This window comes from Triticum urartu, chromosome 1A (genome assembly GCF_056163025.1).
Source record: "Triticum urartu cultivar PI428250 chromosome 1A, HENAU_Tu73, whole genome shotgun sequence".
NCBI lineage: Eukaryota > Viridiplantae > Streptophyta > Magnoliopsida > Poales > Poaceae > Triticum > Triticum urartu.
The window spans coordinates 408,893,655-409,037,833 of NC_141873.1; positions in this window are offsets into that span (position 1 = coordinate 408,893,655).

Genomic DNA, 144,179 nt, shown 5'->3' on the forward strand with positions numbered 1-144,179 from the left:
CATGTCGTGTAACATCCCAAAATTCTAAATTTTGGAATGTTATAATAAATAGATAGATTTGATTAATTGTTTGATTGATTGTGTGAAATTGAGTGAAATTCGAAACCTTTTTGAAAGTTAAATGAGAGGGAATAAAAGGACTTTACCAAACTTTCATTTTGCATTCGTGATATCTGTGAATTCAAATTTTTTTCACCATGAAACCCTGGAGAGAAGATGACATGACTTCTTCCATTTATTTAAATGACAAGGGGTGTTGAAAATATTTGCATTTCATTTGGAAAATATTTCCAATTCTGAAACTTTATGCAACTCAATGATTTTTACGAGAGGAGATAAAATGACTTCTTCAAATTATATGAAATATGAGTTGGGAGTTCTAAAAGAATTAAATTCAAAGCCCCTTTTGAATTTATTTCCAATTTGGAGTTATTTGAGTTTTATTCAAGTTATTTTTCTCCAAAAACAAAATACACGCAAAAATAGGGTAAAATGATCCCATACAATAGAAAATTGGAGAAAAATTAATTTGAAATCATTTTGGTATTTTTAAAATGATTTTATTGGATTTTAATAGACCAGTAGACTCTTTGATTTATCTTATTTTGTGAGGATTTTATTTGGTATTATAAAAATGTTCACGTTGTAGACAATCTTTTTCTGAAAATTTTAATATATTATATGCCTATATAATATTTTTATTTATTTTGCTTTTATTATTTTTATTTCTCTAGAAATGTTTTTTTTAAATCCCTTCGCCGACTGGGCCGGCCCAGCTAGCCAGCCAGGCCCAGCCCAGCCGCCTTCGTCCCCGACTCCAGCGCCCGCACGACAGCGCCGCCGCGTCACCATGGGACAGCCGTGCCACCTCCGGCCTCCTCCTGCCCCCTTCCCCACGCCACCCCTCGCCTCCTCCCCTGGCCTTTAAAAGGCGGGCCCCCGACGCCGCGCCCTCGATCCCGCTCCTCCCCGCATTGCCGCACTGCGCCGCCACGCCGCCATTGCCGCCCCGCAGCCCCGCCACCACCGCACCTCCGCCCGCTGCCATGCCGCTGACGCTGCCGCCGCCGCTGCAAGCTCCGCCGCCTCGCAGTGCCGCCGCCGCTGCCACATCACTTCGCCGGAGCCGCCGTCTCGCCGCGCCGCCCGCCGGAGTTAACCGCCGCCGCCGCCGGACTTTTTCCTCGAACCGGTATCAACCGAGTTAACCTACCCCGGTTTTTCTTCAGTTTTTTTATATATATAGATCGGTTTTTCTTTTAGAACGGTTTTATATATTTAGTTTAGTTTATTTTGCTAGCGTTCACCAGTTAGGCCTCTTTAGTGAACGGTTTTCTTCGAATATGCCTCTGTAGCGAACGTTCATTAGATAGGTTTTTCCTTTTCTCTTTAATTTCGGCCAGGGACCCGTATGTAATTAGTTTCTTCACAGTTTAGTCCCTGATCTTCAATCTATCACAACTCTTTACTCATTAGTCCAAATGCAACGAAACCAACGCCCACTTCTTCGTTATGATCTCCTCTATCCAGTAAAACAACCTAAACATGTTTTTGAAATTTTTAAAATTTGAATTAGATCAGATTTTAATTCAAACTTTGTTTGATCATAACTTGAGTTTCGTAGCTCCGTTTGAGTTGATTCTTTTTGCAAATCGAAGCACTTGACCTAAACATTCTAATAAGGCCAAATTCACATAATTTTGGTACTGTTAGAAATTGTTTTATGATGCAAGAGTTATTTGCTTGGTTTTGACGTTTTTCGAATTGTTTTCTTTGTTCCCTCCGATCTTTGAGTGACTACTTATGTGTGGTTACTATTGCTTGATTACGATAGATTGACCGGAGTGTGACGAGTAGAGCTATCAAGATTTTTGAGTGCGAATCATCTTCATCAACATTGCAGGCAAGTTCACACTTTGATCATACCTCTTTCATACCTAGTTTTTATTGCATTAGATCAAACCTCAAACATTGCATGATTAGGATCTAATTAAATTGTGGGTATTGGGAAGTAGTTGATGAGGTAGGAACCTATTGCCCTGCATTCAAATCTTGGGAGTTACTATTACGTTATGCTTATAGTGCCATGCTATGCTCATAGACGTGGATTGGGTTTTGAGAGTATTCATGACAGATGTGAGATTGTTAATTAATGGTTTACTTAAGGTGGCAACTTAAACACACATCTGGGTGGATTGAGGCACCGGGTTATTCCAGGATTGCCTGTCTAGGCACCTGGGTAGACCAAGATTGCCTGTTTTTTTATGGACCGCCACCCAGGCTCAAAGGGATCATGAGATTATTCATACTAGAAACTTCCGTGTGCAGCCACAAGCTACTATGGGCTCTAGCATAGTTAATTAAGTCGTGCGAACACTTACAGGGTAGAGTAGAAGATGTAGGGGAAAGTAGGTGTAACGGTCTATCCATCGTAAGGTGCTAGCGCTTCTGAAAGACTATGTCTCAGTCATCCGTCTTCACAAACACCATGTAGTGCGAGAAACCAAATGGAGATGATCGAGTCTTGTGGGGAAAAGTGTGCAAACCTCTGTAGAGTGTATAAACTAATCATGATTAGCCATGTCCCCGGTTATGGACGTCTTGAGTATCTAGTACTTGGATTATCATGTGAATCTCATCATGTTACTTTAAATTAAGTTTGTTGGGTTTAATGATGATGCTTAATTGGGATTGAGAATGCTATCAACCATTCTCAATGTTTAACAACCACCATGATAGTTAAATAAAATTTATTCCTTTGCAGTAGGGAAAAATTGGCTTTTCGCAAAAAACTTATAACCATAGAGCTTTTCCACCAGCCAAATATGCATGTAGTGATAGCCATTGTTCATCATTCTCTATGGTGTGAATTTGCTAGTACATTCAATGTACTGACCCTTTGTGGCTGCAACGCCTCATGTTGCAGGATTATCTTACGACGAGTAAGTGATACGTTAGGGTTACAATTTCTACACTCAACTTTGCCGTTGGTGTTGATGGGAATCCACAACCTTGTTACTTCCGCTATTTTGGATTGAGGTAATAGTATTTACGTTACTTATACATGTGATTTACCTCTGTTATAAATGCTCGAGTACTGTGTGTGTCAGCATACCGATCCAGGGATGACACTTAAGCACAGAGACTTGATCCATTCGGGTCGGGTCGCTACAAGATGGTATCAGAGCACATGTTGACTGTAGGACGTGACCCTAGATACTGGCAAGCCCATAGGAAAGAGTTTTCTCTAAAACTCTTCTTTTCAAAAAGATCTCTTACCTTTCTTATCTTCTGAGCTTATTCAAATATCCGCTTTTAGTGAGACCATACCCCCTTTTCCTTTTGACCACATGAAAATTCGGCTGATGAGACCACTCCAAGAAGTACAAGATATCGGACAACCGAGATCATTCGGAATGAAGAGGATTTTACCACACATTATGATAATGGAAACTACAACTGTTGAAGACTCTAATGACTAGGAGAATTGGAGGCTCCGAAGAATTTCCAGATTTGTGTGACCTAGGAAGGCTACCCTTATGGAACTTGGCAGACCATGGAAATTGTCAATACCCGAGATCAAGGTGTATCGGAGAAAGACCGGAACATGGAGAGTTAAAAACTCAAAGTTCTGTCAAGGAACACCCTAAGGTAGGAGATATCAACTATGGAGAGATAGCTCATGGAAATGGCAAGAGCAGAAACACGGCTATCCATGAGGTTATCGCCCGCTTATGCTATTGTCACCGTGCTGAGTTAAAGCATGCATATGCATGGAAGGATTGGATGGTACAAGGTTGATAAAACACCTATTAGCAAGACGAAGTTTTAAATTTAGCTGGTGTATCGCCAGGATCTGGAGTAGTACATCAAGAAGTTTAAGGTGGAGCTCCATGAAGCCGTATTAGACAAGGAAGCATTTCGTGAAGAATTCAGGAACCAAAAGCTGAAATTAGCCAAGCTGGAGGAGCTACAACCTCGAGATACCGAAGATTCATTAAGAACTGAAGGACAGCAGGATCATGGTTCAGGTCGAGTTTGATGAAACCCAGAAGTTTGGAATGCAACTCCAGAATATTAAAGGACGCCACGAGAGACTTTGCGTCAACAGAGTTGATCTGGCAAAAGAACTTGAGAAAGACAAGCATGATCGAAAGAAGTCATTGGAGGCATGAACAAGGCTTGAAGAGTTTGGAGACGTTGAAGATTTATTGACCTTTAGAAGACCAAACCCCTGTTATATACCTACGTCAGATGCGACGTTTGTGAGCTGTCATTTGTTTGATGTTTTCCCGACAGCCACAAATAAAATCTGTCTTTTCAAAACTTTTGTTTGTATTGTGTGTATCCCTCTCCCTCTTTCTTATCTTACCCCAAACCCACATGGACCCAATAGAGGATGAATGGAGATGAGCTTGTATTTTCTGGACTGATGAGTCAGTTGGAGACAGACCGATGGATTCAGAACATGGAGGATCACATGGAGAATAACCCTATAGTTGGAAATGATATGACCCAGCATGCTCTTCAGTGCTTTGAAAGAGGTGCTGCTACTTAGTGGAGGATATACCAAACCATGAATGGATGGCAAGGAGTAACCACTTGGAGAGAATTTAAGTTGACTATGCCAAAGCCTCGGCTTGTGTCCCAGAAGTTGAAGCCTTATGGAAAGGATATGAAGAAACCTTGTAGGACACACCCATAAAGAACACAAGGATGAATGCCCTAATTGTGAAGGAAGTCACCCAGTTGAAGAATGCAGATTACTTGTTTCTTGTGTGAAGGGATTACCCACTATCCTGCTCAGTGTCACATTTACCCCATGGTACAACAAACCATCCAACAGAAGAAAGAAGTAATGAAAGGATCCCTTATGGAAATTTTAGAAGAACCCGTGATGAAGGAAGAGATGGAGGACACGCCCAAAGAAGAACCAATTAAATCCTGCACCAAGTCATGCTATTCATGTGGAGAAGAAGGACACATCTCCCAGAATTGTATGAATGAGGATCTAGTAGAATTCCCGACAGAGGAAGTAGAATATGACCCACAGGAAATAGAAGCCCTGATTGGAATGGAAAAATCCAGGAAGAGAAACCGATTGGATTCCAGGAAGGACCTGAGTCACATCACCTGTTATAGCTGCAAGGAGTCAGGGCACTACCTCAACAGTTGCCTAAAAAGGAAACCTCGATACTTGTCAGAAGTAATATGTTTTAGTTGTAATGGAGCAGGGCACTTTGCCAGAGAATGCCCCAAGGAGAAGGAAACTTGTGCTAGATAGTTGAGTTTGCAACAAAAGAAATTGAGTAGTAAAAGTGAGAACATTTTCTTTTATATTGAGGGTTGAGTTGAGACATGTAATGGAAAAATGAGAGATTGTAATCACTTGAGAATGAATAAAGTTAGCATCGTTGGTACTGATATGGATTTTATGAGTTGTTACTCTCTGAAGAAGGATTTTGGCCATTCTGAGGATACGAGAAATATGGCCTATGGAAGATTTGTGCATTTCAAGGGTGGTAGTACCCTGTAAGAACACTTGACCCCTGGAAAAAATAAGGATACTCCACTGAGTGGATTTTCAGACAAAATGAATACGAGTTTTGTCTCGAAATGTGTGATGCCCCAAGAGTATGTGGGATGAAGTTGGATACCATCAGTTGTTAGGACCAAATATGATCAAGGAGTCAGAAGAGAATGTTAAGTTGATTCGAGATAGACTGAAGGTAGCTCAGTCCAGGAAGAAGAGTTATGTAGACTTAAAAATGCAAGGAGGTAGTCTATGAAATTGGAGACAGAGCATGTCTTCATGTGCCCCCTCTGCGAGGAGTTAAACGAATTGGAGTTAAGGGAAAGTTAGCCCCGATATTTGTAGGACCATACCGACTCTTGGAGCGTATGGGAGAAGTGGCCAACAAGTTGGAGTCACCCGAAGGACTGTCAGGAGTTCATGATGTGTTTCACGTTTCCCAGTTGAAAAGTGCCATGCAGAGATGGCCAATATTCCCCTATAAGGACGCTTGACCCTGGAAAGGATAATGATGTTGCACGAAGTGAATATGGACTTCATAAGTATAGGTTTTTATCTGGTATGAGGGATATCCCACGAGGATGAAGAGATAAATTTCTATTGGATATAAAGGAGGTATGATGTCGGAAATATGGATCAATGGAAACTCCATGATGATTCTGAGTAATCATGTCCTAGTTTGGTGCCAATAGAAGGAAGGAAGACAGTATAATTGAGTGGATTTAAGAATACTAGGAAGTTGGAAGTTGGAATAATGATCAGTTGCTCGATGATAAGTTCAAGGACTACAAGTGATGAGATGGGCCATAACCCACAGGCCCTAGGACCTGCCAAGAAGCAAGCACATTCTTGCTGAAGGAAAAACCCTGGAGGAAGATATGATGTTTATCGGCAGACAATTTTATAGGATTAACGCAAAACCTGAGAGTTGTGAAGGAACGATAGATGTTGGTTTGGCTTGCAAAATCCATGGAATTATCCGAACTTAGTTCGTCGACAAGAGAAATTCTGCAATGCTTGTGGGGATGACTGAGTGTTAGTATGCGAGATTCGCTAAACTGTGTACATGGTAATGATTTGGGTGTGGGATGGATTGATCACCATACCGACTTACTCTTATTATTCGCCTTGCTATATGGGATGGTAAATCTGAGTGACTTGCCTATAGTAGAGAGACGACAATATTAAACCTTGTTTGAACCTTAGAATGGTATAGGTATTTTTCCCTTGTACAAGGCAGCTTTGCCAACCGTAGGTTATACGGTGAGGATCAACCAGACCCATTTCCTGCAGAAGGAACCATAAATTGTTGACCACCATGAGATATCGATAGTTGTTTAGTTTTGGCGCTAGACCCGTCAGCTAAGAAGACCCAATCTCGGAATAACCTTACCAAGAGGAAAGGACAGAAGAATTGAGGAAAAGGTTATGCCACTACCGGAAGAGCTCAGAGAAGGAATTTTCTCGAGGATCTGAGAAGACCGACACTGTCAAGAGTAAGGATGGAGTATATGAGTTTTGATGGAATAGTAACCATGCTTCTAAGGGTGGTAGCACCCCAGACCCCTGTGATGATCTATGGATTTTGAGAAGACCCGCAAACCCTAACCTTTTCTTTCTAGCCTCTCCGAATCTCGAGGATGAGATTCCTTTTAAGTGTGGTAGGTTTGTAACATCCCAAAATTCGAAATTTTGGAATGTTATAATAAATAGATAGATTTGATTAATTGTTTGATTGATTGTGTGAAATTGAGTGAAATTCAAAACCTTTTTGAAAGTTAAATGAGAGGGAATAAAAGTACATTCCCAAACTTTCATTTTGCATTCGTGACCTCCGTGAATTCAAATTCTTTTCGCCACGATACCCTGGAGAGAAGATGACATGACTTCTTCCATTTATTTAAATGACAAGGGGTGTTGAAAATATTTGAATTTCATTTGGAAAATATTTCCAATTCTGAAACTTTATGCAACTCAATGATTTTCACGAGAGGAGATAAAATGACTTCTTCATATTATATGAAATGTGAGTTGGGAGTTTTAAAAGAATTAAATTCAAAGCCCCTTTTGAATTTATTTCCAATTTGGAGTTATTTGAGTTTTATTCAAGTTATTTTTCTCCAAAAACAAAATACACGGAAAATAGGGTAAAATGATTCCCTACAATAGAAAATTGGAGAAAAATTAATTTGAAATCATTTTGGTATTTTTAAAATGATTTTCTTGAATTTTAAGAGACCAGTAGCACTCTTTGATTTATCTGATTTTGTGAGGATTTTATTTGGCATTATAAAAATGTTCACGTTGTAGACAATCTTTTTCTGAAAATTTTGATATATTATATGCCTATATAATATTTCTATTTATTTTGCTTTTGTTATTTTTATTTCTCTGCAAATGTTTTTTTTAAATCCCTTCGCCGACTGGGCCGGCCCAGCTAGCCAGCCAGGCCCAGCCCAGCCGCCTTCATCCCCGACTCCAGCGCCCGCACGACAGCGTCGCCGCGCTGCCATGGGACGATCGTGCCACCACCGGCCTCCTCCTGCCCCCTTCCCCACGCCACCCCTCGCCTTCTCCCTTGGCCTTTAAAAGGCGGGCCCCCGACGCCGCACCCTCGACCCCGCTCCTCCCCGCATCGCCGCACTGCGCCGCCACGCCGCCACTGCTGCACTGCAGCCCCTCCGCCTCTCGCCTCGCGCCGCCACCGCACCTCCGCTCGCTGACGCCGCCGCCGCCACTGCAAGCTCCGCCGCCTCGCAGTGCCGCCGCCGCTGCCACATCACTTCGCCGGAGCCGCCGTCTCGCCGCGCCGCCCGCCGGAGTTAACCGCCGCCACCGCCGGACTTTTTCCTCGAACCGGTATAAACCGAGTTAACCTACCCCCGTTTTTCTTCGGTTTTTTTATATATAGATCGGTTTTCTTTTAGAATGGTTTTATATATTTAGTTAGTTTATTTTGCGAGCGTTCACCAGTTAGGCCTCTTTAGTGAACGGTTTTCTTCGAATATGCCTCTGTAGCGAACGTTCATTAGATAGGTTTTTCCTTTTCTGTTTAATTTCGGCCAGGGACCCGTATGTAATTAGTTTCTTCATAGTTTAGTCCCTGATCTTCAATCTATCACAACTTTTTACTCGTTAGTCCAAATCCAACGAAACCAACGGCCACTTCTTTGTTATGATCTCCTCTATCCAGTAAAACAACTTAAACATGTTTTTGAAAGTTTTAAAATTTGAATTAGATCAGACTTGAATTCAAACTTCGTTTGATCATAACTTGAGTTTCGTAGCTCCGTTTGAGTTGATTCTTTTTGCAAATCGAAGCTCTTGACCTAAACATTCTAATAAGGCCAAATTCACATAATTTTGGTACTGTTAGAAATTGTTTTATGATGCAAGAGTTATTTGCTTGGTTTTGATGTTTTCCGAATTGTTTTCTTTGTTCCCTCCGATCTTTGAGTGATTGCTTATGTGTGGTACTATTGCTTGATTACGATAGATTGACCGGAGTGTGACGAGTAGAGCTATCAAGATTTTTGAGTGCGAATCATCTTCATCAACATTGCAGGCAAGTTCACACTTTGATCATACCTCTTTCATACCCAGTTTTTATTGCATTAGATCAAACCTCAAACATTGCATGATTAGGATCTAATTAAATTGTGGGTATTGGGAAGTAGTTGATGAGGTAGGAACCTATTGCCCTACATTCAAACCTCGGGAGTTACTATTACGCTATGCTTATAGTGCCATGCTATGCTCGTAGACGTGGATTGGGTTTTGAGAGTATTCATGACAGATGTGAGATTGTTAATTAATGGTTTACTTAAGGTGGCAACTTAAACACACATCTAGGTGGATTGAGGCACCGGGTTATTCCAGGATTGCCTGTCTAGGCACCTGGGTAGACCAAGATTGCCTGTTTTTTTATGGACCGCCACCCAGGCTCAAAGGGATCATGAGATTATTCATACTAGAAACTTCCGTGTGCAGCCACAAGCTACTATGGGCTCTAGCATAGTTAATTAAGTCGTGCGAACACTTACAGGGTAGAGTAGAAGATGTAGGGGAAAGTAGGTGTAACGGTCTATCCATCGTAAGGTGCTAGCGCTTCTGAAAGACTATGTCTCAGTCATCCGTCTTCACAAACACCATGTAGTGCGAGAAACCAAATGGAGATGATCGAGTCTTGTGGGGAAAAGTGTGCAAACCTCTGCAGAGTGTATAAACTAATCATGATTAGCCGTGTCCCCGGTTATGGACGTCTTGAGTATCTAGTACTTGGATTATCATGTGAATCTCATCATGTTACTTTAAATTAAGTTTGTTGGGTTTAATGATGATGCTTAATTGGGATTGAGAATGCTATCAACCATTCTCAATGTTCAACAACCACCATGATAGTTAAATAAAATTTATTCCTTTGCAGTAGAGAAAAATTGGCTTTTCGCAAAAACCTTATAACCATAGAGCTTTTCCACCAGCCAAATATGCATGTAGTGATAGCCATTGTTCATCATTCTCTATGGTGTGAATTTGCCAGTACATTCAATGTATTGACCCTTTGTGGCTGCAACGTCTCATGTTGCAGGATTATCTTACGACGAGTAAGTGATACATTAGGGTTACAATTTCTACACTCAACTTTGCCGTTGGTGTTGATGGGAATCCACAACCTTGTTACTTCCGCTATTTTGGATTGAGGTAATAGTATTTACGTTACTTATACATGTGATTTACCTCTGTTATAAATCCTCGAGTACTATGTGTGTCAGCATACCGATCTAGGGATGACACTTAAGCACAGAGACTTGATCCATTCGGGTCGGGTCGCTACATGTCGACTCTTGGTTCACCTTGTTGTGAGGTAGAAGCTTCCACTTGGACGGATGAGGTACTCTCCTTCACTTCCATTGGACGGATCTTGCCAATAGATAAGTCTTGGATTGCTTCTGAAGGATCTTTATCCCCTACATCAATTGGCAATTGCTCTACTTGCGAGCCGTTAGATTCATCAAACTTCACATCTATCGTCTCTTCAACCTTTCGGGTGAAATTGTTGTAGACACAGTAAGTGTGAGAGTTTGAGCCATAACCAAGTAGGAAACCTTCATGAGATTTAGGAGAAAATTTAGAAGGACGATGCTTGTCAAGAATGTAACACTTTGAGCCAAATACTCGAAAGTATCCAACTTTGGGTTTGTTACTGGTGAGGAGCTCGTATTCCATCTTGCCGGGTACTGGTGAAAGCGATTTGTTGCATGACAAGCTGTCTCAACGGCTTCCGCCCAAAAGTGCTTTGGAGTCTTGTACTCATCAAGCATCGTCCTCACCATCTCAATAAGAGTTCGGTTCTTCCTCTCAACAACTCCATTTTGTTGAGGCGTGTACGTAGCCGAGAACTCATGTGAAATCCCTTCTTCGTCAGGAAAGCTATCCACATTTGCGTTCTTGAACTCCGTTCCGTTGTCGCTGCGAACCTTCTTGATATTCTCTTCAAATTAATTTTGGGCCTTCCTAGCGAAGTTCTTGAGGATTTTTTGGACCTGCGATTTATCATCAAGAAAGAACACCCACGTAAATCTTGAAAAATCATCAACTACAACTAGACCGAATGAGTTACCACCGAGACTCTTGTAGGCATTGGGACCAAAAAGATCCATATGAAGTAGCTCGAGCGGTCTTCTCATGGTCATAATGTTCTTCACGGGGTGGATTTCTCCAACTTGTTTTCCTGCTTGACAAGCACTACAAAGTCTATCCTTGTCAAATATAACAGCTTTTACTCCAAGGATATGATCACCTTTAATAAGCTTATCAAGATTTCGCATGCCCACATGACCTAACCTTCTATGCCATAACCAACCTTTCGAGGATTTAGCAATTAGGCAAGTTCTAGGTTGAGCCTTTTTAGTGAAATAAACAATGTAAAGATCACCTCTACATGTACCGATAAAGACCATTTTATGATTATCTCTACGAAACACTTGGCAGTCTACTTCAGTAAATAGGACATTGAAACCAAAGTCAGCAAGTCTAGATACGGAAAGTAAATTGTAGCCAAGAGATTCAATGAGCATAACATTTTGTATGGAGCTATCATGTGAGAAGGCCACCTTACCAAGGCCAACCACCTTACCCTTTGAGTTATCACCAAAAGTGACATACTTTTGAGGGCCGTCGTTTTTAGCAAGCTCACAAAACGTATCTTTGTCTGCGGTCATATGATCAGTACACACACTATCAAGAACCCATTCCTTTCCTCTGGCCATGTAGCCGCGAAGATTAGCCATAAGACCAAAGTGTCTCATTGCATCATCAAGATCATAGTCACTATCATCATCCTCAATGTAGTATCCATGTTCAACATCATCATGTCGTGGATCAATTCCTAGAGAGAGTGATTCATTAGAAGTATGACCGTAACAATGTTCATCTCTATGAATTCTAATGACTTCAGAAATGATATTGCTAATGATTCCAACATCTCCTTTGGCACTCGTAAGATTTGTAAGCTCAAATAGGCAATCACCAAATTTGGGATCATTGGAACTCATCTTAATCAAGGCAATAGACTTATGAAAAATCTCATCTAAGTTTTTCAAGGAATAGTTTGGAAAACGTTCCTCAAGGAATCTCCATATGGTGTAGGCACAATAAAGAGTAGGCAAGCTAGCAAGCAAGTTTCTAGGCAAACCTCTAGTGATTAAATTCACAATTCTAAGGTAACGGATCATGTCAATGGAATAATCAAGAGTAGGATGCAAAGGATCAACATATGGTGCACAAGGGCTACTAATGTACTTATTCAAATGATATTCATTGAAAATCTCCAGCATCTCATTTTTCCACTCATGAAAGTACTCTACATCAAGTATAGGCACTCTATGTCTAAGAATACCCAACATAGACTCATCCATCTTCCGCCAAAGGTGTTTAAATCAAAGTAATGGAGACCATGCTTTGATACCAATTGAAAGGATCGATAAGAGGTGTCTAGAGGGGGTGAATGGACTCTTAGAAAGAAAAGTTGCAGTTTTTATTTTCTTTAAGTTGAAGTGGAGTTTTAGCACAAGTTCAAACATCCACAATACATATCAAGCAAGCATGACAAGAGTATAAGTGCAGCGGAAAGTAAATCATGCAAGTTGCAAGAATGTAAAGGGATGTGATTGGAGTGTGCAAACGCAATTGAACACATAGAGATTTTTAGCGTGGTTCCGATAGGTGGTGCTATCACACATCCATGTTGATGGAGACTTCAACCCACGAAGGGTAACGGTTGCGCGAGTCCACGAAGGGCTCCACCCATGAAGGGTCCACGAAGAAGCAACCTTGTCTATCCCACCATGGCCATCACCCACGAAGGACTTGCCTCACCAGGGTAGATCTTCACGAAGTAGGCAATCTCCTTGCCTGTACAAACTCCTTGGTTCAACTCCACAATCTTGACGGATGCTCCCAAGTGACACCGAACCAATCTAGGAGACACCACTCTCCAAAAGGTAATAGATGGTGTGTTGATCATGAACTCCTTGCTCTTGTTCTTCAAATGATAGTCTCCCCAACACTCAGCTCTCTCTCATAGGATATGATTTGGTAGAAAGATGATTTGAGTGGAAAGCAACTTGGGAAAGGCTAGAGATCAAGATTTATGTGGTTGGAATGGAATATATTGACCTCAACACAAGTGTAGGTGGTTTTCTCGCAGAAAATGTGTGTTGGAACTGTAGGCATATTATGATGGCTCTCTCCATGAATGAAGAGTGTGTGGATGGGTATATATAGCCTCCACACAAAATCTAACCGTTACACACAAATCACCAAACTCGGTGGGACCGAATCATAAAACGCGATCGGACCAATTTGGTTCATAATGTGACCGTTAGGCATTTCAGTGGGACCGACATGATCAACTCGGTGGGACCGATGTGCTAGGGTTAGGGTAAAGCCTAATCTCGGTTGGACTGATTACACAAACTCGATGGGATCGATTTTGGTAATAAGCTAAACAGAGAGTTGGCCAAGAAAACTCGGTGAGACCGATTGCATATTTTGGTGCGGCCGAAATTTATGCAATAGGCAACAGAGAGTTTGCAAGCCCATCTCGGTGAGACCGAGATCCCATCGGTGAGACCGAATTGATTAGGGTTTCTGGCAGTGGCTATGTCAAGAGAACTCGGTGGCGCCGGATAGGAAATTTCGGTAGGGCCGAGTTTGACTTTTGGTTTGGGACATTTGTGGATTTGAGAAAGTAGTTGAGGGCTGTGGAGCATATCACTAAGAACTTTGAGCAAGCAAGCCATTAAGCAACACGTCATCCCCTCTTAATAGTATTGGCTTTCCTATGTACTCAATGTAATCTTGGATCACTGAAATATAAAATGTAGAGTCTTGAGCTTTGAGCTTGAGCCAATCCTTTGTCCTTATCATCTCGAAAGGGTTCCACATCCTCTAGTCCATGCCACTCCATTGTTGAACTTATCTGAAACATACTAGATGAAAGCATTAGTCCAACAAGAGATATGTTGACATTAATTACCAAAATCACCCAGGGAGCACTTGTGCTTTCATAATGTAATGCGAGGGATGAGAGTTTATGATGGGTACTTGGTATGTCCCGGCTTGGTGTAGATCTCCCCGGCAACGTCGCCAGAAATCCTTCCTGCTATCTCTTGAGCTTGTGTTGGTTTTTTCCTTGAAGAGGAAAGGGCGACGCAGCAAAGTAGAGTAAGTATTTCCCTCAGCTTTTGAGAACCAAAGTATGAATCCAGTAGGAGACAACGCGACAAGCCACTGAATACATGCACAAACAAACACCAAGTTGCACCCAACGCGATAAAGGGGTTGTTAATCCCTTCATGGTTATTCGCAAAGTGAGATCTGATATAGATGGATAAACGGTAAAGTAATATTTTTGGTATTTTTGGTTATGGAATGGAAAGTAAAAGGTTGCAAAGAAAGTAAATTGGAAACTAAAATTATAGATCGAAAACTTATATGACGGAAAATAGACCCAGGGGCCATAGGTTTCACTAGAGCCTTCTCTCAAGATAGAAATTATTACAGTGGGTGAACAATTTACTGTCGAGCAATTGATAGAAAAGCACAAAGTTATGAAGATATCTAAGGCAATGATCATGAATTTGGGCATCACGTCCATGTCAAGTAGGCCGAAACAATTCCGCATCTATTACTATTACTCCACACATCAACCGCTATCTAGCATGCATCTAGAGTATTAAGTTCATAAAGAATGAAGTAACGCCTTAAGCAAGATGACATGATGTAGAGGAATTAACTCAAACAATATGATGAAAACCGCATCTTGTTATCCTCGATGGAAACAATACAATACGTGTCGGTTCCCCTTTTGTCACTAGGATCGAGCACCGCAAGATTGAACCCAAAGCTAAGCACTTCTCCCATTGCAAGAAAAAACAATCTAGTTGGCCAAACCAAATCGATAGATCAAAGAGACTTGCAAAGATATAAAATCACGCATATAAGAATTCAGAGGAGATTCAAATAATATTCATAGATAAGCTAATCATAAATCCAGAGTTCATCGAATCTCGGCAAACACGCCACGGAAGAGTATTACATCGAATAGATCTACATGAACATTGAGGAGAACATGGTATTGACAATCAAAGAGAGAGAGAGAGAGAGAGAGAATAAGCCATCTAGCTACTTGCTATGGACCCTTAGGTCTGTGGTAAACTACTCACACTTCATCAGAGAGGCAATGGTGTTGATGTAGAAGCCCTCTGTGATCGAATCCCCCTCCGGCAGGATGCCGAAAAAGGTCCCTAGATGGGATCTCATAGGTACATAAGGTTGCGGTGGTGGAAAAGTGGTTTCGTGGCTCCCCTGGAAGTTTTCTAGGCATATGAGAATATATAGGAGGAAGATCTACGTCAGGGAGTCACCGAGGGGCCCACAAGGTTGGGGGGCATGCCCTACCCCCCTGGGCGCATCCTCCACCCTTGTGGCCACCTCGTGGATCTTCTGACTTGCACTCCAAGTCTCATGGGTGTCTTCTGGTCCAAGAAAAATCATCGCGAAAGTTTTATTCCATTTGGACTCCATTTGGTATTCCTTTTCTGTGAAACTCCAAAACAAGGAAAAAACATAAACTGGCACTGGGCTCTAGGTTAATAGGCCCAAAAATCATATAAAATAGCATATTAATGCTTATAAAACATCCAAAACAGATAATATAATAGCATGAAACAATCAGAAATTATAGATACGCTGGAGACGTATCATGGGTCATCCCAGAAGTAATGTCTTAAATCATAGAAAAACTTTTCCTTTCGTTGGTATGTGAAACTAGGTGGTATAAATTTAGCAACAATAAAATTAGCACAGTCTGCATACCATGGGGGTACTACGAGGAGTATTTATAGCAGCTAATTGTTCATCAGGAAAGCCACCATCAATAGGTAGTGGGTCATCAAAAATATTTTCTAACATAGACAAGTTATCTGCTACGGGGTTCTTGGCTCATTTTCTATCAGTAATATGTAAATCAAATTCTTGTATCAAGCGAACCCACCAAATTCGCGTCTTTCTTTTCCATAGGGTATTTAATAGCAGCATGATTAGTGTGAACAATTACTTTAGAATCAATAATGTAAGATCTAAATTTATCACAAGCAAACACAACCACTAGAAATTCCTTTTCAGTAGTAGAATTATTTCTTTGAGCACTGTCTATAGTTTTACTAGCATAATGGATACCATTTAATTTCTTATAACTCTTTGTCCTAGAACAACACCCATAACATAATCACTAGCATGACACATAATTTCAGAGGGTAGGTTCTGTCATGGTTTTGTCACGACAGATGTCCTAGTGAATGGACTTAGTCGTGGAGCCATCGCGACGGGTTAGCTTAAATGGGTTAAAGCAGACAAGGGATGCAAGGAATTATACTGGTTCGGCCCCTTATGATGAAGGTAAAAGCCTACTCTAGTTGTGATGGAATTGCTAGGGTTTCGATGACCAGGGAGCGAACCTGCTTTGCCTGGCTCTCGAGTTATTGTTTGTTGTTCCTAAACCGCCGCCAGGTCGTCCCTTTATATACACAGCTTGACGCCCGACAGTTTACAGAATCCCGAGGCCGGCTCATAAACGTGCCCTTCTCGGTTTCTACCTTTCCTTGCCTTACAACATAAGTTACATATCATATGGCGGTTTATGTCTATGGTCTCTAATCTGCCTTTGGGCCCTGGGCCTTCATGTTAGATCTCCTCTATAAAGCGCCATACTTCTTGTCTTCATGGGCTTCAAATATGACTAACTCATTGTGGGCATAACCCGGCCCCTCATGGCCGGTTTATACTTAGTAGTAATATCCCCAACATTAGGCCCCAGATTGATTTGAACTTGTTCATGTCAATCTTCAACACTTAGAAAAATTCCTCCTTCAACACCTTCGCATAAGTCTTGTAAACCGCCATGACGTCATCTTCTAGGTTCGTAATAAACTGCCATGACGTTAGCTGCTATTAAAAATTGGATATATCTCACCTTCATTAATGAGCCTCCGACAATCTAGGCGACAACTCTGTCACATATCCAACCTTTGGGCTCCTCGATTTTCGCGCCTGTCACTTATCCCTTCTTATAAATAAGACCGGGGTCCTTTTTCATTTTCCCCCCTCTTGCCTCCTTGCTTCTTCTTCCTTGCGCCGACCCGACCCTCATGCGCAGCCACCGTCGTCAAGATCCGCCCTCGTCTTCATGTCCGGCCGCTGCATCAACCTGAACATTCCAGAGAAACGTGGCGCGCCTCCTCTGCTTCGACAGCTTCGGTGGGTTCCTCTTCTTTTCCTCTGTAGATCCGCTAGGGTTCTCGCGAGTTCATAGAAACTTCATGGTGTTCTACCCTTGTTCTTCATTAGATCCTATATGACAGACTTCAAACTTGATATACTTCTATTCGGTAGCAATGATAGTCTTTATTTTGCCTATCAAACCATGCCTTTTGTGTATAAAAATCGATCTAGAACTTCGCGAACTGCTCAAGCACCAACTTTTAGGTCTAAATCTTTTCCTTTTCCTGACATATGGTAGATCCAAAATTCCAATATGAAATTGTGAAACTTGTTTTCCCTCAGTTAGGCATCCTTTTTGCTTCAGATCTATACTTTCATTGTCTGCATAGGCGGTTTATCCTTCAGAAAATAATCTGCCATATACCATTAGTCCCCTTGTAAACCGCCAACCGCTTTACCATTTATAATAGCATCAACCTTCGGTTTATCAATCTTGCATGCTTGAATACCTTTTCCTTAACCTGATTTGCTTTATGCTCGTCTGTCATAAACCTTAAACCGGCATTTGATCTTTTTCCAGCTTTTCATTTGAAATGGCCAAACAATTTTATGCTTGTAACTGGGTCCCTTCCCAGGTTACTAAAGAGCAATTAGATGGATGCGTCAGAACTGGTGCTTTACCAAAACAAAGCGAAATCCGCTGGCAAATTCCCGGTCCAGAAAATCCTCCCACCCCCAAGGATGGCGAGGTGGTGGTACTTGTTGACCGTATGAGTTGTGGTTTTAAACCCCTCGGATCCAAGTTTTTTCGTGATGTGCTTGCCAGCTTCCAGATCCACCCTCAAGATATTGGACCTAACTCTGTGTCCAATATTTGCTACTTTCAAGTGTTTTGTGAGGTCTATCTGCAAGAAGAGCGGACCATTGAATTGTTCAGGGATTTTTTCTACTTGAACCGTCATACTGAATTTGTAGACGGCCCCAACACTGTTGGCAGTGTTTCCATTCAGAAAAGGAAGGACGTCAGCTTTCCTCACGCCAAACTTCATAGTCATCCTAAAGACTGGAACCAAACTTGGTTCTACTGTAAGGATACTTCCCCTAATGATGAGAACCCTCTGCCGGTTATCGTGCCCACCGGCTTACCAACACGCATCCATTTCCGCAACGGCTGACTGCCAAGGAACGAGCCACATATTCGCCACAACTCCCCAAGCTGAGAGCTTTTATGGCTAATGGTTTGACAAGAGTTGATTTTTCTCGTTGCTGGATATCTTGGAGTATTTTACCGTTAAGCCGTTGCCCCGGTTTAATGTGTGAGTACACAGGGGACTCAAAAGATCCTCAATGACATATTGATATTCAGCTAACAGAGGCTGAAGTTACTTAGTCTGTTAAGAAAATACTGAATGAATCAGAGGCTGTCTGCAGCAGGACAGGGTTAAGTCCCTTCTATACTTTGAATAAACCGCCAGTTGTAAGAATTGCCTCACTCCTGCTTGTACTTGATATTCTTAACTGTGTAATCTTTTATATCCTCTGTCAATCTTTTAACAGGGTGACGACTCGTTTTGGAAGAAGAAACCTCAAGATAAACCGGCCAAAACACCTCGCCCCAAGACCAAGGTTACTAAAAGACCTGCCAAGAAGAAAAGCACTGAACCCTCTGAACCAAATGTTGATGATGACCTGGATAATCCGGACTCAAAGGTAGAACTTGACTCTCTTGGTTCATTTTTCATGCACCTCATTGACAATGATTATTATCAGGATGACGCTGAAGGTAGCCAAGTCGATGGCGCAGAGGTAATTATCCTTTCCTCTGGTTCAGACCCTCTGCCAACTCAAAAAATCCGTCAAGCAATCCGAAAAGTAAGATTTTCTCACCCCCTAGCTCACTTGGACCCACACTTGCTTTTGAATAAGCAGTAACACGAAGCTCGCCGCACAACCGGCACAGCGGCCAAGTAGTCACTTCAGCCGGTTTACCGAACACTCCAGTTCGGAAACGTCAATCTGAGGTCTCACACACTTCCTATCCTTCTTATCCCAAGGCAGGTTTTTTCCGACAACCTCTTAATCTGTCCGATTCAAATTATCAGGGAACGCCTCATTCATCATCTGGCGAATCAACGGCCACACAACTCCCTCCTCTTAAGACTGTTCCAAGGTAAACACTTTAACCTTTAATCTTTGACGCTTTACACTTGCGTTTTATACTAACCTTTATATTTTTCCCTTTCAGAGCCAAGGCCAGACCCAACAAGAAAGCTCGGGTAAATAAACCGTCTGATGACAATGTGGTTACTGAACCGGAGAGAACTCTAGAACCGGAAGGAAGAAATGCTGATGCCATGCTTGATGATCCGCCACCTCAAGATCATGACTTTGTTGTTGAACAAGTAGAAATTGATGAAACAAGCCATGCTGATAAACTGACAAGCCCGGTCCGAACTGATGATAAATCGTCAAGTCCAGCTAAGGCTGCTGATAAATCGTCAACTCCAGCAAAGGCTGTTGGTGACAAGGAAGATGATATTATAATTACTAGCGTTTGCCACACCATCCCTGGCAATCCTGTTGCGTTATCAAAGCATAGTGCCAAGGAGGAACTTTTTGCTATGGGCAAAGGCAAGTGGAGCACAGACTTGTCAAGCTACGCCCACCTCAATCCCCAAGAACTTCATTCTAGTTTTTTAAACCGTCTGTACACAAACCGCGACTATGAAGCCAGTTTAGTGAATTTGATGAAGGAGCGATATGAGGTAACTACATAACTGTTTCTCTCTTATGTCCAATTTCAAGTACCAACTCCAGTAGCCCCCAAGGGCCGATTTATGATGTCAATCTAAACCGGGACTTTGCAATATCTCAACTCTGCATGCTTATCCTCTAAGGGCCGGTTGATCCTTTTAAGATGAATCTGTACTTTAACATTGTAATCCTATAACTTTCACCTGTGTAGTCCCCAAGGGCCGTTTTACCTTTCCAAGATGAACCGAAACTTTGACCAATGCTACTTTGAACAAATGTACATTAGCCCCCAAGTGCCAAGAATAATACTTGTATTGTACTTGGGACTTGTAAAAAATTTCTGATAATCCAGCAAAGAGGCATTAGCCCCCAAGTGCCAAGTGTATAACTTGTTATGTGCTTGGTACTTCAAATATGTACTGCCAACTCATGATATGTCTGTCTCGTGTAGGCTGAGCTGAGCAAAAATGAAGCCCAAACCACTGATCTTCAAGAAAATATCAAATCCCAGCCAGCAGAAACCTCGAAAGCCAAAGAGGAACTGACAAGTGCCTTAGCAGCCATGGAGCAGCTCAAGGAAACTTTTAAGAAGGAACGGGCGGATTGGGGCATAGAGAAAACTGCACTACAAAAGAGAGCTGAAGACGCAGAAGCAACCCTTAAACCGGTGGCCGAAGAGCTGACCGGTTTAAAGCGGCAGGTAAATGCCATGACCGCGGCTGTTTTAGGTAAGTACCCTCACCTGAAGTTTCCAACATACATTATCTCATCAGTTACCAGTTTACTGATGCTCACAATGACACAGGAACTCGTATTACCCACCTGGGCTCTGACATGCGGATGAAGCTGAAGGCCGCGTATACGCCTATAGAGTAGTTATATTCCGGAGCCCAACGGGCCATTTGCACTGCTGCTCATAACAAACCGCCTCCAACTTTGATAAAGGAAACCCTTGAAAAACTATCAATGCTACCTGCCCGGTTGGATGAATTAAAAAGATCAACTGGAAGGTCAGGATCGCTGACTACCCTCATCCGGGCTAAGGCACGGATACCAGAACTTGAGTCGTCGGATATAGGAAGCGGCTACCCTGGCGTAAAGGAGGACGGTTCCGAGTTTAACAATGATGATCTTAGAAGGTTGACAAGGGAAATGCGCCCCTTAGCAAGCAAATTGGCTGAAGAAATAGATCTCTCTCACTATCGGCCGGTTTATGATTCTGATCATAAAAGACTTCCTGCGCCAACACATGATGTAGAAGATCTTATTCCGCCAATTCGTAAGCACACCTATGCCCCTGATGTTGACCCCTCCAATCTTATAAGCGCTGAAGCTGTGTTCCAAGCCTTAACTGGAATTGATTGGGCAACTATTGACTTCCAGCCATTGGGTAGAGAAGAGGAGGATGCACCAGCGCAAGATGATCCACAACCTTCAAGTCATCCTGGTGATGAATCATGATCCGGAGGCCGGTTTAGCCTTCTGCGTACTGCCACACTTGCTAAAAACAATTATTCTTTTTGGGCATTAAAGCACCTTGCGATAGGCTAGTTTAAAAATACTTGGTCTCCTATGCCATCGCGCATATTTATGTTGCCTAATACTGTTAATCCATCATGCTTTAGGACATATTATGTTCATAATCCGTAATGATGTTATTCAAACTGTTCCTGCATACAAGAAGTTGAAAGTGTCCTAGTGGTTTACCGCAGGACGGGTCATGATGCCCAAATATATAGCCGGTTTATAACCAAGGCTGTACTTTGAAAATAATCAAAGATGAAAGAGATGATACTTGTGATGTTGAATCACACTGTTGGTTGATAACCTCAATCTTGAGTATTGATAACTCCTTCCATGTTTGTCAGTTTATGATAAAACCGTACCGGGTTATAATAAACACCGGTGTATCCATATATAATGCTGGTGACTTGTAGTCAAAACCAGACTGGGTCAATAGACACCGGATTATAACTGATCATTTACTTGCAACTTATCGTTGAAAGCCAACCCGGGTCAAGAAACGCCGGATTATAACTGATCATGTACTTACAACTTATCATTGAAAACCAAGCCGGATCAATAAACGTCGGTTTATCATAAGATATTATAAACCTCATCAAAGCAGAAAGAAACTTTGGCAAATAAAAAATATAAGAAGAACATGCGAGGCTTTTCATGGGCTATCAGGCCCAAATCGAGGCTTTTCATGGGCTGCCAGGCCACTGAGTTAAACCATTTTACAAAGCCTTTTAAGATGGACCTCACATTAACCAACCGTCGTTTTAACTTTGACAAGTTCAGGGTCTATGAGGTTGACTTGTCAAATGTTCGGCGGGTCATACCAGGATTACCTGGACGGAGTGGCTTACTTAAAGAGGCAGGATAACCCGGGGTTTTAGGTGAATACACCTGGCTTCCAAGCCTGGCTTGATAGCCTATTACAAGGGTGTAGACTTCTTTGTTCTTTGAGAAGCAAAGAGCCCCCGAGCAATATTTTGAGCTGTGCTCAGTGGGTTCCTATGTTTGAGTTGTGATTTTGCAACACTCTCTTTGGCCCCACGTAATTTCCTTTTGGCTTTAAGCCAATCAAGAGATGTAGCTATGGTTCAAATATAACCAAGCACCCAAGTGATTTCCCTGGTGGCCTTATGACGATCAAGAGGTGTGGCTATGGTTCGAATATGACCAAGCCCCCAAGTGACCTTATATATATATCGCTTATAAGCCGGATCAATGGGAAATAGAACTCCGCTTTATAAACAGAAGCCCCCACGTAACCACACATGATGTAATAAAAGCAACAGAGACCCCGCTTTAGCTGAGGCTCTGGTTTATTTTATTGATCATAATATATACATTGTCATAATTATGTACATAAGAAGAGTATGTGGCTCAAGTATAGTAAGGCCGAAGATGAGCTATATTCCACGACCGTTGGGTCTCCTCCTCGATTTACGTGAGTCTTTGTGCTCTCGAACATTGATAAGGTAGTATGATCCGTTGTGTAGATTTTTGCTGACCACAAAAGGTCCTTCCCAACGTGGGGACAACTTGTGCATATCAGTCTGATCCTGGATGAGCCAGAGCACCAGATCGCCTTCTTGAAAAGTTCTGGTTTTAACCCGGCGGCTGTGATAATGACGTAGATCTTGCTGGTAAATCGCCGAACGTGCCGCTGCGAGATCACGCTCCTCATCTAACAGGTCCAGCGAATCCTGATGTGCTTTCTCATTATCAGCTTCAATATAAGCCATCACACGGGCCGAGTCATGACAGATGTCACTAGGGAGAACCGCCTCTGCTCCGTAAACCATGAAGAAAGGTGTGTAACCCATAGATCTGTTCGGTGTGGTATTGATACTCCATAGCACAGAAGGCAATTCCTCCACCCAACAACCCGGTGCCCGCTTTAAAGGAACCATAAGCCGGGGCTTGATGCCTCTATAATCTCTTGATTGGCTCTCTTTGCTTGACCATTAGATTGGGGGTGAGCCACTGATGATACGTCAAGCCGGATGTTCTCACGTTGACAAAATTCTTCCATAGCACCCTTGGACAGATTAGTACCATTATCGATTATGATGCAGTGTGGAAAACCGAAAGGGAAGATCACCTTTTTGATGAATTGAACCACCATAGCTGCGTCACACTTACTGACTGGCTCTGCCTCCACCCACTTGGTGAACTTATCAACCGCCACCAGAAGGTGGGTCTTCTTGTCCTTTGTAACACCCTCGATGTGGCTATATCTCCCACGTGTCGAAGCACGACTTAGAGGCAAAACCGCATTGAAAGCAATGTCGCAAGTGAGGTAATCTTCACACAACCCATGTAATACATAAGGGAAAGAGATACATAGTTAGCTTACAATCGCCACTTCACACAATTACATGAATAAAGCATTACAACATCCAAATACAATCAAGGTCCGACTACGGAACCAAAATAAAAGAAGAATCCCAAATGCGACAAGGTCCCCGATCGACCCCAACTGGGCTCCACTACTGATCAACTAGAACGAAACACCACAAAGGACAAGATCTTCATCGAGCTCCTCCTGAGCTTGGTTGCGTCAACTGCACGGTCTCATCGGCACCTGCAAGCTGGTTTAGGAAGTATCTGTGAGCCACGGGGACTCAGCAATCTCGCACCCTCGCGATCAAGACTATTTAAGCTTATGGGTAAGGTAAAAGGTATGAGGTGGAGCTGCAGCAAGCGACTAGCATATATGGTGGCTAACATACGCAAATGAGAGCGAGAAGAGAAGGCAAAGCACGGTCGAGAAACTATGATCAAGAAGTGATCCTAGAACAACCTACGTCAAGCATAACTCCAACACCGTGTTCACTTCCCGGACTCCGCCGGAAAGAGACCATCACGCTTACACACGCGGTTGATGCATTTTAATTGAGTTAAGGTTCAAGTTATCGACAACCGGACATTAACAAATTCCCATCTGCCCATAACTGCGGGCATGGCTTTCGAAAGTTCAAATCCCTACAGGGGTGTCCCAACTTAGCCCATTACAAGCTCTCACGGTCAACGAAGGAATAGACCTCCTCCCGAGACATTCCGATCAGACTCGGTATCCCGGTTCTCCAAGACATCCTCGACAATGGTAGAACAAGTCCAGTAAAGCCATCCGATGTGCCGACATCCTGATGGGAGCTGCACATATCTCATTCTTAGGGAAACACCGGATAGGTCAAGCTACGAGTAAAACCAGCCCTCAAGTTTCCCCGAGGTGGCCCCGCAGGCTGCCCATTTCGGACCAACACTTAGACAAGCACTGGCCCGGGGGGTTAAAATAAAGATGACCCTTGGGCTGGCCTAACCCAAGGGAAAAAAGGCTAGGTGGCGAATGGTAAAACCAAGGTTGGGCCTTGCTAGAGGAGTTTTATTCAAAGCGAACTGTCAAGGGGTTCCCATTATAACCCAACCGCGTAAGGAACGCAAAATCCGGGAACATAACACCGATATGACGGAAACTAGGGCGGCAAGAGTGGAACAAAACACCAGGCATAAGGCCGAGCCTTCCACCCTTTACCAAGTATATAGATGCATTAATAAAATAAGATATATTGTGATATCCCGACAAGTGAACATGTTCCAACAAGGAACAACATCTCCATGTTCCAATAAGGAACAAACTTCAATCTTCACCTGCAACTAACAACGCTATAAGAGGGGCGGAGCAAAGCGGTAACATAGCCAATCAACGGTTTGCTAGGACAAGGTGGGTTAGAGGCTTGGTTCAACAATATGGGAGGCATGATAAACAAGTGGTAGGTATCGCAGCATAGGCATAGCAAAAGAGCGTGCATCTAGCAAGCAAAGATAGAAGTGATTTCGAGGGTATGATCATCTTGCCTGAAATCCCGCAAGGAAGAAAAACGAGTCCATGAAGAAGACAAACGGACGTAGACGAACGGGTCCTCACAACACGATGTTACTGGAACCAACCCGAAGAAGCAAACACCGGAAAGAAGCACACAACATAGTAAACAACCAAGCATAACATGGCATGATGCGCAAACAAGTATGATGCATGTCCAGATTAAAGAGGCATGGCAAAAGAGCACAAACAATCCTACAAATTAAGTGGAGCTCAATATGCAACGAGTTGCATATTGGCGGACCACCACATCAATTATTTAGTTCTCTCTCGGTTAGGTACCCAACAATATTAAATGTTATTAAACATGGCAAGAGGTGAAGCATAAAAGAAACTATCTAACTAAGCAATTTAAATGGGGCCGGATATAACAAACAACAAATCCGGTAAATCCCCATATGCATTAGCAATTTAATGCAACAACAATTTAAACATTTTAATTGTTGTTACTATGATGCGGATGACATGAGCAAGTTTATGCAATTTTTATTAAAAGTTGACAAGAGCATTATGAAGCATTTTGTCATCGTGGCGGAAACGAAAAGGGGTGCCACGGCAACGGTAACGAAAACGGTGCCACGGCAACATAACAGTTATCAGGTAGTCCACGGGGATACGGGTGCAAAAGGAAAAGTGATGGGAGCGTGCAAGAGATGGTGGGGTGATCCCGGATTCCGGGTGTCCCACGGGTTAGTGGCATGGAAAACGAGTGACAATGCGGACACGATGCAGACAAAGGGTGCATCTCATCCAACATGCATCATGCGTTCACGGGCATCGACTCGGGGTTATACCTTTGAAGCGTGCGTTTTCGAAGTGTATCGATTCGGCGTAGAGGAAGTAGTGGAATTAGACGTTCTCGAACGTCGAGGGAAGTAGTGGTTCACGCGACGGTAGTAGAAGTAGTCGTCCTATCGTTCATCGGCGATCATTGGAGCGGTAGTGGAAGTAGAGGTACATGACGACAGTAGAGATACTCGCGACGGTAGTGGTACAAGGTCGTCGGGGTACTTGCCGGTCCGGTCTTGGTGTATTATGTACATGGCTAACGTAGTGGTACTCGGTGTCTTGTCGAACCCAAGCGACGGTAGTCGTACACGGCGCGATGTGGAAGTAGTTGTACTCGCGGTCTTCGGCGATGGTAGTCGTACACGTATCGACGAGGTACTTAACGTTTCGGTCTGTAGCCGTTCGAGCGTCCATGTGGTCTTGCCGGTGGGGTACTTGGCACTTGCGGTCCAACTCCGAGGTCATAGCCGTGTAGTCGAACTTGACGGAAAACGGATCTCGCTGGGGACTTGGCGCATCCATCTAGAACTTGTGGTACTTGGCGAAAACGACGGGAGGCGGGCAGTGAACAACGACACGAAGTTCAGGTGTCGCGGTGGTCTTGGCGTCCAGCGACAGCAGCAGGCATCGCAGACACCGGGCACGGTCGCCTGCAGATGGACGGAGACGCAGCAGCAAAAGAAAAACAGCAACAGCTCCTGAAACTTGACAGCGCGTGGAAGGAGGAGGTCGAGGACGCAGGCGGGGCAGCGGTGCTGGCGACGGTCGAGGACGACGCCTCCGGTCAGTGAAGCACGGGTGCAGGGGAGGCGGAGTTCCTGCTCAGGGAGGCGCAGGTGAGGGTCGCCGTGGTGCTCTGCTGCAGGGTGCCATGGCGGGGAGGCGACGAAGAGGATGGAGCTCTGGGCGCAGGAGGATGGCCAGGGTGCACGGAGCGGCAACGGTCGCCGGAGCTTGAGGGCGCGGGGCCGCGACGTTCGCGATGGCGGCGGCAGGCCTGGTCAAGGGAGAGATGGGGGTCGAGGATGAGGGGGACTTGGGGCGCCGGCGGCGGCCTCGGGAAGGAGGAGGGACTTGGCGTGGTGGAGAGTAGGGAAAAGAGACGAGGGAGAGGACGAGGTGATCGGGAAGAGAAGACGAGGCGGGAGGCGGCGCTGGATGAGGACGAGAGGGAGAGAAGATGGGCTCTCTGCCTGCGCTAGGGTTAGCTGGGGAGTGGGCCTTGGGAGGCCGGCCCAATGGAGAGGAAAACGTCCAGGGGCCTGCTGGGCTGCTCTCTCTCCTACTCTCTTCCTCATTTCCTTTTATATGCCAAAATAGCAAATAGCAAAGGCATAAATAAGAGAAAGAAAAGGTTGGAGAAGGAATTTGGGCACTGGGATAATTTTCACGGACTCAGAAAAATGTGCACGGTCCGGGAAAATAGAAAAAGGTCAAGTTTGAAAGATTAAATTCAAATTCCTTTGAATTTAATTCAAAAGGTTTGAATTAGGATAGTTTTTTTTTTCAAAGTGCCCAAAAATGTTGAGAAATTAGGTGGAGCTCCGGAAAATGATGAAAGGACATGTGGCAAAGTTAGAGGCCAAGAGTTGAAATAATAAAAGGCATTGGGATTTTTGCAAGTGTGTTAAGGTAATTCCACATAATTGGAATAATTACTATAGCTCTCTAAATATCGAGAGGGTAAGTTGTAAAGAGAATCACCATGTGAATTCCCTCGATTTAAATGGATCAAGATCCATACCATTTGTTTAGTTGAGTTAAGAAAAATAAATGGCATGATGGCATGATGACAATGCACATGATGCAATGATGAATGCAAAGAACCAAACAAATCACACGACGAAACCTGGAAACCCTGGAAGGCATCTGAAGCTCCGGTCTTGGGGTGTCACAACAATCCACCACTACGAGAGGATCTCGTCCCGAGATCTTGAATGGCACCGGAGGGAAAAATGGAAGAGAAAGAGAAGGGGTAAAACTAAGTTGCTTCTTTGACAAATGAGTGAGACCAAAGAACCTTGAAAAGGTTAACCCATTTCAAGAAAAAAAATACCACGGAGATGAACGAAGTTGAAAACACTCCGTTAGAAAAGAGAAACAAGGAAGAACAAATTTGGGCAGCACTCCGGTTGAAAAGAGATGAAAGACTTGATAAGAAAGAACTTGAGCAGAGGACACAACACTCCAGTTAAATGGATAAACCAAGAAAAGAACACGATCCTGACAAAACGAAAAGATGGGTTGAAGATAGCAACATCACAAAGCCTCCGGAACAAAAGAATAGAAGTTGGATAATTGAGGTAGGAGATTGGAGAAGAAAATGCGAACTTCTGCCACAAAAGAGGTTGAGAAGGCATCCTTAGGAGAAAGGTCGAACGGAGTTGTTGGAAAAACCAACAACGAAAAGAACAAAGTTGCAGTGGGCTTATGGAGAACATCTCAAAACTATGAGGTGAAATTCTGCCACTAACGGAAAAAAGAATTGGATTGATATGAACGAGGAGACGAGAAACTTATTTCACCGGGAGGATAAATGAAGAACTTGGGACATTTATAAGCACCATAATTAGCAACAATCCTTAGGGAAGGCTTTAGGTGGAATATAACCCCAGATAACTCCAATGACGAGATTGATGGATTTAAAATACCTTATTGTTAATACCATGTGAATCATGAAACATGAACTCAAATTATCAAGAATGGCATAATACCACCTCCAATGACCCGGTAGAAAGAATCGCACTCCGGATTACAATATGAAGAAACCTTGAGCTTCTTAGAAAAGAATGTTGATGAACACTTCGAGAAGGAAATAAATCCTTGATGACCCATCATGTAGAAACTTCATGAAGAACTCCGGTAACAAAGGGTAACGACAAGAAAAAGACGTTTAAAAAACACAAGGTGAAACCTTGTAATGATTTAAGATGGAACTTCGTGATGATGAGAGCTTGGAACTCCGGGAAAGAAAGATGAGCACTTGAAACCAAGAATGAGTATGATGAGCCACTCCGAAAAAACAGGAATTGAATAAACTCGATGAAACAAGAATAAGAATTACATTATGCGTATCCTTCACCAATTAAAATTGATGACAAGCAATGGAATTGGCATACTACTTATTCTCGTAGAAAGGATTAAGATAGATATAGCGCCAACTTGAGAATGCCTTCCACGAAACACCGGTGGAATCGAAACAACGAATGAATTTGATATGATAACGAAAGAAGAGGAATCTTGCACGAACCACCGTAAGAATTAAAAAAACGATTGGAGAAAAGATAAAGAAAAACACCGTGAAGAATTGGAAAACAAATGAGGACACTTGGGGAAATTTAGATACAAGTGAACGAAGGGATCACGAGCTGATTAAAGATCACTTGCACGAAGCACCGGTAAAATTTGGAGAATGATAGCTGAAAGCTGAGAATGAATAAACCTGAATTGATGGACTCCGGATGAACAAACTGAAAAGGCTCCTGAATTTCTCCGGATGGATAAGAGAATTCTCACAATCGAACAATTATGAGAGAATGGCAACTAGCTAGAATCACGAATCTCTGAGAGAACGGATAAGATATGGATGTAAACTCTTCTTCGGTCTTCAAATGATGAGAATGACAACGAGAAACACCACCAAGAATTATTGAGGCACACCGGAATAATCAAAAGCGAAGAGATTGAGCCAATGATGAAAAGAATGTGAAAGATCTTGGAGAAAAGCATGTGACTGATGATAAATCATTCTTACGTCAAACTTCAAGATGAATTTGAGGGTAGCTCCGGGAAAATAAGAAGAGTCAGGTAAGATCCTGGGAAATGACATGTGGGTTAGGGCCCACTGAAAAGAAACACCGTAAAACGATTTAGAAGATAGATTGCGCTAGTTGAATTAAATGGCTAGAATAAGATAAGAACCTCGAAATAACTTGAACGGATTAGGAATGAAAACACGAATCTTCGAGAAAACTTGAGCACTCCGGAATAATTGAACAGCGAGAGGTGAATGATTAAGGATTGCCCCGGCATGAGAAAACATTGAAATACGGAAAAGAATATGATCAACACCGAAAGCTTGAATTGAAACCACTAGAGAAGAATTAGAATGGGTAAAGATGTACTTGAGGTTCCGTTAGGATCTTCATGAAAATCACTGGGTAAGAACACTGATGGAAAAGAATGGAGAGACTTCACAAGAATAAAAGGATACTTGATAAAGAAATCTTAGTCCTTGAGGAAAAAGGGTGGGTGGGTGGGAAAAACAAAGGCAACTTGGAGATGGATGAAACAAACACCGTTGAGAAGAACTGGGATTGAATCTTGCGGATGTTGCAATGATCGGATCCACTTGAAGAGAAGCACACCGGTTAAAAGGGATTGGCATGACAACTCGATGATCGAGAAGGATTAGTATTCACATCGGAATATGAGAACACCACTTGGAAAAGGTATGGAATCAACATTTGACTTCGAAGCAACTCGAATACCACAAATCCAAAACAAAACAAAGGATTGGCTTGCAAAATAAGCCGGAACAAACATATGATAGAGATTTCGTCCGAAGTTTTCGTGGTGGGGCCTACACGGGCTCGATCGTACAACACCATCATGTACAAGGCAGTGCACATGACATACGAAGCGTCCCCGAGTCGGCATAGCCAAGGACTCTTTAAGACACAACGAGACCACTGTAAAACCGACCGTGAATAGGCGGACCACTAAACGTCGAACCCCAATTTCATATCATACCTCTGTCGGAAAGATATCCTAAGAGCTACTTGAATTCCCACTTATGAAACTCCCGAAAAATTTTCGGTTATGCAATCAGGTGTTGGGGATACAGGGGAAGCATAATATCTCACCCAAAACTAGTAAATCCTACATCCAGCTGTATCCATCCTTCAACACATAACCAAGAAACCTTCGGAAATCGTCTACCTCAACCTTCGAAAAGCATCCGCTATACGAGTTATGGCGATACTCCCGAACTCCCGCCCCAGTACTGGGTGGCGTCGAGGTTATCTCACCAACGAACTGCATAAAAGAGATTTTCGATGTCGGCGTACTAAACTCAGGTATTCCAGAACTGCAACGATAAAATTATGACGACAACACCTCAGAGCTCAACTCCCCGGGACACTTCCACAAAACCCCTGACAGGTGGCACCAAGACAATGTTCTCGTCATAAAACCATTGGAACGATTCCAAGATACCCGCGTGATCCTAAAAAAAATTAGTGAAATTTGAGAAGAGAAGAGTCAAAACTCTATGTCAGGATACCTTACCAGAGCGATGAGGAGACTGGGAAGTAAAAACAATTCCTAAACTCTCCGATATATAATTCCTAATTGACTCAAAACATTTTTCTAGACACAACTCGGCCGCTAAAAACGATCAAGCAATGGGGCTCCTAAGGTCGGGAAGGCTCTGATTACCAACTTGTAACACCCTCGATGCGGCTATATCTCCCACGTGTCGAAGCACGACTTAGAGGCATAACCACATTGAAAGTAATGTCGCAAGTGAGGTAATCTTCACACAACCCATGTAATACATAAGGGAAAGAGATACATAGTTGGCTTACAATCGCCACTTCACACAATTACATGAATAAAGCATTACAACATCCAAATACAATCAAGGTCCGACTACGGAACCAAAATAAAAGAAGAATCCCAAATGTGACAAGGTCCCCGATCGACCCCAACTGGGCTCCACTACTGATCAACTAGAACGAAACACCACAAAGGACAAGATCTTCATCGAGCTCCTCCTGAGCTTGGTTGCGTCAACTGCACGGTCTCATCGGCACCTGCAAGCTGGTTTAGGAAGTATCTGTGAGCCACGGGGACTCAGCAATCTCGCACCCTCGCGATCAAGACTATTTAAGCTTATGGGTAAGGTAAAAGGTATGAGGTAGAGCTGCAGCAAGCGACTAGCATATATGGTGGCTAACATACGCAAATGAGAGCGAGAAGAGAAGGCAAAGCACGGTCGAGAAACTATGATCAAGAAGTGATCCTAGAACAACCTACGTCAAGCATAACTCCAACACCGTGTTCACTTCCCGGACTCCGCCGGAAAGAGACCATCACGGTTACACACGCGGTTGATGCATTTTAATTGAGTTAAGGTTCAAGTTATCTACAACCGGACATTAACAAATTCCCATCTACCCATAACCGCGGCACGGCTTTCGAAAGTTCAAATCCCTGCAGGGGTGTCCCAACTTAGGCCATGACAAGCTCTCACGGTCAATGAAGGAATAGACCTCCTCCCGAGACATTCCGATCAGACTCGGTATCCTGGTTCTACAAGACATCCTCGACAATGGTAAAACAAGTCCAGCAAAGCCACCCGATGTGCCGACATCCTGATGGGAGCTGCACATATCTCGTTCTCAGGGCAACACCAGATAGGTCAAGCTACGAGTAAACCAGCCCTCAAGTTTCCCCGAGGTGGCCCCGCAGGCTGCCCATTTCGGACCAACACTTAGACAAGCACTGGCCCGGGGGGGTTAAAATAAAGATGACCCTTGGGCTGGCCTAACCCAAGGGAAAAAAAGGCTAGGTGGCGAATGGTAAAACCAAGGTTGGGCCTTGCTAGAGGAGTTTTATTCAAAGCGAACTGTCAAGGGGTTCCCATTATAACCCAACCGCGTAAGGAACGCAAAATCCGGGAACATAACACCGATATGACGGAAACTAGGGCGGCAAGAGTGGAACAAAACACCAGGCATAAGGCTGAGCCTTCCACCCTTTACCAAGTATATAGATGCATTAATAAAATAATATATATTGTGATATCCCAACAAGTAAACATGTTCCAACAAGGAACAACATCTCCATGTTCCAATAAGGAACAAACTTCAATCTTCAACTACAACAAACAACACTATAAGAGGGGCTGAGCAAAGCGGTAACATAGCCAATCAACGGTTTGCTAGGACAAGGTGGGTTAGAGGCTTGGTTCAACAATATGGGAGGCATGATAAACAAGTGGTAGGTGTCGCAGCATAGGCATAGCAAAAGAGCGACCATCTAGCAAGCAAAGATAGAAGTGATTTCGAGGGTATGATCATCTTGCCTGAAATCCCGCAAGGAAGAAGAACGAGTCCATGAAGAAGACAAACGGATGTAGACGAACGGGTCCTCACAACACGACGTTACCGAAACCAACCCGAAGAAGCAAACACCGGAAAGAAGCACACAACATAGTAAACAACCAAGCATAACATGTCATGATGCGCAAACAAGTATGATGCATGTCCGGATTAAAGAGGCATGGCAAAAGAGCACAAACAATCCTACAAATTAAGTGGAGCTCAATATGCAACGAGTTGCATATTGACGGAACACCACATCAATTATTTAGTTCTCTCTCGGTTAGGTACCCAACAATATTAAATGTTATTAAACATGGCAAGAGGTGAAGCATAAAAGAAACTATCTAACTAAGCAATTTAAATGGGGCCGGATATAACAAACAACAAATCCGGTAAATCCCCATATGCATTAGCAATTTAATGCAACAACAATTTAAACATTTTAATTGTTGTTACTATGATGCGGATGACATGAACAAGTTTATGCAATTTTTATTAAAAGTTGACAAGAGAATTATGAAGCATTTTGTCATCGTGGCGGAAACGAAAAGGGGTGCCACGGAAACGGTAACGAAAATGGTCCCACGACAACATAACAGTTATCAGGTAGTCCACGGGGATACCGGTGCAAAAGGAAAAGTGACGGGAGCGTGCAAGAGATGGTGGGGTGATCCCGGATTCCGGGTGTCCCACGGGTTAGTGGCATGGAAAACGAGTGACAATGCGGACACGGTGCAGACAAAGGGTGCATGTCATCCAACATGTATTCATGCGTTCATGGGCGTCGACTCGGGGTTATACCTTTGAAGCGTGCGTTTTCGAAGTGTATCGAGTCAGCGTAGAGGAAGTAGTGGAAGTAGATGTTCTCGAACGACGAGGGAAGTAGTGGTTCACGCGACGGTAGTAGAAGTAGTCGTCCTATCGTTCATCAGCGATCATCGGAGCGGTAGTGGAAGTAGAGGTACATGAGACGGTAGAGATACTCGCGACGGTAGTGTTACAAGGTCGTCGAGGTACTTGCCGGTCCGGTCTTGGTGTATTATGTACATTGCTAACGTAGTGGTACTCGGTGTCGTAGTCGTACACGGCGCGATGTGGAAGTAGTTGTACTCGCGGTCTTCGGCGATGGTAGTCGTACATGTATCGACGAGGTACTTAACGTTTCGGTCTGTAGCCGTTCGAGCGTCCGTGTGGTCTTGCCGGTGGGGTACTTGGCGCTTGCAGTCCAACTCCAAGGTCATAGCCGTGTAGTCGAACTTGACGGAAAACGGGTCTTGCTGGGGACTTGGCGCATCCATCCAGAACTTGTGGTACTTGGCGAAAACGACGGGAGGCGGGCAGTGAACAACGACACGAAGTTCAGGTGTCGCGGTGGTCTTGGCGTCCAGCGACAGCAGCAGGCATCGCAGACACCGGGCACGGTCGCCTGCAGACGGACGGAGACGCAGCAGCAAAAGAAAAACAGCAGCAGCTCTTGAAACTTGACAGCGTGTGGAAGGAGGAGGTCGAGGACGCAGGTGGGGCAGAGGTGCTGGCAACGGTCGAGGATGACACCTCCGGTCAGCGAAGCACGGGTGTAGGGGAGGCGGAGTTCCTGTTCGGGGAGGCGCAGGTGAGGGTCACCGTGGTGCTCTGCTGCAGGGTGCCATGGCGGGGAGGCGACAAAGAGGATGGAGCTCTGGGCGCAGGAGGATGGCCAGGGTGCACGGAGCGACAACGGTCGCTGTAGCTTGAGGGCGCGGGGCTGCGACGTTCGCGATGGTGGCGGCAGGCCTGGTGAAGGGAGAGATGGGGGTCGAGGATGAGGGGAACTTGGGGCGCCGGCGGCGGCCTCGGGAAGGAGGAGGGACTTGGCGCGGCGGAGAGCAGGGAAAAGAGACGAGGGAGAGGACGAGGGGATGGGAGAGAAGACGAGGTGGGAGGCGGCGCTGGATGAGGACGAGAGGGAGAGAAGATGGGCTCTCTCCCTGCGCTAGGGTTAGCTGGGGAGTGGGCCTTGGGAGGCCGGCCCAATGGAGAGGAAAACGTCCACGGGCCTGCTGGGCTGCTCTCTCTCCTACTCTCTTCCTCATTTCCTTTTATTTGCCAAAATAGCAAATAGCAAAGGCATAAATAAGAGAAAGAAAAGGTTGGAGAAGGAATTTGGGCACTGGGATAATTTTCACGGACTCAGAAAAATGTGCACGGTCCGGGAAAATAGAAAAAGGTCAAGTTTGAAAGATTAAATTCAAATTCCTTTGAATTTAATTCAAAAGGTTTGAATTAGGATAGGTTTTTTTTCAAGTGGCCAAAAATGTTGAGAAATTAGGTGGAGCTCCGGAAAATGATGAAAGGACATGTGGCAAAGTTAGAGGCCAAGAGTTGAAATAATAAAAGGCATTGGGATTTTTGCAAGTGTGTTAAGGTAATTCCACATAATTGGAATAATTACTATAGCTCTCTAAATATCGAGAGGGTAAGTTGTAAAGAGAATCACCATGTGAATTCCCTCGATTTAAATGGATCAAGATCCATACCATTTGTTTAGTTGAGTTAAGAAAAATAAATGGCATGATGGCATGATGACAATGCACATGATGCAATGATGAATGCAAAGAACCAAACAAATCACACGACGAAACCTGGAAACCCTGGAAGGCATCTGAAGCTCCGGTCTTGGGGCGTCACATCCTTGGACCTCTTAAAGGGCCCAACCATGTCCAGCCCCCAAGTTGCAAATGGCCAAGTGATTGGAATCATCCTTAATTCTTGAGCTGGAACATGAGCACGGCGTGCAAACTTCTGACAACCATCACACCTCTTTACCAAATCCTCAGCATCAGCATGAGCCGTAAACCAATTGAAGTCGTGACAAAAAGCCTTAGCTACCAAAGATTTTGAACCGGCGTGGTGACCACAATCTCCTTCGTGGATCTCACGTAAAATCTCACGGCCTTCTTGAGGAGACACACAACGCTGAAACGCCCCTGTTACACTGCAATGATGCAACTCTCCATTGATAATGGTCATTGACATGGATCGCCGGATTATCTGTCTGGCCAAAGTTTCGTCCTCCGGTAACTCGCCCCGGTTTATATACGCCAAGTATGGGACCGTCCAATCCAGGATAACATGAAGAGCTGCCACTAATTGAGCCTCTGGATCAGGAATAGCCAAATCCTCCTCCGTAGGTAACTTGACCGACGGGTTATGCAAAACATCCAGAAAGACATTGGGTGGAACCGGTTTACGTTGGGAACCCAAACGACTTAAAGCATCCGCCGCTTCATTCTTTTGCCGGTCCACATGGTCGACTTGATAACCCTTGAAATGGCCTGCAACAATATCTACTTCTCGACGATATGCTGCCATGAGTGGATCCTTGGAATCCCAAGTGCCAGACACTTGTTAAGCTACCAGGTCCGAGTCACCAAAGCACTTAACCCGTCTTAAATTCATCTCCTTAGCCATCCAAAGACCATGGAGAAAGGCCTCATACTCAGCTGCATTGTTAGTGCAAGGGAACATTAAACAGATAACGTAACAAAACTTATCACCTCGTGGGGATGTTAATATGACTCCAGCCCCCGAGCCCTCCAATTGTCTGGACCCATCAAAATGAATAGTCCAATAAATGTTATCTAGCTTTTCCTCCGGTGCCTGCAACTCTGTCCAGTCATTGATGAAATCCACAAGTGCTTGGGATTTGATTGCTGTGTGAGGCATATATTTTAACCCGTGAGGTCCAAGCTCAATAGCCCACTTGGCAACCCGGCCAGTTGCTTCCCTGTTTTGGATGATATCCCCCAAGGGGGCATAACTGACCACAGTGATAGGATGACCCTGAAAATAGTGCTTGAGCTTCCAGCTTGCCATAAAAACTCCATACACCAGTTTCTGCCAATATGGGTACCTCTGCTTGGACTCAATAAGCACCTCACTGATATAATAAATCGTTCGTTGAACCGGATACTCCTTTCTGGCCTCCTTGCGCTCCAGAACAATAGCCACACTAACAGCCCGGGCATTAGAAACCACATATAACAACAAGGGCTCTTTGTCAACAGGAGCAGCAAGGATAGGCGGCTCAGCTAGCTGCCGCTTTAAACTCTCAAAGGCCTCATTGGCAGCATCACTCTAGACAAAATGGTCTGTCTTCTTCATCATCTGATACAGAGGGATTGCCTTTTCTCCCAAACGGCTGATAAACCGGCTCAATGCTGCAATATGACCCGCCAGACGCTGATCATCGTTAATACATGCCGGTTTAGCCAGGGACGTAATAGCCTTGATCTTCCATGGATTAGCTTTAATGCCCCTGTTAGACACCAGAAAATGGAAGAGCTTGCCTGCCGGTACACCAAAGACACATTTGGTCGGATTAAGCATCATCTTATAAACCCGGAGGTTTTCAAAAGTCTCCTTCAAGTCATCTATCAATGTTTCCTCCTCTTTGGACTTTACCACAATATCATCCACATAAGCATGAACATTGCGCCCAATCTGATTATGAAGACAATTCTGCACATAGCGCTGATAAGTCGCCTAGGCACTCTTGAGCCCAAAAGTCATAGATACATAGCAGAAGGGTCCAAAGGGAGTTATAAAAGCTGTCTTCTCCTGGTCCTTAACTGCCATTTTAATCTGATGATAACCAGAATAAGCGTCCAGAAAAAACAAACGGTCACAACCCGCCGTAGTATCAATGATTTGAATAATACGAGGGAGAGCAAAGGGATCGGCTGGACAAGCCTTGTTCAGATCTGTGTAGTCCACACACATACGCCAAGTGTCATTCTTCTTAAGTACCAACACCGGATTAGCTAGCCACTCAGGGTGAAAGACCTCCACAATAAACCCTGCTGCCAAAAGCCGGGCTACCTCCTCACCGATAGCACTACAAAAAAATACACTTATGTGATGATACATGTTTGTCACAGTAGGTCGTGTTTTCTGTCATGCATGTACATCGATGACGATTTTATGAAAGAATCAAGATAGTCATACCTGTGCTGTCGTAGAAGTGTTCCATGACATTACCAAAATTATCATCACGGAAGTGTCCACTTCCATGACGATAAATCGCGCATCATAGAAGTGCTTTCGTTAAGGGTGACCGACACGTGGCATCCACCATAACGGAACGCCGTTAAGCTATCGGGTCGGGTTTTGGATCCGATAACCCGTTAACAGCCCCGACAATGGGAAATTTCCACGTGTAAAATTATTATTGGCCGGACAAAACACGTGTCAGCTCGTCAGTGGGTCAGATAGGCGCCTATGATATGTTGACACATTCCACGGCCCACCACTGGCCCATTTAGCTTACAAAGCTGGCCCGTTTGACTTGGTCAAAAGTTAACGGGTCGGCCCATGAAAAGCCTGTTAACGATCTCTTCGCAAATAGACCATTTTACGACCCGTTAACTCACGGCCCGTTAGGCCCTAAAGGAAATCGGCCCAACAATGTCATGTGGGCCGTCGAATATAACACCAGCCCATTTCACTTTTGGCCCATGTATGGCCCACGATGTCTTTCGGCCCATATGAGGCCTTCGTATCTTTCGGCCCTTTATAGGCCCACGGTGACTCTAGCCCATAATGAACAGTAATTTTCTTTATACCCGTTAACGGCCCGTGATTTACATGGGCCGTTTCTAGCCCGTGTTAGCTTTCGGCCTATTGACAGACCATACGTTCTTGGGCCCCTTTTCGGCCCTCGATTACTTTCGGCCCGTTACTGGCCTGTTCCCATAATGGGCCAATTCGGCCCATGACAAGAGTCGGCCCGGTACTGGCCTGTTCCCCTAATGGGCCAAATTCGGCCCATGGCAAGAGTCGGCCCGTTACTGGCCTGTTACCCTAATGGGCCAAATTCGGCCCATGGCAAGAGTCGGCCCATTTCTGGCTTGTTAACCCGTTGCGCCGTTTTCAGCCCATCCTATATTCCGGCCCATTAATGACCCGTTATGGCTGTGACAGAATTAAGCCTTTGCTGTCCTACGGCCTGTTAATGGTTTGTTACCGTGCTGGGCCGATACCAATTACGCCCGATTATGGCCCATGTAGACCCATTTATCCGGCGGCCCGAGGCCCACCGATTACAGGCCCATTTATAGATGGCCCGTAGGAGACCCATGGATCCTACGGCCCGTATATGGCCCATGGTAGTTGCGGCCACTAGCAAACCAAGGAAAAAGAAGACTAGGAAATAAATAAGGCCGAAACTAATGCTAGGCTATTAAGGCGATTGCATAGAATACATCCACTCGGCATCAAAGATCGCCACCAGTGCAAATATAGGGAACACCCTACACTATACAAAAATGGCTTGGTGTTTTCTTCAGCCGGTGGCTGCACATTAAGAATAAATTTTGTATCGCACCAAAACAAATTACAACTATATAACAAAAGGAAGGTTGGCATAAAACTTAACAGTCTAGCAGATAAATGCACCACCAGAAGTTCAGAAGCTCACTTCATTTGACCCGACTGTTACATTTTCATGATGTATTGTCCGATGGAGCACCATAACCCTCGCCTTCATTTCCCCTAGGCTCCTGAACAACATAGCAAATGTCTGATAGTCTGGTTTCAAAACCATGCATATCTTGACGACATTGAGCAATGTTTCTCCTTGTTTCACAAAGGGTCTCTGTTAGGGAATGGACTTGTGTTTGGAGCGCAGATACAACATTGCTTTGAGCTTGCATATCTTGATCATGAGGCAGTTTGGACGATATTGCCTTAACAACCAACCCAGTATTACGCAGGAACGTGCTTTTGGCACTGTTAGTGGACAGGTACTGACCCACTGCAGCAAGAGCTGACATTGCGGTTATAGTTGCCTCGCCACCTTCAGAAGGTGGCGGTTCCACCATTTTTTCCATAGCTCGCTGAAAAGTTGAGGTTTTACATTAGTAGTACCAGAACAGAAGATATTAAGGAGGCAGCAAAACCAAACAAAATAGCTTTGGTCTATATACAAAACTTATTCTGGTGAACCCATGTAAAATATTAGTTATATTTTATTGCAAAGTACATAACAAAACCAGGTTCCAAACATATGACCATGTACCATCGCTAATGTATTGTCTATTTCTTCACATTGTATTAAGGGCTAAGGATAAAGAGACGAAGTTTATAATACGGTAAGCATAGTATGACATCATTCATATCACAAAACAACTCATAACATACAAATAGGCAATTGTAACATTGTGTGGGCAAGTCCAGCACGGAACTAGATTACGGGTCAAGATCAAAGGAACATCACCCCTCTCTTTTAAACCTTGTAAGGTGAAATGATACGCTAAGACAATTGTGTATAAAATTGAAAAGAGTAATAGACATTGGCTGCAAACCATGCAGTTCATGGCACAAGTCAGAGTAAGTAGTAGTTAAAAGGCATGAGGATTAAGGACTTACAATAGTGGCTTTGACTGCTGTAGTCATTCCCTTCTTCTTGCTGGTGTGACAGTCCTTGAAGATTTCCACAACATTTGGTTCAGGTACTTTTTGGTCCTTGCGGGCTTTCCTCTGCATTTCGAACAAGTCAATATAGATATGATAATATGGTACAGCTAAAAGAGTGAAACAACAGCTAATTACAAGAGCCTCGCAGTGTGCAATATAGCTACGAGATCCTGTCGTCTGTTGGAATTTCACTTTCGTACGGTTGGCCTTGTTCTTTGAACAGTTCACCTACAAGAAGATAGATTTGTGTGGCACATGCATAAATAGGACTTCAACATGTGATCTGATCACATATATATAATGTACCTGATACTTCGGATCAGACCAGTGTTTAACAAGGCCCCTCCAGTCTTCATCCGATATATTTTCCACTGGAGATGTTTGGGAAAGTTCACTGTTAGCCTTGCCTTCAAAGTGAGTTTTCCTCAAGTTATACCGATAGTGTCGCAGAGCAGACTTGAAAACATGGGTGCAAGCTTGTCTGGTTGCATCATCTTGGCTATCCAACTTGAACCTCAACTGTTGAAAATTATGGAGTCTCATTATCAGCAACCTAGAAAGTATGGGACAGAGCAAGACCATATTACTAGTTTCCATACATAACCATACTTACAGATAAATGGTCGAGGAAGGTGTTGAACTGGGTTTCGTCTTTTTCATTCCTGTACTGAATCCATATTGGGAGGATACGTACATGACACCTAACGGCAACCGCTGCCTCTGATACTAACTTGGCTGACTCTGTAGCATCATGTGGCCTTTTTAAACCTGCCTCAAAATGGATCTCCATTCTTCCTCCTCTAGATTTAGTTAACCTATCGAGCATTATCCCTGATGTTTGTTTCCTCTTGCGCCTAGGTGCTAGTCCAACAACGAACATAGGAAGTGGTAGTGTACATCAAACTGTGAGACTACATATAAAGAAGCATGCAACTGTAACTTGACTCCAGCAACTACCTTCTTGCTATTGAAGCTCACAAGGTTCATCTGATATTGCCAACTCGTCTTGTGTCAAGAGTGCTTGGGAAGTAGTGCCAGGTGGAAAGGGAGCTTGGGAACGTGCTGCTAGCTCAGTTGACGCACGAGTAAGTCGTGCAGCTGGTAGTACTGTGGTAGGTGTTGTAAGAACTAGGGTTGTCTCTGCTCGTTTGGTGGCAGCTATTTGTTTCTGTTTGGCTTTTTTGCAACTCGTGTAGCATGGGATGCCGTGTTTGTAGAATTTTCCGCTGGACTTTGACCTTCTATTGCACCATCAGTACCAGCAAAATCTGCAGGATTCATCTGCTTCTCATTCCCTGCCATTCTATGTTTCTTCCTCTTTCTCTGTGCCATGTTAAGTCAAGCCGACAAGAAAAACGAATAACAATTTAGTTCTTCAGAACAAATTGATGCGTGATGTAGACGAACTGAACTTTGATGTTAGCAAGGTTGTCAGAATCGCGATTTTGAATCGGATCGGAGCTCTGATGGTAGAATCATAAATAGTAGAATCTTCACTACCAGGATCGTGGAAACGTAGATTTTATGAACTAAAATCGTAGAATCAGATGGGTAAGTTTGGATCGTAAAGTCGTAGAATCGTATAACAGAATCGTGATTCTAACAACATTGGATGTTAGACAACCACATGACAGGAGGATGTAATATGTATGAAAAACAGGACGGAAGAGATAACTAGAACTATGATGTGTAAACTAAGAAGAAGACATTTCACCAAATTAGAAGCAATGCAATGGAAGGTAGACACCATATGAAAGATGCTACATTGCTCGACCAAGTTAACAGTGTCTCATCATAAATGGCGTTTAAACAAATGTGAAGCAGTACAAGAAATAAATCATATGCAAGATGCAAACAACATCACACTACCATGTTAGAGGTCTCTCGTCATTAGTGCCATTGCATATTCACAGCATTGCATATTCACAGCTTATGATGTGTAAACTAAGGAGAAGGCATTTCAACAAATTAGAAGCAATGAAAACTAGACACCATATGAAAGATGCAACGAATATCACTCTACCAAGTAAAAAACTATCTCGTCATAAGTGCCATTTCAACAAATTAGTACTACAAGCTAGAAAATAATGTGAGATGTAACCTATATCACACTCCGAAGTCAAACGTTTCTTATGATAAGTGATTGTTGCAGGTTACACAACAGTAGTAATTTGATGTAAGAACATGGTGTGATAGACAGATATTGTATGTTCTAGAAACAGGAACACGTGTCTTATTCAAGTATAATGTGTAAAGTAAGCAGATGGAATTCAACAAAATTAGAAGCAATACAAGCTAGACATCACACATAACATGCAACCACATATAATAGTGCCAAGTTAGAGGGAGCACCGGTGATGCTGCACTAGGGGAGACGTGCTCATCATAAACACAACTTTGTTGAGTGTCTATGCATGTGTTGTCTTGGAAATCATCTTGGGGTGTGGAGGAGTAGAAACTGTAGAGGACCTTCGTTCGGAAGGAGCACCTTTATCCGCTGCCTTGCTAACTTCCTTCCGCTTTATTGATTTTGAATTGTCAAGTAAAACCGACAAGAAAAAGCAATAAAATTCTCTCTTCAGAACTCATTCATGCATGATACTGATAATCACTACTTTGATGTAAGGCAAACACATGATACCAGGATGGAATATGTACGAAAAACAGGACGACATGGCATGTTCACAACTGTTGGTGTAAACTAAGCAGAAACCATTCCAGCAAATAAGAAGCAATGCAAGCTAGACACCACATGAAAGATGCAACCAATATGACTCTGCCAAGTTAAAAGCATCCCATCATATATGGAATTTCAAAAAATTAGAAGCAGCGCATGCTATAAATCATATGAAAGATGCAACTAATATCGCACTCCATATACTAAAGGTGTCTCGTCATGTTGATTGATGCGGGATACAAAAAAACAATAGTTTTATGTAAGGACATGCTTCATAGACAGATGTACTATGTACTAAATACAGGAAGGCATGTCACATTAACAGGTATAATGTATAAGCTAAGAAGACTAGCACATCCAGTTTAACCAGATTGGAAGAATTACAATCTAGATACCATATGCAACATGCAACCACATATCACGCTGCAAAGTTAGAGCAAGCACCTGCGGTGCTAGTGTAGGGGAAATGCTGTAATCAACTACAGAGCTACGTTCACTATCTTCATCTAGCATTTCTGTTTCTTGAGAATCATGTCGGGAGGCTGACGCTGTATTCTTTAAATGAGGAGTAGTCCCCTTGCCTGCCTGCCTCGTCATAAGTGATTGATGAGGGATACACAAGAACATTAGTTTGATGTAAGAACATGGTTAATACACAGATGTACTAGTATGTACCAAAAACAGAAAGGCATGTCATATTGAAAGGTATAATGTGTAAGCTAAGCAGATGCAATTTAACCAAATTGGAAGCAATACAAGCTAGACATCCGACTGGAGTGGTGAGCATGATCATCTAGGACCTGAGAGCCTGGTGGGAGGCGGGCTGCTTCGCCACCATCGCAGCTTTTTAGTTGGCTTCCAGGTGATGCCTATCTTTGCTGGGCTTGTCACTGGCTCGGCCAGTGCCCTAACTAGCTATTTGTCTTCTGGTGCTCACGGGATGGTCGTTCATGTAAAAAATATCTTTCCTTATCTTACCGACTTCGCCCTTTCGAATACAAGCTAGACACCATATGGAACATGCAACCACATATGACACCGCAAAGTTAAAGCAAGCACCTGGGATGGTGGTTCATTGCGAGCGAGGTCATCAACTCCAGAGTGACGTTTACTGTCTCCATTTGCTGACACTGCACCCTTTATAGCGCTGTAACGTGTCTTGCCTACCCGCATACGAAGCTGGAGCGACTTCTCTCTTTTCTTTTTGGCTTCTCTCATGGCAGCAGAGTCTGAAATACCCTTGCATAAAAACACAATAGTGAGAGTAAGGGTGAAGTGTGTGCAGAACTAGTGCACTATAAAAGTAGCAGATAGCAGGTGGCTGAAAAATAAATGATAGGAGACATATGATAGCTCTACAACATTGCATGGCAAAAAAAATTAGATTCTACTCCGTATGATTTTGTAATATATGAGCAAAGGAAATGCAGGTACTCCTCCAGCACACTACCACATGTGGTCATATCTAAGATAACAATCGACTAAAAATAAATAGGCTAGTCGATTTTTTTAACGAACCGTCCGATCTATAAGGAACGGGCAGATGGCCTTCGTCTACCTCCCTCTAGTCACTGTTGACGATCTTTCTCGAACCACCAGCGACCACCGGCCCAGACCCCTGCCTTCGCCGCCCCGCCCTCCCATCGACCTCACACCACTGCCGTGCTTGGCAGCGCCCCCAGGTCATCCCTTTAATCCCGGCCGACCTCCAGATCAGGTGCCAGTAGCGGGAGGTAGACGAAGGCGCTGCTTCCCTGGCGTAATAGGCGTACTAGCACCTGTTACCTCGGGGAATGCTTCCATTAATTGGGAATCAACTAGCCAGAAATTGAAATTCAGGGGGGGCGACGGACCTCTAGCTAAGGTGAAATAGTATATGAGGAGAAACCTTGTGCATCGCGGGTTACTAGGAACATCTAGTATCAAGAAGAAGTGGCCAACTAGTGTCTTCTGTGGGATGAATACCGTGCAAGCAGAGACGTAAGATTTGCATGAATAAGGGAAGAGGAGTACCTTTTTCGGTTGTCGGTGCGGTCACCTCCACATGTCGTGCCAATCTTCTTCTTTTTACCGAGGAAACCGATGTTCTAGAGGGTGCAGGCTTGGACGAACCCTTGGCCAAATTGTTGACTGTGTTGCCATGGCCGTATGTCGGTGGAGGGGAAGCAGATCCGAGGCGGCGAAGGACGGCGTAGCAGGAACAGCTTCGGTGCGGTGGAGGGTGGCGAAGATGAAGCGGCAGCGGTGAGGCACAGGACGGCGTGGTTGAACTGGCTCGGGTACGGATGGCTCGGCCTCGGCTTCAACTACTAGCCGTGGAGAGCGTTGCGGTTGAGGTTGCGGTGGATGACGACGTTGGGGTATCGGCTCCAGCGTGATGGAGGAGGGCGGCGGTTGATGGGTGGGATGGGGTGGTGGACGGAGGACGTCGAGGTTTCGCGGCTGGTGGAGAGGTAGTTTTGGCGCCCATGGAGTACGAATGGGGAATCGGACGGGTGGGGGACCATGTTTCGGTCTGGGACGTTCTTGTTTTTGGATTTTTTTGAATAGAAGATGGGACGCGCTTGTTTGAAATTTGGGGAAAGTACAAACTTTGCCCCCCCTCTTAAATTTCGGACCTACTGCGGGTCGGGGGTAGGATGGTAATCCCAGGTGTCCCAAATAGTGGGCGGGACCGATTTCGGCCGCGCGCATGTGTGCTTAGGCGACCATTGTGTATGAATGTTTTTCGGATGCGGTTGCATGGCGTCTAGATGAAGCTACAAACCTACCCCGGTTTAGACTATTGGACGTCGGGCCGGTAGGTTTCACGGGTCGGAGTTATTAGAAAAATAATTTCCTTATACTACCAAACATTGGTCTCACGCGGTTTCAGGCGAGTAGAGGCTCTTTTGGCGCTTCGTTCGAAATTTTGAAACACAAGCATTCACGTTTAGAGTACTCTTGAACTATGAGAATTGACCTAAATAGACAACATTATATTTGACCTTGTATGTTTGAAAACCTCATTAAATTATCCGCTTCTTTTTGAAATTTTGACACTTGAAAATCCTATAACTACGATTATTTTGGAATGGAGGAGCTAAATTTGAATCTATTTTGTACATGACTACATATGCTATTATGTACAAAATCAGAGCAAAGATTGGTGCCCCCATAATTTAGGTATGGTTTACAAAGGCCATGATATCAAAGTCAAATAATTGAATGGACTTCATGTTGAATTTGATTTTTTTTAAACCACCTTAAGTTGAATTCAAATGTATGCTAGTTCATAGGTAGCTATTTATAATGTCCATTGTGTAACTTTCGTATGTATAATCTGCTTTACACACACAACATGAACTATACTCACGTTTATATTCGATTGCTAAAGCGATGCATTGTCTGGAGTTCAAAATACTAACTATGTGGATCAATTGTGTCGAATAATAACATAGACATGCTCAAATTCGATAGAATCTAGATGTTTGATGGATCAATGACCGCTCCTTATGCGAATTGCAAATATCATGATCCCATCCTAATATTTGGATACAATTTATATCTTTAATCAATGTGTAGAGCAGTCTTTTATGTGTAGTTTCACTCTCCATTGGTGGTCTCTCACACATGCTCACACACTCTCTCCCGAGGTGTCTTTCTCGCACACATGCTCTAGATATAACCCTCCCTCCCTCTCGTAACCATTTACAACTGTTTTCACTAACCTTTATCACAAGCACTCTTCCTCTCGCAAACATACACACGCACAATCCTCATCGACCCTTTCTATATACATGGACCTGCCTACGTGTCTCATGTACGCACATTATCTTTACGCCTGTCTCTCACGCATTGTCTCACACCTCTCTTCCTAATCGACGAGTATGATTCTAGCAGAGCATTCTGTAGGATGCCCCTTAAAGTTAGGTTGGATGAATAGTAATATCAGAGATAAAGGGGTTACCTTAGTCTGAGAACCTAGGGTTACAAATCCTAGCCGGCTTTGTCAGTGGACACAGAGTCCTTCACAATTCTGCTATCTTTGTCTTGTACGACTAGTCATCCATGGGTCTTCCTAAATGCGTCACGGGCCGACCAATGTGGCACAGGACGGAACTGAACGAAGGGCCTCACCTCGACCCACTGGACCTCACGCGGTGACACACCCTCTGCCCCCACGTCTCATTATCTTCTCACACCCACGCATACCAACACAAACACCACACACACAGAAAATTTCTCCTGGTGCCTCTATTCCCTCCCCCTTGCATAAACACACTCAAGGGGATGGAATCTCATGTCGTGACGTCATATTCGTCTCTCTCTCTCTAGACCACTCTCATTTCTCGTGCTATCTCTCCCACGCCCCCATCGGCCCCTCTATCCATGCCTCTCTCGAATACGTAATACACACACATACCTCTCTAGGCCCCGCCAAATGCATCAACTACACATTTACACATGTTACATCACGTACCCCATTGATCTAAAAAGCCCTCTCTTCACGTTTACTTCGCATACAACATTCCTTTTGAATAATGTGTGGCCAAAAAATTATTTTAGAGTTTCTACATATATACAACATTACAAAGTTATATGGAGGAGTACGAACGCTAATTTGCATTGCATGGTGCCCACAATGATATTTATTCCGCATTGTGAATTTTTATATTTTTATACTATATACAAAGTTAGTGATAATAAAGAGAAACGAAGAGCATCTCTCTCTCCATCGCATACCCCCCTGTACGCCCTTTCATGTATGCACACAAAACTATCTCTAGGTCCTCTAAAAGTAAGCCCCCAGAAAATGCACGCATGTTTCATCTTTCTCTCGCGATATATGCAATGACAATCATTGTATTTGAAGCGAAAGCACGATACGTACATTTGGACTTCAGAATCCACTCATTACGGTCACCATTTATGTTTAGTGTTTAATATACAGTCACGGGCTCACCGTACAACTCTGTATTTTCTCATGACATGACTAGTTGACCAGTTAAACGCTCCATGTGGCACCTCTAGTGTTGCATCACATTACCTCACTACCATCGTGCCCACCTGTCGACTTGTATCTACTCTACATCTACACTCTTATAAAAAACAGAGTTGGTGATGATGGTGTGCCTGCCATCCTGCAATATAGGCCGTCCGATTTATATCTGACGGATAGGAAAGAAACTATGGCAATTTTGCAAAAAGGTACCCACACACCTCTCCACATTTGCAAATAAGGCCTTCCCTCGTTCATCCCTTTCTCTCAAAATATAAACGTCATACAAATGCATCTCGATGTTACGTCCAACGCACGGGCATCTTGCTATTAAGAATGAAAACAAATGACAAAAATATATTTGGACGGTGGTTCGAAGTCATGACCGCGGGCACAGTGGACAAGGTGGCCTTGTATTGGTATGCTGAGCCGTCTGTTTTAACACACAGGAGCTGGTGTGGTGATTATACACACACGCACGCATGCACACGAACTTCATCCACGCAACACTCACACAAACACATGCATCCACGCACGCACGCAACACTCACACGTACACACGCAGCCACGCACGCACGCAACACTCACATGCACGCACACAACACTCACACGCACACACACATGCATGCATGCACACACCAGTACACCACACGACCAACACACACTCTCACACTCAAGTGCTCAACCTACACGTGCATGCGCACACATCAGGCCCTGACAGACACATACACAACCAGGTGATTCCCGCGCACGGGTTGGAGCCTTGTCGCGCCTGCGTAAATTTGTGTTTATCTGACCTTTTGCCTATGCGAACTGACAGGTGGGACCCACAAGGAATGTGGTTAATTTAACTAGTCAACATGGCGCCACACAGACTATTTGGCCGGTCAACAGAGTGCAATCCGATGCTGAACTATGAGCAAGTGACCGTATAATCACCGCAAAACGTATATAGTGACCGTAATCAGGTTATTCTGAAGTTCGGTGACCGTATTATGCTTTTCTCTCTGTAGGCCCTCCAAAACTACATCTCTACACGTTCTCGCATGTTACATATAACAACTATGCGATATAGCACTACTACTACACTCTAACACAATAAATCATATGTGTTTTTAGTTTTACTAGATATCATATTGTTACTTATAATTATTCAGTTTGCATACATTAAAATTTCCTTTGAAATGTATGGCCAGTATCATCTACCGCGCGGGAAAAATCCCGCCCTTTCCTGTTTAATCGGGTTTGTATCGATGGATCGTGCGAAACAGCAAAACTATAGTACTATACAGTACAAGTGACAGTTCACTGGGCCGTCGTGTCGTCTACTCCTCCGTTGTAAGAGTGGAGCGCTCGCTTTCATAAATCTTCTAGTCCCTTTCGCCGACATGTGGGACATCAAGCTACCGGTTCCACATGCCATACCGAAATACATTGTAGAGCAGTCGGGGTGAAGCACCCCAGTCATGGCGCCAGCATAGTAATGAGCAATGAGGCGTCAAATCACAAAGCTGCACATTTCCCGCAGTTAAGTTGGAGGGATGAAGAAACCATCATTTCACTCGTTGCTGAATCCGCTTCTCCCACATCTTCTTCAACTTAACCTCGTGTTGCTTCTACCGTTGTTCTGCCTCATGTGGGACGTGGATCGGCTTGGTAAAGCACTGACACGTGGGACCACATGTTAGCAAACCGCCAAGACAACATCCTCCAAAAATAAGAAGCCTAATCCTAGACTTACAAAGGGCTACGTAGCTACTACGTATACTTTCCATCTAATCTATTTATGCCCCCCTGATTTTCAGGTGGGGTGGGCCTAATCCTCTCCTTTAATCCAATCAAATAGTCCCACATCACATCAGTTCGTAACTTTACGTAAACCATTACGTGGATGTAGCATTGCTCAAATAAGAAACCTCCCCCGCCATTCGCACGACAAAATCATCTCCTTTTTACTAATCTTGATTCTATAATTTTTTAGATCAATATAATTGAGATTTGTATAGATAGCACACAGGAGCAAAACCAAGTGGTGTGGTTAAGGGCATCCACAATGTGTAGCCAAATTTGAAAATAGCTTTTGGCATCATGGGAACCATTGTGGACGGTGTTGCCAAAGCCAAAAAGATGGAACCGAAGCTCCTTGATTGATTGATTGAACGAATAGAAAAATGCAACATCTCTCCTCTTTCTCCCATGCTTGGACGCATGTAGTACAATATAGAGCACAGAGTCTACTCCCCTGTCCCTTCTATCACAAATCACAAAGCAGTGAGGCGTCAAATCACAAAAGCACGGACGAAGCAACCATCATTTCACTCTTCGCTGACTCCGCTTCTCCATTGTCTTCTTCGAGAAACCATTTCACCGCACTAGTACTCCTAGTAGTACTAGTAAAGGACTTCCTAGATGCAAATAAGGCGGTTGTCTCGGCTTGCAGCGGCACTTGCGAACGACTTACCGTGGTCTCCCTCAATGGTGTTCTCCGTCGAACGCACTTCGCCAATCCACCCAAAAAAAGATATCATCGACGTCACCGCAATGGGGAAGGAAGTCAAATATAGTTACTACCTCCATTTTTTGTACACAAGGCCAGTATATCAAAATTACAATTTGAAAAGGGCCACTAACACTAATCGAGGCAAAATTGATGGGGTTTGCATGGCGCTGCATTAATCAAGTGATGAGGAGTGAGATGGTTAGCTCTTTGGTCTTTGGAGAAAAAAATACGCATTAATTGACACGTGAAACAAGGATTTGTATTGATTAAATCCCGCGAAGGAAAACCCCGCCTTTCTTTTTTAACACTAGTACTCCTAGTACGTACGTACTTATCCTGTTTGGGTCTAGGCCTTGCATTGCCAAACTTCACCACACATTTTTGCCAAGCTTGCCTAAAGTTTTCAAAATGAGAAGGAGGTACACTTGCGCACGGCTATCGCGGTCGCACCGCACCCTCACACAGTCGCTCCTGCACGCCGCGGTCGCACCGCACCCTCACACAGTCGGTCCTGCACGCCGCAAACCCAACCAAGGGAACGCACCCTCACTGACATGTGCTGTCACATGTGAACAAACCAAACTCAGCTATCCTATTGCTCACACATAATTTTCATTCATAGAGTATGTTTATCCAACCGCATGTTGGGGAGTATCCGTATGGCCCGTGCGGTGGTCTATTGGGTAAGAAGAAGAGGTGAGGAAGAAGGAAAGAAGGGTTAGGAGACGTAGGATATTCATCCAACCGCCTGAAATGGTAGACTGACCCAAGTCAGGCGACTTGCATAACAAATATATGTTTTTACACAGCAAAAGATCCATAAAAACAACAACATAAAGAAAAACTATCACTGCTCGCGGAAAGAGACGGCCTCGTCGTCTTTGGCTGCCGGCGCGAACCAGCCGTCGCTGCCGACGTGTGTCTCTGCACCGTGGTTGTCCTCGGCCTCCAGATACTCGTTCAAGAGAAACATGCGGGCGCTCTGCACGGACGAGAGCACAGCCCGGTTCAAGTCGAGGACGTCCGGTTCCGCCAGCAGGATGTCCTCGATGGCAGCGGCATCCGCGCGCTCCTCGTCGAGTCGAGCCTCCGCCGCCCGGTTCAAGTCCAGGACATCCGGTTCCGCCTGCAGGAGGGCGTCGATGAGAGCGGCATCCACGCGCTCTGCGTTGAGTCGAGCCTCTATCGCCCGGTTCAAGTCCAGGACGTCCGGTTGCGCCTGCAGGAGGGCCTCGATGGCAGCGGCATCCGCGCGCTCCGCCTCAAGTTGAGCCTCTGTCACCCGGTTCACATCCACGACATCCGGTTCCGCCTGCAGGAGAGCCTCGATGGCAGCGGCATGCGCGCGCTCCATGTCGAGTTGAGCCTCTGCCTCCCGGTCCTCCTTTAGTATCGCCATGTTGAACCGCTGGTCCGCCTGCACCATGGGGGACTCGGACGCCTGCTGGTCCATCGTCTCATACCCATCTGGGGCCTTCTGCGCCGCGACCTCCGCCATGAACATTGGATCGGCTTCCTCCTCCTCATAGCTTGGCTCCAAAGAACTCGGAGATTGTCCCGCCGCAAAGCGAGCTTGGGAACGGAGGTCTGTGGTGCCGACCGCCGCCGTGATTTCTGCGCGGTGCTCCGGCGTCAGCATCTTGTAGTAAGTGATCTTGCGGCACACCATGGCTTTCCGGCGAACTACGGGACGCTTGATGCGTGCTAGGCGATTTAAAGGTGGGTGAATAGGCTGGAGATTAGGTGTGGTTTTAGGGCAGTGGCTGGCGTAGTGTAACGCCCTCGATGCGGCTATATCTCCTACGTGTCGAAGCACGACTTAGAGGCATAACCGCATTGAAAGCAATGTCGCAAGTAAGGCAATCTTCACAACATCCCATGTAATATAGATAATAAAAGGGGAAGGTACATAGTTGGCTTACACTCGCTACGTCAAACAAAGTACATAAATAGCATTACATCATCCAATCACTCATGGCCCGACTACGGTGCCAAAATAAAATACAACCCAACATGCGACACGGTCCCGATCGCCCCAACTGGGCACCACTACTGATCATCAGGGAAAGACACGTAGTAATGGCGTGAGTCCTCGTCGAACTCCCACTTGAGCTCAATCGCGTCATCTGGAACGGAGTCGTCTGGCCCTGCATCTGGTTTGGAAGTAATCTTTGAGCCACAGGGACTCAGCAATCTCGCACCCTCGCGATCAAGACTATTTAAGCTTATAGGTAATGGAAGGTAATATGTGGAGCTGCAGCAAGCGACTAGCATATATGGTGGCTAACCTATTCGCAAAAGAGAGCGAGAAGAGGAGGCAAGCGCGAATGGATAATTAGAGAACCACCTGCGGCAAGCATTACTCCAACACCGTGTTCACTTCCCGGAATTCGCCGAGAAGAGACCATCACGGTAACACACATGGTTGATTCATTTAAATTAAGTTAAGGTTCAAGTTATCTACAACCGGACATTAACAAATTCCCATCAGCCCATAACCACGAGCACGGCTTTCGGAAGTTCAAATCCCTGCAGGGGAGTCCCAACTTAGCCCATGACAAGCTCTCACGGTCAACGAAGGATATACCTTCTCCCGAGACATTCCGATCAGGCTCGGTATCCCAGTTCTACAAGACACTTCGACAAGTTAAAACAAATCCAGCAACACCGCCCGAATGTGCCGACAAATCCTGATAGGATCTGCACATATCTCATTCTCAGGGCACACTCAGATGAGACAGACGTCGGGTAGGCCAGCCTAGAGTTGCCCCTGGTAGCCCCGGACATCGCTCGGCTGGACCAACACTCAGAGGAGCACTGGCCGGGGGGGGGGGGGTTAAAATAATATGACCCTCGGGCTCCGGAAACCCAAGGGAAAAAGAGGCTAGGTGGCAAATGGTAAAACCAAGGTTGGGCACTGCTGGAAAAGCTTTATTCAAGGCAAACTGTCAAGGGGTTCCCATTATCACCCAACCGCGTAAGGAACGCAAAAATCCGGGAACATAACACCGATATGATAGAAACTAGGGCGGCAAGAGTGGAACAAAACACTAGGAAAAAGGCCGAGCCTTCCACCCTTTACCAAGTATATAGATGCATTAAGATAACAAGATAATATAATGATATCCCAACAAGAAAATAATGTTCCAACAAGGAACGGTCTCCCATCTTCACCTGCAACTAGCAACGCTATAAGAGGGGCTGAGCAAAGCGGTAACATAGCCAATCAACGGTTTGCTAGGACATGGTGGGTTAGAGGTTTGACATGGCAATTTGGGAGGCATGATAAGAAAGTGGTAGGCATCGTAGCATAGGCATAGCAAAAGAGCGAGCATCTAGCAAAGCAAAGATAGAAGTGATTTCGAGGGTATGATCATCTTGCCTGCAAAGTTGTCAGAGTTGACTGGATCCTCGAAAGCAAACTCAATGGGCTCCTCATTAGCGAACTCGTCTCCCGGCTCTACCCAAACAAGACAAACAAGCAAAAAGGACACAATCAACCACGTGCAAACTCAAACAACATGATGCAAACATGGTATGCTATGCGGGATGCGATATGTGATGCATATGCAAGATTTGACAAGGAATGAATGAACCTAGCCTCAAATTGGAAATCCAAGTGTGCCACTAGAAAGGTGAGATGATTTCTCTTGAAAACGATATAAAGAACGCCGGAATCGGAGACATGGTTTGGAAATGGCAAGCAATTCAAATATGGCACCGGTTTGCGATATACAGCAAGTAGCCATCTAAAGGCAACAAGATCAACATGCTACAGCACTCAAACAAGGCAACAAAATACATGGCAGGGATCCACTCATAAAGTTTATCAAAAGATGAACACTGAGCTATGGCCAAATTATCCGTTAACAGGTTCAAACAAGCATGGCAAAAGTGCAATTGGTAAACAAATTTCATACTTAGTGAAATTAACACTTGTCTGGAATTTCAGATCAGGTAGCACACTTTGGAGCATGAAAACTATATGCTACAGGGCCTGAACATGGCAAGGTAAAGCATGGAATGGAGCTACTCAAAGAGCTTAACAAATGTCCCTTAGTGACCTTGACCCAAAAGGGATCATAAAATACAAATGCAAGCATGTGAACATGGCAAAAACATAATCAGATCACAGACTTAGTGAAAAACTGGAGCATGCAAATCAGATATCAAGTAGGCATGTTTACGAACTCGATGCACTCACTACAGAGAATGTCATGACGATCTAAGCATACAAACATGAAGAATACACATTATACAAGCTATACATGGCAAGAACAATAACATAGCATGCACGGATCAACTACAACATCCTCGGCAAAACCGCTAACAAGTAGACAATCTGCCCAGATTTACGAAATAGCAAAAGTAGACCTCGATTGATTCAAGCTAGGGTGCTCCATAAGTGCAAACAAATACATGGATGGGTAGAGGACTACAAGATTAACAAATCATCCTTACTGATCAACCTCAAAAGAGGCACGGATCACTAGGACTTAGTGAAATTACTAAGTCCCTGAAATCAGCATTAACGAATGCTCCACTTTGGAAGCTTGTGCTATTCACCACACACATCACAAAAATACATGGATGGCACCTCTGGAAATATGACAAAGCATATAACAAAACATATGTAGAGCTCAGGGCCATATCATGCACACAATAATCATGGCAAAAATGACAAATAGCTATCTGGAGCAGCAGATCTGGCAATTATCTCAAATGGCACTCTTCCAACAGCATTTCGGGCATCAACATGAACTCAAATGAAAATGATGCAATGCGATGAAATTATGTGCTCTCTGAGACGAACATTTTGAACATGGAAATATAAATAGGGTTAGGAACGAGAAAGTCAACCCCTAGGGTTTCCAGATCCAGATCGGATCTCGCTGGAGTTACTGTAGCTGGCACGCTTCCTGATGTTCAACGTCGCCGGAGCCGAGGTCGGAGGTCGAGGAGGAGGACGGCGGAGGGCGGCGGGCCGCTGGACGACGAGGGGGCGAGGCGCGACCGTGTCGCTGGCGTCGAGGAACCGCGGCGGGGCGGCGGAGGTCGCCGGGGCCGGCTGGGCGTGGAGGAGAGGCGTCGGGGCTGGCTAGCTCGGACGCGGCGTGGCGGCTTGGTCGCCGGACGTGGGGAGGACGAAGGCGCGGGGCGGCGACGCGCGCGTGGGCCGGGAGGGCTATCTGCGGGCCCAGGCGGGCCCGCGCGGTGGCGATGTGGGCGCGGTGGCGGCGGCGAATGGGAAGGCGCCATGTGGCAGCGGCGGGCGCAGTGGACACGTCCGGCGCTGGCGGACGTTGTCCGGTACATGGAGGAAGAAGAGGGCTATGGTTTCAGGGAAGAGATCCGAATTTTTCGGGAAGGAGGTATATATAGGCCTAGAGGGAGCTAGGAGAGTCCAAATGAGGTGCGGTTTTCGGCCACGCGATCATGATCGAACGCTCTAGATGATGGAGAGGGTTTTGGTGGGTTTTGGGCCAAAATGGAGGGGTGTTGGGCTGCAACACACACGAGGCCTTTTCGGTCCCTCGGTTAACCGTTGGAGCATCAAACGAAGTCCAAATGGTACGAAACTTGACAGGCGGTCTACCGGTAGTAAACCAAGGCCGCTTGGCAAGTCTCGGTCCAATCCGGAAATGTTTAACCCCCACACACGAAAGAAAGGTAGAAATGACCACCGGAGGAGAACGGAGCGCCGAAATGCAAAACGGAAAACGGGGAAAATGCTTGGATGCATGAGACGAACACGTATGCAAATCCAATGCACATGATGACATGATATGAGATGCATGACAACAACAACCACAAACGGAGACAAAAAACACGAACCCGAGAAAATAAAATAACTTAGCACCGGAAACGAAAGGATCTCGTCCCGAGACAAAAAACACGAACCCGAGTTGGAGTACATATTAGGTAAATCATATCCAGGGTGTTACAACACTCCACCACTACGAAAGGATCTCGTCCCGAGATCTATGACTGGAAGAACACCGGATACTCAGAACGGAGGTGATCCTCGCGTTCCCAAGTGGCTTCACAGTCGGAATGGTGTGACCACTTGACTTTGAGGAATTTGATTGACTTATTGCGAGTCTTGCGTTCAGTATCTTCAAGAATAGCAACGGGGTGCTCACGATAAGAGAGATCTTCTTGGAGATCAATGTCTTCGAAGTTGACGGTGCGGTCAGGAGTCTTGAAGCACTTGCGGAGCTGAGAGACATGGAACACGTCATGCACATTTGCAAAGTTTGAAGGAAGCTCGAGTTGATAGGCAAGATCGCCTCTCTTGCTGATGATCTTGAAAGGTCCCACGTATCTAGGGGCAAGCTTCCCTTTGATACCGAAGCGACGAGTACCCTTCATTGGAGAGACGCGGAGGTAAACATGATCTCCGATCTCGAAAGCCAAATCGCGGTGCTTACTATCATAGTAGCTCTTCTGGCGCGATTGCGCTGCTTTGAGGTTGTCTCGAATGACTTTGCACATCTTCTCTGCCTCTGTGATTAAGTCATTTCCCAGAAGTTAACGTTCGCTGGTCTCAGACCAGTTGAGAGGGGTACGGCACTTCCTGCCATACAGGATTTCGAATGGGGCCTTGCCCGAACTTGCTTGAAAACTGTTGTTGTAGGAGAATTCAGCATATGGAAGACAATCTTCCCACTTCATGCTGAAGGAGATCACACAAGCCCTGAGCATATCTTCAAGAATCTGATTGACACGCTCGACATGACCGCTAGTTTGAGGATGGAAAGCTGTGCTGAAGCAGATGTTGGAGCCCATGGCCTTCTGAAAAGAATCTCAAAACTTGGAGGTAAAGATGCTGCCATGGTCTGAAGAGATCACCTATGGAATACCGTGCAGAGAGACAATCCGAGAGGTATAGAGCTCGGCCAATTGAGCTGCAGTGATTGACTCTTTGATAGGCAGAAAGTGAGCCAGTTTAGTGAGTTTGTCGATGACAATGAATATAGCATCATTGCCACGATTGGACTTTGGAAACCAAGTCACGAAGTCCATCTCAATGTGGTCAAACTTTCATTCTGTAATGGCAAGAGGTTGGAGGAGACCAGCTGGCCTTTGGTGTTCTGCCTTCACTCTTCTGTAGACATCACACTCGTTCACGAACTGAGCAATCTCGCGCTTCATTCGAGTCCACCAATAAGCCTGCTTGAGGTCCTGATACATCTTCGTTCTCCCAGGGTGGATGGAGAGGAGTGAATTGTGAGCCTCGTTCATGATAACCTGACGAAGATCACCTTTGGGCACAACAATACGATCCTCGAAGAAGAGAGTGTCCTTGTCATCAAGGTGGTAGCTCTTGTACTTGGGTTGACTCTTGGCAATCCCAATCTTCACCTTCTTCACCATAGCATCAAGAAGCTGAGCTTGGTGAATCTGGTCTTCCAAGCTAGGAGAGACTTGAAGGTTGGCGAGGAAACCTTGAGGAACAACTTGCAGATTAAGTTTGCGGAAAGCTTCACAAAGCTCGGGTTGATAAGGCTTGAGAATAAGACTGTTGCAATAAGCCTTCCTGCTCAATGCATCAGCAATCACATTGGCCTTGCCTGGAGTATACTCGATACTCGGATTATACTCTTGAATCATTTCGACCCAGCGAGTCTGCGTGAGGTTGAGATTAGGCTGAGTGAAGATGTACTTGAGACTCTTGTGGTCAGTGAAAATGTCCACTTTTCTTCCCAATAAGAGACGTCTCCAAGTCAAAAGAGCATGCACAACTGCCGCCAACTCGAGGTCATGAGTGGGATAGTTCTTCTCGTTGGGCTTCAACTGGCGAGAGGTATAAACCACAACTTTCTTCTCTTGCATCAACACTGCACCGAGACCTTGGAGAGAGGCATCGCAAAAGACCTCGAACGGTTTGGATTCATCAGGAGGAGTCAGAACTGGAGCAGTGACCAATTTCTCTTTCAAAGTGTTGAAAGCAATGTCACACTCCGGAGACCAAACGTACTTGACGTGCTTCTGGAGAAGATTTGAGAGAGGCTTCGCGATCTTTGAAAAGTTCTCCATGAACCTTCGACAGTAGCTTGCGAGTCCGAGGAAGCTACGGAGTTGCTTCATGTTCTGAGGTGGTTCCCAATTCACAATTGCAGACACCATCTCAGGATTCACCGCAATGCCCTTGGCAGAGATGATATGCCCAAGATATAGAACCTCATCGAGCCAAAATTCGCACTTAGAGAACTTGGCGTAGAACTGATGTTCCCTGAGCTTATCGAGCACCAAATGCAAGTGCTTGGCATGATCTTCCTTGTTCTTCGAAAAGACCAGAATGTCGTCAAGATAGACCAAAACGAAGTCATTTGTGTAGGCGTTGAAGATGAAGTTCATCATGCGAGAGAAAGTCGGAGGAGCGTTGACGAGGCCAAAAGACATGACAGTGTATTCATATGAACCATAGCTTGTCCTGAAAGCCGTCTTGGGAATATCTTGCTCACGGATTCGAATCTGGTGATAGCCCATACGGAGATCAAGCTTGGAGAATACTTGGGCACCTTTGAGTTGTTCGAACAGCTCATTGATGTTGGGAAGTGGGTATTTGTTCTTGATAGTCTTCTTGTTAAATGGACGGTAGTCAACACAAAGTCGGTCCGTTCCATCCTTCTTCTTCACAAAAAGAACTCCACAACCCCACGGAGAAGAACTAAGTCGGATGAGACCCATTCTCTCTTGAATATCGAGTTGCTTTTTCAGCTCCTTCAACTCTTCAGGTTCGAGCTTATAAGGACGCTTGCACACCGGTTCCGTGCCAGGCTCAAGATCGATGACGAATTCAACTGGCCGGTGCAGAGGCATTCCTGGAAGCTCTTCTGGAAAGACGTCTTGATATTCACAAACGACGGAATTTGCGAGATGGCATCCAGTTCACCCTTCTCATTGAGAAAAAACAGATGGATTGTATCATCACGAGCGGCAAAGACAATTACATCCTCAGACGAATGAGTCAATTGATTCTTCCTGGCAGCACAATCAAGATGCGCCTTGTGCTTAGAAAGCCAATCCATTCCGAGAATAAGATCAATATCTGAGTTGCCAAGAACCACCGGAGAAGAAAGGAGCTTGTAGTCGCCCAATGTGATAGTAACATCCGGGGCCATAGCGCTTGCATTCATGAATTTACCTGGAGAAACAAAAGATAACTGACTAGGCAAATCTTGTAAAGGCAACTCGTGCTTAGAAACAAATGGTCTCTAGATGAAACAATGCGATGCACCAGTGTCAAAAAGAACTTTTGCAGGAATATCGTTAACAGGAAGGTTACCCATGATGACATCCGACGAGTCCTCTGCCTGAGCTACATTCATCAAGTTGACCTTGGCAGACTTGGGGTTATGCTTGACCACAGCTGTACTTGCCGATCTCATAGGAGGAGGGAGACGCCTCTGATTGAAGCATTTGTTGGCATAGTGACCCTTCTGTTGGCACTTGTTGCACGTGACCTCTGAAAGCAGACGGTGATACGGAGCACTCGATCTTGGAGCTTGAGACGAAGTCTTGTTCTGAAAGCCAGGGTTGGGTGGGTGGGAAGATCCACTGCCACCTTTGCTCTTCTGATACGGCTGACGGAACGGAGGAGGAGGAAGCCAATACTTCTGCTGGTTGGCCACTTGAGTAGAGGAAGAAGGAGTAGCATCTCTGACTCGCTTCTTGGAAGCATCACACCTCAGTTGAGCAGCCTCTTGCTTCAATGCCATGTTGTAGAACTCATCGTACCTCAAGGGCTCAAAGAGAACAAGAGCTAGCTGGATTTCTTCTCTGAGACCACCCCTGAACTAGTATATCATGCTCTTCTCGTCAGGGACATCCTGCTTAGCAAAGCGGGTGAGCTTCTGAAACAACTTGTTGTAGTCATAGACATACATAGAGGCTTGCTTCAGGTTGCGGAATTCCTCACGCTTGCTTTCAACCACGCTCTGAGGAATATGATGAGCTTTGAAGTCTTGACGGAATTCATCCCAGGTAAACACACGGCCACCTCTGGAATCCTTGTACTGCTGGAACCATTCTGCAGCTTGGTCTTTGAGTTGGAAGGAAGCGAACTTGACAAAGTCCTCAGGCCTGACGTTACTGCACTCGAAATGCTTGCATAAGTCCACGAGCCAATCGTCATCATCAGTTGCCTCAACACAATTGCTGAAAGTCTTTGGCCCGTTAGCAAGGAACTGGTTGAGTGTAGCAAAGTGATTCTAATTGTTGCCTTGGTTGCCTTGGTTCGCTTGATTGCGCTCTTGAATAATTTGCATGATCAACTGCGTGTTTGCGTTGGTTGCGGCCATCACAGCTTGCCATGCCTCCGGAGGAGGAGGAGGTGGTGGCGGATCCTGATTCTGATTCTGATTTTGATTGCTGCTCTTAGCAGGAGCCATCCTGAAGAGGGTGACATCCGTTAGCACATTGACAGATAAAATTGAAGCTGAATCAAGCGGGTTGAAATTGCAACATATAGTCTTCACATCCGAACATAAGAACGAATGCATTCCACTTGAAATGGTCACATATCCATAAATTGAGAAGCCACTAGAATTTAGGTAGAGGAATAAATCAACAAGGTACGGAACAAGAACGAATACTCGGTAAGAAATCCCAATCTCAAACCAAATATCCGTGGAAGAAGAACTAGACCTACAAGAATTCCCACCTATGAAACTCCCGAACCTTTCCGGTTATGCAATCAGGTGTTGGGGATACAGGGGAAGCATAATATCTCACCCAAATATAGCAAATCCTACATCCAGCTGTATCCATCCTTCAACACATAACCGAGAAAAACTTCAGAAACCATCTACTTCAACCTTCGGAAAGCATCCGTTATACAAGTTATGGCAATACTCCCGACCTCCCGCCCCAGTACTGGGTGGCGTCGAGGTTATCTCACCAACAACTGCATAAAAGAGATTTTCGATGTCGGCGTACTAAACTCAAGTATTCCAGAACTGCAACAATAAAATTGTGACGACAACACCTCGGAGCTCAACTCCCCGGGACACTGCCACAACCCCTAAATGACAGGAGGCACCAAGAACAATGTTCTCATCACAAATCCATCGGAACGATTCCAAGATACCCGCGTGATCCTAAATTTTTTTTAGTGAAATTTGAGAAGAGAAGAGTCAAAACTCTACGTCAGGATGCCTTACCAGAGCGATGAAGGGACTGGGGAGTAAAAAGAATTCCTAAACTCTCTGATATATAATTCCTAAATGACTCAAAACATTTTTTCTAGACTCAACTCGGCTGCTAAAAACGATCAAGCAGTGGGGGCTCCTAAGGTCGGGGAAGGCTCTGATTACCAACTTGTAACGCCCTCGAAGCAGCTATATCTCCTACATGTCGAAGCACGACTTAGAGGCATAACCTTATTGAAAGCAATGTCGCAAGTGAGGCAATCTTCACAACATCCCATGTAATACAGATAATAAAAGGGGAAGGTACATAGCTGGCTTACACTCGCCACATCAAACAAAGTACATAAATAGCATTACATCATCCAATCACTCATGGCCCGACTACGGTGCCAAAATAAAAGACCAACCCAACATGCGACACGGTCCCGATCGCCCCAACTGGGCACCACTACTGATCATCAGGGAAAGACACGTAGTAATGGCGTGAGTCCTCATCGAACTCCCACTTGAGCTCAAGCGCGTCAGCTAGAATGGAGTCGTCTGGCCCTGCATCTGGCTTGGAAGTAATCTGTGAGCCACAGGGACTCAGCAATCTCGCACCCTCGTGATCAAGACTATTTAAGCTTATAGGTAAGGCAAGGTAATATGTGGAGCTGCAGCAAGCGACTAGCATATATGGTGGCTAACCTGTTCGCAAAAGAGAGCGAGAAGAGGAGGCAAGCGCGAACGGATAACTAGAGAACCACCTGCGGCAAGCATTACTCCAACACCGTGTTCACTTCCCGGACTCCGCCGACAAGAGACCATCACGGTAACACACACGGTTGATTCATTTTAATTAAGTTAAGGTTCAAGTTATCTACAACCGGACATTAACAAATTCCTATCTGCCCATAACCATGGGCATGGCTTTCGAAAGTTCAAATCCCTGTAGGGGAGTCCCAACTTAGCGCATGACAAGCTCTCACGGTCAACGAAGGATATACCTTCTCCTGAGACATTCCGATCAGGCTCGGTATCCCGGTTCTACAAGACACTTCGACAAGTTAAAACAAATCCAGCAACACCGCCCGAATGTGCCGATAAATCCCGATAGGAGCTGCACATATCTCATTCTCAGGGCACACCCAGATGAGCCAGACGTCGGGTAGGCCAGCCCAGAGTTGCCCCTGGTAGCCCCGGACATCGCTCGGTTGGACCAACACTCAGAGGAGCACTGGCCCGGGGGGGTTAAAATAAGATGACCCTCGGGCTCTGGAAACCCAAGGGAAAAAGAGGCTAGGTGGCAAATGGTAAAACCAAGGTTGGGCACTGCTGGAAAAGCTTTATTCAAGGCGAACTGTCAAGGGGTTCCCATTATCACCCAACCGCGTAAGGAACGCAAAAATCCGAGAACATAACACCGATATGACGGAAACTAGGGCGGCAAGAGTGGAACAAAACACTAGGCAAAAGGCCGAGCCTTCCACCCTTTACCAAGTATATAGATGCATTAAGATAACAATATAATATAATGATATCCCAACACGAAAATAATGTTCCAATAAGGAACGGTCTCCCATCTTCACCTGCAACTAGCAACGCTATAAGAGGGGCTGAGCAAAGCGGTAACATAGCCAATCAATGGTTTGCTAGGACATGGTGGGTTAGAGGTTTGACATGGCAATTTGGGAGGCATGATAAGCAAGTGGTAGGCATCGTAGCATAGGCATAGCAAAAGAGCGAGCATCTAGCAAAGCAAAGATAGAAGTGATTTCGAGGGTATGATCATCTTGCCTGCAAAGTTCTCAGAGTTGACTGGATCCTCGAAAGCAAACTCAATGGGCTCCTCGTTAGCGAACTCGTCTCCCGGCTCTACCCAAACAAGACAAACAAGCAAAAACGACACAATCAACCACGTGCAAACTCAAACAACATGATGCAAACATGGTATGCTATGCGGGATGCGATATGTGATGCATATGCAAGATTTGACAAGGAATGAATGAACCTGGCCTCAACTTGGAAATCCAAGTGTGCGACTGGAAAGGTGAGATGATTTCTCTTGAAAATGATATAAAGAACGCCGGAATCGGAGACACGGTTTGGAAATGGCAAGCAATTCAAATATGGCACCGGTCTGCGATATACAGCAAGTATCCATCTAAAGGCAACAATATGAACATGCTACAGCACTGAAACAAGGCAACAAAATACATGGCAGGGATCCACTCATAAAGTTCAACAAAAGATGAACACTGAGCTACGGCCAAATCATCCATTAACAGGTTCAAACAAGCATGGCAAAAGTGCAATTGGTAAAGAAATTTCAGACTTAGTGAAATTAAAACTTGTCTGGAATTTCAGATCAGGTAGCACACTTTGGAGCATAAAAACTATATGCTACAGGGCCTGAACATGGCAAGGTAAAGCATGGCATGGAGCTACTCAAAGAGATTAACAAAAGTCCCTTAGTGACCATGAGCCAAAAGGGATCAGAAAATACAAATGCAAGCATGTGAACATGGCAAAAACATAATCAGATCACAGACTTGGTGAAAAACTAGAGCATGCAAATCAGATATCAAGTAGGCATGTTTATGAACTCGATGCACTCACTACAGAGCATGTCATGACAATCTAAGCATACAAACATGAAGAATACACATTATACAAGCTAGACATGGCAAGAACAATAACATAGCATGCACGGATCAACTACAACATCCTCGGCACAATCGCTAACAAGTAGACAATCTGCCCAGATTCACGAAATAGCAAAACTAGAGCTTGATTGACTCAAGCTAGGTTGCTCCATAATTGCAAACAAATACATGGATGGATAGATCACTACAAGATTAACAAATCATCCTTACTGATCAACCTCAAAATGAGCACGGATCACTAGGAAACAACATGAACATATGGCATATTGATAAAAACAGATCAAGGACTTAGTGGAATTGCTAAGTCCCTGAAATCAGCATTAACGAATGCTCCACTTTGCAAGCTTGTGCTAGTCACCACAAACATCAAAAAAAATACATGGATGGCACCTCTGGAAATATGACAAAGCATATAACAAAACATATGTAGAGCTCAGGGGCATATCATGCACACAATAATCATGGCAAAAATGACAAATAGCTATTTGGAGCAGCAGATCTGGCAATTATCTCAAATAGCACTCTTCCAACAGCATTTCGGGCATCAAGATGAACTCAAATGAAAATGATACAATGAGATGAAATGATGTGCTCTCTGAGACGAACATTTTGATGTGCTATATGCCCAAAACGGATCTACGGAAGCAAAGTTACGATGCGATGAACATGGCAATATAAATAGTGTTAGGAACGAGAAAGTCAACCCCTAGGGTTTCCAGATCCAGATCTGATCTCATCGGAGTTACTGCAGCTGCCGCGTCTCCCGATGTTCAACGTCGCCGGAGCCGAGGTCGGAGGTCGAGGAGGAGGACGGCGGAGGGCGGCGGGCCGCCGAACGACGAGGGGGCTAGGCGCGGCCGGGTCGCCGGCGTCGAGGAATCGCGGCGTGGCGGCGGAGGTCGCCGGGGCCGGCCGGGCGACGAGCTCGCCGGCGTGGAGGAGAGGCGGCGGGGCTAGCCGGCTCGGACGCGGCGCGGCGGCTTGGTCGCCGGATGCGGGGAGGACGAACGCGTGGGGCGGCGACGCACGCGTGGGCCGGGAGGGCTCTCTCCGGGCCCAGGCGGGCCCGCGCAGAGGCGATGTGGGCGCGGTGGCGGCGGCGAATGGGAAGGCGCCATGTGGTGGCGGCGGGCGCAGTGGACACGTCCGGCGCCGGCAGACGTTGTCCGGCGCACGAAGGAAGAAGAGGGCTAGGGATTCAGGGAAGAGATCCGAATTTTTCAGGAAGGAGCTATATATAGGCCTAGAGGGAGCTAGGAGAGTCCAAATGAGGTGCGGTTTTCGGCCACAAGATCGTGATCGAACGCTCTAGATGATGGAGAGGGTTTTGGTGGGTTTTGGGCCAAAATGGAGGGGTGTTGGGATGCAACACACACGAGGCCTTTTCGGTCCCTCGGTTAACTGTTGGAGCATCAAACGAAGTCCAAATGGTACGAATCTTGACAGGCGGTCTACCGGTAGTAAACCAAGGCTGCTTGGCAAGTATCGGTCCAATCCGGAAATTTTTAACCCCCACACACGAAAGAAAGGTAGAAATGACCACCGGAGGAGAACGGAGCGCCGGAATGCAAAACGGAAAACGGGGAAAATGCTTGGATGCATGAGACGAACACGTATGCAAATGCAATGCACATGATGACATGATATGAGATGCATGACAACAACAACCACACACGGAGACAAAAAACCCGAACCCGAGAAAATAAAATAACTTAGCACCGAAAACGGCAAGAGTTGGAGTACATATTAGGTAAATCATATCCGGGGTGTTACACATAGGCCGAGCAGCGAAGGTTTTGGTGTGAATAGTGGTTCCGGTGACGACCGGTCAATCGGTTTTGACTGTACATCACTCTTGTCGCGTTCGCGTTGCAGCCCAGCACGCTGGACCCTCCACGTCGCTCACCGAAAGGAACACGCTTCGTCTTGTGTTTTCGCTCGCTTCTGGGACCGCAGTTGAGAGCAAACCGACGTCCCTCCCCCTCCCCACCCGTGTCATTTATTATACCACCACTCCCTCTGTTTTATGCGGAGTAAATAAAAACAGAGGGAGTATACTACGGATGAGGATCCCCTGACGTGGCCGAACCCATTGAGTAACTGACATGCGGGGCCTAGCAAGCATGGGGTCCGCCTGTAAGTGACCGAAAGGGAGGGTAAGGCAGGGATACCTACGTCAGAGGATCCACTTCCACTATACTACTTTGACCAAATGTTAGAGTAATAATATATGACATGCAACTTACACAAATGTTTGAGTAATAATATATGACATGCAACTTACACAAAGCATACATGGTCTAATGCGTTTTTCGAGGCTAACTTTGACCAAATGTTAGAGTAATAATATATGACATGCAACTTACACAAAGCATACGGTCAAATTCGTATGTGAAAGGAGTTTCCAATGATATAATTTTCACATTATACATCTCATGTACTATTAATCTTGTCAATAGTCAAATCAGAAACCATCTCGAGTACAAATCTAGGAGTATGTACGAATCTAACAATATTGATTGGGCATTGTTGAATGTTGATACCTTTTTGATCAAAGTAGAGATACTTTGACTACACATAAAACTTATATGTAAACTAGAAAGGATAGGAGGGAGTATATTGTACGTTCAAAAACGAAACGAACATTGAATACCCTTTATATATGATTTGCGGATGCTATGATCACCAGTTCAAAATTTTGAATCCGCCTTAGGTATCACGTGCCCCCACTCGTTCCCTCTCGATTTCATCTCGGGGTCCGGAGATCTAATGAAAGAGGACTAGGGTGGGTACATGCGAATGATACTCGGCGGAATGTTCAAATGAGGCATGTGGGAGGATGGACTCGACTGGAGGGCGACATGATCGATGGAGAAGAGGGTTGGAGAGGAATGAGAAATAAGCAAACACCACATGATTATACTTGAATGGCTCAAATAAACAATAAGTTGTCTTGCTTGGCCTACATAGTGAAAGGCCTAATGCGTAACGCGGAGCACTGACGCTCGAATATGGCCGGGAAAACACGGAAACCGACATGTGGGGCACACCCGTCGGGACGACGTAGCGCAGACTAGTCCAATGGAGGAGCTGGCCCACGACCTCCTCGCCACCAACAACCGTTCATCTGGGTCGTTGGGGCTAACAATGGGGCGCAGCTCCAGCACCGCCTCTGGACACGGCGACCGTGGTGAGCGACACGCTCATATCGTCGCTAGACACGGTCGGTTTCAGTGTGCCGAGTGTGGCGTTAGTGCTGTGGCACGACCAACAGTATGTTTGGTTTGTGCACAAGGTTGCCCCAACAAAGCATTGGGTGGCCAAAATTTTGGTTGAGGTATTGGTTGCCCATGATTTGGCCGACATTGGCAAGAAAAATTAACTAGAGTTGGCTAGAGTTCATTGGCATGCCAAAGAAATGGCAACCATCCAAACAAAGACCAATCTTTGGGTCATGACCAAAATTTTGGTTGAGGTATTGGTTGCCCATGATTTGGCCGACATTGGCAAGAAAAATGAACTAGAGTTGGCTAGAGTTCATTGGCATGCCAAAAAAATGGCAACCATCCAAACAAAGACCAATCTTTGGGTCATGACCAAAATTTTGGTAAGGTGCACTTTGGCCACAATCCAAACACACCCCAACACCCGGCTCGTCGAGGATGCACGGGGCGCCGCGACGTGTCCGCGGAGTGGTGTAGCGTGGCCAACTACATCCTCTAGACCTGAGACCATGCCAGGTCGTCTTGCTTTTTCAATGACATACGGGGATCGCATGTGAGCAAAGGGCATCTCCAACGTTGCCACGACCGCAGCTGACTACCCTGGCACACCAAAACTCTTGTCCCTCGCGCCGTCGCGCGGTGCGTTCCCAGCTGGCGCCAGCTGCCCACATTCATGCCGTCCGTTCGTATGTCGTCGTTAAGAGGCTCGGTGCCCGAGGAACCAACTCTGGCGACTTAATGATGCACCCCTACGCTTGGCCTCACCGGAATGCGCTACTTAAAGCGGCAACACCCAGCTAACCTCCACACCATAGCACATCGTTCTCCTACCTGGCACCACATCCGCCATGACCGCAAGTGCGAACGCTCTGCGGGAGAGTTTGTCTTCGGGGGATGAAGCTCGAGGTCGCCACCCTCATTCAAGTCGCCTCTTGCGACGCAATAGTGGCATAGCCGGACGCGGACGCGACCGCACAAGCGGTGGCCATGTTGGCGGCCGACGACGGGAGCACCGTCAGCCACGCGTCCTACTTGCCGCCGTCCAACGTCCGGCACCGCCGAGGTTGGGGACTCCTCCGAGGATGAGTAGGGCATGGGAGGCGGCAGGGCATGGTGTGCCAACTGGCCGGTCCGTATCCCGTGTTCTACTCTTCCTTGCCAGAGACCGCACCTTCACTTCACGGATCTTGAACCCCGCCCCATACATAGATATCGCAGATGGAGGACGTCGGTCGCCGCCGTAGAATAGGTTTAGGGTTGGGTTTCTATTATTTTTCTGTCCTATAAAAGTTCAGAATGTAATGAAAATCTGTCGTGTTTGCATTAATCTCGGCCGGTGTATACGAACTTTCACAATAATATACATATTGTAGGAGTACTAGCAAGATGCCTGTGCGTTGCATGGAAGATCAAGATCTTGTGGGAGAAAAGGATGAACGAGGGAAAGCCTTATCTGCAAATGTGGAGAGGAGTGCGGGTAAATTGTCATAGTTTCCTTCCTATCCGTTAGATATAGATCGGACGGCCTATATGGCAGGATGACAGGCACACCATCATCACTAACTCTGCTTTTTATTGAATCGAGAGGAATCTAACATGCGAAGTAAAATAAACACATAGGGTCTATACATACACAAATTATCTTAGGCACTCCAATAGTACGTCCACTACAAATTCACGCATTTCACATCTTTCTACATCTACGGGAACCTACGAAAGGGTTAACGTAAATTGCCTCTCTCTCTCCTCCCCTGATTTTCATGGTGGTGGGCCCCTCCCTCCCCCCAATCTACAATCAAAATCTCACACGTTTCACATTACGTTAATTACGTAATTGGGATTACGTAGGTGTAGCATTACTCGTCCAAAAAAACCCAACTAAGCCAACCTCCCAGCATATCGCGTGGGAAAAGACCCGGCCGCGCCATTTTAGTCGGGATTACCAGATTACTAGTAGTAGTATCGATGGATTGCGCGAAGAAATAAATTTTTTTGAGGGGGCGAAGCACCTAGTTTAAAAGGAAAAAGGCGGTACACTCACAGCACTCCTGTCGCGGACGCATTGCACCCCACACACGTTCGGTCCTGCACACGGCTCACACAAATAGAACGCGCTTCGGCTTGCCTCTTCACTGACACGTGGGACTGCACTTGGAGAAACCGACCATGCGCCAAACTCCCCCCGCCCACCACGCGAAAATCCTCCCCCCCCCCACAGCCAAAAATTCCCCCCAAATCCGATTCAACCGCCCTTTGGCCAACTAGCCAATAATATTCCCCAAACCCCCTCCCCCCTGTCCCCCTCCACTCCATTCGCTCTGCCAAAGCCGCCCTCCCCGCCACACCGATACATCGGCGCCGCGGTTCGGCGATCCTCTCGCTCCCATAGTACGCTCTCATAGACTGCCGACCTCTAGCCGCGTCGCCACCTCTGGCTACGTTCTTGTGGAGGCGCATAATGGTCAGCGCCGCCACCGCTAGCGACGTTCATGTGGAGACGCACGGCGGTCAGCTTCTCCCACGGTACACGCATTCTAGACTGAGGCCCCGTTCATGTCGTTGTAGCGCTGAATGTTAGCTGATAGACGCTGTTAATCTCACTGTTTGCCGAAGTAGTTTACTATCAATATGCTCTGCTTAAGAAGCTTCCTTACCCTGTTCTGCACTCAATCTGCTTAGCTGAGATGGCATGCCAAGGCCAATTAGTTGCTAAAATATCCTGCCATATATTTATTGTGACGTAGATTGCCATGGTCTAGTAGCCAATCTGTTAGGTGAAATAGCTCTACACCATTTATACTCGATCTTTGTTGCTGCGATGGCCTTCGATAGTTCGATGGCTGTGTGCTCGGCCACATTGACTGCTGAAATAGCCTGCCATAATTTGGCACTCAAATCTGTTTGCTGAATAAACTTTACATATATTTTGTTACTTTGATCTGCTCGTCCAAATATCTTGCCATAGCTTTAGACATCGACCTAGGTATTTTGTTTGGACTTCATAAAAAAGCATATATGTTTTTCCTGTAATATCTAGTAGAAAAACTAATTTGTATGTCTAACAGATGGACAGGACTTGGATAACTTCTGCTCGAAGATTCTCCGCTGCATATGTCGAGGGGGTTTAAAACTTCATGAACTTTATCAGAGCTGAGTATGGTGGTCCGAAATTAGATGTGCTCTGCCCATGTAGCAGTTGTATGAATTCAGTTACAAGACTCAAGTCAACTGTGCAAAATCATCTACACTTGTATGGGATGTCGGTCACATATACTAGGTGGGTTCATCATGGTGAAGCTGTGAACGTCAATGTTATTGACTACGTGGAAGCAGCAGATCACCATCTTGATCTGCCTAATGCTCAGGTGGAAGAGGAGGAGGAGGAGGTGGTGGTGGCGGAGCCAGTGAGTTTGACCAACATTGAAACAATGCTACGAAATGCTCGTGCATTCCGTGAACTTTCACCTGCAGAAGAAAAACGGTGGGCCCGCATGTTGGAACAATGCAACATTGTTGTCACGCCAGGAAATCAGCTGTCAGTATTCTCAGCTATGGTCACCTTTCTTTAGGTGAAGACATCTGAGTGGATGACCAACAAATCATTCGATGCATTGTTGGCTGCTTTCTGCAAATCTTTCCCAGATGCGTCTGAGCTGCCACACACCTATAGTAAAATGAAGAATTTCCTTCGTGCAGTTGGAATTGGATATGATATGATCCATGTTTGTAAGAATAATTGTGTTCTGTTCCGGAAGGATTATTCCAACTTAAGTGAATGCCCGAAATGCAAATCATCAAGATGGAAAGATGGCGATGCTGTGAAGAGGATTCCTCATAATGTTCTGAGACATTTTCCAATTACACCAAGATTGCAGAGGTTATTTCATGATGCTAAAACAAGAGAGGATGTACTGTGGCATTCTAGGAACCAGGAGTACAGAGATCAGAATGTAATGAGCCATCCATCTCATGGTAGTGAGCGGAAAAACTTCAATGATAAACACAAAGAGTTTGTTGCTGACCCGAGAAACATTAGACTTGGCTTACCTTCAGGTGGATTTAACCCATTTGGCCACCAGAGTGCCACATATAGCATGTGGCCAGTGCTTGTTATCCCTTACAACATGCCTCCAAATGTCTGCACCAAAGAATCAAACTACATGATGGCCTTGCTCATCCCAGGTCCAAAAAGTCCTGGAAAGGATTTTGATTTGTTCATGGAGCCTCTTGTGGAGGAACTTCAAAAGCTATGGAAGGGTGTTCTCACTCGAGACCTATATAGAAGCCCACCAGCTGATTTCTTTCTGCGTGCTGTTATAATTTGGTGCATCCATGATTATCCGGCTTTGGGCACTATGTCATGGTTACAATGCATGTGTTTGCTGTGACAGGAATCCGCTGTCTTATGCAATACTTAGCAAGATCTGTTACATTGGACACCACCGTTTCCTTGCCAAGGACAAGCCGCATCCTAGAAAATACCGAAGACATGTGTTCAATGCAAAGCATGAAAACCATGATGCGCCAAAGAGGCTCACCACCGATGAGTTCCAAGTGGAATTAGAGAAGGTCAGGCATATTACACCAGGAAACCATCCTGGTAATGGTAGCGGGAAAAGGAAGCGTGGCAGGGTAGAAGAGAGATTATTGTTTACCCGCAGGTCCACTTTGTGGGACTTGGAGAAAGATTTGGATCTGCAGCATAATCTTGATGTGATGCACATCGAGAAAAATATGTGTGACAGCATTATCGGCACACTTCTTAATATTGAAGTCAAGACGAAAGATACCTTAAAATCTAGGATTGATTTGACACACCTGGGTATCAGAAAGGATTTGCAGGTGCAAGATGAAGGTAAACCACGGGATATGGCACCAGCTGTGTACGTCTTGGACAAGGTAAAAAGAAAAGAATTCTGCGAGGTCCTGTCACGTGTGAGATTCCCACATGGATTTGCTTCCAACCCTTAAAGGAGAGTCAGTGCAGATGGAAACAAGGTACATGGGTTGAAAACTCATGACTGCCACGTCCTACTTCAAAGGGTTTTACCTCTTATCCTTAGAGGATTGGGCCGCCCTGACTTATACAGAGCAGTTGCAGAGTTGGGACAATTCTTCAGGGAACTCTACAGTAGGAATATCAGGATAGATGCTTTGGAGTGGCTTAGAGACAAGATACCAACTATCCTATGCGACCTTGAGAAGATATATCCTCCAGCCTTCTTTGATGTGATGGTGCATTTGGCTGTTCATCTACCTGATGAGGCACTACATAGAGGTCCAGTACAGTATGGCTGGATGTACCCTATTGAAAGGCGGCTAGGCACTTTCAAGGGCTATGTTAGGAACAGAGCTAGACCCGAGGGTTCCATTGCAGAGGCCTGCATTGCTACAGAAGCGTTGACATTCTGCTCAAAATACATTGAAACAGCTGATCAGCTTAGCAAAGAGGTGGGTGAAGACAATCCCGGGCTCAATGTTTTCGATTATTCTGTTCGAGTTACAGGGAAGAGTCGACAAGAGGACAAACCTAAAGATTTGGACAAAATGGTTTGGTATGTGTTGAATAACTGTCCTGAGATACTACCTTATTGTAGCGACCAGACCTCAAACAGTCTGATCTCTGTGCTCCGGTGTCATCCCTGGATCAGTAATGCTGACACCACACAGTACTCGGAGGATTTATAACAGGGTAGCAATCACACACTTATTACATCGAGTGTCTCCATAGAGAACTTATTACAATAAATATGGCTTATGGCCATCTAATAACGATAACAGCGGAAGGCTTGGAAGATAAGTGAGTCCATCAACTCCAATGGCATCACTGAGTATAGAACCATGACCTAAAAACTCCTTAATCGTCGTCTGAAAAGTCTGCAACATTAATGTTGCAGCCCGAAACGGGTCAGCACATGGAATATGCTGGCAAGGTAACACATAGAGAATAATGGAATGAAACAGCTATACTATATGCATATTTGGCTGTTGGAAAGCTCTATGGTTACAGTTTTGCGTAAAGCCAATTTTTCCCTACTTCAAACGAATAAATTTAATTACTATCATGGTGGTTGTTAAACATTGAGAATGGTTGACAGCATCCTCAATCCCAATTAAGCATCATCATTAAACAAAACCCAACAAAATTAATTTAGAGTAACATGTTGATATTCACATGAAAATCCAGGTACTAGATACTCAAGATGTCCATAACCGGGGACACGGCTAACCATGATTAGTTTATTACACTCTACAGAGGTTTGCGCACTTTTCCCCACAAGACTCGATCGCCTCCGTTTGGTTACTCGCACTACATGTTGGTTGAGAAGACAGATGACCGAGACATAGTCTTTCAGAAGCGCTAGCACCTTACGATCAGGTAGACCGTACCACCTACATCCCCTACATCTTCTAGTCTACCACTGTAAGAGTTCGCACGACTTAGTCAACTATGCTAGAGCCCATAATAGCTTGTGGCTGCACACGGAAGTTTCTAGTATGAATAGTCTCATGATCCCTTTGAGCCTGGGTGGCGGTCCAAAAGAAAACAGGCAAGTCCTGGAATACCCAGGTGCCTCAATCCACCCAGATGTGTGTTTAAGTTGCCACCTTAGATAAACCATTAATTAACAAACTCACATCTATCATGGATATCACTCACCCAATCCACGTCTACTAGCATAGCATGGCATAATAAGCAGACATAGAAGTAACTCCCAAAGGTTTGATAATAAACAGGTAACAGGTACTACCTCATCTACTTCCCATCCTGCAATTTAATTAGATCCTAATCATGCAATGTTTGAGGATTGATCTAATGCAATAAAACTGGGTAGTAGGAGGTATGATCAAAGTGTTACTTGCCTTGCTGATGATCCGGGAAACCTAGCGATTCGCAGTAACAAGCGGCGCACTCCGGGTACTCTATCACAAACAAACAAACAAACAAGCATACAATAAGTACTCATCTAATGCACAGGTAAAACACAAATAAGAGATCTAACCAGAAGGTTCACTTTAAGAACTCCGGTTGCAAAAAGAATCAAATCAAACGAGGCAACGAAAGTCAAACGGCGAAAGAAAACAACTTCATTCTACTAATCTGGATCTAAGGCAAATTTTACAGTAGCAAAAACTTGTTTAAGTTGGTTAAACGATTAGAGGGTTTCGAGACGAAACTCCAGGCGCTTGAATCGCCTGATTCCGATAAATGAGCGAAAAGTTATACTAAAACGAAAATCGGATCAGGAATCGCGATCAGAAAAATCGCGGATTAAATCCGAGAAAAAGAAAAATGATGAGCGTTCGCTAGAACGAACGAACGGACGAACTCTTGCTATTTAAATAAATCGGAAAAAACCGATCTATTTAAAAAAACAAATCTAAAAAAACGATGGAAAAACCGAACGGTTTTTCAGAAAAAAAATAAAAAAAAGGGCGTGGACTTCGAGGCGCGGTGAACCTTGGGCGGCGTGCGGCGGCGGCGGGCTAGGGTTTGGGGCGCGTCGGGTGGGCTGTGGGGGTCGGGTCCCCCGGCTTATAAAGCCTTCCCGGGCCGGTGTCCAGGTCGGACACGGCCCGTAGGTCGGTGCGATTTTTTTAAATTATTACACGCGGAAGAAAAATAAAAAATACTAAACGGACTCCAAAAATCCCGAAATAAATTTTCCCGGGCTTCTAAAATCAAGCCGCACAAGGTGAACATTTATTTGGGGCCTAAATGCAATTTTGAAAAACGCACATTTTTCCTAAATTCAAATAAAATAACGAAAAACTCCGAAATAAAATCTTATTTGATTTTTTTATTAAATCCTCAATATTTCTTTATTTTGGGAAAGTCATTTTATTCCCTCTCTCATATTTTTGTAATAGAAATAATTGATGATAAAATAAATAAAATCAAATGATCCTATTCCCAAAATTTGAGAAAACTCAAATATGAAAATAATGAATTCCCCAATTCTCTCTGTGGGTCCTTGAGTTGCGTAGAAATTCTAGGATCAAAACCAATCACAAATAAAATATGATATGCATTTATGATCTAATGTATAACATTCCAAATTGAAAATTTGGGATGTTACAAACCTACCCCCCTTAAGATGAATCTCGCCCTCGAGATTCGGGTTGGCTAGAAAATAGGTGAGGGTGGTCCTTGAGCAAATCTTCCTCTCGCTCCCAGGTGGCTTCATCCTCTGTGTGGTGGCTCCACTGAACTTTGCAAAACTTGATAACCTTGCTGCGAGTGACTCGGCTGGCAAACTCGAGAATCTTAATTGGTTTCTCCTCGTAGGTCAAATCATTATCCAACTGAATTGTTTCCAATGGCACTATGTTTCTCAAAGGTACATCAGCCATCTCAGCGTGACATTTCTTCAACTGGGAAACGTGGAACACATCATGAACTCCTGACAATCCTTCGGGCAATTCCAACTTGTAGGCCACTTCTCCCATATGCTCCAAAACTCGATATGGTCCTACAAATCGTGGTGCTAACTTCCCCTTAACTCCAAAACGCTTTGTTCCCCGAAGTGGAGATACTCGAAGATAAGCTCTATCTCCAACTTCGTAAACTGTCCCCCTTCGTTTAGAATCTGCATAACTCTTTTGTCTGGTCTGGGCTATCTTGAGCCTGTCGCGAATCAACTTCACCTTCTGTTCAGACTCTTTAATCAAGTCAGGTCCAAACAACTGGCAATCTCCAACTTCGTCCCACGACAACGGTGTCCTGCACCTCCTTCCGTACAAAGCTTCGAAGGGGGCCATCTTTAAACTGGTTTGGTAACTGTTGTTGTAAGAGAACTCTGCATATGGCAAATTATCGTCCCAACTAGATCCGTAATCTAGCGCACAAGCTCTCAACATATCCTCCAAAATCTGATTGACTCTCTCGGTTTGTCCATCTGTCTGTGGATGTAAAGCTGTACTGAATTCTAGCCTGGTACCCAAATTTTCGTGCAACTGCTTCCAGAACTTTGAGGTAAATTGGGTTCCTCTATCCGATACGATACTCCTCGGAACTCCATGCAAACATACGATCTTGGTCATGTATATCTTTGCCAACTTAGCACTGGTGTAAGTGGTCTTTACTGGGATGAAATGAGCTACCTTCGTCAATCGATCGACTACAACCCAAATCGAGTCATAGCCTGAACGAGTCCTGGGTAATCCCGTGATAAAATCCATGCCTAACTTATCCCACTTCCATTCGGGTATCGGCAATGGTTGTAGCAATCCTGCTGGCTTCTGATGCTCTGCTTTTACTCTCTGACATACATCACAAGCTGCTACGTACTCCGCAATATCCTTCTTCATTCCGGTACACCAGAAAATGTCTTTCAAATCCAAATACATCTTGGTATTTCCTGGGTGAATCGAATATGGTGAATCATGTGCCTCTTGCAGAATCAACTTCCTGATCTCCGGGTCATTGGGCACGTAAACACGATCTTCAAACCATAGGGTGTCGTGCTCATCCTCGCGAAATCCCTTAGCCTTTCATTTGCTAAGTTTCTCCTTTATAGAGGCAATCTCCTTGTCAGTCCTTTGGGCATTTCTGATTTTATCCATTAATGTAGACTGAATCTCCAATGCTGCTACATAGCCTCTCAGAACTATTTCCAAACATAGTTCACGAAGATTTTCTGCTAACTCCCTTGGTATTCCTCCCGTCATTAATGTATTGATTTGGCTCTTACGGCTTAATGCGTCAGCTACTACATTAGCCTTTCCGGGATGGTAATGCAATCTCATATCATAATCCTTTATTAGCTCCAACCATCTCCTTTGTCTGAGGTTTAACTCCTTCTGTGTGAAAATGTATTTCAAACTCTTATGATCCGTGTACACCTCCCCATGGTTTCCAATGAGGAAATTTCTCCATGTTTTCAATGCATGCACTACGGCTGCTAACTCCAAATCATGCGTAGCATAATTCAACTCATGAGGTTTTAGTTGTCTTGAGGCATATGAAACAACTCTCCCTTCCTGCATAAGCACTGCTCCAAGTCCTCGACGTGAAGCGTCGCAATACACCTCATAATCCTTGGTCTGGTCTGGCAAAATCAACACTGGTGAAGTAACCAAACGTTTCTTCAACTCCTGGAAACTAGCCTCACATTCCTCGGTCCATTTGAACTTGGTATCCTTCTTCAACAACTCAGTCATAGGCTTCGCAATCTTTGAGAAATTCTCAATAAATCTCCGGTAGTATCATGCGAGTCCAAGAAAACTCTATATCTCTCCAACCGTGGTCGGTGCTTCCCATTTGGTCACGGTATCAACTTTAGCGGGATCTACTGCTATACCTTCTCCAGATATAACGTGTCCGAGGAATCCTACTTCCTTCAACCAAAACTCACATTTGCTAAACTTGGCATATAGTTGATGTTCTCTGAGCTTTCCAAGTACCAATCGCAAATGTTCCTTATGCTCTTCTTCATTCTTCGAGTAAACCAGGATATCATCAATGAACACTATGACGAACTTATCCAAAAACTCCATAAACACTTTGTTCATCATGTTCATAAAATATGCGGGTGCGTTAGTCAGACCAAATGACATAACGGTATACTCGTACAACCCATACCTGGTGGTAAAAGCTGTCTTAGGAATATCCTGTTCTCTAATCTTCAACTGGTGGTATCCTGATCGCAGATCGATCTTGGAAAATACCTTAGCTCCTTGCAATCGATCAAACAGATCATTGATCATAGGTAGTGGGTACTTGTTCTTGATCGTTACTTCATTCAATCCTCGATAATCAACAACCATCCTTAACGATCCATCCTTCTTCTCCACTAGAAGTACTGGCGATCCCCAAGGCAAGAACTTGGGCGAATATATCCTTTATCCAGTAACTCCTTAATCTGCTTCTTAATTTCCACCAAATCCTTTGCTGGCATCCTATATGGTCTCTTTGATATTGGCCCTGTGCCTGGCAATAGCTCAATCAAAAACTCAATATCTCTATCCGGTGGCATGCCTGGCAATTCTTCTGGAAATACTTCAGGGAAATCCCTTACCACTGGTACTTCCTCCTGCACAACTCCTGTTAAGCAATTTACTTGAGCCCTCTTTGGCACATGTCGGGATACATACTTGATCCTTCTCCCTTCTGGTGTGGTAAGCAAAATTGACTTACTAGCACATTCAATATTCCCTTCATACCTTGATAACCAATCCATGCCTAATATCACATCCATTCCTTGGGATTCCAATACTATTAGGTCTGAGGGAAAAACATAGTTACCAATCCTTAATGGTAACCGATCACACCATCGACTAGCCATATACTCTGCTCCAGGCGAGGTTACTAACATGGGTGACCTAAGGGCTTGGGTTGACAGGTTATACTTATCCACAAATCCCCTTGAGATGTATGAATGCGATGCGCCAGTATCAAAAAGAACGAGTGCAGTAAATGACTTAACCAAAAACTTACCTATTACTGCATCAGGCTGAGCTTCAACCTCCTCCATGCTAACGTGGTTCACCTGCCCCCTGTTGAAAGGGTTCGGCTTCTTCCCAAAGCTTCCATTGCTATTTCCATTTTGTAATTCAGGACATTCATTGGCATAATGTCCGGTCTTCGAACACTTAAAGCAAGTGACTTGGCTCAAGTCCTTCTTGGCTGGGGTTGATGGGTTGGTACGGTTCTGGCTGTTGCTTCCTCCATTCCCATTACCACTTCTGGTGCCATTGTGATTGTGCGAGCTACCTCCTCCATGGGTATGCTGAAAATGTCCTCCCGGTCTAGGGGTAAAACGTGGCTTCTGCTGAGCTCCTGAATTGTACTTCCCTTGTCCATACTTCCTCTTACGATTTTCAATTTGCTGCTGATTGCCTTCAATCATAAGAGCACGATCTACCAACTCCTGGTAGTTGTTGAAAGTTGCTACCATCAACTGCATGCTCAACTCATCATTCAGTCCTTCCAGAAACTTCTCCTGCTTTGCTGCATCCGTAGCGACGTCATTTGGGCCATAACATGCTAGTTTACTAAATTCCTCCACATACTGGCCAACTGTCCGTCCTCCTTGGCGCAAGTTGCGAAACTCACGCTTCTTCATGGGCATAGCTCCTGCTGAAACATGGGCAGTACGAAAAACCTGCTGAAACTGGTCCCATGTGACAGTGTCGACAGGGAAAGTGGCTGTGAAATTCTCCCACCATGATGCTGCTGGTCCTTCAAGCTGATGTGCGGCAAACTTCACCTTCTCCGCATCCGTGCACCCTGCTGTGGTCAACTCTCTAGCTATCTTGTGTAGCCAATCATCTGCTACTATCGGCTCGGTGCTACTGGAAAACACCGGCGGATTCAGCCTAAGAAAACGGGCTAAGTGATCAACAGGTGGTGGTGGTGGTGGTGGGTTGTTGTTGTTGTTCCCCTGATTCTGATTCTGGACTAGCAACTGCATCAATGTGTTCTCCTGCTGGATCAACTGGGTGAGCTCCGGTGGAAAGGTAAATCCGGGGTCACGTCTCGGAGGCATTTGAGGGTTTAGAAAAGATGAGATTTAAGAATACAGGGGGTCTAAAGAGAAAACACTACCCATATGCACATGAGGCAAAAGCAAACAATTCACTTCATTCAATCAAACAAGGGCATACAATTGATCTAACTACCGCAAAGTGCTCGGACTACTATATTTACATGGTGGACTACTACTACTACTGATAAGGTGGTCTACTAGAAATATTCTTCGGTTGCAGACTCCATGATATCTGCTCCAGCTTCATCAACATAATCATCATCGCTATCATCTGGATCCGAGTCGGTGTCGTCGATGATGATGTAGTCTTTCGGGTGAATCTCCTTGGGTTCTTCATCTTCATATACTGGTGTAGGGTCTCCCATGAGTATCCCGATCTTCATTGTTAGGTCGGCAATCTTATCCACCAATACTTCAATTTACTCTTCATAATCTTCACGTGTAGCCTTGAGTTCTTCCTCCAGTTCCTTGATTCTAGTCTTAGCCTTCTTCAGATCTATCATGTCGGCGCACATCTGGTTCTCGTGTCGTCAAATGTGTTGGTTTAACTCCTGGATAAAAGCTGAAATTGATCTATATTTCCTGGTGCTGATCATCTCCCAATGCTCGTCTCGGCGCCCACAAATCTGGTAGATAGTATCCTTGAGATCATTGCGGTAGACTTCTCCAATGCGTCCCATGGCGATGTGAGCTGCCATGCTCTTTCCTAGATTCCAAGTTGGTGCATCAAAAGAAAACTCTATGGGCTCAGTGACTGGCATGAACGTCCTTCCTGGAACTTGAACTTGAATCATCCAGCGCTCTTCTTCAGGTAAAGTGGCGTTGTAGGTTCCGGTGAAGCTTGGTACTCCTATGTTCAGGTATCTAGTGACTTCCTTCAAGTGAAGTCCAAAGGGTGTATCTTCATCCGGTTGCGTGAACTTGTTCCTTGCATCCGCCATCCTAAAAGAGTAGAAAAGATGAGGAGTCAGAAGAGAAGAGGGTGAATAGTGTTCTAGGTCTTTAGCTTAGTGGTCGTGTCCTACAGTCAGCGTGTGCCTGATACCATCTCTGTAGCGACCAGACAGTCTGATCTCTGTGCTCCGGTGTCATCCCTGGATCAGTAATGCTGACACCACACAGTACTCGGAGGATTTATAACAGGGTAGCAATCACACACTTATTACATCGAGTGTCTCCAAAGAGAACTTATTACAATAAATATGGCTTAATGCCATCTAATAATGATAACAGCGGAAGGCTTGGAAGATAAGTGAGTCCATCAACTCCAACGGCATCACTGAGTATAGAACCACTGCCGGGGGTACTGATCCACGGGCACCTATGGGACCGGCGGGCCAGGTCCCTTTCGGTTCGGCGGCGGCGGAGATCGTGCAAAGAGCAAATCGAGGCGATGCACGCGAGCGATTTACCCAGGTTCGGGCCGCACGGATGCGTAAAACCCTACTCCTGCTTTGTGGTTTGTATTGATTTCTAGCTCGGGAGTGCGGAGTGCTACAGTACACAGCAGCAGCTAGCGAGACCGAGCCTGAGTGTTTTTTGAACCCCCTCTACGTTGCACACGGGCCTCCTTTTATATGCTCAAGGGGTTACCGACAGGTGGCAACGGAGGTAAAGGGGAAAAATGGAAAGGTGCTGTGGTAGGCACAACTACTTGCTACAGTGTATCATACCTAACCCTGACGGCAGGGGACAAGGGCCTTAAATGCCCGTCCGTGTCGCCTAAACAGTGTGAAAAGGGACCGCCAGGGACGCCACCGTCCGCCACGAGGGCGATCTTGTCAGCGCCGCTTGCCACCGCACGCCCCTAGCTGCACAGCCTTCCGCCACGTACGCCTGGAAGGGCCCCAGAGCGACACATTGGTGGATGTGCTGGAGCGCGGGCTCGGAGAGGTGGCTTGCCGCGGCAAGCGCCTTGCCGCGGTTGTTGTCTTGTCGCTTCCGGGAGCTTATCGCTCACCGGGCCTTGCCGGGACGCGTAGCACGCCGCGGCAAGTTCCTTGAAATGCCTTGGATGGCCTTCCCGGCAAGCTCCTCTTGCCGGGGTCTTGAGATGTTGTTGATAGCCTTCCCGGCAAGCTCCTCTTGCCGGGGTCTTGTCTTCTTGGCTTGGACACTTTGTTCTTCAATGGCTCCAAGGGAACCACGGAGGGTCTTGGCGGCCACCCGGCAAGCCTTGCCGCGGGATGCTGCGACTGCCCGTGCACAAGTTCGGGATACTAGGGTACCCCTACTCTAGTACACCGACAGGAGCCCCCGGGCCTGGGCCATACACGGTCCCGAGCGCTGTTGGGCCAGGCCCAAAACAGGGCACGGGCACACGCGGCCTAGGTTACGCCGAATCTCACTCCGTATCCACCGCGCCCTCCCCGAACGGCACCCGTTGAATGCGGCGTCGTGGGAGAGGTCGTGGGAGTTACTTTATTTGGAAATGCGGAACGTCCGCCCCCTCCCTCTTTATAAGCAGGGGAAACAGGGGCAGTTTGCCCACTCGCCCGTTGCCGTTCCCAATCTCAGAAATCTCCGCCGCTCCCTCGCCTTCCCAAAGCTGAGAGAGAGAGAGCAGCGCTCCGCCCCCCATCGCCACTAGCTCCACCAACGCCGTCGACCTCCTCCACTGCTTTCGCCATGGCTCCAAAAGCCGACAAGGGGAAGACTGTGAAGACGACCGAGGCGCAGCGGCTCGCGGCGCTGCGGAAGGAGCGATCCGTTTTCCCCCCCAAGCTTGGCGCGAAGGAGCTGAGGGAGAACTACTACCTTTTCTGGTCGGCGGAGACGCGTGCGCATCCGCGCACTAAAGTACTCCCCGCCGCCGCTTGGAAGAAGGCTCCGAATGGATACCCCTTCTTCGCATTGTTCTGCTACTGCGGGCTCTGCCCGCCTTTCTCTGATTTCTTCTGCGACATCATGAACACCTATGGATTCCACCTCCTCGACTTCACCCCCAACGCCGTCCTGACAATGGCGGTTTTCGCACATCTCTGCGAAAACTTTGTCGGAGTCCTTCCCAACATAGCCCTCTTCCGCCACTTCTTCATACCCCGAGTAGAGAGAGGAGAGCCTCTATCCGGCGGAATTGCCTGGATCTCAAGGCCCGGCAAGAAAGAGACCTATCTGGAGGGAGAATTCTGCGGCAAGTGGGAGGAGTGGAGAGCTGATTGGTGCTGGATTGACGAGGAGAGCCCGCAGCCATTTACCACCCGACGCCGAACCCCAGTAGCACGCGGCAGCGATTGGAGTGACATGGCCCCGGAGGACGCCAGGCTGAAGATTGCCGTCACCAGGATCCTGTGCCTGAGGCTTGCCAGGCTTACTGTTGGCGCCGTTGGCGCAGACTTCCTTCGCCGCCGCATCGCCCCCCTGCAGGAACGGGGGAGGCCCACTTGGGAGTTCAAGAATGCGGCAGACATCATGAGGCTGCGGCCAGGCCTCAATTACAACTTCACATTCCTGGAGCTCAACGCGATGCTGCAGGAACTGTTCAAGTATGACCCCCAACATCCCGAGGTGTTCAGGTTGCCGGGGGGCGTCGTGCCTTTGTGCAACAATTTCGCGCTCGACCGCATCCGTGCAATGATGCCGGAGTGCGACTCGCACGGGATTGTGCCAACTTGGCAGGAGCCTGCAGACGAGGTCGTGCAGCAGTTCTTCGACGACTTGGTGGAAGTGCCAATCCGCTCCGACGAGAAGGATGGCCTCACCCGCGACACCACCGACGCAGAGATGGCGCTCATTGCCACTAGGCTGGAGGAGGCAGCGGCAGCTGCAGCCGCGGGCGAGTTTGGGTTCACTATGGAGGAGGCAGATGCAGCGGAGGCGGCAAGCCGTGCCAAGCGAAGGGAGCCTGCCGGCAAGAAGGAGCTTGTCGGGCGCGACGCCGAGCCGAGCGAGCCCGCCAAGGACACGAGCGGCTCGTTGGAAATCAACTCTTCTTCCTCCTCATCGTCGAGCAGCTTGCCGCAAGCAGAGCCTCCATCCCCACCAAGAAGGCGTCTCCGCAAGGTCGGTGACGTGGCGGAGCGGCAAGCGGGTCAACAGTCGCCGCGCCGCGTGACACGCTCCACCGCGGCAAACACCGTTGCCGCAGGAGTGCCTCATGCTGCGACGGCAACTGGAGCGGAGTCTAGCCGGACCACCGCTTCAGTTCCTGCCGCTGCTCACGCCGCGCCGACAGCCGGAGCGGGGTCGTCTCAGACCGCCGCCACTGCTCCCGCCAAGCGGCCAAGGGAAGCTTCCCCTCCGCCTCCTCCCGCCGGGCACGCGCCGGGCTTCGACTTCTCCGCGTTAAGCTCCGACAAGGAAGAAGAAGAAGAGTAAGCTTCTCTTGTTGTACTTGCATTTCTTCAGTTCTTGCTGTTTGTCTTGTTTCTCACTTGCTTTTCCCTGAATCTGTTCCTCTTTAGGACTCTGGCCCAGAGAGCGGCAAAGAGAGCTAAGGCCCCGGTGATCATCACCGAGGACGAGCCCACTGCGACAGCAGGTGGCGCGCCCGAGACAACCTTGCCGGAGCCGGCGACTTTCCTCCAGGGCAGCCCCCAGCGTAAGTGTGTGAATTACTTTCCGTGGCGAGGCGCGCATGGGTACTTGTCTTTGCTGATATCTGCTTGTTGACTTGTGTAGGAGCCGAGCAGCCCCACCAGGAGCCAAGGGAGAATCCGCCGACCAGGGAGAACTCTCCGGCAAGGAATGGCTTCCCGGTAAGGGAGAAGTCTCTGGCAAGGGAGGGCTCTCCGGCGAGGAACAGCACCAGTGGCCCCCCGACGGCGGAGATCACGGCTGCAGAGCCTGGTGCAGGTACTCCTCTTGCCTCAAAACTTCTCTTGGGTTCTTCTTCTTTTGATATTCTTGAGTTTTTGCTGGATTTGCTTGACTCTTCTCCCCTTTTCCGGCCGTCAGATCCGTCCACTGCCGCCGGCGGCGCAGAGGCCGCGAAGGCTGCCGCCGCAGCAGCTGGCGAGGAGTCTGGCGATCGTACTGACGGCCCAGAGGCCGTAGGAGCGCCAGGCGCTATGCCGACCGCCGACCCGTCCGCCGAAGCCGCAGCGCCAAGCTCCAAGGAGCCCCAGCCGGGCGTCTATTTGAAGGCCGGCGACGACGTCTTCATCAATCTTCCCTGGGCATCGAGCTCCAGAGTGCCGGTCGAGGGGGAGGTCTTCGACGGAGAAGTGCTCGCCTCCGCTGGCTTGACGGTGGTTGACGCGCCAAGCAGCAGCAACGAGCCTGAGGAGGAGCGGCTGCTGCGGAGACTGATGTCACTCTACCGCGCGCGGCAGGCCAAGCTGGAGTCTCACGAGGCGCTTGTCGCGAAGGCGGGAGCTGATATCGAGAAGCGCGCGGAGGAGCTTGGGGGTTTCCACCGGGAAGCCCTCCGATCCCTGGCGGAGGAGCGGGAGCAGCTCGCTGAAGCGCAGAAGGCCTTCCTTCTTGAGAAGGCCGAAGCTGAAGAGCGGCAGCGACTCGCCACTGTGAAGCTAGCCACGGAGGAGGGCGAGCTGGCACAGCGGAAGGTCAACCTCGACTCCCACGAGGAGGAGCTTGCCGCATGCGAGGGAAAACTCGGCGAAGCCCTCAAACAAGCAGAGGACGCCGCCGCCACCGCCGAGGCCGCCAAGGAGGAATTGAAGACGAAGGTGGCGCAGCTAGAAGCCGATCTCGCCGAGAAGGGCAGAGAGCTCAGCGCTGCCAAGGTCTCCAACGTGGATCTTGAGTTGAAGCTAACCACTTTGACCAAGACTCTGGACAGCGCCAAGAAGCGGGAGGCGGCCTTGAAGGAGGAAATCAAGGCCGACAAGGCGCTGCTGGAGAGTGCCGCCGCCGCCCAAAACGCCTTCAGGGAGACTGTGACGCACTGGACGGAGAGTCTGGTGAACGCCGCCACAGATATCGACAAGGAGCTGGCACAGCTGGGGATGGAAGATCTCGGGTATCCCTCCGACAACAACCTCCAGCCCAGCGCCAAGCTCGTCCTGTTCTTCAAGGGCGTGGCGACAGCCCTCCAGCGACTCCGGGAGAGGATCCCCAAGCAGCTGGCCGACGAGTCGCGGAAGATCTGCGCAGGAGCCCTCGAGAAGGTGTTGATGAAGCTGGCCTTCCGCAATCCGGGCCTCCGCCTCACCAACATCCTCAGGACCTTGCCGCCGGAGGCTGACCTAGAGGAGCTCAAGGCCCTTGTCGCACCCATTGTGGACAAGGTGAGCGGGATCAAGCGGGTCGAAGGCGATCGCGTAGATTAGGCCGCCCATTTCTTCTTTCCTTGTCGCTGTTTGACATGTTATGAAAACAGACTATTAGAGTCGCGACAAGTTATCCTTGTAATATAACTTTTATTCTGGGCAATTATTGCAACGTTATTCCCTTTACTTGATCCCTCCCTTTGTATGTCTTTTTGCCCTACGCTTTTAGGGAACTTGCCGGTGCAGGCACCTTAGCCGCGAGTGCTGAGTGCGGGGCGTCAGCAGCCTGCTGGCGATGCCGCTACCGGCAAGAAACCTTGTCGCAACTAGTTGCAGCTCACTTAAGTTGCTGAGCGGACTCGAAACAAAGTAAGGGCGCTAGCGGCTCACTTAAGTTGCTGAGTAGACTCAAAACAAAGTAAGGGCGCTAGCAGCTCACTTAATTTGTTGAGCAGACTCGAAACAAAATAAGGGGGCAACTAGCTACGAGTTGGTTCCTCCACGCACAGGTTTTCCATACAAAGTGCGGTCGTTCAAGGGAGATAACTTAAAATTTGAAAAATTTGATTGCTCAAACTTTGGAAACTTAGCTTTTCTGTTGTCTGCTTCCCGGCAAGGCGAAACTTTCTTGAACGGCGCCTGGTCCATACCATCGTCTTCTCCTTTCCTCCCCGGCAAACTTGTGGGCGAGGGAACCTTCCTTTCAAAAGAAAGAAGAGACAATACAGATATGCGCCTTTACGGCTCATTATTGCTTACCGGGGTTTAGGTGCTGCACAAAGTGTCAGATCATATATGCCAGAAAATAGAAAGCATAAAATCGACAAAATGTGCGGAGCACATGAGCTTTACTTATGCACGGGATCTGCGCCCGGCTTTGTACGAAGGATTACATGCAACAGCGGCAAGACTTGTACAAAAGGTGGTTGCCAGAACAGGTTCCGACAACCGCGCCTTACGGGTAAAACTTACGAAGATGCTCAATGTTCCAGGAGTTGCTCACCAGAATGCCATCTTCGGTCTCAAGGCGGACAGCACCAGGCCTAGTGACTCGTTTCACCCGGTAAGGGCCTTCCCACTTCGGGGTCAACTTGTTGGAATTCTTGGCGGACTGAACGCGCCGAAGAACAAGGTCGCCTTCCTCGAGACTTCTGGCATTAACTTTGCGGCTATGGTAGCGGCGCAAAGCTTGCTGGTAGCGAGCAGCTCGCACAGCAGCCTGAAGACGGTCTTCCTCAAGGAGCAGCGCGTCATCTTGTCGCAGCTGCTCTTGCTCAAGCTCATCATAAGCGAGCACTCGAGGTGACCCGTATACGAGTTCCGTGGGGATAACTGCCTCTGCTCCATAGACTAGAGCGAAAGGTGTCTGTCCAGTGGCTCGATTTGGCGTCGTCCAGATCGACCAAAGAACCACCGGCAGCTCCTCGATCCAGTTTCTTCCGCACTTGTGCAGCCTGTCGAAAGTTCTAGTCTTGAGCCCGCGCAGCACTTCAGCATTTGCCCTCTCCGCTTGACCGTTGCTTCTCGGGTGAGCAACAGAAGCGAAGCAGACCTTGGCGCCAAGATCTTGGACGTACTGCATGAAGGTGCGGATCGTAAATTGCGTGCCGTTGTCGGTGATTATCCTGTTAGGGATCCCGAAGCGACAAACAATCGACCTGAAGAACTTGACTGCTGACTGTGCTATCACCTTCCTCACTGGTTCCACTTCCGGCCACTTTGTGAACTTGTCGATTGCAACGTACAAGTACTCAAAGCCCCCAACAGCTCGGGGAAAGGGGGCGAGGATGTCGAGCCCCCAGACCGAAAATGGCCAGGATAAAGGGATCGTCTGGAGAGCTTGAGCTGGTTGGTGTATCTGCTTGGAATGGAACTGGCACGCTTCACACTTGGTTACTTGTGCAGTTGCATCCTGGAGGGCTGTTGGCCAGAAGAAACCTTGCCGGAATGCTTTGCCGACAAGTGCTCTTGCGCCAATGTGGTGACCACATATGCCTCCATGTATCTCTGCCAACAGCTTTTGTCCATCTTCCCGGTGAATACACTTCAATTTCACGCCGTTGAGTCTTCTTCTGTACAGTGTCTTGTGGACAAACTGGTACATACTTGACTGTCGGGCTACTCTTTCGGCTTCTTCTTGCTCTTCGGGAAGTTCTCCTGTCTGAAGGGAATGGACAATCTGATGCGCCCATGCTGGAGCTTGTGGCTCGACAACAAGGACTAAAGGCGAATCTGCGGCTGCGGGAACGTCCGCTTCTACGGCGAGAACCTGGGTCTCTGCCGGAGCTTGACGTTCCCCGGCAAGCTTGCCGGAGCAAAACTTGTCGGGAGCTTCTGCTACAACGGACCAAACCCTAGGGCTTGCCGGAGCAGACTGCTCCTCAGCGCTCTTGGTGTTGATCTTGGGGACTGCTGCGGGAACATCCGCTTCTACGGCGAGAGCCTGTGGCTCTGCCGGAGCGTGACGTTCCCCGGCAAGCTTGCCGGAGCAAAACTTGTCGGGAGCTCCTGCTTTAACGGAACAAACCCTAGGGCTTGCCGGAGCAGACTGCTCCTCAGCACTCTTGGCGTTGATCTTGGGGACCTTCTTGGCGGCGGCTTCGGGAAGCTCTGCCAGCAAATAGTCACCTGAAACCAACTTCCTCTTCTTGCTCTGTCCAGTTGATGGCGTTACGGACGGCTGAGTCAGCTTGAGCACAAAGATCCCTGGTTCCACAGGTAACTTAAGTGCAGCACACTTTGACAGGCCATCTGCAATGGCGTTCTGAGCTCTTGGAACATGTTCCATTTGTAGGCCGTCAAAGTGCTCTTCTAGCTTTCTCACTTCGTCGACGTAAGCTTCCATCAACAGACTCTGATAACTCTTGTTTACTTGGCGGATGACAAGCTGTGAGTCACCCCTGACAATGAGCTTCTTGATCCCAAGGTCTGCCGCGATCCGGAGACCGGCAAGCAAGCCCTCATACTCTGCAGTATTGTTTGTTGCTTGCTCCTTGGGAAAGTGCATTTGGACTACGTACTTGAGGTGCTCTCCGGTGGGTGCGACAAGCAGCACACCAGCGCCGGCGCCTTGCAGCGAAAAGGCACCATCAAAGTACATCAGCCACTCTTTGCTTACCTCCTTGTCGGGGATGCTCGTCTCTGGAATCTCTTCATCCGGTGTTGGCGTCCATTCTGCTATGAATTCTGCCAATGCTCTGCTCTGGATAGTTGAAGTACTTTCAAACTTGAGGCTGAAGCTTGACTGTTCCAGTGCCCACTCAACAATCCTGCCCGTCGCTTCTGGATTCTGCAGTATCCTCTTCAGCGGAAAGCGAGTGACAACTGTGATCTCATGTGCTTGGAAGTAATGGCGCAGCTTTCTCGAGGCCATGAGAAGGCCGAAAAGCAATTTCTGCACGCCAGAGTACCTTGACCTAGCCCCCTGCAGAAGGGAGCTGACAAAGTAAACTGGGTGCTGCACCATTTTCTTCTGTATCCCCTCTCGCATCTGTGCAGATTCATCTTTGTCGGGACCAGAGCTTGCCGGGGAAGCCCCTTGCTTGTCGCTAGATGTGCTTGCCGTGGTTGCAGGCTCATCATCTGCCTCCCTCTCTGCTACTAACGCAGCACTAACCACTTGATTGGTTGCCGCTATATAGAGCAGCAACTTCTCTTGTGGCTTAGGTGCGACAAGTATTGGGGGGAGGACAGGTACCTCTTCAAGTCTTGCAGTGCAGCCTCCGCTTCCGGAGTCCATCTCATTGGACCTGCCTTTTTCAATAATTTGAAAAACGGCAGGGCGCGCTCAGCAGACCGAGAGACAAACCTGTTGAGAGCAGCCACGCAACCGGCAAGCCTTTGTACATCCTTGACGCGCCTTGGTGCTTCAATCTGCTCGATGGCCTTGATCTTGTCGGGATTGGCTTCAATTCCCCGCTGAGACACAAAGAACCCGAGAAGCTTGCCGGAGGGAACTCCAAACACACACTTCTCTGGGTTGAGCTTGAGGCTGATCTTGCGCAGATTTGCAAAGGTCTCGTCTAAATCTTGTATCAGGGTTGCTCTGTCCTTGCTCTTGACTACTATATCATCCATGTAGGCTTCCACATTTCTGTGTATTTGCGGCTCAAGAGCGACATGGACTATTCTAGCAAATGTTGAACCAGCATTTTTTAATCCGAAAGGCATTCGTACGAAACAGTACGTGCCACATGGAGTAATAAATGCGGTCTTCTCCTCATCTTCTTCTGCCATGAAGATCTAATGGTATCCTGAATATGCATCAAGAAATGAAAGCAAATCACATCCGGCTGTGGAGTCAACAATCTGGTCAATGCGCGGCAAAGGAAATGGGTCCTTGGGACAAGCTTTGTTAACATCAGTAAAATCGATACAAAGTCTCCATTTCCCGTTTGCCTTGCGCACGACTACAGGATTGGCCAACCACGTGGGTTGGAGCACTCCTCTGACAAGGCCTGCTGCTTCCAGTTTCTTGATTTCTTCTGCAATGAATTCTTGGCGCTCCACTGCCTGCTTCCTGACCTTCTTCTTGACGGGCCGCGCATGAGGACAAACGGCAAGGTGGTGCTCAATTACTTTCCTGGGAACACCGGGGATGTCAGACGGTTGCCATGCAAACACGTCGACATTCGCCCGCAGGAAAGCAACGAGCGCGCTTTCCTATTTAGGGTCGAGAGTGGCACTGATGGTGAAGGTACCACCAGTGCCGTCCTCCTTGGCGGACACCTTTTTCGTCTCTGGCGGAGCTGCCATCGTCTTCTTACACTTGCCGGCGGAGCTCGATGGTGCGTCCTCGACGGCAGCGCAGCACTGCGAAGAGGTGCGCTTGCCGGAGTGGGCATCAGAACTGTTGCCGGGCTTGGTCTTCTTCCCCCCGGGAGCTTCAGCGGCAAGTGACTTGTGATCTGTTGCGGCTGCTGCTTCCCAGTAGATCTTGTTGGGGCAGATAAGGGCATCTTTCTTGTCGCAAGGGACAGAGATGACGCTTATCGGGCCTGGCATCTTCAGTATGTTGTATGCATAATGAGAGGCTGCCATGAACTTGGCGAGTGCTGGACGGCCAAGTATCCCATTGTAAGGCAACAGAATATCGGCAACGTCAAATGTGACCCTCTCAGTCCTGAAGTTGAGCTTGCTGCCAAATGTTACTGGCAGCATGACCTTCCCCTTCGGCTTGCTCCTTCCCGGATTGATTCCTAGAATGTGCCGGTCTCCTCGAGCTCGTTGTCAGGGATTTGGAGTTTTTGGAGTACAGCGGATGAGATCAGGTCCAAGCCGGCCCCGCCGTCAACTAGCATCTTGGTGACCTTGAGGTTGCGGATAGTTGGTGAAACCAACATCGGCAAACACCCGACCGCAGTTGTGCGATCAGGGTGGTCCTCAATGTCAAAGATGATAGGCGTGCTGGACCATTTCAGAAGTTTGCGCGATTCGACAGGTGGTTCCACTGCATTGACTTCCCGCACCCACTGCTTGAGTTGGCGGTGTGAAGTATGCAGGGAAGCACCGCCGTCAACGCACAAGACCTCTGTGGCTTTCTGAAACTCCTGCTCACTAGTCTCGACATCATCCATGTCTTCGTCGTCGTCATCTTCATCGTTGTCGCGGCCCCGGGGAGGTCTGTCTCCTTGCCACTGTTTGGCCTTGCCGCGGCGTCTTCCCCGGCCGGCACGCTTCTTGCCGGATTCTCCAGCACCTCCTTGGGCCCTCTCCTTGTCGCGTCGCTCGTACTCAGCTTTTTGCTGCTGGATAAGCTGCTTGACCTTTTTGCAGCTCTGGAGGTCATGGCCCTTGGTGCGGTGAATCTTACAGTACTGCTTGTCGGAGCCGTCCTGCTTGTCGGCGACCGCCACAGCCTGGCAGTTGGCGCACGCGGCAATCTCCTTGCCGGAGCTACCAACCTTGGCCTACTTGGCGCCACCTTCGTTGCCGGACTGCTCAACGACTAGCACCTCTTTGCCTTTCTTCTTCCTATTCCGCCGCCGGTTTTTCTTTGCCGGGGCAGCATCTTCGCTGTCAGATCCTCCCGCTCCTGCATTCTCTCCGGGGAGTCTCCTCCCTTCCTCAGCGCGTGCACACTTGTCGGCCAGGGCATATAGCTCACTGACGTCTCTAATCCTGCACATCGCCATCTCCTCCCGCATCCTGCAGTTACGCACGTTCTGATGAAACATGCTGATGACCGCGGCGGGGTGGACGTCTGGGATGTTGTACTGTACACGGCTGAACCTCTGAATGTACTTGCGCAGGGGCTCTCCTTCCTTCTGGACGAGCAGATGAAGATCACTCTCTTGGCCATGAGGTTTGTGGCCGCCTGTAAAGGCGCCGACAAACTGATGGCATAGATCAGCCCAGGAGGATATGGAGTTGTCCGGCAAGTGCATGAGCCAGGACCTGACGTTGGGCTTGAGCACCAACGGTAAGTAGTTGGCAAGGATCTTGTCATCTCGCCCCCCAGCAGCCTACACCGCGATGGTGTAGATGCTGAGGAACTCCGACGGATGTGACTTGCCGTCGTACTTCTCTGGTACATCTGGTTTGAAATTCTTCGTACTGGGCCACTGGACTTGCCGCAACTCACGAGTGAACGCAGGGCAACCTACCGCGTACGGCAAGTCGCCTGGTTCCCCTGGCGCATGCATGTCAACAGAGGGCCCAGCGCGCTGGTCTGATTGACGTCGCGCTTCTCTTTGGCGCTCGATGCGAGTACGAGCGTCTTCTTGTTGTCGTTCTTGAAGAACTTGGCGCTGATCGCGACGAGCTCGCGGATCTGACGACGCGGTGGAGTCGCTGTCGAGGTGGACCCGACGAGTCGGCGATCTTGGCCTTCGGGGCGGAGAGTGCACAGAGGTTGCACCCCCACCGGTCTTGTCGCCACCGGCTCGTGCCTGGCTGGCTCGCTACGGCTGCGACGTGCTCGGCTGCCGTGGAGTGTCGCCGTTCGCAAAGCCGATGAGACTCTGGATGGTGGCCCTCCAATCGTCGATCTTGTCCGCCGTTGGAGGGTAGTCTAGGAGCAGCTGAGCTCGCGCCAAAGCTTCTGCTGCAGTGGCGGGTGGCGGTGGCGAGCGGTGCGAGGAGCGGGATATGCTCGGACTTCTAACCATGTTAGAAGGAGCAGTAGCCCGTCCAGGCGACCGTGCCTCGCTCGCGCCAGCATGCTGGTGTGCATGGTGGTCTTGAGCGCTCCGAGATCCACCAGCTCAATCTTGGTCTAGCAAACGCATGGTACCGTGAGTACCATGACGCTGCCAGTCCCGCGCCTCCTGAGACGGGCGCGGTGCATGTACAGACGCGGAGGTCTTGGAGTGCGCCCGGTCGTTGTGGGAGCCGGCTACGCCGCCGGTGGGCAGCGCAGCCTTGTCCTTGGACCTGGCAGCACCGTGAGCTCCCTCGTCAACGAACGTTCTTCCGCCCGCGCCCGCCCCATCAGCCGTTTGCTCCGGCGATGGTGGGTTCGGCGCGGATGGAGCAGCTGCCTCCGAAACCTTCTTCTTCAGCGGCATGTTGATGAAGATGATGGAGATCTAGCTCGCGAGAATGCCGGATCTGGTTCACACAACTTCGACGCCCCCTACCTGGCGCGCCAAAGATGCCGGGGGTACTGATCAACGGGCACCTATGGGACCGGCGGGCCGGGTCCCTTTCGGTTCGGCGGGGGCGGAGATCGTGCAAAGAGCAAATCGAGGCGATGCACGCGAGCGATTTACCCAGGTTCGGGCCGCACGGATGCGTAAAACCCTACTCCTGCTTTGTGGTTTGTATTGATTTCTAGCTCGGGAGCGCGGAGTGCTACAGTACACACCAGAAGCTAGCGAGACCGAGCCTGAGTGTTTTTTGAACCCCCTCTATGTTGCACACGGGCCTCCTTTTATATGCTCAAGGGGTTATCGACAGGTGGCAACGGAGGTAAAGGGCAAAAATGGAAAGGTGCTGTGGTAGGCACAGCTACTTGCTACAGTGTATCATACCTAACCCTGACGGCAGGGGACAAGGGCCTTAAATGCCCGTCCGTGTCGCCTAAACAGTGCGAAAAGGGACCGCCAGGGACGCCACCGTCCGCCACGATGGCGATCTTGTCAGCGCCGCTTGCCACCGCACGCCCCTAGCTGCACAGCCTTCCGCCACGTACGCCTGGAAGGGCCCCAGAGCGACACGTTGGTGGATGTGCTGGAGCGCGGGCTCGGAGAGGTGGCTTGCCGCGGCAAGCGCCTTGCCGCGGTTGTTGTCTTGTCGCTTCCGGGAGCTTGTCGCTCACCGGGCCTTGCCGGGACGCGTAGCGCGCCGCGGCAAGTTCCTTCAAATGCCTTGGATGGCCTTCCCGGCAAGCTCCTCTTGCCGGGGTCTTGAGATGCTGTTGATAGCCTTCCCAGCAAGCTCGTCTTGCCGGGGTCTTGTCATCTTGGCTTGGACACTTCGTTCTTGAATGGCTCCAAGGGAACCACGGAGGGTCTTGGCGGCCACCCAGCAAGCCTTGCCGCGGGATGCTGCGACTGCCCGTGCACAAGTTCGGGATACTAGGGTACCCCTACTCTAGTACACCGACAACCACGACCTAAAAACTCCTTAATCATCGTCTGAAAAGTTTGCAACATTAATGTTGCAGCCCGAAACGGGTCAGCACATGGAATATGCTGGCAAGGTAACACATAGAGAATAATGGAATGAAACAGCTATACTATATGCATATTTGGCTGTTGGAAAGCTCTATGGTTACAGTTTTGCATAAAGCCAATTTTTTCCTACTTTAAAGGAATAAATTTAATTACTATCATGGTGGTTGTTAAACATTGAGAATGGTTGATAGCATCCTCAATCCCAATTAAGCATCATCATTAAACAAAACCCAACAAAATTAATTTAGAGTAACATGTTGAGATTCACATGAAAATCCAGGTACTAGATACTCAAGATGTCCATAACCGGGGACACGGCTAACCATGATTAGTTTATTACACTCTGCAGAGGTTTGCGCACTTTTCCCCACAAGACTCGATCACCTCCGTTTGGTTTCTCGCACTACATGTTGTTTGAGAAGCCGGATGACCGAGACATAGTCTTTCAGAAGCGCTAGCACCTTACGATCAGGTAGACCGTACCACCTACATCCCCTACATCTGCTAGTCTACCACTGTAAGAGTTCGCACGACTTAGTCAACTATGCTAGAGCCCATAATAGCTTGTGGCTGCACACGGAAGTTTCTAGTATGAATAGTCTCATGATCCCTTTGAGCCTGGGTGGCGGTCCAAAAGAAAATAGGCAAGTCCTGGAATACCCAGGTGCCTCAATCCACCCAGATGTGTGTTTAAGTTGCCACCTTAGATAAACATTAATTAACAAACTCACATCTGTCATGGATATCACTCACCCAATCCACGTCTACTAGCATAGCATGGCATAATAAGCAGACATAGAAGTAACTCCCAAAGTTTTGATAATAAACAGGTAATTGGTACTACCTCATCTACTTCCCATCCCACAATTTAATTAGATCCTAATCATGCAATGTTTGAGGATTGATCTAATGCAATAAAACTGGGTAGTAGGAGGTATGATCAAAGTGTTACTTGCCTTGCTGCTGATCCGGGAAACCTAGCGATTCGAAGTAACAAGCGGCGCACTCCGGGTACTCTATCGTAAACAAACAAACAAGCATACAATAAGTACTCATCTAATGCACAGGTAAAACTCAAATAAAAGATCTAACCAGAAGGTTCACTTTAAGAACTCCGGTTTGCAAAAAGAATCAAATCAAACGAGGCAACGAAAGTCAAACGGCGAAAGAAAACAACTTCATTCTACTAATCTGGATCTAAGGCAAATTTTATAGTAGCAAAAACTTGTTTAAGTTGGTTAAATGGTTAGAGGGTTTCGAGACGAAACTCCAGGCGCTTGAATCGCCTGATTCCGATAAACGAGCAAAAAGTTATACTAAAACGAAAATCGGATCAGGAATCGAATCAGAAAAATCACGAATTAAATCCGAGAAAAAGAAAAACGTCGAGCGTTCGCTAGAACGAACGAACGGACGAACGCTCGCTATTTAAATAAATCGTAAAAAGCCCGATCTATTTAAAAAAAGAATCTAAAAAAACGACGGAAAAATCGAACGGTTTTTCGGAAAAAAACAAAAAAAAACGGGCGCGAACTTTGAGGCACGGCGAACCTCGGGCGGCGTGCGGCGACGTCCGGCGTCCGGCGGCGGGGCGGCGGCGGCGGAGGGGGGGGGGGGGCTAGGGTTTGGGGCGCATCAGGTGGGCTGTGGGGGTCGGGTCCCCCGGCTTATAAAGCCTTCCCGGGACGGTGTCCAAGTCGGACACGGCCCGTAGGTCGGTGCGATTTTTTTTAAATGATTACTCGCGGAAGAAAAATAAAAAGAAATATTAAACGGACTCCAAAAATTCCGAGATAAATTTTCCCGGGCTTCTAAAATGAAGCCACACAAGGTGAACATTTATTTGGGGCCTAAATGCAATTTTGAAAAACGCACATTTTTCCTAAATTCAAATAAAATAACGAAAAACTCCGAAATAAAATCTTATTTGATTTTTTATTAAATCCTCAATATTTCTTTATTTTGGGAAAGTCATTTTATTCCCTCTCTCATATTTTTGTAATAGAAATAATTGATGATAAAATAAATAAAATCAAATGATCCTATTCTCAAAATTTGAGAAAACTCAAGTATGAAAATAATGAATTCCCCAACTCTCTCCGTGGGTCCTTGAATTGCGTAGAAATTCTAGGATCAAAACCAATCACAAATAAAATATGATATGCATTTATGATCTAATGTATAACATGCCAAATTGAAAATTTGGGATGTTACACTTATATCAAGTAAGTGCAGTACTGCAGCTTATACATTGTAATCTACTAAACTTGTAGCACATTCTTATATATTTAGATGTTTGACGCAATCACTATGTTGTGCAGCATCTACAAAGAGGAGTTACTGCCGCAAAATCCAAGAAACATTGACAAACTGGTTATGGCAGGATTTGCGAAATGGTTCAAGAACCATGTAAGCTTTTAAAGTGCACTGTCAGTTTTTTTAATATATTGAGTACATAAGATGATCAGCTTGTCTATCTTCTAACCATAGGTTAAGAAGATGCAGGAGGATGGGCAGGCAGTTGATGATGCCCTTTACTCACTAGCAATGGGTCCTGATACTCGGGTAAGACATTATGAATGTTGCGTTGTTGGAGATGTGCGCTACAACACCCTTGCACGAGACGAAGGCAGGAAGACACAAAACAGTGCCATCATGAGCACGGATACGTATGACAAAGAGACAACTGAAATGTATGCTAAGATAAGAGACATTGTTCAGTTGCACTATATCTCCAGTTTCGAGGATCATCGGTGTGTGGTTCTGTTGTGTTGTCGTTGGTATAACCTGTTTTACAGGATCACAAAACCCAGAGCTGATGATTATTTCAAATCCATCAATGTCAAGGCGGCGTAACAGACCAACGAGCCTTTTATTTTGGCAAATCAATTAACACAAATATTTTTCTTGGAAGACACATTTGCACGTAGTGATGACTGGAGAGTATTGCAAATGTTTGAGCAGAGTTATTCGTTTAATGAAGTTGCAGAACAAGATGATGCTTACACTGCTCCTGATGTACAAGATAACACAGATGTTCCTAATATCTTTGAGAACCATCATGTCAATGACTTCAGCGAAAAGATTGCCTGTCATGCTGTGGACATACAAGAGTTGATCAAGAAGAAGCCAACGTTCGAGGACGTTGAGGACGAAGAAGAAGATGACACCATGGGGAATTATGATTCAGACTGATACACATGGCGCAGATGTTGATGCTGCTGCTGCGGATGATGATTTGCCTGTCAGAAGACGTTTTTTATCTACTATGTGAAATTGTGTTATCTATGACAACTATAACCTGATGAAAATGTTGTTTAGTATTTTGCTGTGAGAACATCACTTGTTATGTATGCTGATTTGTGTTTGGTGATTGTATGACAACTAAAACATGACGACATTGTTGTTTAGTTGTACTCATATTTGGCTGTGAAACTTGAATTTGATGACATAGTTTGCTATTGGACTGCAATTTGCTCGACGTCTTCGAATGAGAACAAAGCTGACCCGACAGGGCCTCTGCTATTTATTTATTTATATGAGAAAAAGGGGATACCCCATGATTTCCGTTAATAGAAATCATTAGGTGTTCACAACACTACGCCCAGCCTGCTACACAGGTTTCATTCATTACTAGTTTCAGCAAAGTGCTCATGTCGTAGCCACTGAATATATCACGAGTGCTACATACACTTCAAATAAAGAGACAATCATCCTACAGAGCACATCGATTTTGCCCATTATCTTCACAAGCTCTTTCATCTCCTCATTGTTTTCAAGGCCGTTCAGCAGCTCTTGCTTAGCCATGATCAGAGGAACTGCATCTTTAACCTCTGCTCTGCATCTTCCTCTTCTACCGTTCCTTCAGTTACTTGTCCAACACCCCAACCTGCTGGTATTGGGATTCCTCAGCTAACCAAATAATCAGCGTAGTTGCATTCCCCCACATCAGCAACTTCCCAGAAATACAAATCACATGAATCTTCCCTTTTCTGCATGAATCAAATTGGAAGACAACCAAACTATTAAAAAAATCAGCAACTGAAAGCAGCAGAACAACACTTAAACATATTATTACCCCATGATTCGGGCATTTGTAGAAGACTCAGCCAGGGTTGCGGATTGTGGTTGAGACGCGACGGATGACTCTGCGTGATTTACAGCAGTGGCACCACACCAACGGCAGCGGGTTGCGATAAGCAATCGGCTGCATTGCGCGTGCCGGCGGGGGTGTGATGAGACCCACAGGCAATGGTACAGGTGGCGACTTGGCGCATATCTGGTTGTTGCCTGCTGAAGAGCAGGTGGATGACCAGCCAGCGGACATGGTTGCTGCGGCCAGAGCTTCTGATGCTAGGCAGAGTAAGTAGAGAAGAGGAGAAGCGAACGTTGGATATGTCAGTTTCATTACTTGCAGAGTAGCATAGCACCATATATAGTCATAGTCTAGGTTTGGATTCGAGCCAGCTACAGGAGCACGTCTTTCTTTTTTCTAAAACTCGGCAATGTCTCTTTATTGGTACACTAGCTTGTTCTGTACGCCTTCCCAAGTCTTTAATTTTCTTTCCCTTTTTTGTGAGGAAGGAGGACAAAATTGAGAGTTCTTGGGACTCGAACTAAGACCTCTCGGTTGAAAACCAAGGGTACTAGTCACTTATGTGGCGAACGTTCCCTGTGAGGAGGACGGCAGACGAACGCATTTTCCTCGCATTTTTATTCCTATATATAAAAAGTATGCTACTTGGTGTCCACTTAGTCAACAAATGATTGTGCCAACCTCGAGCCGCCAAAGCCAAACCAGCGCCGACGGGACCGCCTACTCCCGCCTCCCACGGCTGGCTGTGATCTTCCCCGGCTCCTGTTCGTTCCCGTCCGAGGCCTCACCATCGTCCTCCGCCTTGGTTCGCTCGCCGCGGCGCCGCCCTTCGGTGTTGTCAACATGGTCAAGAACCGATAGGAATAAGGAGATGATTGTACATGGTGAGGATGACAGTAGGGACCCAGCAGCGTGCGCAGTAATTTTGTTTTTTCGGGACGGAGAAGGGTATCAACTGGGTTGTGCAGGACCCGTGGCCCATCTAGCCCAGGCTTTTATTTCATATGTTTAGCACATGACCAACCCAGATTGTTTTTTTCCTTTCTGAAAATGGCTAGCCAGCTATTTTGTTTTTTTGCAGAATAACCAACGTAGGCCTACTTGCTTTTCTACGCCCTGCTGGGCCGGAAATCTTTCAAGACGAGGAGGGATGCATTTTGTCCATAAAATGGGCTATAAGTAATAAGAAATGGGCTATAAGTAATAATAAATGGGCTGTAAAATGAAAAAATACAGCAAGCAGGCAATTAGTGCCAAAATACTGTTTTCTTTCGGATTTTGATATTTTAAATTTCATTGTTTTTGTGCATGTAAAATTTCATTGAATTTAAATTAAGCTATATTTAGATTTAAAATTAATTTGAATCTGGCTAGAAATTCTGCACTGTATACTGTTTGGGACAGATTTGGAGGCTGACTTGTGGGTCTACTAGGTTGACGTGTACTTTCGCTTTGTCAACTTAGTCCACAAACGATTCTAGCAGCAGTGACCGTTGGTTGTTAATCCAACGGCCGTGCTGCTTCTTCAATATTTGATATTCTTGCTCCAGCCTCCCAAACCAGCTCCGGTGGGACTGCCTGCTCCTGCCTCCCGTGGCCGGCTGTGCTGCCGCACAGGCGGCACCGCCCCACCCTACTTCATTGCTGGCCAGGCCATTCCTCTACCCACCCACACCTCCTGTTATTTTCCGGCGACGGCAGCCGGACCAGTAAACCCTTGTACTCCCCACCGCATGGGCAACCATTGCCGAGTCTTCCCCTGCTCCGTGTTGTTCCCTTCCTAGGCCTCGCCGTCGTCCACCGCCATGGTGCTCTCGGCGCGGCCTAGTCAACGTGGTCAACGAACGACATCCATCGGCCATGGACTGTACGCGCAAAATAATGATTCCTCCACCTAACAGCTGGGACCCACCGGAAGAGCCTCTGTATTTCGTGAAAAAAACGTTCCCCCACTGACATGTCGGACCCACCAGCTATATCTTCGCACGCAAGGAAGTGCCACCTTATTACGCACAAAAAAATGAATACCCCCCTGCCTGCTGGGACCCACCATAGTGGGAGGATTACTTGTGGGCCAATTATGTTGGCGGGGACGGAGGGCTTTGTCAACTTACTCAATATGAACGATTCTAGCTCCAGTGACCGTACGATGTCCATCCAACGGCCGTAGTGCTTCTTCAACCTCTGGTCTTCTTGCTCCGGCCGCCCAGAGCAGCGCCGGTCGTGCCACATGCTCCTGCCTCCCGTGGCCAGCTGTGCTGCCGTGAAGGCCTCACCGCCCCTACTATTCCCACCGCTGGCCAGGCCCTGCAGCGACGGTAGCCTCACACCGCAGTCGAACCAGTGAACCCTTGTACTCCTCTCCATGCGGGCTTCCACTGCCGTGTCTTCCCCGGCTCCGCATCGTCCCCTTCCTAGGCCTCGCCGTCATCCACCGCCGTGGTGCTCTTGGCGCGGCCTGGTCAACGTGGTCAAGGAACGACTTCCATCGGACGTGGACTGTACGTGGAGAGGCTGACAGCTGGGTCCACGGCCGCAGCAAGGAAGTGCCTCCTTATTACACAAAAAATAATGATTCCTCCACCTGACAGGTGGGACCCACCGGACGGGCCACTGTATTTCACAGAAAAAAAGTTTCCCCCTGACTGCTGGGACCCACCAGCTTCATCTTCGCATGCAAGGAAGTGTGTCCGGGCAAAAAAATGATTCGCCCCCCTGACTGCTGGGACCCACCAGCTACACCTTCGCACGCAAGGAAGTGCGTCCGGGCAAAAAAAACCGATTGCCCCCTGACTACTGGGACCCACCGGCTACATCTTCGCATGCAAGGAAGTGCGTCCGGGCAAAAAAAAACGATTCGCCCCCCTGATTGCTGGGACCCACCAGCTACATCTTCGCAGGCAAGGAAGTGCCTGATAGTTGGGACCCACCTGGTCGAAGCGTATGTAGCGTTGTCATTCTGGTCGTGAACGTGTACGTACATACTGATCAATGTAGAGGCGCGCACGTGTCGTAGTAGAGGCGCGCACGTAGCATGTACACATATGTACAGCGGCCAGGGTGCAAGAAAGAAAATACGGCCACTTATGTGTACATATGTGACGCCCCCGATTCAATCGTACACAAATCATACACGCAAACGTGTACGATCAAGATCAGGGACTCACGGGAAGATATCACAACACAACTCTACAAATAAAATAAGTCATACAAGCATCATACTACAAGCCATGGGCCTCGAGGGCTCGAATACAAGAGCTCGATCATAGACGAGTCAGCGGATGCAACAATATCTGAGTACAGACATAAGTTAAACAAGTTTGCCTTAAGAGGGCTAGCACAAACTAGGATACAAATCGAAAGAGGCATAGGCCTCCTGCCTGGGATCCTCCTAAACTACTCCTAGTCGTCGCCAGCGGGCTGCACATAGTAGTAGGCACCTCCAGTGTAGTAGGAGTCGTCGACGACGGTGGCGTCTGGCTCCTGGGCTCCATCGTCTGGTCGCAGCAATCGGGTATCGAAAGGGGAAAAGGGGGGAGCAAAGCAACCGTGAGTACTCATCTAAAGTACTCGCAAGCAAGGAGCTACACTACAGATGTATGCATTGGTATCAAATGGAATAAGGGTATCATATGTGGACTGAACTGCAGAATGCCGGAATAAGAGGGGGATAGCTAGTCCTATCGAAGACTACGCTTCTGGCCACCTCCATCTTGCAGCATGTAGAAGAGAGCAGAAGGTAAGTTCACCAAGTAGCATCGTGTAGCATAAACCTACCTGGCGATCCTCTCCTCCTCGCCCTGTTAGAGAGCGACCACCGGGTTGTATCTGGCACTTGGAAGGGTGTGTCTTATTAAGTATCCGGTTCTACTTGTCATAAGGTCAAGGTACAACTCCAAGTTGTCATATTACCGAAGATCACGGCTATTCGAATAGATTAACTTCCCTGCAGGGGTGCACCACATAATCCATTTGGCCAGACACACTTTCCTGGGTCATGCCCGGCCTCGGAAGATCAACACATCGCAGCCCTACCTAGGCACAATAGAGAGGTCAGCATGCCAGTCTAAATCCTATGGCGCAGGGGTTTGGGCCCATCGCCCATTGCACACCTCCATGTTGCGAGGGCGGCCGGAGAGCAGACCTAGCAACCTCCATTACAAAGGAAGTTGCGTTACGCGGTTCAACCCGGCGCGCGCCGCTCAGTCGCTGATGTCATGAAGGCTTCGGCTGATACCACGACGTCGAGTGCCCATAACTATCCCCGCGTAGATGGTTAGTGCGTATAGGCCAGTGGCCAGACTCGGATCAAATACCAAGATCTCGTTAAACGTGTTATCTTGAAATAACCGCGAACGCCGACTAGGGCCAGGCCCACCTCTCTCCTAGGTGGTCTCAACCTGCCCTGTCGCTTCGCCACAAAGATCCACACAAAGGGTCGTTGGGACAAAGGTCCTTTCAGCCCCCAATCTGTGAATCACTCGCGGGTGCTCCACGAGCCGACCCAACTTTAGTCACCACCTGTATCATGTATAAAGTATGTAGTATATACCCGTGATCACCTCCCAAGTGATCACGGCCCGATAGTATAGCATGGCACACGGACAAGAATGTAGGGCCACTGATGATAAACTAGCACCCTATACTAGGCATTTAGGATTGCAGGTAAGGTATCAACAACTGTAGCAACAATGACAGGTTATGCAACAGAATAGGATTAACCAAAAGCAGTAACATGCTACACTACTCTAATGCAAGAAGTAGAGAGAAGAATAGGCGATATCTGGTGATCAAGGGGGGCTTGCCTAGTTGCTCTGGCAAGAAGGAGGAGTCGCGGTCGATGTAGTCGATCACGGGGGTATCGGCAACGGTCTCAAGGTCTACCGGAAAAAGTAACGGAGGGGGGAACACAATAAATAACAGAGAAATCAAAGCATCACAAAGCATAACATGGAAATACGTAGTGCTAGGGGTAACCTAACGCAGTAGTAGGCGATACCGGCAAAGGGGAAAACATCCGAGAAAGTATTCCCGGTATTTCGCGTTTTCGGACAAATGAACCGAAGGGGGATTGTTGCATGTTCGCTATGCTAGGGACGTGTGGCGGACGAACGGGCTGCGTATTCGGATTCATCTCGTCGTTCTGAGAAACTTTCATATATAAATTATTTTCATCTGAGTTACAGTTATTTTTCTATGATTTTTCAAAGTTTTTAAAGATTTTCTAGAACTGTTTAAATCGAATTGAAGGCAGAATGTGCATTTGTTTCCTAGTGTTACCCTAGCATATGTGTATGACAGTGGGACCCGAGGGGCTGGTCAATCATTTTACTTTGACTGGTCAAAAGGTGAGGTATGGCCCACATGTCATAGGCATCTAAATTAAATTAGTGTCTAGATTAGAATAGGGCCACATGTCATAGGCTATTAGGCTAATCTAGCACTAAACTGATACTAACTTTTCTTTTTTGAGACAAACTGATTATTAACTAAACAACATAATTAATCTTAGGACTAATCTAGCTAATTAAATTAGACCTAACTAGTTTTGGGTCGCACGCACACATACTCACACACACGTGCACTCACACAACACACTAACACACACCACGCTGCATACACACACAGCACACTCACACACACCATGGCCATGGCCACCACCAGCAATCGGCGCTAGCAGCACAGCGGCAAAAGTAGCGCATCTTAGTAGTAGGAGTAGCTAAGCAGAGTAGTAGCAGCCTAACAAGCACCAGCGATAGTAGGTAGCAGCATTAATAGAGCAATGACAGGAGCACCGGCGAGCAAAACAGTAGCAAGGAGCAGCGACAGCAGCAGCAGAACAGCGGCGGCAGCGGCAAGTGCGCATGGGGGTAGCACGGGCGGCGGCGCACGCACGATGATGTAGGGGCGCGGCGGGGCGCAGGGGCGCGAGCACGGTTGGTTGGCCAGGAGCAGGCGCGTGCGTACACAGGAGCTCAAGCATGACCATGGACGACGATGGCCGAGCTCGGGGACGGAGGCAAACGATGATGAATCGAAGGAAAAAAGGGGGGAATCGGTAAAAGATCTCACCACGGAGCTCGTGGACGTGATTAGAGAGCGCGGGAGTGGTCGGATGCGTCGCGCTCGTCGACCAACGGTGGCGGCCGTGGTGAAAAACCGGCTAGATCCCAAGCGCACAGCGCGGCCCAGCTCGAATCTGCGAAGGTAGGTGAAGGAGTCGTTGACGAGGGAGCTCCTGGGCATCTTCATGTGCGTCGGGGAGGCCTGTGGCCGTGATGGTGACTATGGCGCGACGACGGAAGCTTCGACTCCTCTTTCGGATCGAGTGCGAGGGGGAAAAGAGGGAACTGGGGATCTAGGGTTTGTCCTCGGGCTTGGAGGTGACCTTATACACCTCGGGGGCTCGCCGGATGGTCGACGCGGCGGCCATGGAGGCGTGGATGTGCGCCACGCACAGGTCTCTGTCTCCTGTACAGAGGAAGATGGAGAAGGTTGTGGTGGGCTTGCGCTGCGCTACTATAGCACCAGGCTTCTAGTGCACAGTGTGCACTTGGCCCATTTTCCTTTTTCCTGTTTTCTTCTTTATTAATTCGCTATTGTTTTCTACTTAGATGCCAAAGCAATTAAATTTTAGTTCAACTTGATATTTGGTACATAATTAGTAGGCAATATTTTGAGACCACACAAAAGGTTTCACATCATTTGGAAAAGTATAAATATTCGCTTCTTTTGAAAAGGCCAATTTAAACGCTTTTGGACCACTTATTAATTTTCTAGGAATTTATTTGTAAGTCAAACCAAGTTGATTTCAACATGACATTGATCAGGGAAATTTTATAGAACACTGTGAACATTTTAGTTTTTCAGATTGAAGAAATATTTTATTTGACTTTATTATAATTTTGAAATTGGCTTTGATTTTTATCAAGTGGCAATTTGGTTTAGATAAATTTGATGACATGTCACCATTAGTGGGAGATTAGTGTAGCATGATTCTCGGGGTGTTACAACATACGGGCGGGGTCTCGAACGCCTACTCGCACATACGTACGGCCAGGGCTCATGTACATGGCTTGGTCGGAACGGAGAAACAACGTCGTCGTCATGTTCATGGGGAGGCAACGGAATGCGTCGTGTTCATGGGGAGGCAATGGAATGCGTCGTGTTCATGGGGAGGCAACGGAATGCGTCGTGTTCATCGGGAGGCAACGGAACGCGTGGGAGCCAACCGGCTGCGTCAGAACGAAATGCGTGGTCGTGTTCATCGGGAGGGCTTGGACGGAACAGGTGATGGAAACGAGGCCTGGCATACCGCAAAACAGAGGAAACGGACCTCCTATGTTCGGAATGGGGTCCTATTGATCGGGAGGGGTGTGGCGTACCGCAAAACGGAGGAAACAGACCTCCTACGGTCGAAACGGGGGTCCTGTTGATCGGGAGGGGTGTGGCGTATCGCAAAACGGACGAAACGGACCTCCTACGGTCGAAACGGGGGTCCTGTTGATTGGGAGGGTGTGGCGTACCGCAAAACGGACGAAACGGACCTCCTACGGTCGAAACGGGGGTCCTGTTCATCGGGAGGGGTGTGGCGTACCGCAAAACGGGACTCCACGGGATACTGTTCATCTCCACCGTCGACCTCCTCCAGCCTCCACGGGCTACCGTCGACCTCCTCCAGCCTCCACGGGCTCCTGTTCATCCAGCCTCCACCGCGCGCTACTCCATCGACTACTGTTCAACAACCCCTCCACGGGCACTCCTCCACCGTCTACTGTTCATCCAGCCCTCCACACCACGGGGTCCTGTTCATCCAGAGGCAACGCCACCGCTCACTATTCATCCACCCCCCCACAACGCTCACTGTTCATCCAATCGATCGGCTTCAGTTAGTAGCAGTAGCGAAGGAATCGCTCGATCGGGTTCAGTTAACAGCCATCGATCGATCGCTCGGGTTCAGTAACGCGTAGCCTGCAGTGCAATTGCTCGGGTTCAGTTAGAGCCCAACGCCTCACTCGGGTTCAGTTAGAGCCAACGCCTCACACACACGCGCGTACGTGTACGAGAGAAACGCGTATCGCTCGGCCCCCGACCTCCCACCGTAACTGGGAACTCCCCGAAATTTTCCTCCCCCTAGCTTCTACCATGGTTTTTCTGTCATGAACGACCCAAAGAATGTCATGCAGCTGCGTCTCCGGCCCGCCCAGGACGATCTGTCATGAACGACCCAAAGAATGTCATGCAGCTGCGTCTCCGGCCCGCCCAGGACGAAAAGCCCATTTTCTGTCATGTTTTTTGTCATAGAAGTAGGAGCCCACCACATCTATGATGATACCGGGTTTTGTCACAATTATCGTCATAGAAGTGTCATATGTATGACAGAAAAAAAATTCGTTCAGCCCAAAATGTCATGGATGTGTCTTTTTTTTGTAATGTAGCCTTTCGCCTTTCTTCATTGAAGCAGCGGAGAAACTGTCTGACCGGTTTAAACTTAGGATCTATATTAAGAGTGTGCTCAGCGAGTTCCCTCGGTACACCTGGCATATCAGAAGGTTTCCATGCAAAGATGTCCCGATTCTCACGGATGAACTCGATGAGCGCGCTTTCCTATTTCAGATCCAGGTTAGCGCTGATGCCGAACTGCCTGGATGAATTGCCAGGAACAAAGTCAACCATCTTAGTCTCCTTAGTCAATTTAAACTTCAAGGCCGGATCATGCTCTGTAGTTGGCTTTTTTCAGAGAAGTCATATCTGCCGGATCAACATTGTCTTTGTAGAACTTCAACTCCTCTGTTGCACAGACCGATTCAGCATAAGCCGCATCACCTTCTTCACCTTCCAAAGAAATCTTCCGGCTCCCATGCACTTTGATGATCCCCTTATGACCCGGCATCTTAAGCTGCAGATAAACATAACAGGGCCTTGCCATGAACTTAGCATAAGCCGGCCATCCAAACAGGGCATGATATGGGCTCTTGATTTTCACCACTTCAAAAGTCAATGTTTCTGACGTTGAATCATGATCATCTCCAAAACCAACCTCTAGAGCTATCTTACCAAGTGGGTACGCCAATTTGCCAGGCAACACACCATGAAAAATGGTGTTCGACAGTTTATGATTTTTATCTGTTAACCCCATGCGACGGAAGGTTTCATAATAAAGGATATTGATACTGCTCCCTCCATCCATGAGTACTTTGGTGAACATGTACCCCCCAACCTGAGGTGCCACCACTAATGCCAGGTGACCCGGATTATCAACCCGGGGTGGATGATCCTCTCGACTCCACAAAATGGCTTGTTCAGACCAGCGCAGATAATGGGGCATTGCCGGTTCAACGGAGTTTACTGCCCTTTTATGAAGCATCGGATCGCGCTTACATAAACTAGTGGTGAAGACATGGTACTACCCACTATTCAACAACTTCGGATTACTCTGATAACCCGATTGTTACTACTGCTGATTCACCTGATGATTATAGCCGCCCTGGTTACCCTGACTGCCTTGATTGCCAGGTCCGTTTTGGTTGCCTTGGAATCTTGAACCGGAGCTGCCACCACCATAACCCGACCCATGGAAACCGCCCCCTGAACCACCAGGCAGTCCCTGGTCGTACTGAAAAAGATTTGAATTTTTAAATTCCCGCATAATGAAGCAATCTTTCCAAAGGTGCGTAGCTGGCCTTTCTTTCGACCCGTGCATTGGGCAAGGCTGGTTTAATAGGCGCTCAAGATTGGGACCTGATCCTCCACCCCACTGGGGCGGTTTACCCTTACGATGTTGACCATTATCCCGAGTGTTGGTGTTAGACACAAAGTCCAAGCTATTATCCGCCTTGCGCTTACCGTTGTTCCCATGACCTGTCAGGTTATGCTGCTGCCCCTTGGCACTGCCATTCTTCTTTTCCTTCCCCGGCTTTTCATCCTCAGACTCAGGATCCTTGGTATTGTCCGAATCAGCATACTTAACCAGAGCTGCCATAAGCATTGCCATGTCATTGCAGTGATGCTTGACCCTTCCCAACTTCAGTTTCAACGGCGTAAACCGGCAATTGCCTTCCAACATCAAGACTGTTGTATCAGCATTGATGCGGTCTGATGAATGCAAAATAGTTGAGACTCGCTTTACCCAATGGGATGTGGACTCCCCGTCCTCTTGAACACAAGCGGCTAGGTCCACAATTGACATGGGCTTCTTACATGTATCTTTGAAATTCTGGACAAACCGGTTTTTTAACTCAGCCCATGATCCAATGGAGTTAACTGGTAAACTTTTCAGCCAGGTATGAGTTGTTCCTTCCAGCATCATGGTGAAGTACTTGGAACATGCCGCATCATCCACATCCAGCATCTCCCTCGCCATCTCATAGCACTCGACCCATGATTCGGGGGGTAAATTGGCAGTGTAATTGGGCACCTTATGAGGACCTTTGAAATCCTTAGGCAGCCGCACGTTGCGTAAGGACGGGGTGAGACACGGCACCTCCAAAGAACTAAAAACCACACCTGGTTCCACTGAAGTGGTCGGACGAACCAGAGTAAGCTGACGAGCCGCGTATTGTGCTGCTAACTCGGCTTCTCAATGTGCTCGACCATGATCCACCACATCCTGGGCATTAGCACCGCCACCCGCCGGGTTATGCCCTCGTGGTAGGTTATGGTTTCGCGCACTGCTTGATAAATCCGGTTCATCAATATGCCTGTTGTAGCTCCGACTTGGGCGGGGGGTTGAATGAATCCTCTCAGACTGTTGGAATAAGCCTGCTGTTGGGTCAAAGCTGTCTGAAGGAGCTCTCTAGCCTGTCGTGTTTCCACTGCTACTGGAGACTCACCTTCAATTGGGAGAGCTGCCAATCGTGAAGCGGCGGCGACGATGTTATCCAACAGGATAGAGTAATGACCCGGAGGCGTTGAGATGTGCTGTGATGGGACATTGTTCTGACGAGGCGGATCCGTCGTGCGCAGCTGAACCGGTGCCCCCGTTCCAGGTGCTTCCATCTGGTTTACCACTGGCTGGTTGCTGGTTCCTGCTCCTGGCGTGTTGAAGAGATTCCTTCCCTCGTAAACCGGAGGAAGGTGAGACCGGTACCTTCTCCTCATGACATCATTTGATGCACTCTGATCTAGCATAAGCCGATAAGCATGTGCCTCTAACTCGGCCCGCTTTGCGGCCATCCTGGTGTTCTCTGCTGCCAAATCTAACTTAGCTTGAGCTATCTGATCCTTCACCTTTGCAATTTCCGTGTTATGCTGATCCTGATTCGCCGCATTAACCTCAGCCGCCAGCAACATTGCCAAAGTATCAAATAAATCGGACAAAACCTAAACCGCCGCTGGCGCGGAGCCTCATGCCCCAGCGGGTGTTGCAGCTACTGAACCGAAAATCGTTGCTGCTCAGGTAGAAGAATGCTGCACTGACTGCGTACCAGCCATAAAGATCGCAACTCAGCTCGGCGGATCAGAGAGGTCTGGAATACTGTCACCATCAGAATCGCCACTAATCCGGCCATCATGCAGCTGATACAGCGACTCGGTCTCTCCGGTTGAAGACTCGTCATCAGAGTAAACGACGGTTTCGCCACCAGATAACAATCTATCCTCAGATTCCGCTCTGTGGATGACTCCCATGAAGGCACGCTTTACGGCAGGCTGAACTCGGGCAGGTCTTGCACGCTGAGCCGTCTCGACGATGTCGGTGCAGATGTCCGGCGCAGGGCCCGGTTCGCCGATCTTGCCAATGAATACGTGTATTCCGCAAAAGGGGACCTGGTACCCGTACTCAATAGAGCCGGCCTCGGGGCCCCAGCCTGCGTCGTTGATGTAGAGCTTGCCGCGACGACTCTTGGTCATCCGGCCCACATCGTATCCCTTGAGTCCTTCGAAGCTACCCTTCAAGAACTCGAAACCATCGTGCGATAGCCCCATGGTAGGCGCCAACTGTCGTGGTTTTGTCACGACAGATGTCCTAGTGAAAGGACTTAGTCGTGGAGCCATCGTGACGGGTTAGCTCAAAGGGGTTAAAGAGGACAAGGGACGCAAGGAATTATACTGGTTCGGCCCCTTACGATGAGGGTAAAAGCCTACTCCAGTTGTGATGGAATTGTAGGGTTTCGATGACCAGGGAGCGAATCCGCTTTGCCTGGCTCTCGAGTTATTGTTTGTTGTTCCTAAACCGTCGCTGGGTCGTCCCTTTATATACATAGGTTGACGCCCGGCGGTTTACAGAATCCCGAGGCCGGCTCATAAACGTGCTCGGCTCGGTTTCTACCTTTCCTTGCCTTACAACATAAGTTACATATCATATGGCGGTTTATGTCTAAGGGCTCTAATCCGCCTTTGGGCCCTGGGCCTTCATGTTAGATCTCCTCTATAAAGCGCCATATTTCTTGTCTTCATGGGCTTCAAATATGACTAAATCATTGTGGGCATAACCCGGCCCCTCATGGCCGGTTTATACTTAGTAGTAATATCCCCAACAGGTTCCAATCAGGTGGTTGAACAATAGGTGCAAAAATTAAGGCTTTCTTACGGATTTCAAATGCTTCTACACAATCATCATCAAAAACAAATGGAACATATTTTTGCAAAAGATTAGTGAGAGGCCTTGATGGCTCGTGTCCAAATCAGTATTTTCCCCGAAGAGGAAGGGAGGATGTAGCACGGCTACAGTAGGTGATACGTCTCCAACGCATCTATAATTTTTTATTGCTTCATACTATATTATATTCTGTTTTGGATGATTAACGGGCTTTGTTATACACTTTTATATTATTTTTGGGACTAACCTATTAACCGGAGGCCCAGCCCAGAATTGATGTTTTTTTGCCTATTTCATAGTTTCATAGAAAAAGAATATCAAACAGAGTCCAAACGGAATGAAACCTTCGGGAGCGTGATTTTCGAAACAAACGGGTTCCAGAGGACTTGAACCCTACGTCAAGACATCAACAAGGAAGACACGAGGTAGGGGGCGCGCCTACCCCCCCAGTTGCGCCCTACACCCTCGTGGGGCCCATGTTGCTCCACCGACGTACTTCTTCCTCCTATATATACCTACATACCCCCAAACTACCAGATACGGAGCCAAAAACCTAATTCCGCCGCCGCAACCTTCTGTACCCGTGAGATCCCATCTTGGGGCCTTTTCCGGAGCTCCGCCGGAGGGGGCATCAATCACGGAGGGCTTCTACATCAACACCATAGCCTCTCCGATGATGTGTGAGTATTTTACCTCAGACCTTCGGGTCCATAGTTTGATGGCTTATTCTCTCTTTTTTGATCTCAATACAAAGTTCTCCATGATTCTCGTGGATATCTATTCGATGTAATCTTATTTTGCGGTGTGTTTGTTGAGACCGATGAATTGTGGGTTTATGATCAAGTTTATCTATGAACAATATTTGAATCTCTCTGAATTCTTTTATGTATGATTGGTTATCTTTGCAAGTCTCTTCGAATTATCAGTTTGGTTTGGCCTACTAGATTGATCTTTCTTGCAATGGGAGAAGTGCTTAGCTTTGGGTTCAATCTTGCGGTGTCCTTTCCCAGTGACAGTAGGGGCAGCAAGGCACGTATTGTATTGTTGCCATCGAGGATAACAAGATGGGGTTTATATCATATTGCATGAGTTTATCCCTCTACATCATGTCATCTTACAAGCGTTACTCTGTTCTTTTGAACTTAATACTCTAGATGCATGATGGATAGCGGTCGATGTGTGGAGTAATAGTAGTAGATGCAGGCATGAGTCGGTCTACTTGTCTCGGATGTGATGCCTATATACATGATCATACCTAGATATTCTCATAACTATGCTCAATTCTTTCAATTGCTCAATAGTAATTTGTTTACCCACCATAATACGCTCTCGAGAGAAGCCACTAGTGAAACCTATGGCCCCCGGGTCTATTTTCCATCATATTAATCTCCCATTAACAAGCTATTTCTGGTGCCGTTTTTATTTCGCTTTATTTACTTTGCATATTTATCATTAAAATACCAAAAATATTAGCTTATCATATCTATCAGATCTCACTTTCGTAAGTGATCATGAAGGGATTGACAACCCCTTTATTGCGTTGGTTGTGAGGATTTTATTTGTTTGTGTAGGTGCGAGGGACTCGTGTGTGGCCTCCTACTGGATTGATACCTTGGTTCTCAAAAACTGAGGGAAATACTTATGCTACTTTGCTACATCACCCTTTCCTCTTCAAATGAAAACCAATGCAGTGCTCAAGAGGTAGCAAGAAGGATTTCTGGCGCCGTTTCCGGGAAGTCTACGCAAAAGTCAACATTCCAAGTACCCATCACAAACCCTTATCTCCCGCATTACATTATTTGCCATTTGCCTCTCGTTTTCCTCTCCCCCACTTCACCCTTTCCGTTTTTATTTGCCCTCTCTCTCCGTCCTCCTTCTCTTTCCCTGTTCGCCTCCTTTTTGCCCGTTTCTTGTTTGCTCGTGTGTTGGATTGCTTGCTTGTCACGATGGCTCAAGATAATACCAAATTGTGTGACTTTACTAATACCAACAACAATGATTTTATTAGCACTCCAATTGCACCTCTTACCGATGCCGAATCTTGTGAAATTAATGCTGCTTTGCTGAATCTTGTCATGAAAGATCAGTTTTCCGGCCTTCCTAGTGAAGATGCTGCTACCCATCTAAACAACTTTGTTGATTTGTGTGATATGCAAAAGAAGAAAGATGTGGATAATGATATTGTTAAATTTAAGCTATTCCTGTTTTCGCTTAGAGATCGTGCTAAAGCTTGGTTTTCATCTTTGCCTAAAAATAGTATTGATTCATGGAATAAGTGCAAAGATGCTTTTATCTCTAAGTATTTTCCTCCCGCTAAGATCATCTCTCTTAGAAACGATATTATGAATTTTAAGAAAATTGATCATGAACATGTTGCACAAGCTTGGGAGAGGATGAAATTAATTATACGTAATTGCCCTACACATGGTTTGAATTTGCAGATGATTATACAAAAAATTTATGCCGGATTCAATTTTGCTTCTAGAAATCTTTTAGATTCGGCCGCAGGAGGCACTTTTATGGAAATCACTTTAGGAGAAGCTACTAAACTCCTAGATAATATTATGGTTAATTATTCTCAATGGCACACTGAAAGATCTACTAATAAGAAAGTGCATGCGATAGAAGAAATTAATGTTTTGAGTGGAAAGATGGATGAACTTATGAAATTATTTGCTAATAAAAGTGTTTCTTCTGATCCAAATGATATGCCTTTGTCTACTTTGATTGAGAATAATAATGAATCTATGGATGTGAATTTGGTTGGTAGGAATAATTTTGGTAACAACGCGTATAGAGGAAACTTTAATCCTAGGTCGTATCCTAGTAATTCCTCTAATAATTATGGTAATTCCTACAACAATTCTTATGGAAATTTTAAGAAGATGCCCTCTGAATTTGAGACTAGTGTTAAGGAGTTTATGAATTCGCAAAAGAATTTCAATGCTTTGCTTGAAGAAAAATGCTTAAAGTTGATGGATTGTCTAGGAACGTTGATAGAATTTCTCTTGATGTTGATTCTTTGAAACTTAGATCTATTCCACCTAAGCATGATATCGATGAGTCTCTCAAGGCCATGATAATTTCCATTGATGAGTGAAAAGAAAGAACCGCTAGGATGCATGCTAAGAAAGATTGTTTTGTGAAAGCGTGTTCTTCTAGTTTCTATGAAAATAAAGATGAAGATATAAAAGTTATTGATGTGTCCCCTATTAAATCTTTGTTTTGCAATACGAGTCTTGATAATTATGGGACTGATTATAATCCACCTTTACCTAGAAGGCGTTCCAAAAATTCGGAGTTTTTAGATCTTGATGCAAAAATTGGTAAAAGTGGGATTGAAGAGATCAAAACTTTAAATATCAATGAACCCACTATTTTGGACTTCAAGGAATTTAATTATGATAATTCCTCTTTGATAGATTGTATTTCCTTGTTGCAATCCGTGCTAAATTCTCCACATGCTTATAGTCAAAATAAAGCCTTCACCAAACATATCGTTGATGCTTTGTTGCGATCTTATGAAGAAAAACTTGATTTGGAAGTTTCTATCGCTAGAAAACTTTATGATGAGTGGGAACCTACTATTAAAATTAAAATTAAAGATCATGAATGCTATGCTTTGTGTGATTTGGGTGCTAGTGTTTCCACGATTCCAAAGACTTTGTGTGATTTGCTAGGTTTCCGTGCTTTTGATGATTGCTCTTTAAGCTTGCACCTTGCGGATTCCACCATTAAGAAACCTATGGGAAGAATTAATGAAGTTATTATTGTTGCAAATAGGAATTATGTGCCCATAGATTTTGTTGTTCTTGATATAGATTGCAATCCTTCATGTCCTATTATTCTTGGTAGACCTTTCCTTAGAACGATTGGTGCAATTATTTATATGAAGGAAGGGAATATTAGATTCCAATTTCCGTTAAGGAAAGGCATGCAAGACTTACCTAGAAAGAAAATTAAATTACCATATGAATCTATTATGAGAGCCACTTATGGATTGCCTACCAAAGATGGCAATACCTAGATCTATCTTCGCTTTTATGACTAGCTAGGGGCGTTAAACGATAGCGCTTGTTGGGAGGCAACCCAATTTTATTTTTATTCCTTGCTTTTTACTCCTGTTTAGTAATAAATAATTTATCTATCCTCTGTTTTGGTTGTGTTTTTTGTGTTTAATTAGTGTTTGTGCCAAGAAGAACCGTTGGGAAGACTTGGGGAAAGTCTTTTTGATCTTGCTGTAAAAAACATAAACTTTAGCGCTCACGAGAATTGCTGCCATTTTTATTTGGAATGTTATATTTAGTTAATTATTTTTGCAGATGATTAATAGATAAATTCCTCAGGTCAAGAAATTTATTTTAGAATTGTTGGGGTTCCATAACTTACGTTAGCTATAGATTACTACAGACTGTTCTGTCTTTGACAGATTCTGTTTTTCGTGTGTTGTTTGCTTATTTTGATGAATCTATGGATAGTAAAATAGTTTATAAACCATAGAGAAGTTGGAATACAGTAGGTTTAACACCAATATAAATAAAGAATGAGTTCATTACAGTACCTTGAAGTGGTGTTTTGTTTTCTTTCGCTAACGGAGCTCACGAGATTTTCTATTTTGAGTTTTGTGTTGTGAAGTTTTCAAGTTTTGGGTAAAAGATTTGATGGATTATGGAACAAGGAGTGGCAAGAGCCTAAGCTTGGGGATTCCCTTGGCACCCCAAGATAATTTTTGGACACCTAAAAGCCAAAGCTTGGGGATGCCCCGGAAGGCATCCCCTCTTTTGTCTACTTCCATCGGTAACTTTACTTGGAGCTATATTTTTATTCAGCACATGATATGTGTTTTGCTTGGAGCGTCTTGTATTATTTGAGTCTTTATTTTTTAGTTTACCACAATCATCTTTTATGTACACACATTTTGAGAGAAACACACATGATTTGGAAGTTATTAGAATACTCTATGCGCTTCACTTATATCTTTTGAGATATATAGTTTTTGCTCTAGTGCTTCACTTATATCTTTTAGAGCAAGGTGGTGGATTTGTTTTATAGAAATCATTATTCTCTCATGCTTCACTTATATTATTTTGAGAGTCTTAAATATCATGGTAATTTGCTTAAGTTGGGAAATTAATCCTAATATGCTAAGTATTCGAGACTAGTAAAAAACTTTCTTATGAGTGTGCTGAATACTAAGAGAAGTTTGATGATTGATGATTGTTTTGAGATATGGTGGCAGTGATATTAAAGTTGTGCTAGCTGAGTAGTTGTGAAATTGAGAAATACTTGTGTTGAAGTTTGCAAGTCCCGTAGCATGCACGTATGGTAAACTTTATGTAACAAATTTGAAACATGAGGTGTTCTTTGATTGTCTTCCTTATGAGTGGCGGTCGGGGATGAGCGATGGTCTTTTCCTACCAATCTATCCCCCTAGGAGCATGCGTGTAGTGCTTGGTTTTTGATGACTTGTAGATTTTTGCAATAAGTATATGAGTTCTTTATGACTAATGTTGAGTCCATGGATTATACGCACTCTTACCCTTCCATCATTGCTAGCCTCTTCGGTACCATGCATTGCCCTTTCTCACATTGAGAGTTGGTGCAAACTTCGCCGGTGCATCCAAACCCCGTGATATGACACGCTCTTTCACACATAAACCTCCTTATATCTTCGTCAAAACAGCCACCATATCTACCTATTATGGCATTTCCATAGTCATTCCGAGATATATTGCCATGCAACTTTCCACCGTTCTGTTTATCATGACACGTTCATCATTGTCATATTGCTTTGCATAATCATGTAGTTGACATTGTATTTGTGGCAAAGCCACCGTTCATAATTTTTCATACATGTCACTCTTGATTCATTGCTATCCCGGTATACCGCCGGAGGCATTCATATAGAGTCATACTTTGTTCTAGTATCGAGTTGTAATCATTGAGTTGTAAATAAATAGAAGTGTGATGATCATCATCCATAGAGTATTGTCCCAAAAAAAGAGAAAGGCCAAATAAAAAAAGGGAGGCCCAAAAAAGGGGGACAATGCTACTATCCTTTTTTCCACACTTGTGCTTCAAAGTAGCACCATGATTTTCATGATAGAGAGTCTCTTGTTTTGTCACTTTCATATACTAGTGGGAAATTTTCATTATAGAACTTGGCTTGCATATTCCAACAATGGGCTTCCTAAAATGCCCTAGGTCTTCGTGAGCAAGCAAGTTGGATGCACACCCACTTAGTTTCTTTTGTTGAGCTTTCATGCATTTATAGCTCTAGTGCATCCGTTGCATGGCAATCCCTACTCCTTACATTAACATCAATCGATGGGCATATCCATAGCCGTTGATTAGCCGCGTTGATGTGAGACTTTCTCTTTTCTGTCTTCTCCACATAACCCCTATCATTATATTCTATTCCACCCATAGTGCTATATCCATGGCTCACGCTCATGTATTGCGTGAAGGTTGTAAAAGTTTGAGATTACTAAAGTGTGAAACAATTGCTTGGCTTGCCATCGGGGTTGTGCATGATGAGAGAATTCTTGTGTGACGAAAATGGAGTATGACTAAACTATATGATTTTGTAGGGATGAACTTTCTTTGGCCATGTTATTTTGAGAAGACATAATTGCTTAGTTAGTATGCTTGAAGTATTATTGCTTTTATGTCAATATTAAACTTTTATCTTGAATCTTTCGGATCTAAATATTCATACCACAATTAAGAGGGTTACATTAAAAAAATTATACCAAGTAGCATTCCGCATCAAAAAATTTGTTTTTATCATTTACCTACTCGAGGACGAGCAGGAATTAAGCTTGGGTATGCTTGATAAGTCTGCAATGTATCTATAATTTTTTATTGCTTCATGCTATATTATATTATGTTTTGGATGATTAATGGGCTTTGTTATACACTTTTATATTATTTTTGGGACTAACCTATTAACCAGAGGCCCAGCCTAGAATTGCTGTTTTTTGCCTATTTCAGAGTTTCGCAGAAAAAGTATATCAAACGGAGTCCAAACGGAATGAAACCTTCAGGAACGTGATTTTCGGAACAAACGTGATCCAAAGGACTTGGACCCTACGTCAAGAAATCAACCAGGAAGGCACAAGGTAGGGGGGCGCCTACCCCCCCAGCCGCGCCCTCCACCCTCGTGGGGCCCATGTTGCTCCACCGACGTACTTCTTCCTCCTATATATACCTACGTACCCCCAAACTACCAGATACGGAGCCAAAAACCTAATTCCACCTTCGCAACCTTCTGTACCCGTGAGATCCCATCTTGGGGCCTTTTCTGGACCTCCGCCGGAGGGGGCATCGATCACGGAGGGCTTCTACATCAACACAATAGCCTCTCCGATGATGTGTGAGTAGTTTACCTCAGACCTTCGGGTCCATAGTTATTAGCTAGATGGCTTCTTCTCTCTTTTTGGATCTCAATACAAAGTTCTCCATGATTCTTGTGGAGATCTATTCGATGTAATCTTCTTTTGCGGTGTGTTTGTTGAGATCGATGAATTGTGGGTTTATGATCAAGTTTATCGATGAACAATATTTGGATCTTCTCTAAATTATTTTATGTATGATTGGTTAGCTTTGCAAGTCTCTTCGAATTATCAGTTTGGCTTGGCCTACTAGATTGATCTTTCTTGCAATGGGAGAAGTGCTTAGCTTTGGGTTCAATCTTGCGGTGTCCTTTCCCAGTGACAGTAGGGGCAGCAAGGCACGTATTGTATTGTTGCCATCGAGGATAACAAGATGGGGTTTATATCGTATTGCATGAGTTTACCCCTCTACATCATGTCATCTTACTTAAAGCGTTACTCTGTTCTTTTGAACTTAATACTCTAGATGCATGCTGGATAGCGGTCGATGTGTGGAGTAATAGTAGTAGATGCAGGCAGGAGTCGGTCTACTTGTCTCAGACGTGATGCCTATATACATGATCATACCTAGATATTCTGATAACTATGCTTAATTCTGTCAATTGCTCAACAGTAATTTGTTTACCCACCGTAATACTTATGCTCTCGAGAGAAGCCACTAGTGAAGCCTTTATCCCCAGGTCTATTTTCCATCATATTAATCTCCCTTAACAAGCTATTTCTGGTGCCGTTTTTATTTCTCTTTATTTACTTTGCATCTTTATCATAAAAATACCAAAAATCTTATCGTGTCATATCTATCAGATCTCACTTTCGTAAGTGATCGTGAAGGGATTGACGACCCCTTTACAGCATTGGTTGCGAGGATTTTATTTGTTTGTGTAGGTGCGAGGGATTCGTGCATGGCCTCCTACTGGATTGATACCTTGGTTCTCAAAAACTAAGGGAAATACTTACGGTACTTTGCTGCATCACCCTTTCCTCTTAAAGGGAAAACCAACGCGGTGCTCAAGAGGTAGCAGTAGGTATTTCCCTTAGTGATAAGACCAAGGTTATCGAAACAGTAGGAGAAACACGCAACACTATGTAAACGATACCTGCACACAAAGAACAAATACTTGTAACCTGATGCGTAAGAGGGGTTGTCAATCCCTCCCGGGTAAAAGATAGATAAATTTGTAGTAGATTAGATAAATAGATCTCGCAGAAACGTGAAATAAAATAAACAACAAAAAATTTCAGCAAGGTATTTTTGGGTTTTTGGAATAATAGATCTGAAAATAAAATAGGCAAATAATAGATTGGAAAGCAAATATGATAAATAATAGACCCGGGGCGTAGATTTCACTAGTGGCTTCTCTCAAGAAAAATAGCATATGACGGGTAAACAAATTACTGTTGGGCAAACAAAATACTGTTGGGCAATTGATAGAACTTCAAATAATTATGACGATATCCTGACAATGATCATTATATAGGCATCACGTCTAAGATTAGTAGACCGACTCCTGCCTGCATCTACTACTATTACTCCACACATCGACCGCTATCTGGCATGCATGTCGTGTATTAAGTTCATAGAGAAACAGAGTAATGCAATAAGAACAATGACATGATGTAAACAAGATCTATTCATGTAGGAATAGACCCCGTCTTGTTATCCTTAATAGCAACGATACATATGTGTCATGTCCTCTTCTGTCACTGGGATTTAGCACCGTGAGATTGAACCCATCACAAAGCACCTCTTCCCATGGCAAGAAAAATTGGTCTAGTTGGCCTAACTAAACCAAAGATTCGAAGAAGAAATACGAGGCTATAAGCAATCATGCATATAAGTGATCAAAACTCAAATAAATTTCATGGATAAAATAGATCTAATCATAAATTCAAAGTTCATCGGATCCCAAGAAACACACCGCAAAAAGAGTTGCATCAAATAGATCTCCAAGATACCATTGTATTGAGAATCAAAAGAGAGAGAGGAAGCCATCTAGCTACTGCCTACGGACCCGTAGGTCTACATTGAACTACTCACGCATCATCGGAGAGGCACCAATGAGGATGATGAACCCCTCCATGATGGTGTCTAGATTGGATCTGGTGGTTCTGGAACTAGTGGTGGCTAGAATTGTGTTTCATCAACTCCCCTAGGGTTTTTATATTTTTGGGTATTTATAGAGCAAAGAGGCGGAGCGGGAGGCCACCGAGCTAGGCACACACTACTGGAGGATGTTGCTAACGTGACACTACGATTAGTGACCCTTTGTCGAAACTGTGTGCAATGCATTAATCACAAACGGGGATGTAAAATAATCGTCAAAAAAGGTGCAAAACATTTGTGATGGAGGATGCATCAAACACGGTTCAGATTTAAGTTGCGTGTGTGATGCAGGGCACACGATTAATCCGTTCGAGCGATGAGGCAGAACAACAGAAATGGGCAGCCATATCAATGTGTGTGCTATATATGGCATACAGTTCGCTCCGATGAACCGTTTGCTATTAGGGAGTGCAACATAAACGGTTAGCCAGATCAAGGTGTGTGTGATATAGGGCATACGGTTCACTCGGACGAACTATTTTCGATTTGCGAACACAACAGAAATGGTTCAACTTAACAAGATGTGTGTGATACATGGCAAACAGCCGACTTGGATGAACTGTTTGCGGTGAGAATTTACAACACAAACGGTTAATATAGTTAGTTTGTGTGCGATCCTGTGTGTACAAAAAACTTTGAAAAATGCAAACTAGTTGATTGCGGTGTCTAGGAGTATCGCACACAATGCGTCTGCGATTACTCGTGCGCGATGATTAGTAAGTTACACATGCATTTCCTTATGTTAACACTTGTGTGATAAATAACACGTGGCACCGGATACGGTATTTGGGTTGTGTGTGTGCTCCACTTAGTCTTCCCGTGCTCCAACGAATGCTTCCCGCGCTCCACATGGGTGAATAGTAAAACCCACGCCTATTCCCTCACCGGTTTCCCGCCACCAGCTAATGGCTTGCTGCATATATCCCAGGAGGTAATGCACCGCCGCGACACTCTGCGAAGATCTATTCCTCACCCATCTACCATTAGTTATTCCAAGCATGCCAGCAACGATCAAAGCTTCGATGTCGACGGCTACCTGCGTTACATCTTCAGCGAGGAGAACGAGCCGGAGCAGGTCAGGGAGCAAGAGCTTCATCGGCCGGTGCACGCACCATGCACTACTGCAGGATGCTGCTAACGTGACACTACGATCAAAGACCCTTCGACGAAACTATGTGCGATGCCATAATCGCAAATGGTGGTGTAAAAAACCGTCCAAACAGGTGCAAAACATTTGCGATGGCGGAGCCATCAAACACGGTTCAGATTTTAGTTGCGTGCGTGGTGCAGGGCATACGGTTCAGTTAATTGTTTGCGATGAGGAGGAACAAAGGAAATGGGCAGCCAGATGGAGGTGTGTGCGATATACAAAATACGGTTTACTCGGATGAACTGTTTGTGATTAGGTAACATAAAAGAAACGGTCAGCCAGTTTAAGGTGTGTGCGATATATGGCATGCAGTTCACTCGGATGAACTGTTTGTGTAACATCCCAAAATTCTAAATTTTGGAATGTTATAATAATTAAAATATATAATTGTTGATTGATTGTTGAGTGATTGATTGAGTGAAATTTATTAGAATTTTAAACTTTTGAAGTTTTGTTGAGAGGGAATAAAAAGGACTTTCCAAAAAAAAAGTTTATGTTTGAAAATATTTGAATTTGGAAATATTTCAAACTTCATGCCACTCAATGATCCTCATGATTTCTTCAATGAAAGAGAATGGGAAGTAAAGAAAAATTTCATTTTGAAGTTGTCATTTAATTTATTTTTTTAACTCAAAGTGGCATTTGAGTTTTATTCAAAAACTTTTCTGACAAAGAACACTTGAAAAAAAGTGTTGAGAGGGAGTAACATGACACCCCAAAAATGTTGGAATAAATTTTCCATAGAGTTTTGAAAGTCATTTTGATTTTTGTTTGAATTTTAAAAAAATGAATTTTCAAAAAGTATTTTATTTGCCCCTGGAAAATATCCCATTAAATTGGGCTTATTTTTCTGATCATTTTGATATATAATACTCCTATATTTTGTTTTCATTTTATTTTCTAAAATGATTTTTCTTCACAGGTTATTCAAAAAAATGGACGGTACTGTTTTTTTTGGGGCCAAATCCGGCCCGATCCGAACCGAATCATCTCCTTCCTCCAGGCAAGATACTCACGATCTACAGCCACCGCCGGAGCATCACCGGAATCGCGGGATTCGCAAAATCCCTCCCCCCCCTCCTCCAAGACGACCTCCTCCCCCTATAAATAGCCACATCGCGCATCCATTCCCCCACCTAGTCCCTCCTCTCCTCGCCCCACGTCACCGAGCCGCCCCGCCAGAGTTCGTCGGAGCCGCCGCCGACATTTGCTCCGCCCCACCCACCGCCACCCACCGCCACCACCAGCTGCTCCGCCCCGCTCCGCCGCCCCCGCCCATCCCCTCGCCTCGCCCGAAGGACCACTGGAGCCACTCCACCCGAGCCCCTCACCGGAACAGCTACAGTAATCCCGACCTGCCTTTTTTCGTTCTGTTTTTAAAACAGAATAGTTTCAATCTTGTAAAATCCGCAGTTAATTATCTACGAGGTATTTTTGAGTGAATCCAACTTCCTTGGATCACAAATTTTATGAAGTTTATGTTAGTTCAATTGTATTTCATATTTGAGCAGTTTAAATTTGTGTTTGTATGAATTTTCTCAAATCACTAGATTTGAGCTATTTTGAGTTAGGAATATTATTTTTGACCAATTCTTTTTGCTACTGGTTACTTATTAGACTAGCTACGCAGTAGTGTTTAGTTTGCATGTTAGTGAGTTAGTTAGATTAGCTTTTTATTGTAAACAATACTGTTTACTCTGTTTTTAGTACTGTTTGTAGTTTAATTATTATTAATTAGTTTTATTTAGTTTCTTTTGCTAGTTTTCGCCAGTGTGTCATATATTCTATTGTTTAACAATAGGTGATTTCTAGGATTTATTAGACTTAGTATTCTTGAGGTTCTAGGTGTTGTTTGTTGTATGACTAGTTGCTAGCAATAGGAATAGTGTTAGAGGTTCTAGGTACTGTTAGAATTTTATTATAGGAAAAATACTTTATGTTACATAGCGAATAATTATTTTTACCTTGGGTTAAGTATTTTTTTTGTTTTAGGATTTTTACTTGTTGTTAGGTAGAGTTGTTGTGGTGTAGATTAGCCCTATAAGTCTATTTGAGTGATTTGGAGTTTTATTTGGTTTTTACCTTTGATCCTATTTCGATTTCGTTGTTATTTTGATTGTTATGATTGAGTGCTAGAATGATTGCTTATGTGAATACTATGCTTGCTTGTATAGATTTCATCGGAGAGTGACGACTAGTTTATCAAGTTTTTAAGAGCGATACTATCTTCACCAACTGGCAAGGCAAGTTCACTTTGACCATGTTTTCCATACCTATGTTTATTTGCATGTAGTATCACCCTTTTAACAGTCTCTCCAGTAGTGTTATTGAATCTTGTAGTTGAGTAGAATCCATGAGGTAGGAACCATCTCCCTATTACCAAACCCAGGACGTTATATATTTTTAATGCTACGCTATAGTAGACGGGGTTTGGTATGAGTGCATGAGAGTGGTGTGAAGAAGGAGGACTCTACGTCAATGGCGACAACTTCATGATGGCACCGGCAAGGACTGCATCTTCAGGACTCCTCAAGATTTTCGAGACTCGAGACAAGAATTCAATACACACTACTGGGTGAAGGACGGTTGACGAGCACCCTGGAGAAACCGGTGGTTGGCCGGGATGCATGGAGAAGCGCCATGACATCTTGCGGAAAGCTTCACCCAGAATCAAAGAGACGGAAGGATACTTCATCCCCGGAAGCTTACCTGTGCAACCGCAAGTCACTATGGGCTCTGGCTTGGTTGACCTTAGTCGTGACTCTGGCTGGGATGGTGCTAGCAGATGTAGAACTACGGTGGGATTGGATGAGCACCGGACAGTGGTCAGAGGAACTCTTCGGAAGACCATGTTTCGGTCATCTTGTTCTCAAACACCCTGAAGTGCGAGAATGTAAAGAGAGGGATCGAATCTTGCGGGTAAAGTGTACAAACCTCTACAGAGGGTTAAAACCTAATCGATTAGCCGTGTCTCCGGTTATGGACAATTTGAGCCTCTGGACTTGGATCTATCTCGGAACTCTCAACACCGGACTGCTAAATTAATTGTGGGCAACTTATGATGATTTGGGCTATGAGACATCGGTTGGCGGAACCATGTCATGATAGAAAACTCCGTAGTACAGACCCCGGATAATTCCTTTGATGTAGGGACAATAAAACCAGCTTTTATGCAAACAGAACTTAGATACAGAGCCACAAAGCCATACTGCATATAGTATAGTTTATCATCTGTTTTCTCTTATGGTGATCTTGCCGGTACATTCAATGTACTGACCTACACGGCTGCGACGTCTCATGTTGCAGATATGTTTGTTCCGACGAGTAAGAGTTACGTCATAGGGTTACGGTCTACACTCAACCTGCTAATGGCGTTGATGGGACTCCACACCCGATTGTTTGTTTCCGCTGAGACTTATGAGGTATATATTAGTTTTACATTATTTATACATGTGATTGCACTTTGATATATACATTGATGTACTGTGTGTGCCAGCATACCGATCCAGGGATGGCACAGATACACAGAGGCTTGACTGTCTGAGGTCGGGTCGCTACAGATATGGTATCAGAGCACATGTTGACTGTAGGACGTGACCCTAGAAATCGGAAAGCTCCTAGGACAGGAAATCTCTAAAACTTTATTTTCAAAAGAATCCATTACTTCTCATCTTTTCTGATTTGTCAAATATCTTCTCTTACCTCAAATAGTTAGAATATACCCCTTTTCCCTTTTGACCACACGGAGGATCAACTGAAGCCGCTCCAAGAAGGACAAGATATCGGACAACCGATGACCATTTCAGAGTAAATAGGATTTCACCATGCATTAAAATAGTTGAAGCTACAACAGTTGAAGACTCCGGAGACTCGAAGAATCTGAAGACTCTAAAGATTTATTTGACTTTTAGAAGACCAAACCCCTATTATATACTTACGTTAGATGCGGCGATTTGTGAGCTGTCATCTGTTTGATGTTTTTCCGACAACCACAAATAAAACCCATTTTCAAAACTATTACTTGTATTGTGTGTATCCCTCCCCACCTCTCTCTTATCTCACCCTAAAACCTTTGGACCCAGTAGATGATGAATCAAGTTGGACTGGTATTCTTTGGACCGAAAACCCAGCCGGAGGCAGAGCTATGGATTCAGAACATGGAGAATCACTTCGGGAGCAATTTGGTTTCAAGGAAGAATGAAGTATCGTATGCGCTTTAGTACTTTGAAGGAAGTGCTGCAACATGGTGGCATATCCATCAAGCTATATAGGGATGGAATGGAGCAAGGACTTGGGAAGAATTCAAGAAGACTCTAACAAGATCACATCTTATCCGGAAGCACCATGATACCCAAAGAAATAAACCTTGTGCCTGCAAAATTTGCAGAGAAATAGGACACACCCAGGAGAAATACAAGGATGGATGCCCTCATTGTAAGGAGAAACACCCAGCTAAGGAATGCCCAACTAGTCAAGTGACTTGTTTCTTGTGTGAAGGAACCACCCACTACCCAGCTCAGTGTCACATTTACCCCACAGTGCAACAAACTATTCAGAAGCAGGAATAAGGAATGAAAGAAGCCCTCCGAGAAGTTACGAAAGAACATATGATTAAGGAAAGTGTTGAAGACCCTGATGGAGAAAGCCTCAACAGATTTTACTCCAATGCCTGTTATTCATGTGGAGAAGAAGGACATTTTTCACAGTATTGCAACAAGGAAAGAAAAGAGTATCTGGGATACTTCTCGACAGAAGCAGTGGAGTTTGATCCACAGGGAATAGGACGTTTGATCAGAACAAAGAAAACCAAGAAGAGAAAACAAAGACACCCTCAGAACAACCCAATTTCTGCAAAGAGGGACAAGAGTCATATTACCTGTTTTGAATGTAAGGATGTCGGACATTATGCCAATGATTGTCTCGAAAGGAAGCAAGGTACTCAAGGAGCAGGCACCATCACCAAGAAGCCTCGAGACATGCTGGAAGTTATTTGTTTCCGATGCAAGGAAGCTGGACATTTTGCTAGGGATTGTTCAAATCATGAGAAAGCTAGAGCTGAGTAGTGGAGATGTTGATATCAGTAATAAGGGTAGTAAGGAAAACACTTTTTCGTGAGAATGCGGGGTTGAGTTATGTAATAGATTACTCAGAGATTGTAAAAATTCATGACTCAATAAAGTTGATATGTCACATGCTGAAAGGCTTTAAGGAGTTGTTATGTTTTATCTTGGAAAGTAATATTCTGGGTGAACATGGAAGAAAATGAGTTGTGATGCATAAACTGGATGTTGGAAATTGAGTTTGAAGTTTTGTTTGAGTGATATGAATGTGTACCCAAGGATATGTGTATCTTATGGTGAGCACCATTTTTGTTTTACAACTGCAGATGACGACCCTTTATGAGTCTTTCCTTAAGGGTCCGGAAACGATCATGACCCTGACAAGTGATCATGACTACCCGAAGATCCTGAAGGACATGATGAAGCATATTCACCTTGAAGGAGATGCAATCTACAAAAGGCTACCCCTTCATGCAAAAGGGAGTGGAACTTTGGTATGTGGAGGTAAACCTCCACCGTATGAAAGGAGTTTTCCCAAAGACGATGGGGCAATACTTTTTCATCTCATGTGTACCACAAGCAACTTTCTTCGACGTTGTTCGTCAAGCAGCCATGGAAGCCATACGCCAGATCGGAGAAATACTTGAAGCAAGACTCAGATATACTCAGGAATACCTAAGAGAAGTGCATGCAGAGATGGTGGAGGTGAAGCTCAAGGCCACCATGATGAAATAGAGGATTGAAGATTTCAAGGAGCATGTCTCCCAATTCCAGTGGGACTGAAGGATCCTCAAGGAGGAAAAATGAATAAAGTGGGAAGTAATACTTGACCATACCAAACCATGTGGATGGCGGCATTTGTAATAAAGTATTTTTTGGAATTTGGATTTATGAAAAATGGTTAAGGAGGTAATAAAAGATTTGATATGAAAATAATATGATTTATGGATGAACTAGTGCATTTCATTTAAGTGTGGTATTACTTCGTAAAGTCACAGAATCAATGAAGATAAAAAGGGCGTTGTTCATGACGGTCCATAGTAAGGAGCCGGACGAAATACGTTGTAGTTTGATTATGATAGTTACCCAAAGAGTATGACAAGATGAAGTACTATTGGATTTAAAGGAGGTTTAATGTTGGAATATGGAACAACGGTAACTCCACGGATGAGTTAACACTATGCAAGTGCTGAAGTGGACCCATAACCCAAAGGCCCAGGATTTGACAAAGGCACAAGCACAATCTTGTTGAAGGAAGAATTCTGGAAGAAGCTGTGAATTGATCAGCAGACGTTACATAGGATGTTACATAAACCCCGAGATTGTGAAGAATGATAGATGTTTTGTTCAGCTTGCAAAATCAATGGATTTACCCGAACCCAGTTCGAGGACAAGAGAAATGTCTGCAAAGCTTATGAGGATGCCTGACTATTAGAAATACGAGATTCGCTAAACCTTATACAGGGTAATGATCTGGGTGCGGAATGAATTGATCACCATACCAACTTACTCTTATCATTCACTCTTGATATTTGGAGTGGTAAATCTAAGAGACTTACCCATAGTAAAGTGACGACGCTCGTTGAAGCCTTTCTTAAGCCTTAGAATGGTATGATGATAAACCCATGTACATAGCAGCTGTTGCCAATCGTAGATTATAAGGTGAGAATGAAGCCAATGCCCTTTTTCTGCAGAAAGCATTAATGGTAGGACTCCATGAGTATTTCGATAGTTGTCTAGAATGGACGCAGACCTATCAGCTAAGATCCAGTCTTGGTCGAACTTCATCTTTGACGAAGCGACCAAAGATTTTGAGGAAAACGCTATGCTTCTGACAGAAGAGCGTTAATGAAGGAGCTATTGTAAGATATGTGAAGAGATAGATATTGTCGGCACTCCGGAGGAAGTATCTGAGTATATTGGAACTGTAACCTTGCTTTTAAGTGTGGTAGCACCCCTGACCCTTCCGGCCAAAATATTTGCTAGAAGACCCCCAACCCCTAACCTTTTCTTGCTAGCCTCTTCGAATCTCGACGACGAGATTCATTTTAAGTGTGGTAGTTTGTAACATCCTAAAATTCTAAATTTTGGAATGTTATAATAATTAAAATATATGATTGTTGATTGATTGTTAAGTGATTGATTGAGTGAAATTTATTAGAATTTTAAACTTTTGAAGTTTTGTTGAGAGGGAATAAAAAGTACTTTCCAAAAAAAAGTTTATGTTTGAAAATATTTCAAACTTCATGCCACTCAATGATCCTCATGATTTCTTCAATGAAAGAGATTGGGAAGTAAAGAAAATTTTCATTTTGAAGTTGTCATTTAATTTATTTTTTTAACTCAAAGTGGCATTTGAGTTTTATTCAAAAACTTTTCTGACAAAGAATACTTGAACAAAAGTGTTGAGAGGGAGTAACATGACACCCCAAAAATGTTGGAATAAATTTTCCATAGAGTTTTGAAAGTCATTTTGATTTTTGTTTGAATTTTAAAAAAAATGACTTCTCAAAAAGTATTTTATTTGCCCCTGGAAAATATCCCATTAAATTGGGCTTATTTTTCTGATCATTTTGATATATAATACTCCTATATTTTTTTTCATTTTATTTTATAAAATGATTTTTCTTCGCGGGTTATTCAAAAAAAGGGAAGGTACTATTTTTTTTGGGCCAAATATGGCCCGATCCGAACCGAATCATCTCCTTCCTCTAGGCAAGATACTCACGATCTACAGCCACCGCCGGAGCATCGCCGGAATCGCGGGATTCGCGAAATCCCTCGCCCCCTCCTCCAAGACGACCTCCTCCCCCTATAAATAGCCACATCGCGCATCCATTCCCCCACCTAGTCCCTCCTCTCCTCGCCCCACGTCACCGAGCTGCCCCGCCGGAGTTTGTCGGAGCCGCCGCCGCCATTTGCTCCGCCCCACCCACCGCCACCCACCGCCGCCACCAGCTGCTCCGCCCCGCTCCGCCGCCCCCGCCCATCCCCTCGCCTCGCCCGAAGGACCACCGGAGCCACTCCGCCTGAGCCCCTCACCGGAACAGCTACAGTAATCCCGACCTGCCTTTTTTCGTTCTGTTTTTAAAACAAAATAGTTTCAATCTTGTAAAATCCGCAGTTAATTATCTACGAGGTATTTTTGAGTGAATCCAACTGCCTTGGATCACAAATTTTATGAAGTTTATGTTAGTTTAATTGTATTTCTTATTTGAGAAGTTTAAATTTGTGTTTGTATGAATTTTCTCAAATCACTAGATTTGAGCTATTTTGAGTTAGGAATATTATTTTCGACCGATTCTTTTTGCTACTGGTTACTTATTAGACTAGCTACGCAGTAGTGTTTAGTTTGCATGTTAGTGAGTTAGTTAGATTAGCTTTTTATTGTAAACAGTACTGTTTACTCTGTTTTTAGTACTGTTTGTAGTTTAATTATTATTAATTAGTTTTATTTAGTTTCTTTTGCTAGTTTTCGCCAGTGTGTCATATATTCTATTGTTTAACAATAGGTGATTTCTAGGATTTATTAGACTTAGTATTCTTGAGGTTCTAGGTGTTGTTTGTTGTATGACTAGTTGCAAGCAATAGGAATAGTGTTAGAGGTTCTAGGTACTGTTAGGATTTTATTATAGGAAAAATACTTTATGTTACATAGTGAATAATTATTTTTACCTTGGGTTAAGTATTTTTTGTTTTAGGATTTTTACTTGTTGTTAGGTAGAGTTGTTGTGATGTAGATTAGCCCTATAAGTTTATTTGAGTGATTTGGAGTTTTATTTGGTTTTTACCTTTGATCCTATTTCGATTTCGTTGTTATTTTGATTGTTATGATTGAGTGCTAGAATGATTGCTTATGTGAATACTATGCTTGCTTGTATAGATTTCATCGGAGAGTGACGACTAGTTTATCAAGTTTTTAAGAGCGATAATATCTTCACCAACTGGCCAGGCAAGTTCACTTTGACCATGTTTTCCATACCTATGTTTATTTGCATGTAGTATCACCCTTTTAACAGTCTCTCCAGTAGTGTTATTGAATCTTGTAGTTGAGTAGAATGCATGAGGTAGGAACCATCTCCCTGTTACCAAAACCGGGACGTTATATATTTTTAATGCTACGCTATAGTAGACGGGGTTTGGTATGAGTCCATGAGAGTGGTGTGAAGAAGGAGGACTCTATGTCAATGGCGACAACTTCATGATGGCACCGGCAAGGACTGCATCTTCAGGACTCCTCAAGGTTTTCGAGACTCGAGACAAGAATTCAATACACACTACTGGGTGAAGGACGGTTGACGGGCACCCTGGAGAAACCAGTGGTTGGCCGGGATGCATGGAGAAGCGCCATGACATCTTGCGGAAAGCTTCACCCAGACTCAAAGAGACGGAAGGATACTTCATCCCCGAAAGCTTACCTGTGCAACCGCAAGTCACTATGGGCTCTGGCTTGGTTGACCTTAGTCGTGACTCTGGCTGGGATGGTGCTAGCAGATGTAGAACTATGGTAGGATTGGATGAGCACCGGACAGTGGTCAGAGGAACTCTTCGGAAGACCATGTTTCGGTCATCTTGTTCTCAAACACCCTGAAGTGCGAGAATGTAAAGAGAGGGATCGAATCTTGCGGGTAAAGTGTACAAACCTCTACAGAGGGTTAAAACCTAATCGATTAGTCGTGTCTGCGGTTACGGACAATTTGAGCCTCTGGACTTGGATCTATCTCGGAACTCTCAACACCGGACTGCTAAATTAATTGTGGGCAACTTATGATGATTTGGGCTATGAGACATCGGTTGGCGGAACCATGTCATGATAGAAAACTCCGTAGTACAGACCCCGGATAATTCCTTTGATGTAGGGACAATAAAACCAGCTTTTACGCAAACAAAACTTAGATACAGAGCCACAAAGCCATACTGCATATAGTATAGTTTATCATCTGTTTTCTCTTATGGTGATCTTGCCGGTACATTAAATGTACTGACCTACACGGCTGCGACGTCTCATGTTGCAGATATGTTTCTTCTGACGAGTAAGAGTTACATCATAGGGTTACGGTCTACACTCAACCTGCTGATGGCGTTGATGGGACTCCACACCCGATTGTTTGTTTCCACTGAGACTTATGAGGTATATATTAGTTTTACATTATTTATACATGTGATTGCACTTTAATATATATATATATATATTGATGTACTGTGTGTGCCAGCATACCGATCCAGGGATGGCACAGATACACAGAGGCTTGACTGTCTAAGCTCAGGTCGCTACAGTTTGCGTTGACACAAGAGAACAAAAACGGTTCAACTTAACAAGATGTGTGTGATACGCAGCAAACAGGTGTGTAATCAGAAATGTGTGTGAATACCGATAATAACACATACGGTTGCTGCTAATAAGATGTGTGTGTGTGTTGTGCGATGGGATTGCATATAGAACAACACACACACACACTTATAAGGACATGCTTGCATAACCAAATTAAACATCCACTTACATAGTAGCTACTACAACCATGGTGGCATGCATTCGTATTTTATTAGTTAAATCCTACTTATAAACTAGGGTGGGGGTATAGTAGGTAATTAAATCGCAAACGTTTTTTTATTAAACGTGTCCTCTCGTCCTCCTCTCGCACACCTCGTCACCCCGCTACCACAGACGGCTTACAGCGCAAGCTTGAGCAACGCGCGAGGGCGTTCTTTTGGCCAAACGGTGGCGCCAATGAATCATCGGTGAGCTCGTTCCCGCGTAACCTTGCAGGTTCCCGCACAAGCTTCCCGCCCGACTCGGTGAAATTAGATAGTGCTAATGATTTCTAGCTGCATATTTTGACAAATCGCAGGGTTACAAGGATTGACAAATGGCAACGTTACTAGATCAACAAATGTAAATATTTCCAGTTTGCCAAATGGCAACATACCCAATATGTCAGATGCAAATATTACCAAATTGTTTGTACGTGGTTGCACACGGGTCATCCAAAACAACCATTTGTGTTGAAGGGATGCACAAATCCCGCGCTGCTCTCACTTTGCATATGGAACACGTTTGCAATCAAGAGGTGCACAAATCCTGCTCGGCACATTTTCCCTTGGCTTCCTGGGGAAGCTGTCGGTTTGCATATGGGTGTTCTAATAAAACGGTTGCAATGAGTGTTTTATATTTAATAACTGCGGAAACCGAATTAAACCTCAGGAAGCTAACAATTTTTTACCACGGCATGTGGATGCCGCTCCATGATAGCATGCCAAGTTTCATGAATTTCAGATGACTTTTGGAGTTACTAGAATTTAAAAACTAGGTATCTCAATGTTTGCGGCTGAGTGACGGTGGCAGGGTGTTTGAAATTCATTCCCATTTCTTGCATGGGACCTAAGAATGCACCCAACGACAAATATGTGATTTTCAACCAGTTTATATGCACTGGAGAATGTGCGTGTAGTTCAAATTTGAATTATGCACATAAAATGCCTGGAAAACCCAGTTAATGTATAAAAATGTCCAAACGAACCCCGAAAAATTCCAAAATTGAACACAACACTCTTGTAGTTCTATGTTGACACTCAATTTTTTTTAAAGCAATAAGAGGCGATGAATATCGTTTCGTCCCCAAAGGTGGCACGTTCCCTACAGAAACCATCACACTTGTTGTGAGAAGCTCTAGATTGAGAGAAACTTATACCCCAAACCTGCCCCAAATGGGACACATTTTTTACCACGACATGTTGATCCCGCTCCATGATAGCATGCCAAGTTTCATGAATTTCAGACGAGTTTTGGATTTACTAGAATTTAAAAACCAGGTATCTCAATGTTTGCGGCCGAGTGACGGTGGCAGGGTATTTGAAATTCATTCACATTTCTTGCATGGGACCTAAGCATGCACCCAAGGACACATATTTGATTTTTTTCAACCAGTTTATATGCACTTGAGAATGTGCCTGTAGTTCAAATTTGAAATATGCACATAAAATGCTTGGAAAACCCAGTTAATCTATAAAAATGACCAAACAAACCCCGAAAAATTACATAATTGAACACAACACTCTTGTTGTTCTATGTTGACACTCGATTTTTTTAAAGCAATAAGAGGCGACGGATATCGTTTCGTCCCCAAAGGTGGCACATTCCCTACCGAAACCATCACGCTTGTTGTGAGAAGCTCTAGTTTGTGAGAAAGCTTATACCCAAACCTGCCCCAAACGAGACACAAATTTTACCATGACATGTTGATGCCGCTCCATGATAGCATGCCAAGTTTCATGAATCTCACACGAGTTTTGGATTTACTAGAATTTAAAAACCAGACATCTCAATGTTTGCGGCCGAGTGATGGTGGTAGGGTGTTTGAAATTCATTTCCATTTCTTGCATGGGACCTAAGCATGCACCCAAGGATACATATTTGATTTTTGAACCAGTTTATATGCACTGGAGAATGTGCATGTAGTTCAAATTTGAATTATGCACATAAAATGCCTAGAAAACCCAGTTAATGTATAAAAATGTCCAAACGAACCCCGAAAAAAATCCAAAATTGAACACAACACTCTTGTTGTTCTATGTTGACACTCAAAATTGTTTGACAGCAATAAGAGGCAATGGATATCGTTTCGTCCCCAAAGGTGGCACGTTCCTTACCGAAACCATCACACTTGTTGTGAGAAGCTCTGGTTTGTGAGAAGCTTATACCCAAACCTGCCCCAAATGGGACAATTTTTTTACCATGGCATGTTGATGCCGCTCCATGATAGCATGCCAAGTTTCATAAATTTCACATGAGTTTTGGATTTAGTAGAATTTAAAAACCAGTTATCTTAATGTTTGCGACCGAGTGACGGTGGCAGGGTGTTTGGAATTCATTCCTATTTCTTGCATGGGACCTAAGCATGCACCCAAGGGCACATATTTGATTTTTCAACCAGTTTTTTTGCACCGGAGAATGTGCATGTAGTTCAAATTTAAATTATGCACATAAAATGCCTGGAAAACACAGTTATGTATAAAAATGTCCAAACGAACCCCGAAAAAATCCAAAATTGAACACAACACTCTTGTTATTCTATGTTGACACTTGAATTTTTTTGAAAGCAATAAGATGCAATGGATATCATTTCGTCCCCAATGGTGGCACGTTCCCTACCGAAACCATCACGCTTGTTGTGAGAAGCTCTGGTTTGTGAGAAGCTTATACCCAAACCTGCCCCAAATGGGACAAAAAATTTACCACGGCATGTTGATGCCGCTCCATGATAGCATACCAAGTTTCATGAATTTCAAACGAGTTGGGTTTACTAGAATTTAAAAACCAGATATGTCAAAGTTTGCGGCTGAGTGACGGTGGCAGGGTGTTTGAAATTCATTCCCATTTCTTGTATGGGACCTAAGCATGCAACCAAGGACACATATTTGATTTTTCAACCAGTTTATATGCACTGGAGCATGTGCATGTAGTTCAAATTTGAATTATGCGCACAAAATGCCTGGAAAACCCAGTTAATGTATAAAAATGTCCAAACGAACCCTGAATAATTCCAAGTTTTTTGACGACACACCTATAGTTGCATGTTCACTGCAGATAAAAGTTCTAACAATTAAAACACCATCCTTTGTAGCTGTGACCCCATTACATAATTCAAATCAAGAGAATAAATCAAGTAGATCGCACATAGTTTATTATCACCAACCGTGTGAGATGCAGCACAAAATATCTTGGAGCACCGTCGGAGTATAGTACGCATACGGCTTACGCAAGAAGGTGCGACAGCTACAGTCCACAACCCGCTCTAAATAAGGGACTGTGTCTGATGACACTTTGCGCGCCAAATTTTTGGCTGAAGCGATTCCAAATTTTCGGCTTTCACAAAAATATCTACCTCCTTGCCCCCTCCCCCTCACCAAAAGCCACATTTCCCCTATTTCTGCCTTCATTTCCAAGTTGAAACCTTCACTCCTTGCTTGCAGCACCGCTGCCTCCTCTCCGGTGACTCCCCTACACGCTGGTCGGCCTCGCCTATCCAGGCAGGTAATCCACACCCAAAACCCATCGTCCTCATCCTTCCACATCCCAAATGCCCCGACCGCCGGCGCGAGCATGACACCTTCCACTCAAATCACCTACCCCTCCACCAAATAAGCGTCGCCCTAAGCCATGGTGCATGTAGTATAGCTAGGATCTCAAGGAGCATTTGGCAGCGGAGAAGAAAATCGCGACCGCATGCACGGATGAGGTCGCGATGGCTGCCATTCGTGCCGACCCCCAGATCTTGAAGAAGCACCTTGCCATTTGCTAGCTACGCCAGTTAAGCATGCTCGGTTTACCCATTGCGTGTGCTGCTCCTGCCTTTCCTTCACAAATTCTAGTGAATTGTGCTATCTAATTTTACCATGCAATCTGTTACTCTAGTGTATATGTTCTATATGTCATGCAGTGTGGTGCTCACTTATTAACTGTTTTGTTAATTAGTTGTCGTCTTCAGTTAACTGTTTGGTTCAATTCTGCAAATGTGATGTTCAATTCTTCAGGCTGCAATTTTGTATTGTCTTCGATGTGAGAAATAAATCAAATTTATCTTTATAAAATACATGAGAAACAAATACAACTGCTATATTTCCAAGTTGTCAAGCATGCTTGGTTTGGTTATACATTGTGCAATGTGGTGCTCAGTTAACGTTTGGTTCATTTGTGTTGTGGTGTTTAGTTAATTGTTTGGTTCAATTCTGCAATGTGATGTTCCATAGTTGTGGGTGCATTCTGTTGCTGTATACCATGTGAGGAATAAATTTAATTTGGCTGTAGTAAATACATGAGAAACAAATACAATTGCTACAACTGGCTATAGTTAATTGTTTGGTTAACTGTCTGATCTTCTATTAGGAGTATGTTATATTGTGCAATGTGGCGCTTAGTTAATGTTAGTTCATTTGTTGTGGTGTTTAGTTAACTGCTTGGTTCAATTCTGCAATGCGATGTTCAATTTTCGTGGGTAGAATTTTGTATTGTTGTGCATGTGAGGAATAAATGGAATTTGGCTACACTTAATACATGAGAAACATATACAAGTGCTATATTTCCTAGTTCTTAATCATGCTTGGTTTGGATAAATGGGTTTTTCGTGTTGCTTGAATTAATATGATGAATCTGCAATGTGCTTATTTTTCATCAACATATTTTACTGATAGCATGTGAACCCTTACTTAACCTGATGATTAACTACCTTATATGTGTTGCAGGGAAACAATGGGAAGCACTGAGGCTTACAATCGAGATTAGCACGTGCATGGTACGTTGTCTAATAGCACATTATTGTGCAATTGCAGGAACCATTCTAATATTTAGGTTTTTAACAATTTGGTCTTGCACATGTAGGTCCTGCTGTCAGAGGTTTTGACCCACTATTTGACCCTTTTTTCATATGGGGAAATGAGTTGTCCATGAATATTAGTCAAGTCAAGGAACTCAGAAAGATTGTTAGGATAAAGACATTAGCGACAAAAAACAACAAGATCTTTGTCTGCATAATGAAGAATACATCAGTTCACTACAGGATGGTACTAACTATTATACCTTACATTTCTTATTCCTTTGCCCCATTTCCAATATAGAGAAGATATTTATGTACATCGTTGTTTTCAGGACTTTCCAAAGCAGTTCACTGATGATTACCTCTCAAACCACATGTATGGTCAGGAGGCGAGAAAGTTATTCATACAACACCCATGGTTCAATATTGATGTGTTCCTGAAGAGGACAAAGGATGGACGGTCAATCATCCACATGCACTGGCCTAAAGTTACAAAGACCTTCAACATCAATGAAGGCTCAATATTCGCCTTCTGCTTCATCAGTTTCCCAGATGAGATACATCCGTCTATGTACCGTCTATGATGCTAATTTTGAAAGGTTATAGATGTTGCATGTGAAACTTGGTCCTGGTGTAGTTGTGTAATGGGGTAGCTAAAGCTATATGATGTTGTACTCTAATGTATTTCAATAATGAAAATGAAATATATTGTGTGCTTAATATGAAATGTCAATTAGATTAATAAATGGATTATGAATAATCAGATAATTAGCCTGCTAATGGAGAATTAGCCTGCTGATTGGGTTTTGCTATCGCAAACGGTTGTTGAAAAAATACCGTGGGCGATGACCTCAGGCAACACACACAGTTTCTAGGAATAAACCGTGTTGGATCAATGAACAATCACACACGACAACAATAAAGCTCTGGTTGAACTAGACAACATTGCAGACCGGCGGTCCCTCACTTTGCCAGAAGGTAATTTCAGAGATATACTCACAAAACACTTGCTTCGCCTTCTACAATATCGAAAAGAACATTGGAAGAAATGATGCACCATTTGATGGATTCAATTTGGTGATGAGAACTCCAAAAATTTTCAAGCGGTGGCCACTGAAAGATACAGAAAGAACTTTATAAAAACCTTGCAAGATCACAATGGAGTTGAGGTGAACGATCACATAGCGAAAGATGCAATCTTGTTTGGCACATACAAAGATAGACTAAGATCATACAATCCACAACCAATGAAGTTCAACCTATCACAAATGCTCCGACAAGAGGTAGATTTTCACGGCCTGATTACCCCATTTACACATGCAGAAATAGATGCGGTAGTCAATGAAATGCCACCAGATAGGGCCCCAGGACCGGATGGGTTTAATGGTGCATTCATGAAAGCTTGCTGGCCTATTATCAAACATGATATTTATCAGCTATGTGAAGAGTTCCATGGAGGAAATTTGAATCTGGAGAGCATCAATTATGGACATATCACTTTGATACCTAAGACGAATGCTCCTGTGGCAGTCAATGACTTTCGTCCGATCACGCTCCTGAATTGTTGTCTTAAGCTTATAACCAAGATCCTTGCCAATCGCCTTCAGAAGATTATTCTGCAGATTGTTCATCGCAACCAATATGGCTTCCTGCATGGTTGTTCCATTCATGACTGCCTTGCCTGGGCTTTCGAGTATATTCACCAGTGCCGAGCGTCCAAACGTGAGATCGTACTTTTGAAACTAAACTTCGTGAAGGAATTTGATACAATCCAACACCCTGTGATATTGCTCATTATGAAACACCCTGCGATGTCGCTCATTATGAAACACATGGGCTTTCCAACCCAATGGCTAACCTGGATGGAAAATATCTTCTCCTTGGGAAAATCCTCGATGCTTCTCAACGGGGTGCCAGGTCGCCAATTTATCTACGAATGCGGAGTGCGTTAGGGCGATCCTCTATCACCATTGCTATTTGTGTTAGCAGCTGACCTGCTCCAAACCGCTCTTAATGAGGCACTTCAAAACCAGACCATCCAACACCCGATCCCGCCAAAGGGAAATGACCAATACCCGGTGATTCAATACGTTGACGACACAATAATCGCCCTCCCTGCATGCATCAACCAGGCCGCCAAGATCAAACAGATACTTGAGGATTATACCACTTCAGTGGGACTCAAAATCAACTTTCATAAGTCCACTTTGGTGCCCATCAACACCCCTCGGGATAAATGCGATACACTGACAGTGATCTTTGGATGTGCTCAAGCAACCATGCCATTCACTTACCTTGGACTGCCCTTAGGTACTACTCGACCTTCGGTTCTGGACCTGACACCATTTGTTTGCAAGGCAGAAAGAAAAAGCACTGCGGCTATGTCACTCATGTCTTATGCGGGTAGACTAGCACTTCTCAACTCCATCATCAGGTCACTGGCTATCTACCCCATGGGTACATTAAGACTTCCTCTGAAAATTATTGCCCAATTTGACAAAATCCGACGGTACTACCTCTGGAACAAGAAAACGGATAATGGGGACAAATGTAATTCCTTGGCAGCTTGGTCCATGGGTTGCCACCCAAAAAAGAGTGGTGGGCTCGGGATACTGGACCTACATGTTCAAAACGATGCTTTGTTACTCAAACTCCTACACAAATTCTACAATCAGCAAGACACGCCCTGGGTTAGCCTCATCTGGAACACATACTATACAGAGTATGTACCCCATGCAACAGAACCCTGCGGCCCCTTTTGGTGGCGGGACCTCATCCAATTAATGCCAATTTATCGGGGAGTGACCCAAGTCAATGTGCACAATGGCAGCTCAGCCCTGTTCTGGAAAGATGACTGGAACAATTCTATATATGAGGAAAAGTACCCAAGAGCATTGTCTTACTGCAAGAACGGAGACATTCCAATTCAGCCCTTTCATCTACCACTTTCAGTACAAGCCCATGATGAGCTGAGGCAGATCCAAAGAGAGGTAGCAAACGTGGAACTCACAAACGCGCATGATAAATGGACCTGCTGCTGGGGTGCACACAGTTTCAAAACAACAGCATACTACAGCTACTACTTCAGAGAGATAACTGCACATGTGGCATTCAAATGGCTATGGAAAACTAAGTGCACGGCTAAGATAAAAGTTTTCGGGTGGCTGCTACTTTCTGACCGTCTCAATACAAGGAACATGCTAAAACGGAGACACTATAACATTGGGACCAACCTGGACTATTTGTTATGTGGTCAACACATTGAAGAAACGGTGGAACACCTCTTCTTCCACTTCACTTTCAGCCAATCTTGCTGGAGGATACTGAACATTACCCGGAGTGATCACCAACATCGCCTCGAGCTGCTGGAAAGATTGAAAGAAAGGCACAATCACAAAATGATCTTGGAGATTTTCCTCCTGGAAGCTTGAAGCTTGTGGAAGGAATGTAACAACAATTACTTTAGAAAAGTGCCGCCATGCATTGACTCATGGAAAGGGAGGTTCAAAAATGATTTTTGAGACCTCTTACACAGACTACCTGATCACAAAAAATAACTTGTGCACGACACTTTGGCTACTATACAATGAGCCTATACATAGAGGTAGATGTAGAGGGATCCTTGCTAAGGAAGTTGCCTCCTCCTTGTAACTTAATTATGTAGTTGTGATTCTTCCTCCCTTCCCCCCCACCCTGTGCATATGTAACAAAACTTTTTACATTGTGGTAATATATAAGCAGTAGGAGCCTTTCCTACTGTCCTAACCTTCAAAAAAAAACAATCACACACGACTTTCTCTTGAAAACTGTTTGCGTTATGCCACCTTCCGCAAATGTTTACCACATAAAAACTGTGTGTGATGGACAGCCTTTTCCACACAGTTTCTTCTACGGACCGTGTGTGATACATTCAATAACGCAAACGATTTAATGGGAAAAATTGTGTGTGATGTACCTCTGAACGGAAACGTTTTCCTTGGAGCGACTGTGTGGGATGTACATATGAACGGAAATGTTTAGTGGGGACTGACCGTGTGGGATGTACTTGCGACCGGAAACAATTTTTCCGTATAATTGTATTTTTTAGCTCTACTGTACATATTTCCATATTTGAGCGCTCGCCGGTCGCACACGACCTCATTTTGCCGAGCGTGTGTGCCGGGAGGGCATATCCTCGACGGTTTCTAGGTCATGTGGGAAGGACTCCCCTATCGCCCACACTCACTTGGCAACGGTTCCAAATGCCGTCGCGGAAAGGGGTTAAAACCGTTTGTTTAGTAGCTCACTGTACTAGTGATGGCCCATCGGCAGCGATATCGGCGTCACAGTCCTTGGGAGCACAATCGACATATTACAGAGGAGGTGTGATGAGCAGTTTGCCATCCACAGTGCAAAAGATCCAGAGTTGCTCGGCGGCATGATCGACGACCCACCTGAAGAACCACCGTCACTAGCTCGTTGATAAAAGATGGTTATGTTTCCTAGCCATAGACAAAGAGTTGTCATTTGATTAACGGGATCACATCATTAGGAGAATGATGTGATTGACTTGACCTATTCCGTTAGCTTAGCACTTGATCATTTAGTTTGTTGCTATTGCTTTCTTCATGACTTATACATGTTCCTATGACTATGAGATTATGCAACTCCCGTTTACCGGAGGAACACTTTGTGTTCTACCAAACATCACAACGTAACTGGGTGATTATAAAGGTGCTCTATAGGTGTCTCCGAAGGTACTTGTTGGTTTGGCGTATTTCGAGATTAGGACTTGTCACTCCAATTGTCGGAGAGGTATCTCTGGGCCCACTCGGTAATACACATCACTTAAGCCTTGCAAGCATTGCAACTAATGAGTTAGTTCCGGGATGATGTGTTACGGAACGAGTAAAGAGACTTGCCGGTAACGAGATTGAACTAGGTATTGAGATACCGACGATCGAAACTCGGGCAAGTAACATACTGATGACTGATAACCCACAAGTATAGGGGATCGCAACAGTTTTCGATAAGTAAGAGTGTCGAACCCAACGAGGAGCTAAAGGTAGAACAAATATTCCCTCAAGTTCTATCGACCATCGATACAACTCTACGCATGCTTGATGTTCGCTTTACCTAGAACAACTATGAAACTAGAAGTACTTTGTAGGTGTTGTTGGATAGGTTTTCAAGATAATAAAGAGTACGTAAATGAAAAGTAGGGGCTGTTTTGATAAAGAAACAATAAAGTAAATATAGCGAGTGTGGAAAAGTGGTGGTAGGAGCTGCGAAATTGCCCCTAAGGAATTGACTAGTTTACTAGACCGATAGCAAGTATTATGTGGGAGAGGCCACTGCTAGCATGTCATCCCTGACTTGGAATTCTATGCATTTATGATTGGAACTATTAGCAAGCATCCGCAACTACTAATGTTCATTAAGGTAAAACCCAACCATAGCATTAAGGTAAATTGGTCCCCCTTCAATCCCGTATGCATCAATTTCTATGCTAGGTTGAAGCTTCTGTCACTCTTGCCCTCCAATACATAGTCCTGTCAACATACAACTAACCCTAGGGTGTGATCCACGAGTGCAATCATATGATGGGCACCAAAGGACAGCAACATAACCACAAGCAAATTAAATCAATCATAGCAATTCATCAACCACCGATAGGACAACGAAAATCTACTTAGACATCATAGGATGGCAACACATTATTGGATAATAATATGAAGCATAAAGCACCATGTTCAAGTAGAGGGTACAGCGGGTTGCGGGAGAGTGGACCGCTGTAGATAGAGGGGGGAAGGTGATGGATATGTTGGTGAAGATGGCAGAGGTGTTGGTGTAGATCGTGGTGATGATGATGGCCCCAGGTGGCGCCACCTCGGGCACCATCTCGCGTGGATTTTTCTTCCCAAAAATCATATATATTCCAAAAAAATTCTGCGTCAGTTTTTATCTCGTTTGGACTCCGTTTGATATGGATACTCTATGAAACAAAAAACATGCAACAAACAGGAACTGGCACTAGGCACTGGATCAATATGTTAGTCCCAAAAATAGTATAAAAAGTTGCCAAAAGTATATTAAAGTTGTAGAATATTGGCATGGAACAATCAAAAATTATAGATACGACGGAGATGTATCAGCATCCCCAAGCTTAATTCCTGCTCGTCCTCGAGTAGGTAAATGATAGAAAAGATAATTTTTGATGTGGAATGCTAGCTAGCATAATCTTGATCACATATCTAATCA